This window comes from Lytechinus variegatus, chromosome 13, assembly GCF_018143015.1.
Source record: "Lytechinus variegatus isolate NC3 chromosome 13, Lvar_3.0, whole genome shotgun sequence".
Classification (NCBI taxonomy): Eukaryota; Metazoa; Echinodermata; class Echinoidea; order Temnopleuroida; family Toxopneustidae; genus Lytechinus; species Lytechinus variegatus.
In genome coordinates this window covers 31,910,799-32,054,977 of record NC_054752.1, presented here as the reverse complement: position 1 = coordinate 32,054,977, position 144,179 = coordinate 31,910,799, and the positions used below count along the sequence as shown (strand labels likewise).

Here is a 144,179-nt window from a genome sequence, read left to right as displayed (position 1 = left end):
ATCCTATGCCGCCTAATGAGAGGGATGATGTCCTTCAAAAATGCAGTATACACATAAACTATGAAAAAATATTTAAAGAATGAAGAAAAAATGAAACAAATAATTCATGATTTTAAAACATGCATCTTAAGACTCTTGGTAAAAAGATAAGTGGAAAGAAAAGAACAAAAAGACAAATATGAAGAAGGGAGTGGAATAATAATACCTTTTCTAATGGTCTCCAAATTTATTTTTCCTGATTGGTTGAAGATTCAGATGCATTTTACTTTCTTGGTTTGTTTTGTTTAGTTGCAAAGTTTTGTTCTATGTAGCCAGTTCCCTTCTTATTACCAGCTTTTTTTTTGTTGGGAAGGGGTGAGGAACAGGGAGGAAATTATGTAGAGCAAATATGATGAGCCGACTAGTAATAAATGCTAATCAAAATTGTTTAATTGAATATTGACAAGCAATGTAACATATATGGGCCTACAGCTTCAATAAGCTTTATTTCTATGAAGAGGGTTTTAAGCTTTAAACCATAGGGAATATGATGCCACTCCTCCCCTCCTTCCTTTTTCCAAGGGTACCAGTCCCAGGGGTGTTCATGTTCCTCCTAAAACCGCACTTGGGATCCGGAGCAATTCTTCATATCATGAATGGCAGTGAATGACGCATTATGGTTTATGAAATTAATTGCGTTGGACTGTGAAATCCACGCAGCATGCTGAATGCCAAATGTCTGACTCAATAAAACGTCGGTTATGATCCGGAGATATGGGGGGAGTGATTTTGACTTTACAGATGATTTCATCTCGGTTTAAACGCAGAAACCATGCTGGGGGTTATCCACATGCCACTTTCAGAATTAAATTCCCATTTTCTATCACTTATCTCGAATATTGGGATAAAGTTCACACCTTAAAGTTAACTTCCTGTTTTTTCTGCATATTTTGGGAAAGATAGAAATTGTACTTCAATGTGTATAGAGGAAAGGACTGATATCAACCAAGTCTCTAATCTGATAAAAGCCAAGGAATAGGATATTTATTGCCCTTTTTTATGCCAATTTTTCTGAATGAGAATTGCCGTAATTTTATCTAACATTTTTTCTACACCGAGCAATTGCACTATAGGGCAATTCCATAACATATCTACGTCCTACCCCTGTATGTGGGACCTTCATGAAATTTTCTGTCTCTGATTTCTGGTTCTTATGACAGCCTGTAATGCTCTCAAAGGACCATGACTTGGTCAGTTTATGAAGTGAAGTAAAACTTAAGAAAAGTGGGGTCGGACGAACAAAAAGGTTGATCATTTTATGGAATCGCCCTATAGAGGCTTACAACAGTGGCTTTTAACATGTCTAACATGCCTTTTGATTATTAGCAATTAGGGCAATAACTTTTAATGAAAGATAACATGATTTTCTACAGATCCCAACAGACAATGAAAATTCATAAAGATATAAGCAAAAGGGATAAGGACAGCTCATATAATCTTCTCAAACCAGTCACGTTATGTCACACATGGGAGATGATGGCATTTAAAACTTAATAAAGAAGCATTACACAATTAGGACAAGGGGCTGGCTTAATTAAGCCCTCCATAGCCCTTAGTATCAGGACTCGGCGTAGCCAGATCAGTTGGAAGCCGTTCTTAATATCATTCAAGCAATCAACATGATGCATATGTTACCTTATTGAAAATATCAGGAATATGTGCTTCTAAAGAATAAAGGACATATTTATCTTGAAAAATTGTGTAGAATAAGAAAACAGATCAAATCATGACAAATCTAAGTAGCCTAAAATCTCTACATGACTAGATCATTATTTGAAAGTTTGAGGGGTATCGATGATAATTCCATTCCTATTTGTCAACAATTATTCAGTCTTTCAGGATGATGACTGCCACAAGGGCATGCAACTCTCCAGTGGTGGGGGGAGGGGGTGTCCTAGAACTAATATTCAGAATCTCCTCCAGCATCCTGACTCACAGATAAACTTGGGATTATATTTGATCAAAAGCAAGGAATCCCTAGCAATACCAAAGGAGACTACAGCAAAGTAACTGAGAAAAATCGAAAACTTATTATCTATAACAAGAGCTCAACATGGTCACAAACCAGACTCTTTATTCTGATTTCAGAATGGTTGGAGGTCCCAGTAATTGAAATAGTTTATCGGTCTGGTTCATGAGTCATGATAGCTTTGGATTACAAATAATAAAGAGTTCTTTTGCTTCAAACCACTTGACTTCTGAAAGCGAAAGCACCATGTGTACCCTCAAACACAAGGATTGTTTTTGTCTTTGTCAAAATATTGAATTTTACAAATTGTATTTACTGAGAACTGAAATGAATCAGATTGGTTCAAAGCCACATATTAATGATAGTCACAATGGTGGAAGAGGGCAGCCAGGGGTTATGATGGTACAGATCAAGGGGGGCAGAAAAAGAGAGTTGCATGGGGTGGGGTTAAAGGAGATTGAGGGATTGAGGAAGGGATGGTGAGAAATATATGTATAGAAAGAAAGGAAGGAGAGAGAGAGAGGGGAGTGAAAATAACAAGAAACAGTTTGTATTTCTGAATCCAAGCAAACCTTCAAAACCCCATTCAGATTAGCAAGAACTTAAATAAAAGCAGGCTAAGACAGAAAAACTCCACGTTTATGAACTATTGTACAAATATCAAAGAGACTGTGAAACATCAAAGCACAACAGGAATTCCAAGAGAGTGTAAATGGTCCGAGTTGTTGCAGTACCACTGTCTTTATAATGAATTGATTGGAGGCATGATGTTTCACCATGGGTCGTACTTAGACCAGGAATTTGGAGTAGAATTTAAAATATGTCAAAGTATGTTTGAAAAAAGGAAAGGAATATTTACAGGTCACCTAACATTCCTAGATTCAATCATGACTAGAAAATGTGAAAAATGTGCAAATTGCGCTATGGAAAAGCTAAACATTCATAGTTGAAATAGTATAGTGCTATCATTTTTTTAACATTATATTTCTGTATGTAGTGCCTGAAATTGGTCTTTATATTATTTCACATTCACTGAAAAATGATCTGTTAACAGAGTATGTCAAATGATATCAGATATACTGTATAGGCCTAATCATAATAATGAATAAAATGAGAGAGTAGTATGTACAACCAATTATGGAATAATAGCACTGATCCTGCATGAGACAAAAGATGATATGGCCCTAAACCACTCTGCTTGAAACCTTATTGCAGTCTTGACGTTCATCTAAAAAAATCAAGTATGAACTAAATAACATTTTATGTCTGCCGAGTAAAAGAAGTAAATGTCTTTCATAAGTGGAAAAAAATAGTACAACTAAACAAAATCATCTGAAAATTTTTACATGATCTTGGTCTATACAGAGAGCTCAAAGCCTACCTTGAGGGTGAATCCTGGTCCTAGGCCAGACCACAAACCAAGACCATAGAGCTATTAACAGTCAGAGATCCAGGATCCACTTATTCCTTTCAAAGATCCAACCCTACACCAAATTCATCCTTACAGTGATTGCATTAGGAGCAATCCACGTCAATAGCTTGGAGCCTGTATTCTAGTCCCTTCTGGCTTGGTAGCCACAAGAAGACTGAAGTGAATCTAGTCGCGGTATAAGATGTAGACACCGAGGATAGGGTGGGGAAAAACAATGGAAAGAGAAGAGTGCACATGCACCCCTTCCATGGGAGATGACGAATTTGACGGTTTAAAAAAAATGACAAAATGGGGGAAAGAAGGGCAGCTGATGGAGCGATAAAAACCCTCTTTTCAATCAGAAAGTTAGTTCTATAATCAATTTAGAACACCCAACTATAACATGATATATTTACAAAAGTCAATTAAACAAACACAAATTACAAATAAAAAACAAAATAAAAAACACTTTGCAAGATTATCTCTTTCATTGAACACAATGGAGGCTTTATAATGATGGCCTGGGCATGCGTCCCCCTTGCCCATCCAATGATTATCGACCCCCCTTATTGGCTAATCCCATGCTATGCCCCTAATTCTTGTCATTAAACCTTGATGAGATCAATGACAACATTCCAACATGTACAGCTTGACATTTGTCCACCTTACCCCCTCCTTCAACAAGATTCAAGCAAGAATATTAGTTGAATAGCCTCCTTCAAGACCTAAGGTACCAGGACCATTATTATAAAGTACAAGGATTAGTTAACCCATTTCATAGAGAACATATGATCCTTTGTCACTATGTTAAGTTCCATGGAACCTTGATTTTGATTGGTGGATTATTAGCCGTTTTCACATCGCAGATGAGAAATTTTACCTATGAACTGATCTGGGCAGCTGCTCGAACTTTTCTATGCTAGAATAAAAAATCCATGCTCACATTGCTTAACGACCAAAAAAATTAACTTTTTTTTTATTTGTCATAGAAGAAAATACAGATTGCATTACTATTGTTGAATTTACAGTATGAAAATTTGAATGCCAAATCGCAACACAATCTTAAAAAGCTTGAACGATTATTAATAATTAAGTGTTGAAGAAGACTATATGTCTGACATCATTCAGTATGATCTCACTCATGGAGCTAAAATAGATTGCCTGGATGATACAAGAAAGTATATGCCTACAGATCGAGGATGGGGGCAAGGTCAGAGAAGAACTAATTATGTTATACTTATGCTACAAACCAAAAATGATCGACCATGAATTTGAAAACAGAATTGACTCTATTGTATCCACAGCATTGCAAGGACTGCACATGATTTTTTTTCAAGGACCATTTCCAAATAAACACCTTTGTATCTGAATCAGAGCTCTTTTGTTTTGTAGTAGATGTCCCTTTACATACATTTTTCCCCTTTTGGGGTAAGCAGCAAGACTAGCTATCAATGGATGACATCATCTAGTAATGTTCTCAATGATGAAACCAAAATAGATATCTCGTAGGTATGAGATTGACATTAGTTCCACAGTTGAGGAATACCTAAACCTGAGGCTATAGTAGTATAGGGAGGGACTATGAAGAAATCACATAACATAAAGTCAATCAAAAAGAACATAGGCCCTAAAGATATATTCTAATTTCATTTATAGCTTAAAGATAGACGTATCTGAGAAGATTTGATAAAATTTACCCCCCCCCCCCCGACTCTTTTGTTTCTCTATCTCGGTCTTCTCTCTTCCTGCAAATGCGCATTTCATCCCGTCGTTTCTTGACTCCACCCCTCCCGGTCTGTCCACCATCTTCTTTCTCTCTACCCCCCAACATTTATCTCCTCTTTCTATTTATATTCTAATTGAGGGACAGCTTTCTGCCACTATACTGCAATAATTTGCACTAAGTTCAATGTACAATAGCAGGTGTATTTATGAATGGTAGATAGACTCAAAACATAATTCATATAGCAAAGGGAAATTTATGTATATCTCACATACTTCTTTTTTTGATCTTAAAATATAAATTTAAATCTTGCAATCTAGGCCCTACACTCTATAATTGTCTTTATTATTTTGAGGGTGATATATCCCTTAAAAATCCCACCCACCCTCACACACAAGGTTCATTGCTGTATGATAAATGACCCTTTTCACCTGGACTGAATGTTCAGTTTTTATGAGCCTGTCATAACTGAGATTCATAAAATCTATGACTTTCTATTCCCACATTGCTAACAATGCTGCCACTGTGTTTCATGATCTCAATTCATATTCCCTGAAGAAAATCACTGAAAAGTAGATTATTGAATGGAAACTCAAGATTTAGTGATGGGAGAAGAAATTCTTATAATATAGGCCTACTATTTTGAAATTCGTTTCATTCAAAATATGGCAAATATTATCAAACAGAACATACTTTTTATTCCATTTGGGGTTCATAAAACCCACACTGGTGACTGGTCACTGTATTCATGTTTTTAATTAATATTCCTGCAAATGAACCTTTGACTATGGATTGAAATGTTCAAAATGAAATGGAATCAAATTATTTATTTTTTCCATTTAATTCAAAGTGCATGGCAATTTTCCAAACTTTTTTTTTTCAAACTGCAAACAGTAAAAAATGCCCCAACTGGCACAAATAGAGCAAAAAAATCCATGTATGAGATAAAAACAGGAAACAAACTCAACAGAATGAATTTAATGATATGAAGAAAAACAAGCAACAATATTTTTCTTCATAACAAAACCATAGAAACAAACATCTCTCAAATATATTTTTTAGTAGAAAGAGAACTCTTTTTATTGTCTTTGTTACATTACATTACTATATTTCCTCAAATTGAGGAGCTCAAAATTGCTGATTATGCAAAACATGAGAGAAGACAAAGAAGGCTTGACAGGTTACATTTCCCCTTTCCAATTTTTCATATAAAAACACCATACAAAGCTGTAAAAAAGAATTCATCAAAATATATAACACATGACTCAAACTTTATCTCCAAATGAAAAGTGTCTAATGTGCATATTTTCAATTACTTAAAGAACCAATATGAACTCATCTGTATGGAAATTAGTCAATAATATTACAATATAATACAGTAGGGATAGAAAAGGAATGAAAAATTTATGACAACATGCACTTCACAAAAATAACGAGCAAACTTACTGTTAATGTTCCTCTGCTTTATCTTCAGTCTCGTAATTCTTAAAAATGTCCTCGGACTTCTGAGGACTTCCAGCATATATTTTTGTGGTATATTTTTGGATGGTAGGGTCTGGATGTTGTCAAGTCGAAGTCACGTTTATGACATATCCTACAGACATGACCTTTGACCTCCACAATATATTTTTGGCCCCCAATATTACTCTCAGCAATCTGATCCGATCTGGTCAATATCATGAGTGAGGTTCAGCAGTTTTATTTCCTCTGACACCTAGGATAAACGGAGCACTTCGGAAAAAAGTTGAACCAAGAGATGAGCAAAAAACTCTGATTTCAGTCCAGGAATTCCTTATACAAAACTCTGTTTCCTAGTTTCCGGAAATAAATGCCAGAACCCCACCCTTAGTGCAACAAAGTGGTAAACACTAGAGGGATGTTTTCAATGATGATGATGATGGTAAGAATCGTCGCTATGGAGACTAGTCTTCTGTAGGATGATGACAGATGCAGCAATCGCCTTCCACCAATACCTGATGTCCAATATCAAATTTACTACACTGCTCTCGGCCTTCCGACCCCCTGTGCTGGCCCCTATCTCGAGCCAGCACCAATACCAAGAGATTTGTTGAGAAATAAATTCCTAGATTGAAAATGTTTACGGAAAGCGTGACAGAGCCATCAGTTGTTATAGCTGGTAGTAGAGAGAGGAGACGGAAAGAGGGGAGGGGGAGCAAGCAAGACAGGGATATGGTGCGGAAAGGGGAGGGTGGGGCATTGATAGAGGGACGAAAATGAAAGAGAGAGAGAGATGGATGGATGGATAGATGGATAGATAGATAGAAAGAAAGAAAGAAAAAAATAAAGAATTTGATAGAGGAGAGAGGGGATTGAGAATGCATTTAGGGAGGAAGTTTGAATATGTCGGTAAATGAAATTGGAGTAAATGTCAAAGTGCAAAATACCCCATAAACACTCTACAATTATTCCAAAATGTGCACTATTAAAAAAAATGTTTTGCTCTAAATATAAAATTATTACCATGATTATTGTCACAAATTACCATCATTTTCTTCACCATTCAAATAATATCTGGAAGTCTTACATAATTTATTCATCTTGTGTGAAAATATAATACAAAAAAAAAGCTCTGAATACATTTTAAATTTTGTATGTGAAGTGACCCTTATTGGTCCGTGAAAAACCCCTTGGTGGGCACTGGGCTATCCTGGTGATACCCCGCTGGCAGAGATAATTGATGTTGATGACGACTTTTATTGGTGTGGGATGTATGTACAAGCTTGCTTTGGATATGGTGCCACAGGCCAAGAAGCATGGGAAAAGAACGATAAAAGGGAAAGAAACAATTACACTGTATTATGTGTAACTATGACCATTATTTAAAAAAAAGTTTGTTTGGAGCCCTGGTATGATATAGCATAGTATGTTGTAGCCGAGATTCAAAGCTATAGCAATTGTGGTCTCCATTTTCCGATCAGATGCTTGGGATCATGCCCGTATTTCTCTTGCAAAATTGGATTTGAGATCCTCTTAGTTTGCTTATGTGTAAAGTCTATGGGAAACAGTGTAGCTCAATTGGTAAGGCATAAGACTTGCGTCCTTGGGGTCCACAGTTCGAACCCAGGGTGAACATGAGAATTTTCTTCTTTTTTTTTCAACATTTCACAAATGGTCCAATATGACCAGTACAATGTATATAAAATAAAACATTGGACAATAAAAGAGATTAAATCACTTTTAATGTACAATATGTACATGTACAATATGTAGATGACCTACACTTTTTCACACAACTTTCTCATTTCCCTCTTTTTCAAGAGATGATCAACACATTCTTTTTGTAAGAGAAGTTCAGTTTTCATCACGATGTTCATATTGATCTCAATAAACATGCTGATTGTCTTCGTGATCATGAAATCAGAGACAGATCACCTAATTCGTCCTCCTGACGAATTAAAATTCTAGTTTAGAATAATATTGTAATCAAAGGAAACTCAAATCAATACTTTTATTTTCATATGTAATAAATGATCAATTGTAAAGCACATAGAAATCATGAAATGGTATGTGCTATGTAAATATAAGTATTGTCCCATATATATTTTTTGGGGGGTTATTATTGATATTGTAAAAACATTATTTTTTTTTCTGTATAAGGGTCAGGATTCAATTTTATTCACTGAGGCCTATGATGTGTGTAACTAAGTATTAGACTTAAATTCAACCAAAGGCGAGGTGGACAAATACCTACATGGACATGTAGACCATTTTACAAAATGACTGCAACATATTCAAATCAAACTCAAAATTGTGATTGCTCTAAATCACATCTCTTAAGTACACATATTTAGACCGATCCCAGATTGAATTTGATTCTAATACATCACAAGCCTTTGTAAGACGAGATCCCGTTGTCCCACAAAAAGCAGAACTTTGCCTCTAAAACTTATGATTTTTATTTGCTTCATCAAATTTAATGACCTCGATATCTCAAAGTCAGAAGATTCAAACAAAAATTTAATATTGTAGGCAAATTACTTAATAACATCCACCATCTCATTTTCCTGACATACCAAAAATTTGGGGATTCAAAGAAATGTAAGGAACGGTGACTTTTCTTTTAAAAAACACATACTGAGAAAACAACGTAATGGATGAAACAAAACAAAAACTTATCATATCTCATTACAACTTTCTTGATTTTTATCCATCCAAGACTAATACCCTTTTCATAAACCTATCCTCCAATTAGCCGCCTAAGAGTAATGCGGATAATTTAATAAAAATTGTGTTCATAAACATCGAAAATAAGCCGCATTATTTTTACAAGCGCCCGTCCTGAAAAAGGCGGATAATCGCCATGACAACTGGACACGCCCCCTCCAATGCGGTTGTGTTGGAAAAGGGTGACCTTGTGACCGCACCATGGCAATTATCCGCATTATTTGGAAATGCGTTCATAAACTCAAAATCTTATCCCGATGCCGCTATTATGCGGATAATAGCAGCATCAGAGTAATGCGGATAACTCTTGTCCTCCTCCAATTTTACGACCAAATTATGCTGCTATTAGCCGCCTAATTCATAGTAATTGGGTTTATGAAAGGGGTATCAGCTAGCTTCTGAGCAGTAGACACATCCATCATATTTATACATCACACTAAGCAATATGCTCACCTAATTTCAATGCCTAGAACTTGAGATAACATGAGTAAGCAAATCAGGTACTTAAAGGACAAGTCCACCCCACCAAAAAGTTGATGGGAATTAAAAGAGAATAATCCAACAAGCATAACACTGAAAATTTCATCAAAATCGGATGTAAAATAAGTTATGACATTTTAAAGTTTCGCTTAATTTCACAAAACAGTTATATGCACATTGGTATGCAAACGAGGAGACTGATGACGTCATCCACTAACTATTTCTTTTGTATTTTATTATACGAAATATGGAATATTATAATTTTCTCCTCATTGTCAAGTGGAAAATGATTAATTCCTCCATGAACATGTGGAATTAGCATTGTTCAATACTATATGGTTCAGTCAAGTTGGTATTTATATTCAAATCTGTAAAATATGAAATATTGTATAATTCAAACAGTAGAAAACAAAAGAAGTAGTGAGTGAGGGACATCATCAACCATCTCATTTGCATGTCACTGAGTTGCGCATATCACAGTTTTGTGAAACATAAGCAAAACTTTAAAATGTCATAACTTTCTTATTTTACATCCAATTTTGATGAAATTTTCAGTGTTATGCTTGCTGGATTTTTCTCTTTTTATTCACATCAACTTTTTGTTGGGTGGACTTGTCCTTAAAGTGTTTTATCCAAAGTCTATTCAGGGATTTTTTTTTGAAAAACTCATTTTTAGGTGATAAGGGGCTGAAATTTTAGAGGGCAACAACCTCCCACTGCCAGCCCACCCCTTACAATGCATAGGCCTACAGCCATGAACTCAAGGAATACTTGAAACTTCATGATAAAAAGGAAGGAGAGGGAGAAAGGGGGGACCTTGTTTTCTCTCCTGGGTCAAATCAAGTCAAAACTAAAGTTGTTTCACTTCATTTCCCCTGTGTGAAACCTTGACTCATTGTCATATCAACCTTGAACCTCTTCCTTTGCAAGCCTTTTATCTTTGGCCCCCTTCCCATACTGACAGAACTTCCATTATTAGGTGGTTTCAAACCGCCTCGATCACGAGAATCCCCGTTAAATTACGAGAACTTTTTAAGGCTAAAAAATACCCGTTAATTATTCCTGCATTCACACGTAGTTTGCTTTCACATTACCAAAATACCTGGTATTTTCTGATCGGGGTAAATTTCCCGATCAGAGAATACCTGGAACTGGTGAACTTCGAGGCGGTCTGAAACCACCTATTATGATGTTTGATTGGGATTCCCTCGTTAGTCAATTCATCCAGAGGCATTATGGGACTATTTTGAAGGGGTGGGGTACATGGGGAGGGGAGGTCAAGGAACATCTACTTGGAAAGTTAGAAGAAATTCTAAACAGGTGAAATATTAAAATATATATATACAGGCCAAATTCTTTTCCATACTTTTGTTGGCCGTTGACTCCTGAAACATCCCCTTTAAAAAGGAAAAAAAAGACTCCCTGGCGCAGATAATCTACTAGATTGAAGAGTGCCAACCTAACTCCAACACCAACCACCGCCCCCCCCCCCCCAACGCATTTTGGGGACGCATGCATGCAACTTGTATAACTTGTTGATCAGAAAACTAGTACCCATTTTATATTTTGGACGCATTTGTGTACATCATCATCACCATCATTGTCATAATGATGATGATGATGGTGACTGTGGTGATGATGATCCTTCTCCTCCACGTCATCCATTTTCATCATCATCCTCATCTTCATCATCATCATCACCATCAATGGCATCATCATCATCACCACCACCATCATCCTCAATTGTAAATAGACAAAAGTTGGCTTCCTCCTAGATAAATGCATTGTTCTAAACATCACAAGAGATACATCATCACACGATTCTCTTCAGCAGTGTTTCATATACCCAGAGAAGCAAACATCATACCTTGGCCTTTACATTGCGACTGTTGCTATGATGATAGTGACATTCATAGACTTTATTATTACAGCTGTGTTATTTGAAGATACAAGTCGCCCCCTCTGACCTTCTCTTATCAAAATGGCTGCCTAACGAAGCATAGCGTATCAATTACTGGAAGGTGAGGTTTATCAAGACTTCTGAGATAAGGAAAGTACTTTATCCTGATTAGCATGTAACTGTCTTCAAAGTACACTGATAGTCTATGGATGATAAGCCAACCTAGTTTACACTTATTTCAGGCTCTCGATTCCAAATGAAATCTGAAAATCCATAAAAACATTATCCATGCCTGTCTAAAGCTTTAATGATGAGAACTTTATTACACCGTTGTTCTTGTATTCATACTTTGCAAAATTGTATTGGCATTTGCGTCATTTTTCCCCATTTGATATCTCTTATCACTGCTGCTACTACTTCTACTGCTACATGTACTACTTCTAATAGATTACTTTTCACAATTGCTACTATTAGTACTATATTGTTATCACATAGTTTGAGTTTTAAGTTCATTGATATATTCTCTTATGCCAAGATTCTATCAATGTACTCTCCTTTCTAGTGTTATGAAAAATAAATTAGGAATGGGTATATCAAATAATTCAAGATTTAAGATCATCAGTCCGTTCTTTCCTGCTATCGATCAACTGTTCACTTTGGATTAAGCAAACATCAATGATATCAGATGGCGAGGTGGCTTGATGAGTAACGCACAATACACTTGGCAATGCCACGTAAGTCAAGGAACATATTTCACAAAACTTATCAGTGTTAAATACTAAAATCCAATTTGTACTTCGACAATTAATTATACAATAAGGTATAGTTCTGTGACAAAATCTTCAATTATAGAATCTAGCAAAATATATTACACATTCAATGCCTCAGAAATCCAGGACCCTGTAAACTTCACTATAACAAAGCTTGTTCACATTGTTATCAATAGCAAATGCTGATATTCTATGACAAAATAAGCTCTTGGCCAATCAAAGTCCTCCATTTCAGTAGCTTGTAACTTACATTTGATGACAAGTTTAAATGAAACAGTGCCCGGATCAGGACAAATTTGGCAGGAGTGTACTTACATCCAGCGGCAAACACAAAAAGTACAGGCTGTCAGTTGTGATAAGGGTGTAATTTTCCTTTAAACATGAACGAATGTTGACTGAAGCCAGGGAATAGTATATCAGGATGATGTGTGTTGTGACAGACGAGAGGGTTGCCTCAGGGAAAACAGGCTTCCATGATCTCTTGCTGCGTTCAGATACATCTTTCCTAAATTTCTTCGCTTGATTAAATGTTTTCGTGTAGTACATACTGTACAACGGTAATCCATGGAGGTAATGGTTGAAGCATAAGACACTCAAGATATTGTTCTGTATTTCAATTTCAAAATTAATCTCAGCCCTGTATATCTTTATTTCATAAATTAGCATGCAAATTGTGTCGTTAAGAAAATACAAGAAATGGCAATCTCTCTCTTCCCCTTTCTCAATTTTATTTCCTTTTGTTTTACCCTTTCTTTTTTTTGGGGGGTGGGGTTGTTGGATGTTGACTTAAGTCAGCAAGAAATATAAAAGTAGAGTGTTGCCTCAGGAAGTGCAGGCTTTATGATTTCTTGTCGCATTCAGATGCATCGTTTGCGAATCACTTGATAAAATGTATTCATTATTGTTATTATTATTTATTCTGCATTTCAGAAACTAACTTATGCATTCATGTGATATGTTGGAACAAAAGATATTATTGTTCCCTATAATTAATTTCAAAATTAATCCAAGCCATTTAGACATGTATATTTTAGTTTTTAAATTGGCACACAAATTGTGTTGATGAGAAATATGAAAAATATGGTAATCTGTGAGATCTCTCTTTCTCTTCCTTTCTGATTTTACACCAATCTCTCTCTTTTTTTTGGGGGGATGGGTTGTTTGATCTTGACTAAAGGGAATAATATATCAGGATACTAGTAATGTGTGTCTGTCTTGATCAGGGAGTCAAGGCATTCAGATGTATCATTTTTATAATTGCTTGATGAGTACGCTTGTACATGCACTAATGTAAAATGCTGGAATAAGATTCTGACTACAACACTGGTATAGGCATTCAAAATATTCCTCAACAATATAGTCACACAGTGACAATAGCAAAGGAAAATTACTTGGAGCTATTTCATGTAATCTGTTATGACATGACCGCAATTTTGTCAGCATTTTGAAAGCAAAGTGCTCCCTTATTACCTCAACCCCTACAGCAGTGGTAAAAAATAACAAATGTGGGTATGTCTGAATAGTAAAGTACAAATCATGATTTTATAAGGTTTGTAACCACTTGGTCTAATGCTCACTTGGGAAATCATTTTGTTTAATGATCAATGACAAGGTCGAGTTGCCTCTTCATTTGTATAGTGGATATTTTCCCCCTCAATTTGTCTAAGTACTTGCACTAATTTTAGTTCATTAAATCAGAAGGACCCAGCAAACGGTATTGGGAAAGCGTGAACAAAAGTCAACAAAAAATCAGATAAAATTGTAAATGTAGGCCTTATACATGTGTTTAAGAGACAGTTACATGTACATCATTCATTCTTTGAATGAGTTGAAGAAAAATTACGATGAGACCATGTGGTACTAGACCAAATGGGAAATGACAAAGTGGCAATTCACAGACTCAATCTCAACTCTCAAGTCTGCCTGCAGTACAGGGCTTGGTTGAAACCAACTGTAACCTCATAAGTACATGGACAAACCCAATTGTTAAAATCAAGGTATGTGCTCTGCTGCCCTCTATGGTACAAACTAGACAATGTCACCAAGCCATAGGGCTGCAAACTTTGGACCAATGAGAGTTGAGCTTTTGATAACTGGCATTTCTATCCTGAATGCACATGAAATAAAAAGTATTTTCACACACAATATCATGGAAATGTGCTTTTGAATATTTTCAGAATACAATTCCATGAAAAACGTAATGTATTGATATGCTACTGAGGAAAAATTTAGTTATCATAAAGAAACTCCTTACTAATACCACAAGGAAGCACTATACTCTGGCAAACATCCCTTATGACCATCATAAAGCTAGTATCAGATACTATGACATTTAAAGAGAAATTCCAGTAGTTGCAGTAAACACTGATTTCATGAGAAAGTCTGTAAAACAAGGCTTAATTGTCAGTATATCATCGAGGATCTAGATCTGGTACAGTTACATTAACTGAACTTTGTGAAATCTTGAAATCTATGCTGAAAAATGTTCACACCGAAGATCCCCAACACAGATAAGCGCACGTGGGACAATGTATAATTATTGCTTAGAGCATTGGGCCCGATGCTCTACCCAAATCCTGTGCTTATTTTCTGATTTCTCAGCAATTACACAATATCTTCCAGAATCCTTTGGCACATGCGTTTTATTTATACAAACAGACACTTTGGTGGTCATTTCATTGGATTCTGTACGAACTCATTTTGATATCGTTACCAAAACTAGCATTTACCTTTAAGTCAACATAAAGGGAGTGTTACAAGAAAGCCACAATCATTACATGTCAGTTTTAGATTCCTTAATTGTACATATTACTGTGGTTGTTTTAATGGGTGTGAATAAAAGTGAATTTTAATTTGTATCAAACCAAACCTGCATAAAAAAAACCTTCATAAAACTTTTTGCATCCTGACCTATATACTTCCTACATTCTCTCTCTCTCTCAATCCCTCATTTTTAATCTCTTCTTCAATACTCACTCTCATTTGGTCAATCCCAGGAGAGATTGATTTTCACACCATGTACACTCCACACTCCAAAATACTCATTACACCCCCCCCCCACTCCAACCACATCGGGGGGGCCAGTTGCATAAAACCTTTGCCATAAAAAAACTCTGTCAATTTATGGGCCAGAGGTTTTTAATGTGTAATTTTCAATAGCATAAATTTGTTTGCCAGAGTTTTTGTTTATTTGTCAGATTTTTTTTTATGTCAAAAGTTTTATGCAAAGGGACCCTGGTGGATATCCAGAATCTGATGACATTAGGTGGTTTCAAACAGCCTCGATCACAAGAATCCCCGTTAAATTACGAGAACTTTTTAAGGCTAAAAAATACCCATTAATTATTCCTGCATTCACACCGCCCCGAAACACATCCTTCGGGATAAGTTCCCGAAGTTAAGAGCATGCGCAGTGTGGTCTGATAAGCAGGCAAGGCGCGAGATTCAAAATCACTAGCCCAGCAGCCACCCACGCCACCGCGCCCAACGACACGCTGGGCTAAAAGTTCCCGTAATTTGCTTTCACATCGCCAAAATACCTGCGACCTTGGAAAAATCCCCACGAAAGTTCTCGTAATTTCGCCAAGTACCTACTATTTAGCGGGTATTTTCTTTCGGGGATATTACGCGTAGTTTGCTTTCACATTACCAAAATACCTGGTATTTTCTGATCGGGGTAAATTTCCCGATCAGAGAATACCTGGAACTGGCGAACTTCGAGGCGGTCTGAAACCACCTAATGGGTACATATAGGATCCCCTACCCCCCTCCCTAATGTTAATTCTTAGACTACTAAAACTGAGTTTCGACCTAGCTTATAAAAGTTTGCATACTATGAAGTACAAAAACTCACAATTTACTGGTGGAGGTAACTAATCATAATTATATTGCACATCGCTATATGACAGGTCAGACTAGTCTAACGCGGAGGACATTGAAACGGGAATTAAGCAACTAACTCAGAAACAACCTGTGACCTGGCGCAGATAATCTTCTAGATTGAAGAGCGCCAATATAACTCCAACACCAACCAACTACCCCCCCGCCCAATGACACGCTGGGCTAAAAGTTCCCGTAATTTGCTTTCACATTGCCAAAATACCTGTGACCTTGGAAAAATCCCCACGAAAGTTCTCGTAATTTCGCCAAGTACCTACTATTTAGCGGGTATTTTCTTTCGGGGAAATTACGCGTAGTTTGCTTTCACATTACCAAAATACCTGGTATTTCCTGATCGGGGTAAATTTCCCGATCAGAGAATACCTGGAACTGGCGAACTTCGAGGAGGTCTGAAACCACCTAGTGGAACCTCAGGATATAAATCTAAATAGACATAGATATAAAGATGGAACAGACCCCCCCCCCTCCTCCTTGAATTCATTCTTGAAACACATCACCACCTCCTAACACACTGCCATTATTAAGTGGTCAAGACTGCTGCTAAAATGGATAAGGGGGGGGGGTAGTTGGTTGGTGTTGGAGTTATATTGGCGCTCTTCAATCTAGAAGATTATCTGCGCCAGGTCACAGGTTGTTTCTGAGTTAGTTGCTTAATTCCCGTTTCAATGTCCTCCGCGTTAGACTAGTCTGACCTGTCATATAGCGATGTGCAATATAATTATGATTAGTTACCTCCACCAGTAAATTGTGAGTTTTTGTACTTCATAGTATGCAAACTTTTATAAGCTAGGTCGAAACTCAGTTTTAGTAGTCTAAGAATTAACATTAGGGAGGGGGGTAGGGGATCCTATATGAACCCATTAGGTGGTTTCAGACCGCCTCGAAGTTCGCCAGTTCCAGGTATTCTCTGATCGGGAAATTTACCCCGATCAGAAAATACCAGGTATTTTGGTAATGTGAAAGCAAACTACGCGTAATATCCCCGAAAGAAAATACCCGCTAAATAGTAGGTACTTGGCGAAATTACGAGAACTTTCGTGGGGATTTTTCCAAGGTCGCAGGTATTTTGGCGATGTGAAAGCAAATTACGGGAACTTTTATCCCAGCGTGTCGTTGGGCGCGGTGGCGTGGGTGGCTGCTGGGCTAGTGATTTTGAATCTCCCGCCTTGCCTGCTTATCAGACCACACTGCGCATGCTCTTAACTTCGGGAACTTATCCCGAAGGATGTGTTTCGGGGCGGTGTGAATGCAGGAATAATTAACGGGTATTTTTTAGCCTTAAAAAGTTCTCGTAATTTAACGGGGATTCTTGTGATCGAGGCGGTTTGAAACCACCTATTGTGACTCCTATAAATCTGTCCATGAACTAAAACACAACCTCTGTTGCACTACAATTAAGTGGTCAAGACAAGACTATAGACTGTTAAGATGACTTAGTGGTCAGACATTTGATAATAAACAGTTCAACCACATGTGTTTGGTGTTGACTGCTGAACTTGTCAATGCAAAGCATGTGTCAGCGTTCAATTTAAATTAGGCTTAGTTTGGGTAAAAAAAAAGCAGAACAAATAAATTGTAAGACTAAATGAGGATGGAGAAAAGGAGATGACACTACTTGAAGTTTGATGATGATGATGATAGTTATGATGATAATGATTATGATGGTGATGAAGGTGAAGGTGATTATGATGATGATGATTATGTTGATGGTGATGATGATGATTATGTTGATGGTGATGATGATGGTGATGATGGTGATGATGATGGTGATGATGGTGATGATGATGATGGTGATGATGGTGATGATGATGATGGTGATGATGGTGATGATGATGATGGTGATGATGATGATGATGATGGTGATGATGATGGTGATGATGATGGTGATGATGATGATGGTGATGATGATGATGATGGTGATGATGATGGTGATGATGATGATGATGATGATGATGATGATGATGATGATGATGATGGTGATGATGATGGTGATGATGGTGATGATGATGGTGATGATGATGGTGATGATGGTGATAATGATGGTGATGATTATGATGGTGATGAATGTGATTATGATGATGGTGATGATGATGATGATAATGACAGCGATTATGATGATGATGATGATGGGGATTATTTAAATAAGGCATAGTAAAATAAATGTGACGATGATGATGATGGAGATGATGATAATGATGACGGTGATGATGCTGATAATGATGATGAAGATGATGATGTGGATGATAGTGGTGGTGATGATAGCAACAATAATGATGAAATAATGAGACAAAATTGTATGATGATGGTAATAATATGGAAATGTATCCCTTCCAAGGGTGTTAATATTGGTGGAATACTTCCAAGACACCCTTGTACACAATTACATGTATAATCCAAGGAATAATTTTCCAGGCAATATACATGTACTCAACCATACCAGGGTATTAGTATTCAACATCTATTGTTAAGAGGGTTGTGTGGTCCAGTGGTGAGAGCATTGGACTCATAATCACAAGGTTGTGAGTTCAAATCTCCACTTTGATAAAAAAAGTCCCGAGAGTAATATCTGTTGTCTATACGATCAGCAACTATGACTGATTAACCTAGAAGTAAAATGTTTCTTAGGTAATTGGTTATATACAAGCTTGGCGTTTACCAGCAAAAAGTTTTCCTGCCGAGTTCCTACAGGACTTACCATAAACAGAAACAGAAGAGTATCAGTTACTGTAGACCCCCCCCCCCTAAACCATACCAAGGTAATTGTATTCAACTCTATTGTGAAGAGTATCACTCATCGTAGATCCCCCACCCCCTTTCCCCTAAAAAAAAAACAATATTATGACAATGTTTTTTTCTTACAAAGACCTGGGAAACCACAATTATACAGCATTTTTTAAAAAGTGATTGATTGTAAACCTGTTGTCATACCAGCATGAACAGGAGTACTCTTTCCTTAACTACGTTCATTATAAGCAACACTCTCACGCAGAATAAGAAGAAATTATAACAGAGAAATGTTATTAAATATTTCACAAACCCTAAAGTCAGCATTAGGTCAGTAACAATTGGTGTTGAGTGGCAGATCAGTCAACACAAGACACATTCGTAATTCAATTGGGAGTGTCAGGTAGAATCTTATCAAAAAATCACTTATAAGACAAGAAAATTCTGTGGTGATTCAACGCAATAATTTGTTGCTCCAGGCAACACATGAGATGCATCCATAGCCCCTGTTTAGGAAAAAATACCAGTAAATTCTGAAGAAAAAAAAAATTCGGGCCCCAAAATACATAATTAATTTTGTGTGTTCACATCTGCATGAACCAGATAAAGTTCTTGTAGTTTTCGCATTCCATAAATGATGTACTTTCTTCACAAGGCAAATATCACTGCAAAATTTGAAAAAGTTCTTAAAAGAACCATTTAGATATATGCAAGCAATTTCTATTTAAAATATTACAAGTACTTTCACACTAGCAAATTAACTATTTTCTGAGCAGGGGGTACAATTCCTGGTAAGAAAATTGAATTTCTTGAGGTGTTTGTGAAAATAATACATTAATACATTCTTCCATAACTGTTAAACTCAGAGGGGAAAAACAGACACAGATACATTTTCATCATTGCATCCAGGAAGAAGAAACATGTTTATAAAACGATGCAAATGCACTAAATTAAGGGCGTTCTTCGATGAACTGCTTACATATTTCTAATGCATACTATAGAAAAAAATGTTGATACCTAAATTATTTTCTTTTTCTTTTGTTTCATAGATGGAATCTTTAACAATTAGGGCAAAGAAGGAGAAAAAATATACAAAAAGTTACTGGTTGATATTATAAGAAATTACAGATAATGCATTCAAATACAACAGAGACTTATGGAAATTTAACTAAGGGCTTTTGAGAGGGGGAAAAACAGGACTTCACAAAAATATTTCTGCCAATGTAAAAAAAAATGATGCTTGTATATTTATATTAATGATTTATTGGCAATATACATGATTGGCAGCCAGTGGCTGAAATATAAATGTTTACAAAATAGAAGAACATACAAAGATATTATACAAAGAGTAGTTATTTTTTCTTTAAATGCATTCAATACATAAATTAAACAGAAAGATTGCACAAAGATATTCATTATAAATAAATTAAACAAAGATTTTCATTATGATGGATCAAATTACATAAAAGAGTTCGGAGTGTACGTGAAATTCTAAATCATATTATTTTCACAAGGTAACATTAACTTGTAACACAAATAAAGAAATTCAATGAAACATCATTTGTCATCAAGATTTCTTCATAGTCAGGATTTATTTTTGTACAACCCAAGGTGAAGGATATCAACTTTGTCTTGGGGAAAACAAACTATTTTTGGATGGAAGTTCGTCAATTTTGACATTGCTATTTCTGAAGTGCTATCATTTCCTTTGAGATTAAAGTTTACGTGAGGTTACATGATGAGATTACAGTAAAGTCTAAAATCATTGAGTACTTTTATGTTTTAATATCTGTCATGATAGTCACTTGATGAGAGCATATGAATCTATCCCCTTCCTAAATTTCCTCCTTCTCTTTATCATTATTATCATCATTAACACAACCATAATCATCTTTGTCATCATCATCATCACCTTCATCCTCATCTTCATCATCATCATCTTCATCATCATCATCATCATCATCACCATCATCATCATTTTCATCATCTTCATCATCACCATCATCATCACCATCATCATCATCATCATCATCATCTTCATCCTCATCATCATCTTCATTTTCATCATAATCATCATCATCATCATCTTCATCTTCATCATCATCTTCATCCTCATCATCATCATCATCATCATCTTCATCCTCATCTTCATCTTCATCATCATCTTCATCATCATCATCATCATCATGTTCATCATCTTCATCCTCATCTTCATCTTCATCATCATCTTCATCCTCATCATCATCACCATCATCATCATCAACATCATCACCATCATCATCATCATCATCATCACCTTCATCTTTATCCTCATTATCATCATCACCATCATCATCAGCATCACCATCATCACCATCTTCATCATCATCATCATCATCATCATCATTACCATCATCATCATCATCATTACCATCATCATCATCATTATCACCTTCATCTTTATCCTTATCTTCATCTTCATCATCATCTTCATCCTCATCATCATCATCATCATCATTATCATCATCATTTTCATCCTCCTCCTCACCATCATCTTCATCATCATTATTGAGTGCTGTCACAAGCTTTTATCAAGGGGGTGGTTTTTTGGGGGGGAGGAGTAAGAGACAAAAATTACCAATTTTGATGTAATTCCTCGGCAACAATCCCCCAAAAAAAGTGATCTGGAAGGGGGTGCATCCGCACCCTTCATATCCCTCACCTGATGATGGCCATGCTATCATAAGTATACATCTAATTATCATAATTTTGAGCGAATTGTTTAAATGTGAAAACTTATGTAAATCTCGCATTCAGTGGTAGTTTTAAAGAAAATAATATTAATGAAAAAAAACAATTAAGAGGAAAATTTCTTTGAAACTAAAGTCATTAAAGGTATTCATTAAATTGAATTCTAAAATGAATACAGAAAGGAAAACTGATTTACTTTTTAAATAATATCAGAAACAAGCAAATACGTCTTGCCTCTGGGATTATACATTGTTACATTCTTAATAATTCATCCCAAATTAAATTATGTTGCAATTTCACTCACATACAACCAGGATGTGAGGAAGTTTGACATGTCATTACTGTAACTAAATCTCAAATCCTACTGTTAATTAAACAAGCCAGGAGCATTTCCGAGCAGGTTATCCTTCGAGCCTCCGTTCTTCGAGCCGAAGGCTTTCCCCAAGTTCTCATCTCTCATCAAGTTCTTGGGACGATTCCTTAAGCCGATTAACTACTCACTGCGCAAATTATGCAACTTAAACTTGGTCAACCAACCAACCACGTATAGTCAAACATGAACATAACATGATTGAGCAGAAAGCAAGGACGAGGATATACAGTAATTTAATATTTCCCAACTTGCTTTCTTTCCTTCTCCAATGTATTCTCCTTTACTCAATGTCTCTTCCTTTATACCTATCTCTATCTTTCATTTCTTTAAGCTCTCTCTATTTTTTTTCCTCAATATTTATATCATTCTCTTTCACTCTTTCAATTTAAAATCTGATATTCCATTCTCATTTTCTTATTTTCTCTCTCTCTCTCTCTCTATATATATATATCTTATTTTCCCTCTTTTTCTACAGCTGTCTTATTTTCTCTCCTTTCCCTCATTCTCTATCTCATTTTCTCTTTCTTTCCTTGATTCTCTATTTCTATCTCAATTATGTCAAAATCAAAATCAATGAGGGCAAAACTGTATGAAATTTTCACTATTGGGCTTTCTTACTCTGCACACTAAATCTAGACAAAAATATTACATAAATGAAATATATTACATGCCCGGGGGGGGGGGGGCACTTCCATTCATGAGTGGATATTATGCGCGACCATGGGATCTCGAAAAGCACCCTAAACACGTAATTTCCATATTCTAAAAATGCACCCCTTAACAACAATTGGCGTGTGAAACCATACCCTTAACAAGTATTGGAAACAAAACGATACTCTTGGCAAATATTCCCTGAAATGAACCCCTAAACAAGTACAGGAATGTATTATTGTTACGGGTCCTTCGGTGGTCGGCTTTACCTTATTTGGTTTAGTACGACCCCACCTTCTATACCTCGCGCAAATCGTACTCTAAACACGAACAGTTGGGGCAAAAACGACATTCTTTATACAACATTTTAATTTTGTTTTATCATTCCCGCAAATTCGACCCTAAACACGTAATTTTCCTAGCGAAATAGATACCCTTTTTTCATTATTTTTGTGTTTTTGACACCCTTATCACGTTACGTACGTTAATGTGCCCTATCGTGAAAAGGACATCCTTTTAAAGCGTTTTTTTGGTCGCGCATGGTATCCACTCGTCAATGTAAGTGGCCCCCCCGGGATTACATGGTGTATATCAATGGGATATGTTTAATGGGACCTGAAGTACAATGTATATAAATACATCCCACTCAATTCATAAAATGAAGGAAACCAGATAGAAATAGCCACAAGTTCTGGTTCCGATTATGACCACTACATAAAGTGCACATATGTTCATGTTCTTGTGTTACATTACTCATGGGGGTTATTATTTAAAACCTTCCTTTCCTATTTCCTATTTTCTGTCTAAATCTGCCATAGTCCTTACACTTTCTTCCCCTTTAAGTTCCTTCAGTATGAATTTCTGACCTTTAAGTAAACTCTTCTTTAGAGGCTGTTTAGAAAAGTATGTATTTGAAATTCTACATTTATACCTAAGAATATTTAATACGGCAGTGTAACATGATTTTATTTCATCAATGATCACCTTCTTCTTTCACTCTCTCTTTCTCTGTATGTTTTTTTTTGTTGTTGTTGCTTTATATTTCAGTCATCAGAGATATTGCTTCAAGCACCTCTGTGCTTATAATAGCTGGCCCCTGTATCTTACCAAACTCGTTATATCACATGCTTATGTATGATTTAATTAGTAGTCTTTTCTGTATTATTTACAATGTTATCTCTTCAACTGTCACATTTAAATTGTATTCATTTATATGTTTGGTATCATGTGAACCTGTTAATTTATCATTGATTTACGAATAAAATGCAGAAACTCCTGCAAAAAAATCTTGATTTTTCTCCTCTTATCTTCTCTGTTCAATTTGTCTGCATATTTTTCCCTTTTGCTCTTTTCACTTCTGGACATCTCTTTGGGGAATAGTTAATAAATTATCATTTTCAAACTCCAGAAGATCTCCAATTAGCAAGAACAACATTGTAATGATAATGCATCCTCATGGTAAAAATTGAAAGGCAAATGAACAAAGAAAATCAAACTAAAATGCCGGTAATATCGTAAAGAGAAAATGTAAAGTGTCATGATGGAACTCATTAAAGGAGAAATATATTGAATATGAATGTGGTCTTATTATATATCAATGGAAAGGTAATGATGTGGGGATCATCAGTGGGTCATTCAAAAATACCGAAAATAATACAAAAAGGTGAAAATCGCCGATTAAAAAACGCTAATATGCCCCTCCGAAATATGCCTCGCATCGGTCTCTGAATTGACTGGAATTTGATGACGTCACTGTCTGTACAAGGGGCGTGATTGGCTCTCCCACGTGAAGCTCCACTTGCATGCAAAACCTGTTGCGTGGGTACGTTTTCTCCACACTGTCACTGAATACTTCTATCACGAAATGAAAGAAAACCCAGAATTTTATCTAGATTTGGATTTTCAAATTGATGATTTTAAAGATGAAGAGAATGATGATGAAGTGAACAACACAGTGAGGTAGTTGGAGGTAAATAATGGGGGAACAATGCCGATGATTATGATGATAATTCAACTTGCCTGACGATCACAAGTAAAGTCATGTACATGCCGATTCGCTACCAACTCATGCAGCTGCTGCTACAAGTGGTAGCTATACGTACACCGCGCGGGCCCAATTTAATCCATGAAAATGAATAACCACATCCAGAGAGAGTCTATCATAAGAAGGAAAATAATGATATAACTGTACTTACAAACAAGTGAATAATCCGAATTAACCTGAAAGCAAATCAACTCAACGAATAGCAGCAGACGATATGCACCGACGATAAACTTCATGTGGCTGGGATAGATTGTCACTCGTTCTGTTAGATGTAATTTGTAACTCATTAATTTGACAAAATTACGAAACTCGGGGAATTATTTATATATAAAAAAATATAGTAACATCTCTTATTATTTTTTGTATTACGATAAAACCTCTTTTGAAGGAAAACGTTGAGATAAACTAAAATTACTTTTAACCCCCCCCCCCCAACATGCGTAGCTTGTATGTCATTGCAAAAAAAACCATCGCAAACATGCACGTATTCCTTCCTTGCTGATTGAGAGCTGTGCAACACGTGCATAGATCTATTCTCTCAGTCTCAGCAAAGGCGAGCAAACAATACGGCATGTGTTGTTGTGATGGTTTGTTTACGATGACATAATGCTACATTGTACGCATGATGGGATGATCTTTTACATCTAATTTTAATTTACCTCAACGTTTTCCTTCAAAACAGGTTTTATCGTAATTCAAAAAATGATAAGAGATGTTACTATATTTTTATATAGAATAATAATTCCCCGAGTTTCATAATTTTGTCAAATTAATGAGATAAAAGTTACATCTAACAGAACGAGTGACAATCTATCCAGCCACATGAAGTTTATCGTCAGTGCATATGCCATATCGTCTGGTACTATTCGTTGAGTTGATTTGCCTTCAGGTTCGGATTATTCACTTGTTTGTAAGTACAGTTATATCATTTTCCTTCTTATGATAGACTGTCTGGATGTGGTTATTCATGTTCAGCATGAATTCAATTTGGCCCGCGCGGTGTAGCTAGCACTTCCAGCAGCATGAATGGGTAGCGAATCGGTATGTACATGACTTTACTTGTGATTGTGTTGCAAGTTGAATTTTCATCATCATCATCATCGGCGTAATTCCCCCAATTTACCTCCAACTACGTCACTGTGTTGTTTCACTTCATCATCATTCTCTTCATCTCAAAATCATCAATTTGAAAATCCAAATCTAGATAAAATTCTGGGTTTTCTTTCGATCATTTCGGGATCGAAGTATTCAGTGACAATGTGGAGAAAATGTATCCTTGCAACAGGTTTTGCATGCAAGTGAAGCTTCACGTGGGAGAGCCAATCACGCCTCTCGTACAGACAGTGACGTCATAAAAAAATCCCCAATTTCGCGGACGTAATTCTGCGTGTTTGAAGCATTCAGAGAGAGAACTTTAAACTATCAATTAACTGAGTTTCATCCGTCTCCATGATAAATGATGTACACCATCGTGTTCTCCTTATTTTCTCCTTTATTGTGATATATGATTCTCCAGTTTTACGATTTTCAATATATTTCTACTTTAACAACTGGATCTTGAAATCCCACAGGATCTATGCAGGGATCACCTGGTTCCAGTAGGCAATGGGTTAAGATGACAAACGATAATAAAGATTTCAGACTTACCATTAAGGTTGGTGAGTATCCGAACCCTCCTACTTCCATTGCTCTCTTTCACTCCGTTAGTCATACTGCCCTCACTGATGAGTGATGACACACTCGAGGTACACTCGCTCCTCGTCGACGTCGACACCATCATCGGTTGCTCCTCCTCGTTCTCCTCATCCTCCTCCAAGATGTAGTTGTCTTCTTGGGAGAGGGCGTGGCGCCTACGGATGTACAGGGTGCCCTCTACCACTGCCATCTGGACGCGCCTTCGTTCGGCTGATGTCAGGTGAGGCGCGGACTGGGTGCGGCGGACTTGACGACTTGTCATGTTTCAGAGGTTTGTGTCTGGAGTTGGTCTCTTACTTAAGTTTCTAAAAGGGGTCGAAAGAAGGAGGAAGGAAGCAATTTTTGATGAAATCAAAGTAATGTAATTCCTTAAGTAATTCCTTTTAATTGCTTGAGTGATAACGACCATTTTCATAGCATAAATGTCTGTTGGGAAGGGAAGTAGCAGATGTGTAGACTAAATTTATAAGCTCTAAAAGGTCAAGCAACGGATGGCCAGCCAAAGCTGAATGTGTAACAGTACCTGCTTGCAGATGCATCAAAGTCCTACTGCAAAGGTTGTTGCTATGTCAGTATATGATTTCATCAGCTTACTTGACATTTGCTTAATCACCTCTAGTACCACGAGAGTGATTACGTCCACTTTTCATCCATAATTATCCACAGTGAAGGAAAAGGTCTGAGCAATGTAATTTATAAACCTGTAAAAGGTCAAGCAACGGATGGCCAGCCAAAGCTGAATGTGTAACAGTACCTGCTTGCGGATGCATCAAAGTCCTACTGCAAGGGTTGTTGCTATGTCAGTACATGATTCAGAATTCATCAGCTTACTTGACATTTGCTTAATCACCTCTAGTACTACGAGAGTGATAATGTCCACTTTTAATCCATAATTATCTGAAAGGTCTGAGCAAACTAAATTTATAAACCTGCAAAAGGTCAAGCAACGGATGGTTGGCCAAAGCTGAAGGGTAACAGTACCTCCATGCGGATGCTTGGAAAACCCACTGCAGGCTAGATGCCCGTGACTCACCTCCATGCGGCCCACCATCCCAGCGGACTGTAGTCCCATTAACTCAAATAGGTGTTAGTAAGACCACAGTCTAGCATGGATCGAGAGATCTAATAATAACACCAGTCTACTTAGGTCAGATTAAGACGTTTAGTGGTCCTTGGATAGAGCTTGGCCAGATTCTATCTGGGGAAGTCGCAGTGACAGACACTTTACTAATAAAGGCGCTATATTATGTATATGGATCAAGGAACTTATTTTCCCTAAGGTATTGTTCTCTGTTCGAAAAAGTGATATCGGATACCTTAACCACAGAGAAGGCTATCCTGTTTTTATATAGCAGAATTAGCTCCTAGCACAATTACCATGTATGCATTGTCATCATCTTAAATACTCAGCATGTTTTTTTTTACAAAAATAATATAGCTTCAGTTCTGTCTTAGATGCAAACTGATATATATACATATATTTCAAAATACAAACTTGTCATGAAATAACCCAGTAATTTAAGCAAATGTGAATATTTCAACCACAACCTCATTTTCATAAAAGTACATGTAACTATTATGCAATCTTTGCCATCCAAATGTAACTACCAAGGTAACAGTGTGCAAAAGCCAAGTGAAATGAAAGAATGTATATGAAATGGCTTGTAGAGGGTGGGGGCACCAGGTTTTTTTTACATTTCATTTTCAAAATGCACAAAAGTGCTCTTGTTTACAGATGTAAACATTGCACATACTTTTCCCAAGTCTAGAAAAAAAGTGCATACTTGTTCAGAACTTCAAGCCTTCAGCATTCAAATAATTGCATATGTGTATGCTGGGAAGAAATCAAATAAAAGTCCCAATTAATAAATCAAGAAAAATTTGCATGTTTCTGAAGGTTATCAATTTGCATTTAAGGTATCTTTATTCTAGGATCTACTTCTTATATGGTTTGCTTTTTCCTCAATGTTTCTGTATTTGCAATTCTCGTAATGTTCCATAGCATAGTTGATTTGATATGATTTATTTATTTCTGTTTCACAATTGTACATAATATGATAAACATAACAAGGTCGAAAATACTACAAGACAAAATATAATATATATATAACATAATCATAGATTTAAGGAACACATTTCAGTAAATAAAGATATCTCAAATGACATTTGTATTTAAAAGTAAAACGTAGGGACTTGCCGAAAAAAAGCAAAGCTTGTACAAGAGGCAAGCCCCTATCTTAGTTACATTACTTTTCATTTAAATAGATGAATGCCATAGAAGTGGAATGGTCTTTTTGAACATTACATATGTTCTTGACCACGTATATCATATCTATCTAGTTTCATGGGAGTTTGGCAGTGACAATGTACCTGCTGGAGGGCAGTGGTGAGGGGGGGGTGCTATTCAATACATTAAGGACACTGAAACTGTCACAGGTTAATCCTGAAAAATTAACCACATACAACTGACAGAGCAACAGAACTACTAAATGAATGAGTAACATGAAAATATCGAAACATCACTGCTCGCTTGTGGTCATTGGCAGATTAAGTGTTTAGCAGGTGTGCAAGGAATGTTGGCTGAAACTACAGTTTAACCCATTTACTGCTTGATGGTCTGGCTCAATTTCAATTCATCTCTCATGTTTAAAGATTAAGCATGGTTGTTGGTATAAATGAAGAATAGAAATTGTGAAATAATCAATAAATGTTTCAGCTACAGGTAATAGTGATATTTTACAGGCAAAATTATATAAATCATTAACTATCATTATATTTGGAATTGACTTTTAAAACTCAAAGAACAAGTGCACAAAGTTTGAATTTAAAAATGTTTTAACTTTCTTAGAGGTCAAGTCCACCTCAGAAAAATGTTGATTGGAATCAATAGAGAAAAATCAGACAAGCACAATGCTGAAGATTTCATCAAAATCAGATATAAAATAGTAAAGTTATGATATTTCAAAGTTTCACTTATTTTTAACAAAATAGTTATATGAACAAGCCAGTTACATCCAAATGAGAGAGTTGATGAGGTCACTCACTATTTCTTTTGTTTTTTATTGTTTGAATTATACAATATTTCAATTTTACGAATTTGACGATTAGGACTTCCTTGCCTGAAGCACAAAATGTTAAAATAATGGAATTCCACATGTTCAGGGAGGAATGAAACTTCATTTCACATGACAATGACGAGAAAATCAAAATATTTCATATCAACAAAAGAAATAGAGAGTGAATGACATCATTGACTCTCTCATTTGGATGTAGCTGGCTCGTTCATATAACTGTTTTTGTGAAATGAAACAAAACTTTGAAATATCATAACTTTCTTATTTTACATCCGATTTTGATGAAATTTTCAGTGTTATGCTTGTTGAATTTTTCTCTTTTTATTCGAATCAAGTTTTTGTTTGGGTGGACTTGTCCTTTAAGTATCCTAAATCATTGTAACCCTAGCTAACATGATGACCTATATACAGGAAGTATTTTACCAATCCATATCGAAAGTATCCATGCAAATGAAAAACAACTCTATAAACCTTTAATACAACTGATTCATTTTAAAACTTGTTGACTGATTGATACACATTTTTGATTAATTGTACCATTACAAAATACAATTCCAGAATGTTTATCTTAAATTATTCACCAATGAAGAGAAAAATTCAAATTTTATTAATTGATTGATCTATTTATTAATTCATTTCTAATTTATTCATTATTTATTTATAGATCCATTTATGTATCTATGATTTATCATTTTCATTACTTTATATCATTCCATTATCAATATTTTATCATCATCAATAGTACAATTATTATATAATAATTATTTTTTATAAATTAATTATTGTAGAGCTTTAGTGTGAACAGGGTTTCATAGATGTGTTCTTCATTATTCTTGATCATCCTCTCTTCTCTTGTTAGTCGTCAAAATTCCATCTTTTCTTCCATCATCTTCTTTACATTCCTTTCAACATGCCAGATTCACTCTTCAAATCCTCTCTTTCGTTCATGCCCATGTTCACTCATACTTGACTCTTGTTATTAGTTCTTATTCTCTAATTGGTTCTCACCCTTTGACTTAAGTTCATTAATATCCATTAGCAGCTATTCATTTCTATGTATATTCATGTATATTCCTTTCATATGTATAAATCATGATGTTCAATATTTTATGCCTAATAAACCCCTGAGGTTTAAATTTATTCAGCCCAGGGCAGTTCATCACAGGCAATCATTGAGTGAGGTTGTCTCATGTCTCTGTAAAATTTTAGAACCACGCCCTTTACCGCTCTGGCCACTCTACATTATCATCTTTACTTTTTTCTGTGGGGAGGTGGGGGGGGGGGGGGGTAGGGGGAAGTGTCAAAGACTATCGTGCCCACATCTCTTTTTTTTATAAAGGTAAAACAGAGTATGGGACATGAATGAGTCCAGGCCAACATCCTATCCAATTTACCCCTAATCTATGTCTAATTTCCACTAATTACTTCAGCTTACCTCAAAGATAATCCTTAATTTGCCACACAGGAATTTCATTTCCAAAATTTCTTCCCATCCTCAAATTGGCAAAAGTTATTCCAAAGCCATTTTTACCTTCTGGGTTGATGTTCTCCGCTTTTAGCCAAGGAGGGCTTCCATTGAAGTGAGGGGAAGAGGGCACTAAATTATACTGCTGTGTATACAATGATATAAAGCATTAAAAGGGCTTCTTGCGCATTGATGGTTCTGTATTCGTTAAAGAGTGCTATTTATGGTGTCAAATGCAATTTTCATAAAACGGGTTTGGCGATTTCAAATTTTGATAGCCATGAGTAAAAAAAATTCTTCCTGAGTTTATAAAACTGAATCTGCTCTACAAATATGGTCTGATTTTTTATGTTGGCCTAATCGATAATTCCTTGATTTGGAGGTTTACAACTAGAAAATAAAATTTACACGAGAAAGCAGGTTGAAATAGACAAAAAAGTGACTGATCAATTAAAACATATTTAGGGGTAGTTTATGAACGCCTAAGTCGAGATATAGTTCATGCTCCCCCTAAAAGGATTTGATTGCTATATTTCCACATTCTTATACCTCGGTCACATTTGCTTTACGGCGGCCGTACGGCGAGTACTTTTTAACAGTTATTATACCAGCTACATAAAGGTGGTTTAAATAAGAATGAATAAAATGGCTGTTTTCGACTTGCCGTAGAGCAAATATGAGCAAGGTATTAGCAAATATTTTTTTTTTCATTTCAGAATAATTATACATGTTCACATCAACTGGCTGTAAAGCAATTTCATTGATCAGGTACAATGTTTCACAAAGCTTCATGACATTGATTTTCACTGACAAATTAGCTCTTAGCCAATCAGAAGCAAGGATTTCAGGAGAAGTGAAAATCATTGGCAAAACACACTCCTCTGGTATTATTTGGGTAAGTCATCCTAAACTTTTTCATCTTTTAAACTCCAATTCTTTGACAAGCTTTAGTACTGGACAATCTGAATTTCATGATACAGGAATTCAAAGAGTTAATGACTTATCCCTCCTCAAAAAGTATCATTAGCTACTCAACCTTTTTGAACCTATACTAATTTATTAGTAGGCCCTATATTTTGTAACTGAGGTTCAAAGTGCTTTACAGCATATTACAAGAGAAAATGCTCTTGATCCAGTTTGGCAAAAGATGATCATTATCTCATCATGGACTAATTCCATTACAAGATTATTTTTTCATCCTCAAATTGGCCGCCCCATTAATTCCTGACACCTTTTTATTTATTTTTTTTCTCTTGATATTGGTAGATTTAAAGGGTTTTAGTTAGTGAGTGAAAGCCTGTCAGGAATTAATCATACCTTGATCAATTTAGTGACTTCCTGGACCTGGAAAAATTTGGAATTAAAAATTAAAATACATGATATCAAACAAAATGAGTAATTCATGTCAACGTTCAACGTTGGAAGCGAGACTGATGTCAAGGCAAGTATCAACACACAAGAGCACATTTTTTCAGGCCTTGGTGTTGTTCATGAGCTAGGTTAAAGTCAGAAGTTTTTATGTAATATAGGAAAGGAATAAGACCCTGGAATTCGGATGAACACAGAATTCACAGACTTTGATAAAAAAAGCACATTTGGGGATGGTGTAAGGGGGTGAGGCAGAGAAAAAACTATAATTCCCAAAATACAGCAAAACATTTACAGTAAAAATCAAAATCCAATCATGCAAACCTTGCATCATCATAAAAGAAAAATCAATCAACTATGTTTTATGGGAATTTATGCTGCATCTATTTAAACAACTTTGCCCATTTGAAATTTGTAATAAATTGTGTAAATGTTACCCCCAAAATGGAATGATATGTTATCTTTTTAATAGAAAACTGAGGACTATATGCTGGGTTTATTATACCTTAAGGTTACATACAAGACTGAATTAAAGTGTGATTAATAAAATACACTTTACAAATGTATATTGTAATAAAAAACAGTAAACAAGATTTCAATATTTGTTCAACAAGCTAGCTGCATGGGCTAAAGTTATGCAGAAATTGATATCACTACACTAACACACATTTCTCGAATTATTGCCAAACGAATGAAACTTTACACCCCTTCTAACCCAGATACAGTCAAAAACATGTGTTTTCGATGGGGAAAATAAGAGCATGCAGCTTGGGTCTTTGGCCAGCTTTAAAGGGGGTTGCTGGCCCGACATATCGCCGGTACACTCTAATGAGACGTGGCAGCTCGCAGGATGTTCGTTCATCCATCAGGGATTCCCCGAGAGTGACAGGGATTAAAAGGAGATCCATTCTGCATCAAACTCATGGGTGAAGCTTGACCATACATGATCCCATTTCTACCTAAATATGATTATGTATTTCTTTTTAATCCCTCCTATAACTATCATTCTCTTGCAACATCTTCCTGTTTCACTATTTCCCAACATATTCTATCCTCTTGAAATTTCATCTTCCCCTCTTTCTTTCTCTTCCTCTTCCTTCCCTCTCTCTTGGTAAAGTCAAATTCAATATTAGAATTTATTGATTTTTAATAGATAATGGTAAAACATAATCACATCGAATCTATACTCTTCCCATCCTGTTTATTTCTCGCCTTATATAGTTGGTATCTAGCATATTCTCCACCTTTCCAACTTGCTACCCTTTGCCTAACCCTTTGCTTTGAAACGTTCATATAAAGTGCTAAGAAAGAAGGAAAAAATATAAGCATCTATTTGCATCTGCCTCCATTACTTTCTCATGCAAAATCTTGTTTAACATGTTTATTTATTTTTCAAACAAATTCCTCAAACTATGTATACATCTGCTTTTAAAATATAAGATTCCAATGTGGTCTACATTTATATACATGTAAAACAAGATCATTTAGCCCTATAGCACAGGAGTTCAGAGCTTGAGCAAGTTTAAACATATTTTTTCTACAGGTAAATATAATTTTTCCTTTTTTTTAAATCTTCCTTGCACTAAAATTTGAATAACAGTACAATGCAGAAACTTCAACTTGGACATAAAGCATGATATATAACCAAAATGTAGATCTCGTGTTCATGTTTTTGACCTCAATCACTTTTTTATCTATGCAAAAGGCAAGGTTGCTTTATACTGACAGTCAAATTTTGCCTATGCAAAATCCAGAAGGCTTAAAGTGTCACACTCTAAATGCTCTAAGTTTAGCATCAGTAACCCCCGTTCTACATCCCACTGCCTTCCTGTAAAATGAAAAACCTAAAAACAGACGAGATCTTAGCTCCATTGAAAGATGATAGAGGACAATGTCACACTCTTCCTCTTAATAGAACCCGTTCTTAGAAAGCAGGATGGCGCTTTATAAATTATATACAGATAATACCTGTGTGTTGTGTTATTTGTAGTTATGAATTGTGTTAGCAAATAAACTACAAGTAAATTTCAAGGATTTAATAAAATACATCCAGATTAGCTGTGAATCTGTGAAACGTGACCAGCCGAATAATAGATTTAGGTATGAACCTTGTGGATTTGAATTTAGAGCTAAAATATTTGTTTATAATCCTTTGAGATGTAAAAATAAATCACTGGGATTTAAAATAAAAATCAAATTTTCTGCTGGTTACTATTATATTCATATCTATGTTAAAACCTCAAAATTTATATAAAAAGATAACAAACTTGTTGTTTGAAATCAAGCTATCACCCTGTACTATAATTAACAATTTAATTTGCAAATTCAAAATAGGTGATAGAAAATTTACTTGGTAAAGCTTATTGAGAGCTTGCATAAATTCCAATATTGACAAGAAATGAATAAAACTATTGTAAATCATGAAGTGAAAAAACAGCCCCTTCAGTTTGAAATCTTTCAAAACTTCACTGAATATTCTTTAATCAAAATGCATTGATGGGTGGTTTTACCAGTTGAGACCTAATGCCAAACACCAGAAAAAAAATGGGGGGGGGTAGATTTTTCTGAAAAAGAAAAAGAATGTTAATATTAGCTTTTAACTTAACAAATTATTTTTCATGGTATCTTTTCTCCAGCACTGACAATCTGGATGTTTATGTAATCTAATGCCTTTATTCAAGACATATTTAGAAGGGTCAGAGGTGTTTAGAAGCGGTAAAATTAATATAAAAAACACCCATTAAATTATAAGAATCGGGTGTAATTATCATCAAGACTAATAAATTGATTGTGTGTTATGACAAGGTCGTTGTGGAAAGCAGTTCTGAAACTAATCTATGCCATCCTGTATTAATAAAACTACAAATAAATAAAAGAAACATTTATGGGTGGATTTGGAAGAAACCTGCGGCTGCACAGTGTATACAGAAATAAAGTTGAGTTGCCCTCTACCACCCCCCCCCCCTCCTCACACCCCCGTCAACAACAAAATAACAATTTGTCACTGAAGAAAGAATTAGGATGTCTGTGAATTCAAGAATTCTAATCCAATTACCTTAAGATGACAAACTCCTAATTATCTGTAACCAATCATGACTTTAGAGGGTTATTGTCACGAGGCACCCCCCTCCCCCCATAGCCGGATCTCTTCCATTTGTCAGAGACCAACAGGACTCTAGGCGCGGCATCTGTTCTCGACCGGTAAGAGGGGTCACACTATTCTGTCAGATGGGTAGAGTCTGTTCCCACTGTAACTTGTATGTATAATTTCTTGTTATCTTGAAAAAAAAAACTTCAAGAAAAAAATGAAGCATTCATAGTAAAGATCTTAAAATCAGTCACTGACAATACATCAAGAATGTTTTATCACAAATATAATTGGTGAATGACATGTTATAGAGCTCTTTAATTTAGATTGTTCTTTGGGCCTGACGATGCCATCATAAAATGAGGAAAAGTGACCCATAACTGCCACATGATAAACCATAATTGGATTAATAGTAGGCCTACAGAGTTTTACATCAAGCTATTTAAATATGAATTAACACTATTCTTAAATCTGAAAGAATAAATGCTTTCATCTGACACAGATCATAAGATGCCTATTTATGCATGAGTGAATAAAAAAAAGATACAAAAAATCATTTTGCTGACAGTATCTAAATTTCAAAAAGGAAACCTCATGTTCCATACCTGCTCTTTAACTTTGAAGAGTAACCAAGGAATAACAACGTTCTGTTTCTTCAAATTCTTCAATCTTGTACTTCTATAATAGTAATTGCCTACCATAGCAGTGGCATGGTTAACAAAAGATTTCATGCATGATTGCTCCTCAACAAAACTAATTGGCAAGTAACAGTCAGCCTTCAAGAACATATGAATAAACTTGCAATTGCGAGAAATACAAATTATTTGGCAAAGTAAAAAGTTACTAGCAATTCATTTTTACTTTCTTGCATATATCCCTTAAAATGTACAGATTTCACCCACTGATATTGGCTTTAGAAATCTTCTGTGAAAAAAACCATAAGAATGATTACTTAAAAATTCAATTAAAATAGGGATACTCAATATCAATGATAATTGGCAATGGGAATGATCCCACAATGGCTTTAGGGAAATGGATAATGTCTGCTAGGGGAAACTGTTAATCTATATACTTTCCTCATCTTCTCACAGGTGCATATTATACTTTGAGTACTTGAGTGACTAATGATTTAAAAGAAATTAACTCTTTCTCAAATATTTTTTATAAGTATGTAGATAAAAATGTTTATAACCCTATATTCCTTGGTTACCCTTCGTAATTCCGAAGGTTCTTTATTCTGAAGGTTCATAATTCCGAAACACGTAAATTGCCTATACCTCGATGTACGTTAATCCGAACATTTGTGGCATTATTCTGAAGGTTCGATAATCCAAAAACAAAATAAGGTTCGATGTTCCGAAGGTTTGTTAATCCGAAACGAAAAAAGGTTCGATGTTCCGAAGGTTCGTTAGTCCGAAAACAAAATAAGGTTCGTTAATCATTTCGTGTTTGGATTAATGAACCTTTGGAATTACGAACCTCACTTCGTTTTCAGACTAACGAACCTTTGAAATTACGAACCTCATTTTGTTTTCGGACTCACGAAGCTTCGGAATTACGAATCTTAGGAAGTATGAAACTTCGGAATAACGAAGCTTCAGAATTACGAATGAATGCGTACTCCTTTACCCTTCTCTTTTTTTCCAAACAGTGAAAGCAAATTGTTTCTGAGAAATCTGTTGCTATTTAAATGAGAAATGTGTATCAATACAGGCAACAGATCAACCAAGGGGCAAGAAGTTGAAATCCATATGAAACTTGACAATATATATTCTAAATTCCAAAGATTTAAAATAAATCCAGTTCGGCTTTGAATAGTGACCAGGCAACTATTAGATTTAGATTTAAACCTTGATTTATACCCCTTTCATAAATCCAATTAAAATGAATTAGGCGGCTAATAGCAGCATAATTTGGTCGTAAAATTGGAGGACAAGAGTTATCCGCATTACTCTGATGCTGCTATTATCCGCATAATAGCGGCATCGGGATAAGATTTTGAGTTTATGAACGCATTTCCAAATAATGCGGATAATTGCCATGGTGCGGTCACAAGGTCACCCTTTTCCAACACAACCGCATCGGAGGGGGGGTGTCCAGTTGTCATGGCGATTATCCGCCTTTTTCAGGACGGGCGCTCGTAAAAATAATGCGGCTTATTTTCGGAGTTTATGAACGCAATTTTTATTGAATTATCCGCATTACTCTTAGGTGGCTAATTGCAGGATAGGTTTATGAAAAGGGTATAAAATATAAATCTAAAAGATTTGAATTTTAAATCTTTTGAGATTTAAAAGTTAATCCTTAGGATTTAGAATAAAATTCAAATTTGGCTGGTCACTATTCACAGCCGATCTGGATTTATTTAAATCCTTGGAATTTAGTGTGTACAACTGAGAACATCATACAGCAATGTGTGTCGAAAAAGCATAGGATATGGGACCCCCTGCAATTATTCTGCGAGAAGAAAAGTTTGCTTGGTGTTTTAATTTTAAATGCGAGATAAATGTGCAGATTGTCAGACACACAAAATGCTCTCTTCCTTACTCTCTCTCATTCTCGTACTGTTGATCAATTTCAAATGGCTTAATATCACTCCATCCCTAGTTTTACGATGAATTCATTATGACAATCCAAAAGTTCACCTACGAATGATAAAATTCTGAAGAAAATTCCAAGAAATCTCTATCACTGTTGAACAGCAAGCAAGTTTACAAGTTTAGAAATTTTATATTTAATACGTAACCAATAGAGGCATACTTTTCCCAATATAACTGCATAAATCATACTGCACTGAAAATATGCCGTGTAAAGAAGGAAGGTATAGGCCTGGATGAAAATTGAATTATTTTCTGAATGATATAGATGTGACTAAACTAGGTGTGGCGCAGTTTAGCTTGAATCCTTTCCTTTTAGGGGTAGGAGGTCGACACCCTTGAAAATATGGATACCTAATTGTTATTGCTGGCCCGAAATACATGTATATTTCATTTTGTCTATTTCCATTTTCAACAATTAGTTGTTTTGTACATTTTGACATACAAATAATAAAACATTTAAAATATACCTGTACAAATATTCCTACATGAAGAAGCTCCTGTTCAAAATATGATTTATAATAAGTCTGTTCCTGTATGCTAATATATATCTCATTAAATCTTCACTTCTTTTCATTTCTGTTGATATTACCAACTGACTTGTTTTTTCATTCAGATGTACACTCCATAATAATCTACCCAAATTTGAATATAAAACCACATAAAAAAGACAATTAATAGAATTTCTTATTCATGTTAGATCATGATTAGATTTTGGTCAAAATGACCTTTTCATCCTTTTAACATACTTATAGAAACTATCAATTTCAAAAGATTAATCATATTAATACTGATAGTGTTTTCCTGGTGATAGTAATCACTGTAAAATGAAAACAATTGACTTTAACTTTTAAGGTCAAACCATTTTTCTTAAATTCTCATTTCTCTAGAATTTTCCCTTAATGGTCCCATATAACAATTTGACATGAAAGCAGGAATATGTCGACATCAATTAACATCATTTTTCATATAAAAGACCACTGCAACTTGGGGATAGCGATATTTGCATTGTCATTAAAGAATCTGCAGGCATTATAGTACTTTTATGCCAAATCCTTTAATAATTTTTTTGTGAATCTGACCCATGGTCAGTTGGGACCTTATTTCTGGCATAGCGACAAAATTGTACATCAACTGGAATGTTGTCAATAATCCAAATGATATTCTCAAGTGCATATATACAGGGTCAGTGACCATAGGCCCAGTTTAATTTTAAAAATGAACAGTCACTACAATTTATCATAAAAATCAGCAGTGAGATCAATTATAAAGATTTGTGATACAGGCCCCCAATATAATTGAACACAATGCATTTTGCTAACCATCCAATTGGCTAAAGATTCAGTTATTAACAATAAAACAATGATAATTGTAAAGAAAGAATGGACTTGATCATCAAACTTTAAGTTTCACAAATATATTCATATGTAACCTTGGGAGCAGGTTATGAATCTTTGGACAATTGGCGATTTAAAGTAATTTTCTTATTCAATGTCAATAGAATATTCCTAGACGTCAAAGAAGGATTAGTCTCTTGGAAGAGCAAGGCTGAATTCAAGCCAAACTTAGTGATAATCTTGATCAATAATTTGGAGAATCTCTGATATCAATGGGAATTGTTAATTTGCATATTTATAAGCATTCATAATGTAATATCATGACTATGAGATGAGATGACTATCATGGTAGCATAAAGTGGGCAAGTGTAATGATTACAAAATGCCTTGCTTAATTTGCTATGATTACAGAGCATTTTTTTTTTTAATTTTCTACCAACATCGTGAAGCACATTTATATTTATTATAACTTAGTGGTCCTTCCGTTGGATCCTGTTGGAATTCATATTGTGGTTTATACCATAACTGGAATTTCTCTTTCAATTAAAGGTGGATAATATTAAAGTTTCCTCAATTCACTGGGAAATCAAACAGGGAATTCATCAAGGAGCAGGTGTCCGACAGCCTCTGTCACTCAAACGCATAACGGTGCGATAATTCGTTCAATCCACCAAAAACTGATGTCAGTACATCTTAATTACACAGCCCATGCACGGGGAAATTATCTGAATTTATAGCATGAAGAAATTAAGAGGAAATAATGGAGCCTGCAAGGGAATATTTAATCCAATCAGTCATTAACAAGATCAGGACTTGCTACAGGGGTGGCTAGGTGTCTTTAGCCAAAGTGCAATGACTCCTACCGGAGCGGCACTGGTCTCCCAGACTTATGGACTAATAAGAAATGACTCCACCCAACAACCTGACGAGTTTCATGCCTTAAAGGGCAAGAAGGTATTTAAACATGATTCAATGTCCTTTTCCTGCTAGAATGACCAATTCTTGGCACGGACGAGTGTGATGAACTTGCAAGGAGGGAGTTTGAATATTTTAACAAGCTGCTGAATTTGGGCAAAAGAATGCACCTTCATATAAACATTAGTAGAGGGGTATAGAGAAAGCCTTGCTTTCGAAAAGCAGTATAAACACTAATAACTCAAATCTTATTAGGGATCACCTCCCCTAACTGTACATTTAAAGATATTTTGGTGAAAAATAATTCATTTCATTGGTAAGTAAACACTGATATATAATAGCTGGATTTATAACTTTTTGCCAGAGGATACAAAGCGCTGCTATTATTATCCCGGCTTTAGCTCGAGCTACCATCATTGGTGCTCAGTGCATGCAAGGAATTACTCCTGCCAGGTACCCATTCACCTCACCTGGGTCGAGTGCAGCACAGTGTGGATAAATTTCTTGCTGAAGGAAAACACGCCATGGCTAGAATTCGAACCTACGACCTCTGTTTCAAATGCGAGAGTCAGAACTGCTATACCATGATGCACCCATATATCTTGCTTTGTGTGAATACCACCCTCCTCTACCCCACCCCTCAATCCCTCATAAGGTACTATTTCTTGGCAAGTGAAGGCTTCCTGCAATGAACTTCCATCTCCATAGGAGTGAGAAACAGCATATCATACAGAGTCTGAATAAATTTTGAGGAAATAGTAAGGTGTAATTAATGAATTCAATTTACATTCTTTCACAAGTGCTTACACCCTATTTGCTCTGAAGAGACAATTTCTTGGCATGAAGAACTGTTTTACTCCAAACACGTGATGTTGAAGGTGATGAGAAAGGTTGCACCAAGGAGCTTGATAACAGACTGTCTTATTCCATTTCATGTAGACTCTCCTTTACATTTTCATTTGTATATTTTTTATAACTGTAAGATGTCTATTTCAACTTGATTTAATGACCTTGGTATATTGTATATGACATCGACTTGTTGTGATTGTATTTACTTGGTTTCTATTTTGGTGAAAATTAAATAAATGAAATGAAAATGAAATGCTAGTTTAAATTCAAAAGCACCAAGAAGCTTCTTGGTGTAGTCATGGCAATATCAACATAGCTCCATGGTGTAAATTTACTAAATGGTTTATAACATAGCAACTGATCCATACATAAAATAGGAGCAAAAACAATGCTTCCTTACATGAAATCAAGAATAGAGAGTGAAAAGATTTAACAATAAAACCCAATACAAGAGAATCACATATAGAAATTAAGAGTGGAATATTTCATTCAATCTTTTTGGATTAAAGAGGGTCATATATTACGCCCTGAATCTTTTAAACTTACTCAAGATTGCCCTTATTTTTAATGTGTGCTCTGTATTTATCACTTCATGAAATCAGGGATGGTATGTACGTGTACATATATTTATTCATGCCAAACTATTGAACTAATTGTGTAGCGCCCTGTCCACATTATGGAGATTCAATCCCGTTTCCTCTATGTACATGATGTACAAGAGATGCAGAATGTAGGTAGAGAGAGAGTTAGAGGAACAGAATACAACATGTGTAGGGACAAGAAACAAAAAGAGAACTGTGGAATTAATACAAGGGAGATATATCACAGAGTTGGAGTCAAGGGCCCGTATTCCGAAGTCAGGTTTGACTTAGACCACGGTCTAACTCTGTGCTAAAATTATGGGAGCCAAAAAATCCAAATTTCAGTCTAAATTGTATACTTCTTATGTTTACTATTTTGTTTTCATAATACTTCAAAATGCTTCAATTATCATTCCCAGACGATTGTGAACGATTTGAGTGTCATAAAATGGATGTGTTCTGTTAGTGATTTGTGCCCCAATGGCTTTCCATAGTTAAACCACAACTTTAAACCAGGGTTTAATTTAAACCTGAGTTCAGAATATGGGTCTTGTTTTCAGTGCAGCTGCCCTTGCAGCGTATCATTTTATTCTGGGTTAGTATTAGGTCTTTGTGTATATTATTTAATGCCATTATTTTTGTAATTATTTATTATATGTTATATATTGTTCTTTGAATACCAACAGCCGGAATATTTTTGTGCCAATGTAATTTTTATTTTGAGCATGACAATAAATTTTGAATATCTGAATGAAATTGTTCTTTATTAAGGAGATTTAAAAGGGAGCATGAGAGAAAGATACAGAAACAGAATGCGACACATACAAGAGAAACGTCAAAAAGAGGACATTGAGATATGATGAATCGAGGGAGATAGAGACTGCTTCCTTATATCAATGTGGGCAGTTTCAGGGGATTGCCTGAGTGAACTATGAAAAGTACACACAAATCTTGAACTTTTCATTTCATCGTTAAAGCCCTCATGAAGCTTCTGAAAATCTAAAATAATTTTCACAGCTTAATTACTTTGGCAGATAATAGGACATAAACAAAAACATTCTATGTGAAAGATGCAATATAAAATCCCATTTTGGGTACTTTTTAAGATTGAAATGTCTACAATAAATCGTGTTGTTTTTTTCTTTTTTATGTACAGTATAAATCTATTCCTGAAGAAAATAATTGCCCTGCTCCTATCATATCTTATCTTTCTTCATCTATTTTCATTTTTGTTCCTCTTATCGTGTTGCCTCATATTTGTTAGTTGGTTTTGTTTTTTATTTGCTTTTCTATGTTCTGCTCTGATAATATTAATGTGCATTCCAAGTTTTTGTATAATGCACATACATACTACAATACACTAGTAGACACTTCCATTTCAAAAGATATTGATAGTGTATGATAATTTGCTCTTTAAACAATATGGGGGATTAACTGTCCCTCTTCCTTGTTATTTATATTGAATACTGACATTTTCCCCCAGTTTTTGATATTCCCTTCTCCCCCCCCCCCTAATTTATGTAGTCATTGCCCCCCCCCCCTTTTTCCTTTGTTATTTAAACCTATTTTGCCGTTCTTCATATATGGTCTAGATTGTCCTACTTTACTTTTAATTACATACAATTAAGATTACTATAAATTTATCCCAAGGAACTTACCATTACAAGCTTTGCTTTTCATTTTCACATGCTGACTGTAATCTATAATATGTCTAATTATCAAAATGTGCTTGGAACAAAAAGAATTATACATACTCCAACTATTTCCTATGAATTTTGTTAATTATTGAAGTATTCTTATGACACTTATTCTGTTATGTACATTCATATACGTGTATATATGTTTGTTACGTTTATTATCAGAAAATGGAAGTGAAATAAATTAAACTGAAACTGAAATATTTGCACACAAAAAATTTAAACAATTTATAAATTCATGCTGGACCACAACTCTCCACTATCTTTAACCCTTTGAACCCGATAGGCCGGAATACCGGCCTGCCAGAAAACACGCAAATACCCGATAGGCCGGAATACCGGCCTACAGCCATGTGACTTCAAAAGCATGGATTCTAAATGTCAGGTGATCTTCTAAAATGACGTCATCTTTCTAGTACGTGTAGGAATATTTAGTCGATAATTTCAGTCAATGTCGGCAATGATTTCGGAAGGATTTAGCTTAAAAAATGGCCAAAATATGCCACTTTTTTGTGATTGCTCGTGTCGTAGGTGCGGTAATACGCGGCGAGTCACGTGCTTACTATGGGGAAGCAATTGGTATATCTCACTTTGGTGAAAACAGTGATTTTGAGCCCAAAACAGACACTAAATATGATATTTCTGATTGTAGACTAGGTCTACGAGAAGCCAAACAACTTCAGCCGGCTCGGGCCGGGTACTAGCGGGGGGAAGGTGCCGTTGGGTCTCGAATCATGGGGGATTGTATGAATGTAGTCGAGAAGTCATATATGTGCAAATAATTCAGGGTGTATGTCACGACCGCCCCAAATAATTCAGGGTTCAAAGGGTTAACTTCTTTTAATCTACTAATAAATTCAGGGCCCAATTGTCTATATAGGTTTACTGAATAGCGTCTATTAGGCACCATAACATTAATTTAATTCAAAGTTTTCTGTTAATCATCAAATCATGTTTAAACCATACTCACCACAATGTGATCCTTGCAGAATATAAGATTATAAATATTTGATATTTGCAAATTCATCCATCCGAAAACGATTCCCTTGACACACTTGATATTTTCCTGATAATCCTCAATTAATAATCCTGATATGATAATCCTCAAAACTTGCAAAGTTGAAGAACCTGCTGAATACACTCAAAAAGAAGCACAAGAGGGCATTCACACTTCAAATCTCCACGGCAAGAATTAATGTGTTCTCGCAATCGACCTCACGTCTTTATCAATTTCCTTTATCATACATGTTCTAGGTGTTGAATTATGCACATGAATCATACATAGTCATGGCAGCAATGTCTATGATCATTAATTACATCCAAATAAATATTAGTGTTTTATATACAGATGATTGATATTACAAATGATGGAAGCCTTATTGCTGTAGAATACTGAGGTGATTCAATTTACAAGAAAATAAGTTAATACATTCAACTTTTAAAGAAGGATATAAATACTGGCTCCTGTAAGTTCGCACTGAAACACATAAACTAATTACTGCAAGGCTTGAAATTTCACTGATCCTCAAAAATATCCAATCGACAAGATGTGTCTCAGGCAGGAGAGTACATGAATCCAAATATCACACAGACCTATTCAACACACACACACACACAAGTTTTATTGATCCAGTTTCAAGTTTATAAATCACTTTTCAGAAAGTTTGTAACACTTTCAGGAATCCTCAAGCTAGAGTGCTTGAAATTTTACCGGTCATCAATATCCAAAGAAGAGTGTTTCTTTGAAGAGGGAATCCAAATGTAAGAAGCTTATCAAACATACACACAAAAGTTTTTTTTATTTATCCAGTTTTAAGTCTGTTGACCACTTTCAGAAACTGTCAGGCTTGACACGTGCCCCTTGAAACTACATGTTTGCGCAATGGATGCAGTGAATGATTTATAGACCTTCATTACCTATAATGACCGGTGTCTGAGCCTGCCTAATCCTTTGTCGACCAACAGAAGTCTCTATAAATCCGTCCACTTAGGAACTGGTTGTTGCCTTCACGGCTCAGGAAACACTCACTACTTTGAGAAAATTCCTGCTACCTGTCGTCTGCTAACACACGCCTCGTGAATACTATCCGACGTGCATGTGTCTAATTAGTCAACTGCCATACCGTCAGGCCAGGCTACCAATGGTACGTATTCAGTGCAAGCGCTTAGGCTTGAACGTGACTAGAACTCAGGCCCTCGCCTCTCGGTGGAGCACATGCTAACGACTCTTGTAATCTACATTCTTTGCTTCAAGGTCAGAGACGTCACACAAGAATTGCGAAAGGGTCGTTGGTTTGGCAAGGGATGCCTCTGGTAAAATAAGAGTCACAAGAGATACAGAGAGAGAGAGAGAAAGAAAGAGAAAGAAGTGGACTCCTCTCTGTAATGACTGTCTAGATATTAGACTGAGGTGTTTGAAATGGTTGCCAGGCGCTGTGGGATTGTTTGCAATCTCTGCTGTAAATCTCCAAGTTTGTTTTACAACCACAAGGAGAGCTGGCAAGAGCTGCATAGAGATTGAATGTGGAAAAACATCATAAAAACATTCGTACAAAACATTCTTAGATAACATAAAAAACAACTGAAGTCATATGTATTTTCTAGCATCATGAATGCCTCACATGGCGTTTGGCTGGAGTACTCCCCAGAGAGTGGAGGATGCGCAATTTGTGCATACATTATGTGTGAGAATGACTTGCTGAATCTGATGACATGAAGCACTCAGTATATTCCTAAATACCTGATTGTTTTTTCATTATGGGAACCCATTACCTTTAGACCTTAAATTAATATTCTAAAGCTCTGGTAGAGGTTCTTGAGTATCCTCTTAAGTAGTGATATTTACTTTGAAGAACGGTACTTGCGTTTTGGTTTACACAAAAAGTCAATCAACATAATTGGCAATTACAGACAGAAGTCTGAAGACTGGTCATTGATAGGATTATGATTAATTAATTTCTCAATCAGGAGGCCCCAAATTGTAATTGGATAGCTAGTTTTTTTACCCCCCCCCTCCTGGAATTTTTGGGCAGCAAAACATGAAGTATTGGAGTCACACTAATTACCATGACATTCCTTCAATGGTATCCGAAGACGTTCAAACACATTATTGCAGAGTTCCTAGATAGATTAGGAAATAATAAGTGATTCATTCTAAGTTTCTTATCTCTAAACTCATAGATCACCAAGATGACATGAAGATACAGGTGATGAAGTTGTAGCCAAGTTTCAAAAACTTGTCTGATACCATGGAGAAATATCTAGTGACTCTATCCATTTTACCTAACGCTATAGACACACCAGTTTCATATTACCCCCCCCCCTCTCTTTTAATTGATTTATTTTCCACTTTTATTAATGTTACTCTGCATATTATCTGCACTAGTAAACTTTTCAAAATAATCTTAAAAGATAATCTACATCTGGTATATCTATATGCTTTATACATCTACATTTATATGTATCCTTATCCTCCCCTATGATCAGATAAGCTTTTTTATCCAGGATTTGTTTTTAATTAAAACCTGTAAAAAGCTTTGTTCAGGGTTCAATAATGTGAATTACATTGTAGTTTTATCTTACATTCCAATTTCCAAAAGTGCAGTGACAATTATCTTTCATCTGCTTATATTCTTTGTGAAAATTCAAATTTTTCATTTGGAAACGTTAAGTACCCCCCCCCCCCCTTTCCATATTTTCATTATCATTGTTAAACAGGACCCCTCAAACACTTGTTCATTGCATAGCATTAAGGGACAAAGACTAGGCCTGCATCTTAGAAATTTTCAGCATATTTCATGCATGAAAGAATAGTTTCATACCAAAAAAAAAATGATGTTTATTTGAATGGGGCACTAAATCAAAATAAATGTTAGTGTCTAATAGTGTATCATCCCCACCTATAGACTGGAACATTGACAGAAACTTTAGACAATCTACAAAAACCTATTAAAGAGAAACTTTAAAAGCTAACTTAAAGTGATTGGTTAACAATGGTTTGACTTTTAAAAATCTTGGCTAGAAGGTCACACTTGTCACCTGTGTCTGTGATATGTTACAATAATGAAGCCCAGAAAAAATTGCATTCGAAAATAATTATTTAGTGCTTCAAAAATTGAAATATAAAGTGACCGGAAACACCTCTCAATTTTATCCTATACACTTATGTGTACTATTTAGGCGTCTATGAGACACCTATTTACAAAATCGGGGTTTGCCTTGTAGTATTAGCTTTTCATTCTCAATAATTATTACTTTCAGGGTTTATTAGTTCTATTACATGCACTTGTACACATGTTTCATCTTGGTTTGAGAATTTTTTAAATCGGCTGCTCACAAAGTTAAACAATAACTTTAAAATAAAAGAGGTGAATAACATATGTGCTCTGCAAAAACAGGTCTGATAAATTGCTTTGACCTAAATGGTTATTCAACTTTATAAAGGTTGATTTGTGTAGACTGCAAAAAAAAGAAAAAAGCTTTCATTCTTTCTCGTTATGTCTAGGGTCTCATCCTTGCTCCAGTCATTGTCCCTTTTATATTTTTCCCTTAGGTGTATAAGACAGGACAGGTAGAAAGAAAGAATGCAAGAATCAAATAAATTGAAGAAATTGAAGGTTGCTTTCTAACTCACAATAAAAGTCACATGTTTGTGATCAGTACAAAATAAATAAGATATAGTCATGGGAACAGTCATTTTACGAGGGCAATGTTCACACAGTGCGTACAGAACGTCATCTAACTGTGAACTTTGCTTAAATTTGAATAGTTACTGCTCATTTTCCAAGCAATGTTCACATGGGACAATTAAAGTTCTACCTTTCCTTGTACAAGATTATTTTCTGAGCAATGTTCTTGTGAGACAGGTCTAACTCTGTTCTACTATTTGCTTGTAACATATCATCTTCCAAGCAACGTTTTTTTGTCCAAGCAATGTTCACATGGGACAGTTTGTTAAGACTCTTTCCTTTGTACATGATCATTTTCCAGGTAATAACATGAGCAAGATGGACAAAACTTTGCTTGTACATGATCGTCACTTTTTCCAAGCGATATTCACAATTTTATGAAACTCTTAAACTCAACTTTATAGTTCAAAGATATCGCGAGCCCAAGAAATACCCAACAAGTTTACTGTCCAAGCATTCAAGCATTGTAAAATTGCATGTCTACTCAGTGTCCAAGAGATGTTTAGTAAAGCTTTAAGTTCAACTTGGCCTTAGGCCTCTAGATTACAGGTAGTCATCATACAGGCAATGTTCACATGAAACATACCTAGTGGATCATGAGATTATATAGACTAGAGAAAGCATAATATTACTCCGAGTTAAAATGTGTTTTTTTAATGTTCAGGGGGTAGGGGATACAAATTGCCCTTCTACGTCCCCCAGGAGCCACCCCTGCAAAATAAACCTGATGAATATCATAAAAGCACTAAATCTAATTTTACTGTCCACTATTCTATTAATTATGTTCAACCAGTAATGAAGTTGAATTAAAAACAATTTGATTTACATTTAAAGTTTATGGATCCATTACCCTAATAATTCTGTTCATCCAATAATTAAGAGTGAATTACCAATATGCTTTACTTTAAAAGAGTAACATTTATGGATTCATCACCTTACCAATGCCATTCAACCAGTAATTGGAGTGAATTAAACAATTTGATTTACATTTATAGTTTATCCTAATAATTCTTTTCATGCATCCCGTAATTGGAGTGAATTACCAATATGATTTACTTTAAATGAGTAACATAAATGGATTCATGACTCTATTGATTCCATTCAACCAGTAATTAAGATTGAAATAAACCAAATGATTTACCATTGTATAGTAAAGTTCATGGATCTATTTCTCTATTAATTCCAATCATTTAGAGCGAATTAAAACAACATGATTTCTCTAAAAGTAAAGTTTATGGGTTCCTGTGTAAACGTAGCTAATGTCAAACGTTTGTACCATTGCATGTCTTCCTAAATTGCCCTAGATATTTTAATTGGGGCAAGCCCTCCCTTGACTAATTCATCTGATTTGGATTGCAGTAAAACCAAAGACATTCATTCAGATGCCATTATTTGTCAAGGGTCTACAGTCATGTCTCCAAAATTGATCACTTCCTTCCAAATTTTGAGAAGTAATTTTTGTTTTCTGTCGAGTAATTCTAAACAATTTTCTCAATTTGATGGAAGGGGGTGGCAATAAAAATACACTTGTGTGAAAGTTCGTGTGCTATTTTGTGATTAACGAAAAGCTGATATTTCCCTTTAAATCTATGTAAAATAACCAACTCCTCAACTTATTTGAATTCAAATTGCTTTATTTTTTCAACTCTATATCTACATGTATATGTACTTCAAAGTTTCATGTCCAATTATTGTAAATTTCTTGTTTTCAGAGTTTCAAAGTTTCTCTTTTCTGTTTTTATCTTCAACATAAACATTTGTCTCATGCACCTTCACAAATTTGCATTCATGTATCCATCTTTAACACAGTTCCTTTAGCGCTCTCTCTCTCTCTCCCTCTCCTGCTCTTCTTCAATTCTACCTCACCCTCCCATGCTCTCCCCCTCCCACTCCCTCTCCTCTCTCTCGCTCCTCATAGGGGGGTTTATGGTATATGCCCCATGAAACTCTGAAAAGTGGGTCTAATCATAGACCCTACTACACTAATGAACTGCCTGCAAGGTGTTAAATGCAAGGTCTTTGGAACTATCATACAGTCACTACACTGAAAAAACAGGGTCTTATCATAGACTTTGTATTAGTGTCCATGGACTTATTAACTATAAACTTCTACTTTCTCTTCTCTCTCTCAATCCTCTCATCTCCTCTCCCTCTATATGGCTCTTTCTCTCTCGCCCTCCCTCCTTCCATCCCACCTTAAGGGAGTTCCCCTTCCGTTCCCCTGATTTATTGGCATATGTAGGAAGCCCCTGTCAACCTTGGACCTCAATGATGGGCATGTGGAGAAAATAATGAGAATAGAATGCTGAACCAGTAGTGGCCACGGACTTCCAACTAACCAGTACATGTGTTTCAACATGTCAATCTCATCGCTAACTTCAAGAAGCTTACAATATGATTTTGGACATGTACAGTGTATGTATGGACAGGTGATTTCATTTTGTAAATCTTGTAAGCTTTGTTTCTCAAGATGTTTCTATTCGATTGGCGAAATGCAGAAACTTCAGAAAAAAAGTTTTTATCAGGATCATCAGTTCACGAATATGAAAGGTTCAACAGCCCTCCTGAGAATGAAGATATAAGAAGTGCCACATGTCGCAAAACATCAATCGTTTATGACTCAAAATCCCACACTCCCAGCCGCCCAGTCATCGTGTAGAGTCAAACTGTTGGGGTTTTGTCGTTCGGGCCTCGTAGGAATCTCTGGTGTTTCGCAAAGGAAGGACAGGAAATCAAGGTGTTCTTGGTGCAACCAGTAACAGGGTCATACAATCAGAGAGATGGGGAAAAGCTATTTTTCAAAGTGGGTATAATCATGCACTGGGAAAAATTACACAGGGGCTCTGGGCAATAAATAAAGAGCCCTGGTAAATCCTCATTCACCGCCATGTTTAGGTGGTATATTGTAAAAAGCAGCCCCAAAAGTTAAAAAAAAAAAATTTTTTTGCCTGGACATGCAGTGGCCCAATCTGTTGCACATTGCTTGTTTGATTCGATCTTAGAATTAAAGTTCTTGACAGGCATACATGTGTAAAATCTAAAAATTTGTTGATATAATTTTTTTTTTCAATCACACAATAGATTGATGGCCTTCTTGAAAGATAGTGTTTACCTCCTATAGGCCTTATGTGCTCTTTTTCAAAATACCAATATATACACAGGGCTCGACACTAGCGGCGGTCCGACGGTCCCAGACCGGTAAAAATCGCTGTCGGGCCGGTAGATTTTCAGAAATAGAAAGATTTACTGGTCCGACATGACCAGTAAAAAATATCATTGTCGGGCCAGTAATTTTTCCGAAAATAGCACGATTTTAAGGGTCCGACATAAAAAGTAATAAAAACCATTGTTGGGCCAATAACTTTTCCAGAAATGGTCAAATTCACTGCAAACCATTCCCCCCCCCCCCCGACAAATTCTGTCATTCACACACAAAATACACACAGAATGAATCACACGCAAGTATTACTAGAGTAGATACAGTGTACATGTAGCTAGCCGGCCAGCCACACGATCCACATGGTAAATTCTCTACATGGCTGCGCGAACGAAACTTAGCTAAACTCTGGCAGAAATCTCTCACATAGCTGTCAAAATTCACGGTTCATACTCATGAAAGGCTCTTATAATGTCCATATTTCCTAAAAATTGGAGTAACTCTGTCATTTGTAAGCAGTAAAAGGAAAAATTTTCATTTCTGTTTGGTTCAAACAGATCGGGTCTCGGGTGACATCGTCTGAATACATATAAGCCCCACATATGCATTTATGTGTGTGTTGATACACTTGGTTTCTGACTTTCTTTCGTAGCTACTTTAATTGAGCCAAAAAGATCTTGATAAAATATTTATGATGATGGTTTTACATGGAGCTTTCTTCCTCTGTTTTCTTTCTATCTTTCTTTCCTTCTTTCTTTTCAATATTTCTTTGTTTCTTTCCTTCATTTTTTGTTAAAGTTTTTCTTTTTTATTTTCCCTTTTTTCTTTAATTCGTTCTTTCTATCCTTAAAGAAAATATTTTTCTCTATTTCTTTTTTATCTTTTTTTTTTCTTTCTTTCTTTCTCCCTTCCTTCCTTCCTTTCATTCTTTCTATCCTTATAGAAAATATTTTTCTGTATTTCTTTTTTATCTTCTTTCTTTCTTTCTTCCTTTCTTTTCCTCCTCCCTTCCTTTTCCTTTCCTTTCCTTCCTTTCTTTCTTCCTTTCTTTCTTTCTTTCTTTCTTTCTTTCTTTCTCTCTCTCTCTCTCTCTCTCTCTCTCTCTCTTTCTTTCTTTCTTTCTTTCTTTCTTTCTTTCTTCCTTCCTTCCTTTCTCTCATTCTTGAGTCCATCCATCCTATATTCATCCCTTCTCTTTCATTCATTCCTTCCCCTTTCTTCTGTCTTTTTCTTTCCTTTTCCCTAAAAGTTGTTAAATCTATTCTTTTACCTTTCCTTTCTTTTTTTGACTGCTTGCTTCCTTTCTCTCCTTTATTCTTTCATTCCTTCCTTTCTTTGTCTCTCAGTCTTTTTTCTTCCTTTCATCTATTCTTTTACTTTTTTCTTTTTGTATTGCTTGCTTCTTTCCTTCCCTTTCTTCATTTATTTCTTTCCTTTTATTTCTTTTCCTTCCTTCCTTCCTTTTATTCTTTCTTTTCCTTCCTTCCTTTCTTCGTTTCTGTCTTGCTTTCTTTTTGTCCTTCATTCCTTCTTTTTATTGGGGGGGTAACAAAAGGCTAGAAAAATAAACTTGCACCTTTTTTAAATGTTTTCTTTATTTTTTGGGACCAGTAGATTTTACGTTCGGACCAGTAAAAATTTGAAAAACTGGGTATCTACTGGTCCGACATGAATAGGTTGGACCAGTAGAAAAAATAGGTTAGTGTGGAGCCCTGATATACATGTATCAATGTTGTTCACTCAATGTTACTCAGCTCTGCACATTTTTATTTAATATTAATTATATTTAAAATCCTAAAACTAACTTTTCTAAGATTATTCTTCTCTGCCTATTTTTCTCTCTGATACCCCTAAGTTCTTTTATGTACCAAACTACCATTTTCCTTTTATGTCCCCTTTCCCCATATTATAACGCTGTATATTTTGCCATTATCTGCTTGTAAACATACAGTATTTGCTGCTATACATGTACAAACAAAGGCAAAGAGACCATTATACATTCTCTGATCATCAAAATACATGTAGGTCTATCACAGGTTATGTAGATTTTTACACAAGAATGACAAAAAAAATGCCACTGTCGCTAAGGGCTCAATTCATAACAGATTTCAGCTATAATCTGTAAAATTCAGTCAAGAATAATTGTCAGTTCCCCCTCCTCCAAACGACGATCACATTTCATGTTATTTAGATTGTGTCGTTTAGTCACACGAGGAAGCTGGGATCATTTTAAACCCAACTCACTTCCTAAATCCATTTTGGGTTTGAAGCTTTAATGGGAGACGATGACAGCTAGCACCCTGCAGAAAGTTTCCTACGCTTTCAAGTGATACCATGCTTTGAATAGCTCCCTCTATGGTTCATGAAGTGCCCCCCCCCCCCTTAAAAAATGATAACGGACAAATTGAGGGCAAATTTATCTCAAAGATGAATACCACTTGTGGTAGCGATCTCAAAATGAGTTTGAACAGAATCCAATAAAATGACCACCCAAGTGTATGTAAAATACATGCTGTCTCTGAAAAAATGTGTAAATGCAAATTAGCAAAATGAGCACGGAATTCCATAAAATGCTGGGTATTTTTACAAGTAATATTAAATCACTGTCCCACATATGCCTTTCTGTGTCAGTGATATTCAAAATTATCGGTTTTCAACTAAAATTTCATGATTTCACAAAGATAAGTTTATTTCAATGTACCAGATCTAGCTAGATCTATGATAATATGGTGGTAATTAACCTTAGATTTAAAGATTTTCTCATGAAATAATTGTTTGCTGCAACTACTTCCTTTTTTACCCTTAATATTGAATATTTCATTATTTTCATTCCTACAATATCATTAACATATATCGAATAGCTGAATTTAATGAAATAAAATTATTAAATTAATGGTTTTAAACGTTTAATTTTTTAATGAATAAAGCTCATGCTTGGGGCTCATACTGATACTTGAAAATAAAGGGCTCTAGTTTAATAATACTGTTATATCTATGGAAACTGTTTGCTTCAGTAGTGAAAATCTCATCTAATGGAAGCAAACAATATCCAATGAGACTTGAACAATCAAATTTATCTCTTTGTGGGGAAAAAATGTCTGAATCTGTGTTTCTAACCTATCCAACATATTTCATTTCTATTTAAGTGTAGTTTTCCACATTCCTGAACACTATACATGTTTTGTTTTCTTCTTTGACTCTTATTTGAAAATGATCATGTGCAGTAGATCCCAGGGGGGGGCGATTCATGAAAGGACTTGTCGGACGTTTTATCCGACACGTCCCATTTTATCAGACAGTTACTATAGTAACAGTGCTTCTCAACCAATCAGAATCCAGGAAAGTTGTCAGATCTAAAAACTTGTCGGACAAAAATATTGATGAAACGCTCCCCTGATGTAAAGGAGCTGATCATCAATTTTTGTAAACTGATTTCAATTATAAGTAACTGAAATTCATGGAAGTTTAATTAGATTGGAAAGATTTATAATTAGTTTTGTATGAAAATGAAATATTGACAACTCCATTTCAAGTAATAATTGTCTGTTCTGGGAAATATTTTATGAATACTGAGAAAATTTTCATCTACATTTTTGTCTGACAAGTTGTCAGATCTGATAGCTTTCCTTGATTCTGATTGGCTGAAGGGCACTCTTACCAACCATGGTAGCTGTTGGATAAAACAGGACTTGTTGTATAAAATATCCAACAAGTGTTTTTGTGAAATGCCCCAGTGTGTTTTTGCCCATAATGTCATCATTCAATAGATCAAGTAGGCCTACTCGGAACAAAGAGCTATTACTGTCTAACATTTTGTTTGTATTAGGCCTATGAGTTGTTGAATAAAAAATGAAACAATAAACAAAACAATATAAAGCATTCAGAATAATAAACAAAACAATTGAAGAAAACATTATAACAAGTTAATTCATTAAAAAAATAAACATATTACACTGTATAAAATGATAAACTTAAAGCAATGTTGATTAAAAAAATAAATAAATACAAGGCATATCTAATGAAGATGTAGAATCACTGAAGGGAGGGTGTGCACCTTGAAAATTGAATTTTATGAATATTATTTTTACCTAGACTTGCCTGAAACTTGTTGAGAGATGTCAGAGTGTTGCCTGACATAGCAACAGCTGATTTATGCCGACTTGCTTCCAAGAATCAACAGTTTTACAACTGACATCATCATCGGCAACCCAAAGCTAGTTCCTAATAAAGATTTTAAAAAATAAATAGCTTAGACTTGCTGCCTAGGCTATTGCAATTGAAATGAACTGACTTTTTAGCGTCCAAGAGGGTTGGGGACGATGGAATTCATATCGTATCACTCATGAATTCAGCATTATTCAAATTCAACTTACTTTAAAAATCAACAACAAAAAAAGGTCAGAGATGAATATTGAATGATACAAAATTCATAGTTTGTTAGACTGCTCTGCACCATAAAAGTCCTCCAGAACATTTAGAAATGCTCAAACAAAAAATAAAACATACCTCAGACCTCAGTTTTGTCTAAGCAGGGACTCCCTGTGTCTATATTAGGCTACATACATGTGCATTAGTGACACGTCTCCGACGCTCTTGAAGTCACTGAACATCGGCAAACCACAGGCGGGGTTTTGCGAGAGGATGCACCTACCAGGGATACCAGTATTGCACACGCAACTACTTTGTTTTGGTAGTGGAAACACATTGACCTTCCTGACGTTGAAACGAAAACAATCATGTCGAATTGCACATGATATGGATTTCTGATTACTGCTTTTGTTCCGAAGCCAATAGTCTAAATTTCTGGGAAAAACTTGTTGACGGAAAAGTTCAAACCATCCCAGATCATGGCCGCGCCCACATGATCCACGGTTATATGCGCATGCTAGGAAGTCCGTCGAAAGGGTATCGGTACCGTTTAGGCGCCGGCAGGCAACAGGTGCACATGGCTTAAGATACTGGTATGAGCTAAAAAAATTGAGGGGGCATCGCGCCGACCAAATACGGAGATGGAGCAATAGATGTAAAGAGATGCGAGCAAGCAAGCAAAAATGTCGACCTTTATATTTGATACAAAATTCGAATTTAAGTCGGACTTTGACATAATATTTACCCCAAAATGGAAAATTACACAATATTTCCCCCACTTATTGTCCTTTTCTTTCCTTTTCTCCTAATTGGTCGTTGAAATTTCGGGGATCATGGCATGCATCCATGCATGCCCCCTCCAGATAAAGTTAACAAGACAGCAACATTATACAAATGAGTGGGCTTTTATGAGGAATTTTAAGTGTTCCTCTAAACAAAAAAAAAGGCTCAGTTGGGACACTCCCAAAACGTAAGGTTGTTGCCAAGCAATTCCAAGAAATAAGCTACCATAGAGTAGGCCTAACCCTTCCAAAAAATCTTTTTCCACATCTCAAGTAAATTAATGACCCATTTTCATTTACAGAAAATAACACACATACCAGACCCTGGGTTATTTCTCTGTGAAATTGAACTTACAATCTATACCTAGATTTTTTTTTTGTTGATAATACATACAAGCTACACTTTTTCTCTCATTCTTTAGTTTCTCTCCTATACACCCATTTAGCATTCTGCCTCTTCTATCTATCACTTCTCTCTCGTATTTTCTTTCTATACACATTCTCTCTCTCTCTCATCTCCCTCTTTTAATTTCTACCAATTATATATCTTCCGATCTCTCCCTCTCTCATTCAATACATTTCCTTCCCTTACTTTCTCTCTTTCCCTTTCCCCCACACACACCTTTTCCTCATCACTTTTTTTCATTCTTTTTTACCACATTACTTCTCTCTCACTTTACTCCTCTCAATTGTTTTTTCCTCTCGTGCCTTCACTTTAAATTCACACTTCTTTTTCTCTTTACCCTCTCTCATCTCCTAACTCTCCCATCTTTCATTCCTTTCTGGCCTTCACTCCTCAGTTTTTCCTTTCATTCTTTCACATTAAATTCACACTTCTTTCGCCATCTCTTGATACCCTCTAATCTCCTCAAACGTCCCTATTTTTCTTTCTCTTTCTTTCAATCTTTCTGGATTTCATTCATCATTCTTTCCTTTTATTATTTCACTTTCATATCCACTCTTTCTTTTTCTTTGTACTCTTTCGCCTCCTCAGTTTTTTACAAATCTTTTTCTTTCAATCACTCTTAAGTTCATTCATCATTCATGATTCTTTCCTTTTACTTTTTCACCTTAAAGAGAAATGCCAGTAGTTGCAGTAAACGATGATTTCATGAGAAAGTCTGTAAAACCAGGCTTAATTGTCAGAATATCATCGAGGATCTAGATCTGGTACAGTTACATAAACTGAACTTTGTGAAATCTTGAAATCTACGCTGAAAAGCGTTCACACTGAAGATCACCAACACAGATAGGTACACGTGGGACAGTGTATTATTATTGCTGGAATAAAGACCCGACGGAAGTGACCGAATCCGCGCTTATTTTGCTTATTTCTCAGCAATTACACAATTTCTCCCAGAATCCTTTGGCACATATTTTTTATTCATACAAACAGACACTTGGGTGGTCATTATATTAGATTCTGTAAAAAGTCATTTTGAGATCGTTACCAAAACTAGAATTTATCTTTAAAATGGATGGTCCGGGCTGAAAATATTTTATCTAAATAGAGTAAAAGTCACTAAGCAAAATTTTGCTCTGTGAATTTTATTCTATTTATTGATACAAACATTTTTAGCCTGGACCATACTTCTATATTTTTATAACCTCTCTCATCTCTTCATTTTTCTTTCTTTCTTTCTTTCTCCCTCCCTCTTTCTTTATTTCTTCATATCATTATACCCTCCATTCATGAATCTTACCTTTCATCCATTTTTTTCTATTCCTTTACTTTTATCCTACATCATCTCCTCATTGTCCCTCTTCTCTCTCATATTTAGTTTTTTTTCTCATTTTGTCCTTTAATCATCCATGGACCTATCAGAGCATTAGGTCCATGACTGATCATTCTTTCCTTTTATTCTTTCACTTTCATATCTATTCTATCTATTGATCCAACCGCCACATAAACATCATGTTAAGCAAAACAAAATAGGGCAAGTGTTGACACAAAGTATACATGTAAATTATAATATAATGTTCAATAATCAATACATGACTGACAGGGCTAGGTGATGCCAACAATGATCATAAAATAATATGTACAAACTGAGCAATACAGGCATGATGAAATGAAAGTTAAAGATGATAAACAAAGGAGGAAGAGAAAAACTCAATATAAAAAAATGACACAGAACTGTGGCATCGGATGCCACAGTTCTGCCATCGGAATATAAATTGGGGTATAAGAAGAGATACATACAAAGTTGTTTCTACTCATGGAAACACTAAGAAAAAAAGTTATGAGCAAAGTACGGTATTGAGGAATGTACGAATAAAAAAAAAAAAACTGAAGTGATTTCGCTAGGGGTGTCTATGGAAAAATTATTAGTCTTACTTCTTTTGGTCACAAATTCACTGAAGGTACTACCCCATTCTTTATAAAAAATTAAGGATATTCTTGAAACACAATTGACAATTAAATAATTTAAAACATGGCCATAACAATATTGTTACATGAAGATAAATAATACACAACCACATGATGAATTGCTTAATATGAAATCAAATAAAATGTAATTTTTTTTTTTCCATCAATACTGTAATGCTTATTCACAGCCTGATATTAAGCATGGAACGCGTGCATTTTCAGATTGTACGATTTGGGTCAGTGGTCAAATCCTGAAACATAATGAACTAGAGAGGGCAGCAGACACTATCTGGAGACTCACAAGACATGGTGCCATGGCCGAGTGGTCTAAGGCGCCTGGCTCTACATGTAAAGTCCGAGGTTCGATCCCCGGCCGCGGCACCTATGCCCGCGAGCAAGTCATTTAATCTATATTGCTCTTTTACCCTGCCTTCAAATAAATGGAGACGCTATGTGCATTATTGGTAACTAGGTGTCCACTTGTTTTAAAAAAAAAAAAAAAAGCTCCCACCTTGAAATACTGAAGGATATACTAGTAGCAGGATTATGATCCGCATATAGCGCATCAACTAAATTACTTCTTAACTTACGAACAGCTTTATGAAACAGCCCCCAGACCTATCAACAATAAATTGATATTTTTTTTTTGTAGATCTGATTATGTACTTCATCACGAGTCTGAAAATTATAGATGACTTGAGTGAAAGTTTAGGCTGAATAAATTTGACAAATTGCTGAATCTATGTACCAAGAATATTCCATATGAATACATGTATCACACAACAATACCAGAAAATAAATAACACTAATAAATATATTTTATCAAGTGAATTTACTTAATTACTTAACTTAACTTGAAGAATAAGTAATATTATATGAATTTAAAATAGGGAAATGAAATACAAAATCAAAGAGCACCCCTCAATTTATCTATGTTGAATAAATATAACTTTGGATTTAAGCAGGTAATACAAACTGTATAAATAAAATATTCAATTAAAAAATACATAAACTTTAGGTTAAGGGACTAAGTCAAATAAAATCAGCGGCCTTTAAAAATGGTTAAGAAATATAATGAAAAAATACTGTAAACCCAGCACCTGAATATTAATTTGTCCATTTCCAAGTTTGTTACATTGCCGAAATATACATTTAACTCCTAAGAGAAGTACATTCATTATAACAATTACAAAAAAGGTAAACATACATGTATATATTTAAATGAGGATTATAAAAATTCCAAAAATAACGTAATTTGTATATCAAGAATCTTGCAAATTTCAGACAGGCATAGCACTGTCGGTCCAGTACCAGTTTTGTCACTGTGGTTTAATGGTTCTGACTCTTGTATTTCAAATAGATGGGTCGTGGGTTCAAATCCTAGCTATGGCAATGTTTCTTGATGAATTTTGAGGAATAAGGTATTATCAACCCAACGATAAGAGCCATGCTTGAAATCAAATCTTCATCCTTGAAATCAGAGAAAAAAGAATGACCCACTTGATCAAAAATGCATCAATGGATCCCGTTAATAACTTTTCAGTACATTACTGTACTGTGATTCTAATAAAATGGCAAGAAATAGAAAAAGATAAAAACCCTAATGAAATCATGAATCCTAACCTTTTTTGTGCTTAATTTTACATACATGTTGTATATTGTCCATGAAACGTAGAAAGGGGTGACAATATTTTTCTTAATTACTACTGGAAACCTATATCGACCCTTAAAAATATTGATTTTTTAGACAATTTTAAGTGTATATGCATCGTACTTGATAACTTCAACAAGAGTAGACTTTGATCTTAATAGACATGAAATAGCAATAAATATAATTTTGAAAGTCAGAGATTATACAGGAAATCTAATATATAACTGCGAACTTACAGTACATACATCTTACCTAGTAATAAATTTAAAAGTGACTTTTATGCAAACCATATTCACTTTCTAAAGCTCTGATGCATGGTACAAATTAATCCATTTCAAAATGAAATACATAAAATTTCATTAAAAACTGTTAAGATGCTTTTGAGATGGGTTTTTCACATATTTCATGATCTTTTGAATAAATCTCATTCTACAAATGACATTAAAACATTAAGATGTGCCTCATTATGTTTCTGGATAAAAAAACATACTTCATCTTCTCGAAGAGGATACTCCTATCTCCAAATTCAGTAAATATATTGAAATGCACATACATAAAAATCAAGAGTATCCCTAGAATGTTGTACATTATACCTTAAATAGCATAACTGTTGAATTACAGACACAAATGTAAACATTATCATGGGCCTAGACAGATTAAAGTTTATTTGGATTTGCAAAATTTTATGTTAGTGAACTTTACTTGAATTGAGCATGATTTCTTTCAACAAACTCTGTCACATCATGTGTACAAAACAGATCACTTGATCTTCTCATCCGTTTAAGAGTTTAAAACACTTACACCGTCTTACTTTAAAAACAAATGAGTAAGGTAGACACTTAAGTAGGAATCAATCAATGTTTTCAAATAATGAATACAGACAAAATGAGTTCAGTCGATATTAAATAGGAATCAATGTCATCAAATTATGAATACAAATAATTTCGTTCCCAATTCCATGCAAAGAAGAAGAAAAAATCTATAATTAGGATTAAATCAAGGTTTGGGGAATATTGGAATACACGTGTAATAAATATACTCTGAGGGAAAAGAGTTTAGACAGTAGAAATTCAGGCAGCTCTATACTTCCAATACTTCATAGTACTATCTGGAATACATGCAAATATATATATGTTCAGAAGGGAAATAAGGGAGTACAGATTGGAAAAACAATAAGGGCAAATATTACAAGGTTGAATAACAAAGCTTTCATTATTAATATCAAAATTCATTGTAGAAATGTACATCCCGATTTGCAAAAAATACACCATGAATGAGAAATTCCTTTCTTCTTAAATACTCTTTAGTTAAATGTCAATAGTATACACAAATGTACAAGTCTAAATAACATATACATGACATACATTACAACATAAACATTTTTCAAATCATTAGTATGTATTTGAATACATTGGAATCACAATATGCATTTATAATTAAGTATCAAATGAATGAGATAGGTAGATGAAGAAAGCATATTTCAATTTGTGGAAAAAGGCAAATTTCTTTTTCAAAGATACCATGAAAGGCAAAAATTATATTCAATTTCATATTCTATATATTCAATACATGTTTATTTATTATTAATAGCTTGTGATGACAGAGTAAGGAAATAGTATCACCAAAGATTATAGCTTTCATTTCTTAATTTCAAAGGATTTCAGAGAAACAATTCCATTTTTTCTTCAATATTTCGTAAAAAAATGACAAGCAAGTACTCTTTTTGATTTGTGTTTTTGTTTGTTTGCTTGAATACTCTGGATAGAAATTAACAAGTAAATGTATTTAACTAGATTATGAATTTGTTAATATTATGCTTGTTTCAACAAGCAATATGTTTTGAGAGGCAAGGCTTTTATAATTGTTGGTAAGAGAGTCATATCATGAATCTACTTGCACAATAATTTTCTAAGCAGAGATTAATAGAGCCCACATGAGGCTATAATCAAGCTTGTACAGATATCTAGTAAAATCGTTTGAAACATTGAACGAGGATTATAAAAAAATAACTTTGCTGAACTGGTTATATATTTTCTCTCATGTACACTTTATTTGTGACCCGATTTATTTCATTTTTTTTAATTTGAAGACACAAATGGCACACAAAATAAGGAGCATCACAGAGGGAGAGAGAGAGAAATATATCTTCTGAAAGTTTTACAGTGACTCCATAATAGTATATAACTGTGTATAAGCTTTTTAAATGTGTGTAAGTATGAAGTCTTGTCTTCGAAAAAGACATACATTTTCATGACTTGGAAATATCTATTATTACAGGTGCACACAAGTTTGGCAATCTCAATAAAGAGCTAGTAAAAATATTTCAAAATGAAAAGACAATTTTAGAAAGATAAAACTAATAATATTGAGATGTCAAAATAAGATGGTGAGTATAAAACCTTGGTTTATCTTGCAAATGTGAAAAATAACCATAGGATCTTAAAAATATCTTCATTTCCTTTAAAGTTGCAAATTGTTATCTGGTTTGATAACTGTTCTTTTACTTTCTTGGAATACATTTAATCATCAAATAATTGCCATTTATTTTTTGGAAATACAAAATTATATATTTGATGGCCTTGCCACACTGCCATGGTATTCTAGATCAGCAAGCACAGTCATTCACGTTTGAACTCCACCAAGCTAATATATTCATCAAATACAGGCAATGTAGATGTGCTCTCTCTGTAGATTGGTATATGAATAATCAACTTTATAGTTAAAGAGAGTTGTGTACATCCCTTCTACTCTCTGCAATGTTTATGCATACAGTGATGATGATTCAACCTTCATCCACAGTGACTTGAAACTTGAAAGGAGATGGCATCCTTACAGTGAGTTCTAGAGACCACACAAGCACGTTTTGGACGTAAGGGACTGACTGAAACTGCCACAGAGATGTCTCCTACTAGCACAGCGCCATCATAGTTCAGTTGTGAGCGTACACCGCTTTGTAGACGTCGTCACGGTGCCACCCGGTGAGGTGTGGCCGACACCCATTGCGTTCGTGGGGCTGTTGACAGGCTGCCACGACGATGCGCTGACGTTCATGCCGACCCCTGACCCGTTCGTAATGGGTGATGCGGCGACGGATGCGTTGTTACTGCTCATCGAAGCAGAGGAGGAGGATTTCCGGGAAAGAACGGATATCTTCCGGGCATTGGCAGATCCATTCACAGGTTTGGTTTGCGTTTCCAGTTGCTAAAAGAGATGGGATTGAAACAATAATTTACTGACTATTTAAAGGTAAATGCTAGTTTTGGTAACGATATCAAAATGAGTTCGTACAGAATCCAATGAAATGACCACCAAAGTGTCTGTTTGTATAAATAAAACGCATGTGCCAAAGAATTCTGGAAGAAATTGTGTAATTGCTGAGAAATCAGCAAATAAGCACAGGAATCGGGTAGGGCGTCGGACCCGACGCCCTAAGCAATGATTATACATTGTCCCACGTGCGCTTATCTGTGTTGGGGATCTTCGGTGTGAACATTTTTCAGCGTAGATTTCAAGATTTCACAAAGTTCAGTTAATGTAACTGTACCAGATCTAGATCCTCGATGATATACTGACAATTAAGCCTTGTTTTACAGACTTTCTCATGAAATCAGTGTTTACTGCAACTACTGGAATTTCTCTTTAATACGCAAATCTCTACTTCCTTCGGAATTATACACATCCCATATTTACGGCTTAATTCTTGAAGATACATTTAAATGACATTACAATTCATTAAGAGCTCATTTCCAACCTGCCGAGTTCTGAAACATACAGGCCAGAACTTCACAGGGGAGGTTCTGAAGCCCCTTTTGCAATTGGTGGTGCGACTGGTTACAACCGATGCAATTGTGTGCAATATATGTGACCAAATGATCGCAAATAATCTCACAAGCAATTGTGAAACCATGGACTATTCTTATTTTTGTACAATTGCGTTTGATGCAGTGCATGCACTGACAAAGATCAAATAATAATTGCAAGTTTTTTGCAAATGGTATACAAGCTCAACTATGTGAAACTACACATGATATCTGCATATTCCATAACTTTGTTCCCTCTCCTGGTTCAAACCTCTTTTGTTAATTCAGACCAGACAATTGTACATTATTTATACCCTTTTTGAAATAAAGGCCATGATTTTCAGGTGCAATTTTATCAAGGTTTCATTGTACAACATATCACAGGCACAGCAATTAGGACCTTACCACTCAAATCAATGTTAACCAATATCTTTGTTTTATAAGACTATATTTTTCGTGCAACATTTGTGGCATGCCACAAGATGCAAAAAAATCAAAAGATAATTTTTCAAAATGAAATAAATAAAAGTTGCAATAAGACTGCTTGTATATTTCAAAATGTATCTAAAAAATAAAGCAATAGATGCACTTAACAAGTTAAAGGATAGAAAGATTTAGAACACTAGGGAAGAGAGATAAACTAGAAACTGGAATATTTCTAAATAACCAGGGATCATACAAAAAAGAAAAAGAGGGAAAACAAAACGAGAGAAAATTAAATATTATCTAGATGAAGAGAATAAAATCTTAAAGACCTACAATATCATATTTTTTTATTCTATTTTTGCAAAACAGGGAAACAATTGTTAACTATTGTTAACTTTGTTAATTGTTATCTACAATTTCCCAATTTCAATATTCTTAATTTAAAAGTTAGTAATGTTAATAAACCAATAAACTGAAGTTGTTATCATGCACATGATTTAGTTCTAAAATAATCTATATCATCTTGTGAATAATTGATTAGTTCAGAACACAAGAATACCATAGAGTCTGCATATGTTGACATTCCATTAAGTCAAATATCCTTTATTAAAATCAAAGACCTTTTTTTCCGTCAGATCTGAATTTACAAAGAAATGTTCTTTAAATCTTGTTAGTAAAATTTTGTCAAAGTCACACAGATTTTGATGGTTCCAAGACATTTGACTTATGCAGATTCTATATTATATTAGAACAGTATAAAACAAATGATGCATACATACATACAATGCAAAGCATTCAATAGAACCATGAGGAATAGTGTAACTGACCAGTATCATAGAAAGGATCGTGAAGAATTTGAATAAAGGAAATAATGATGGGGAGAGAAGGGGAAACTATTGGTCAAAGTGGGGTGGTTGTGATGGGGGAGGGGGGGGGGGTAAATCTGAAAAATATTCTGGTGAAGAAAAGCAAGGATTTGTGTCATAAAGAAAGAGGTCCAAACTCCAAACCCTGTGACAATCAATCAGTATCGCTAATGTGACCGTTCTCATATGAAGAGCAATAAGGAGAAATCATAGAAACCACATTTTGAGAAATTTAGGAAGGGTATATATTTTTAACACTGCAGCGGGTTTGGGAAGGGTCAAGTCCCCAGTTACTGCAACATACTACTTCTTACCACAAGACAGTGGTGAGGAGTAAAATCTTTGCACAATTAGAAACAATGATAGGCTTCAGGTAAAAACTGTACAGGGCAGTATAAAGATTGTATCTTTTCTTTGGCAACCGTAAAGGACTGCAGATAGGGGGGGAGGTTGTAAGTATTTTTTTCCACTGCCTCGTGTTCTTCCCAATTTCAAAAAACTGTACAGGGCAGTATAAAGATTGTATCTTTTCTTTGGCAACCGTAAGGACTGCAGATAGGGGGGGGGGAGGTTGTAAGTATTTTTTTCCACTGCCTCGTGTTCTTCCCGATTTCATTACCGTAATTTTATTTTACGTTTCCACATCACAGAAAACTGGAGACCCAGGGATGACACTTGTCTATAACACTATTCCTCTGGTTCTATTTATACTACAGGCACACCGGTGAAATGGACTCCAGGCAGACCAAAGCTTTAATGTTATTCCCAATGGCAACTTGCCAATCCATCCACTGCCAACTCGTCCACTCACCACATGGTCTACCTTCATTTAGTCCAATGCCATTCAAACCACCACCATTTTGTCTAACAACCATTTGGTCCGATGGATATTTGATGGATATTTCTTGTCTTACTGCTCTTAGACTAGTCTTATAGAGATCTTTCAAAGGTCTTTCAGAGATCTTCTATGCAACAAGTGATCTTCCAGAATTCTTTCCATGGACTTTGCCTGGTTTTTCAATGCTCTTTCAATGATCTCTCATGAGTCTTACAGTGATCTCCACAAAATCTGGAGAGACTGCCGAAAGATCATTGAAAGACCGCTGAAAGATTGCTGAAAGACCACTGAAAGTCAATTTTCTTGTAAGACCGTTGTAAGGCTGTTTTGAACCATTTCAAAAAGTTTTGAAGCCCATGAAGACCACGAAGACCACTGAAATATTGGTCAGGACTTGTGTAAGACCTCAAAGACCATTGTAGGTTCATTGAGAGACCTCTGTAAGATCGACCAAAATTCATGGTCTTTCAAAGGCCTTTCAGCGGTTTTGTTCTCTGTGGAATGGGGGTTAGGAATTGGCAATCAGACCATGTGGATAGTGGACAAACTGATGGTAAACCAAATGAGGGTAGATGGGTTGGTAATTGGACAAATCGGCATCAGACCAATTGCAAATAAACCTTCCCAATGACAGACATTCGCTCAGTTTGGAGTCAATTTCATCGGTGTGACCTGTAGCACTAGGATTAGTTAGTCAATGAACCTACTTCCAGTTTACTTGCTGGACTACTAGCACAAGCCGATATTACTGATGGCGTAGACTGCGTGATGGGGGAAAAACGTTGAGAAAACGGTGGTGAAATGGAATAAATATGGGTTAAAATGATACGGTTTCAATAATAATAGTATTACAGAACATAAGAATTTGTCAAATTCTTTTTATCAAGGGAATAATTTTACTTCTCAAATTTGATTAGCATTTCTGGTTTCAACTGTGTCCTTCACGCACAGCGCACACTATGCAATCCAATACGACACAATTTGTTAATAAATGGCACTTTGTAAAAATTATTTTATTTGAAGTTCAGCATAATGTTTATAGGGAATAATAAAATCATAATTTTGGTGTGGTCAGAGTTAAGTCAAAATTGGCTTTATTTAAGTCACAGCTGATGAAGACATCATTACGATCTGGGATTGAATTTGCTAAAATTCCTAAAGTGAAGCTCGAACTAGACTGAATTTCAATTTCAGTAGTCCTACAACTATTCTGAAATGTGATGACTAAGATTTTATTGGTTGGAATATTCATATGAAATGTTAATACAATTTCTTTGAAATCTGATGAGCAATGAATTGTATAGTGTGTGCTGAGCTTTTCAATCCTATTTTTTAAAATGCTACACAAACAAAATTTGTGTAGCATTTATAAAATAAATGCAGAACAAACTGTGATGATATACCAGCAAAATTATTCCCTGTTTCCATATAATGTTCAGTTATATGGGTTAAGATAATTCAGTTTCATTAAAAATGGTGATTAGAGAAAATTCAGAATTTTATAATTCTTCCTATCACCAATGGAGTGTTCAATTAAATGGGTAAAATGATTTATAATCATTATTAGTAATATTAGGGAACAACATAAATTGTATTTTTTCCCTTATTGGAAACAGCATAAAACAATCAAATTAGTCAAATGAATCTTTGTAGTCCTAACTGATATCAAGATACTTATTTTCAATATTGTGTTTAAACTAATATGAATACTAGCTGTCTAGTAGGAAACAGATTTGAAAATTAAGATTACTTGCAGAAAGTTGTAAATTGATATTATTGTGTTATTTGCATGATTCCCTCCATGGTCTACATTAAACATGGAAAGAAAAATAGTGTAATTTGTTCTAAGCCCCATAACCCAAAGCTAGCTGACTAGTACGATTGATTGCTATAAGTATAATCATTTGTACAAATCAATTGTATGTTCAATCACTAAACTTTGTGATACACAATAAAGTAACACAAACTTTGGAAAGAATCTAAAGATAGAAATGGAATAAGTAGAACTTGAAATATAAAGTAAAGAATTCTAATGAAATAGAGTTTGCAACTTAAAAGGGAAGAAATAGGCAAATGGTATTAAACCTGATATGAAAATTCAAGAATGAAGTATAATTTTCAAAATTAATGGAGATAAACAGAGAATTATTGATTTTAATATGTGTAGTAACATCAGAAAAGACAAAATTGGGAGAGAAATAGTGTTAATTAGACATCATACATGTAAAAAGAGAAGACATATTCACAACATGTGCATTACAAAGATACATGTACAACAAATAAACATAAAAAAGACTACATGTATCTGAACAATAACAATTCCTATATATCCATGAAAGCTATACAAGTTTATTATGAAGAATGCACATGAAACTAAACAGCATATTTTTTTTACATTAAAAAGTCTCATTCAGACCTGGGGGCCATTTCATAAAGCTGTTCGTAAGTTAAGAGCAACTTTAAGAACGACTGGTGAACCTCTCTTACGCGCTAAATAATAATCACCAATGTACATCTACATTAATGGTCAATATCATATACCATAAAAAGGTCACCAGTCGTTCTTAAAGTAGCTCTTAACTTATCAACAGCTTCACGAAACACCTGCCAGATATCACAAAGCTAAGCAACACTTCTTGCGACATTTGGACAAGATTGAAAAAAAATCATTTGTCTTACACTAATTCATGTTACTTAGCCTTTTTTTTATGTCTGAAGCTTTACATATATCAGACAGAAAATCAAAAACATTACATTTACTGAAGTGAGTAACATAAAGATTGAGATGAATATGATACAGTGAGGTATAGGATAACACAAATGTCTATGAACTGAAATAGATGAACTAAATTGAAGGAAAACATATCAAAACAGGAGAAGCATGCATTCATCACTTCACTAGAAGGATCTTTAGAGCCATTTTTCTTGCACCATTCTTTGAATTCCATTTTATATTATCAAGATATTGTCATTTATCTCATCCAAATCAGAAAGGATAATTTTTCATACCTATCAAGTAGGAAAGTCAGTATACTAATTTTTTGAAGGGGCCAAATTCATGATTTGATGTGTTTTTCCAAGTCTCCAAACCTGCATGTACAGTGCACATATTTTCTATTCATTTTCCATAGATTTTGTTTTAAATCATGTATATTGAACCAAAACTAGTTTTGTCTTGATAAAAAAAGAAACTACTTAAAACAAGAATCAAATGACAGGCCTATCTGGACTAGATCCGTTATGAGGCCAGAAAGATATAAACTCATATCATAACACAAATGAAACGGGCTAAAAAATTATTGGCTGCTAAAGACCTTCTAGCATTGCAAGTGAAACGTTATAACAGAAATGAAAGGGAATAATACCCCGGTTGCACATACCACTAAGGAGGCACCACCAATCCCAACGAACCCATCACCATACACTCCAGAAACATTCAATTCCGAAGGTTCATCAACACTGCCCTCTATCGGCAGGCCACATGCAGACAGCACGACGGGAGAAGCTCCGTCTCCTACGCCGGCGCCCATCTTGGATTTCCCACTTTGCATCATCAGGGCGGCGTCATGGTTACTGACCTTGGGCGAGGTCGGAGAAGCGAGGTCGCTCGTGGGTGGAGGAGGGGTGAGGCCAGACTAAATGAGTATATATACATACGGACATGGCACAAATGCATGATGGGAAGGCAAATACATAGACATGTATGTGTTGTGATGTCATGTGGTACAAAATCTATGCAGGCTCTTCAATTCAAATCATAAAGCCACTTTGAGCAGACAGAATGTGACATGAAATTCATGAAGTGTCTTATCATATTCTTTCTTCAGTATCTGAAATGAAAATAACTTCATAATTTTTTATGCCATAAGGTCTTTCTGAAGCTCAAAATAATTGAGCAAAAGAGAATCTAATTCCAACAGTATTTACTACTAGTTAGATAAAACAATAAATTCTTTGAATCTTTTTATTTTCATTCAATAATAATTTTATGAATCATCAAACAAGAAATATATAAAGGAATCTATTCTGGCAGAAATCTAATGAAATCAAATGAGACCCGACAAAGCCTTTTATTTTCCCTGTTGATGATTAATTTTTTAAATCGTTTGTTGTTAGCAATTGACAATGAAATTGAAGAGTCTACATTGATACTGTACAATCAAATGAACAGAATATGAAACACAAATACTTCTAAAGACATATGGGTCACACTAAGGCACTCGCTACGCAAAATATAAAAATCTCACTACTTCAATGGGGGTGGGGTTGGTGTTTTTAATGAAAAATGAAATTCTACAATGGTAAAGATAACGTTTTCTACCATTTTTTATTAGTTATTTTTAAGAATCTTTTGTCTGATTGTTAATTAGAAGGGATACTTGCAAATTGTTTTATTCATAAATATATATATCACATTTTGACCAAAATATATTTCAAAATTGTTATTTTAAAAGAAATTTATTTAAACAAAGGGCATTTTCATCTTTTTTTTTTCAAAACAGTAACAAAATATTTTAAAAGACAGTATTATAAAAAAAGATGATACAAATATCAGACAAGATAATGTTTTCTACCGTTTTTTATTAGTTATTTCTAAGACTCTTTTCTGTCTGATTGTTATTTAGAAGGGATACTTGCAAAGTTTTTATTCATAAAAATATATATATATTTCACATTTGGACCAAAACATATTTCAAAAATTGTTATTTTAAAAGAAAATTTATTATACAAAGGGCATTTCCATCCTCTATTTTTTTTCCAAACAGTAACAAAATATTAAAACAGACAGTATTGTAAAAAAATACAAATATCAAACAATATATAACTAATCACTCTTTTCAGACCACATAGGTGCATAGTGCATAATAATAAATTATTATTCATTTTTTTATAAAAGTCTTGACAAAAGAAATGCATATTGCTTTACATGCATTTGAAATATTTTCATTTATTTTGCCTTATTCATTCTTTTCACAATAAAACCTCAAAATAAACATTTATTTTACATTCAATACAATACAATGTGAATGAAAGATGAACTGACGTATACTTACATAAATGTAATAATTTCGACATGTAAACTATATATGATGAAAATGATTGTTTGCAAATCAGATTAGAACTAAATATCAATCTATCTTAATATTTTCAAATAAATATCTGATATATGCATGCTATTTGCAGAAGAAGTTATGTAGCCAAATTCTACTTGAAAAAGATATACCGGTATATGTTGTTTTCTTACTATTTTCATTATTATTAATAATATTTTTTTTTTAATGGAATTTGTTTGGTAATCCTATCTTCCATGATAATCACATAATTGAGATTAGAAAGCTAATTATTACGCCCTTTTGAACTCGATGCCTTAAAACATAGAAGCAACATTGGCAAAATATAAAAATCGCTCAATAAGCACAATTCTGATTTAAATAGCTTTCTAATATTAAACTGAATTAATTAATATTTACTGAGTTAATGGGATAATGAAGTTGGCTACTGGAAATAAACAGCTTTAATATATGCATCAGGTTTTATCTGTAATTCATGAAAAATTATTCATAAATAAAAGAATAAAATAATTCCATGTGAGAGATAATGGATTGTCTGGGTGAATAAAAAACCTTAAAGATAAAAATTTATGGAGGGATTTCATATTGCATGAAAATATGACAAAATTATAATCTAAATTCTACATTTTAATGAAATAAATAAGTGATATATACCAGTTAATATATAATATAGTATGATTATTGTTATGGAATACAGTTTTTCTTCATGAATGATGAAGTGTGTTAAGTTCCCCTCACACTATATACCATATATATGACACAATAAATGAAAATAAAAGATTTTCTTTTTCTTTTCTTATCTTACCCTCAAAGGCACCTTAGGATCTGATCCCTCCAGGTCAACATTGCTGTTGCCATTGACAACCATGGCGCCGTTGAGTGAGTACTGGGTATTGACGACAGGTCCGTTGGTGGCGCCCTTCAAAGGTTCATTTCCTTTCTCATCAGCTCCCCTGAAATTAAAATAAAAATTGAAGTAGAAATGAAACATTAAATCGGCATTGTAAACAACTTGAAGACAGCATTTAACTTTTCTCAAAATTGAAAATGAAACAGAATGATGAATCATCAAAGGTATCATATTGGTGTGTAGGGTTAAAATAGTATACATGTTCAGTGTATATAAATCAGAAACTCAAGAGCGGGATGAAAAAATTCTATTAAGAAATATTTATTTTGGGGTACCAGAAAGATATGCTTAATAGTTATTTTAATTTAAGAACAAATAACAAAATAGGAAAAAATGGGTTTACAAAAAAAAGTTTTTTTACCACACAAACCCACAGGATTTATTTACATAACACCAGAAAGCAACAAAAAGAAAACAATATACAAGGACAATATAGTACACAATCCTCTATTTGAAGGCTAAACACTGACCACTTCAACATTACACTTCCACACCTAGTTCTGCTTTTGTTGTGGTTCAATCATTTTAAGACAGTAGTTACATGTATACTTTTAGCAGCCCCTAGAAATCTCAAAGAAAACTGTAAAAACATGCATAATGGCACGAATCTATTTTTGTGCAACTTTAAAGGATAAAAAGACAATGCCTACATTTGTATCTACATATATTACAAAAGAAAAAAAATTGCCAGCAAAGTAAACTGAATATCTACATGTATATTGAAATAGGCGTGAGAGAAAATGCACAGAATGCGTACTAATAGAATCTGACGTACACATGGAACAAGAGATATGAAATAGAGTTACTTCGAAATAAAAGAATCTTTATATAATATTATAATATTTATTAGTAATGGTTTCATTCTCTTGAATTCTGAATCCAGCATTGAGCTGGGAATAAAATAAATCTCGGGCCAGAGTTGATTTAACGGCTGGTGCCACATTCATGGAGAGAATATATACTGCCCTCTAATGACAAAGTTTATGCATAATTATGGTATATAGAAACAGTGGTGATAACAAGAATTGATCCAGTTATGCCTAAATACCCCCAAATATCAAGCAGTTTGACTTGAAAATAGTTGGTAGCTATAAAATGAATCTTATCAGGTCCTAAATAATTTACAATTACAAGGTGTTTGTATGTAAAAATACACTTCTGTTGGAAAATTTTTCAAGTAATGAGCAAAATAAGTGACATGTTCTATCACAAAATTGGTATTTTTCCAGCTCATAATAATGAGCTTAAATGTGTTTGCAATTTTTGGATAGTTTTCATTAATCAACTATGTTTGGCTTACTTAAATCATGTCAAAACTAACTACCATTACAAGAATTCACCCGATATCTAAGACTTTCACTTTAACTTATTTTCCTCAAGATATCTTCTATCCATTGAAAATACAGAAATTATCAAATCACTTCAACATTTTATTTTTCAGTCTTAATAATTAGTCTGAATTAAAAAGCATTAATCTTGCAATAGCGTTGCCTTGTTATTCCACCCCAAAACCCAAAGCTGTTTATTTTTCATCTCATATTAGCTCATTCGTATTTTTAATATTAGTTGGTTAAAAAAGCTTGGCAGGGAGATCCCTTTTATTAAGAAAGTCTAAAGCAAGATGGAAAGGCTTGTTATAAAGAGATAAGTTAATTTTCAGATTATTTAGATTATTGTTGAGTTATCCTTCAATCATTAGTTTTTGATAGTATGTAGTGGGTCCTATGGTTTACTTTCACAACTTTTTAAAACCATTTTTTAAACATTTCTGCCAAACTGAAGTACTCTGTTTTTACATTTAGGTACCTTTCCCTTCCCTTTCCCCTTCTTTCTATACTACTATCTCACTGCTTCCAATATCCCTCAATAAATGGTTCTAATAATATGCACTGTATGTTTCCAAAAATGAACACACAAATTGAAACAACTTTCTTTATAATGGGTTTTCTGACATTTTGCTGATTTATCACTTTTTAAAGGTTAGGAAAGTGCTAAAACAGATTTTTCTTGGGTATTATTTTCAAAGATTGTTCACCGATAAAAGGACTAAGATTATTTATTCATTGCAGTTGGGTGTTATGCTAGTTTGCTTGCTTGCTTGATATCAGTTGTGGCCATACTGTACCACTCGAACCAGCCCCTTTCAAAACTTTGTCAATAGAGGGCAGCAGAGGAAAGAAGACTTACACATTCCGCATGCTAGAGAACTGTTTGCTGACTCTGTGCTCAACGCGGAGGGGAGCGTCGCTGGAGGGAGGGGGCAGAGAGTTGTGGCGTCTGGGGGGGGTGAGTTGTTCCATCAAAGTTTGTAAGGGGTGAGGTCACCATCAAGGATGAGGGACGGGGAGAGGATGGGGGTGATCATCGGGGGGGGGGGTAGGGGTGAGATGAGAGGAAACAAGATGGGTGAGGTGAAGGATGAAAGTGTAGAAAGATTAAAGACATAATAATACAGATCTAAAGCTGGACTATTAACATCATTATCACCTTAAAATTTTTCTCAACAGTGTCTTAGTAATGGAAAATAGATTTTTAAATGACTGTGAAGTTAGGCCACTTGCCCAGTATAGACTTTTAAATGCATTTAGTAAATTCGTGGAAACTTGCATCATTTAAAGATCTGCATTTCAATGAAACATGTGTTTTCAAACAAAATATCACAAGACGAATGTGTGGCATTTATCTTAACTTTACATTTACTCATTGAAATAAACTTATCATGGTTGTTTTTAATGCGAGAATATTATCAAGATGCAAATTTCAACAAGTAATCACAAATTCAAGTTGCAATGATGTTAAATGTTGTTAATAATAAATGTGTTTTTTGTTTCATCAACCAAGAAATTCTGTTAACACCAATGTGAAACTGGGGAATGTTAGTAATTCATTTTCAAGTTAGGAAGATAAAAATTAAAGCTGAGCAGGCATGGGGGGGGGGAGGAATGTGAAAATATTGAAAAAATATAAGAATGAGGTGAACTTGATTGCAAGAGTTAAAAAACTAAATAAATGATTGCTATGTTCGAAGAATAATGCAAGAAGGATAACAGAGACGGTGTTGAATGAATTTTGGAGTGTCTTCTTTTCTTTAAAAAATCAAAACGTATGAAAATGGAGTCGGTCTTGAAGGTTAACAAATAGATAAAAGTTGTGTTTTTTTAGTAGTAACAGCATAGAAGTTAATGGTGAAGTGATGATGGTAGGGGGTGAATTAGAGAGAAATAGAATCATATGGTGAGGTAGAGCCTTAGTACAACCTGGTTTATCTGGCCCTCTAGGGCGTGGTCCTTAGCCATATAAAGTTAACTTAGCAGATATCAGAGCAATGTAAATGGATATCAATTTTTAATGGATTGGTAGAAGGGTGTATTGTAGAATACATGTATATATATATCCTTTTGGGTTGTAGATAATTCTAGATTATTCATTATGTCATTTTGTTTGTACAAAATGCAGGTAGTTCAGTTTAACCTTCCATTCCAGTGATTATTTGTGTAATATGTTATTTTTTCTATCTTGTTTTTCATATTGTTTTGGTTTGGTGTTGCTTTTTTAATTTTTAAAAACAAACAAATACTGTATAGAAATAAAACAGAAAATCATTACTGTTACTGGCTCTTTTCTGTTATATAGCTTTATAGAGGAAAGATGGCTTGAAGATAGAGTATTCTGGATTACTGGAATCATCTGAGACAGATATTGTATTGTTGGATATGTCAGTGGGAAAAGGGGGGGGGGGTGGCAGGGGTCATGGTGAGTCGCAGCCAGAATGAAACAAATTCATGCCATGGGAGCTGTATACAAGCCATGCACATATTCAAACTTTCTTAGATCAAGAGTTCATTGTTTCCCTTCACACAAAATGAAGAACATTATGCTATATCTCTTGCCATTTAGAGCTGGTGGGTGTTTCATAAAGCCATTCGTAAGTTAAGAGCAACTTTAAGCAAGACTGGTGATCCTTTCTTGTGGTAAATGGTATATACACCAAAACATTCATTGGCGATGGTTTAGCGCGTAAGAAAGGATCACCCGTCGTTCTCAAAGTCGCTCTTAAAGGTAAATGCTAGTTTTGGTAACCATATCAAAATGAGTTCGTACAGAATCCAATGAAATGACCACCAAAGTGTCTGTTTGTATAAATAAAACGCATGTGCCAAAGGATTCCGGAAGAAATTGTGTAATTGCTGAGAAATCAGCAAATAAGCACAGGATTCGGGTAGGGCGTCGGGCCCGACGCTCTAAGCAATAATTATACATTGTCCCACGTGCGCTTATCTGTGTTGGGGATCTTCGGTGTGAACATTTTTCAGCGTAGATTTCAAGATATCACAAAGTTCAGTTAATGTAACTGTACCAGACCTAGATCCTCGATGATATACTGACAATTATGCCTTGTTTTACAGACTTTTTCATGAAATCAGTGTTTACTGCAACTACTGGAATTTCTCTTTAACTTCGAACAGCTTTATGAAACGGCCTCCAGTTATACAAACCCAAATGATCCCCAAATGCATAAATGAGGTTTCTTTAATGCTGAATATTCAAGTGGTTTATTGAATTTCAAAGGAAAATATAACAAGTGAAATAGAGCTATAGAGCTAGAACATAGCTATGTCTGTTTTTTTTCCGAGTTCCCTACTTTTTTCAAAAGAAAGTTTAAAATATCTGATTCAATACCTCGACACTGATTACAAAGGCTTATAATATGATTGATAAGCTTTTGTAAATTATGCTTTACAAACACAAAAACCCTTTTAACACCCTATTCTACTTGTGATATGGCCGCCGTCCAAAACTTTGTGCCAACTGCCAAGCATAGAAATTCAAAAAGTTTTTGCCTTGCTAACGTTGAAAATTCATATACATGTCAGTGTCACAACACAACTAATATCAGGAATTAAGAAAAATTATTTTTTTATTGTCTTACTCTACATAACTTTGTATAAAAACAAAGAAAATGCAACTTTGTAACATGCTTGGTTATGGAAATGAACATCAAGAACAAAACTATGATACCAGCATGCAACATAAATAAAAACACAAACCATAAAAATAGCTGAAAGCCAGCGGCAATAAAATTCAAAATAAAGTTTAAAAGGAAATGCAGAGTTAGCATGCAAACAACAAAGATTTGGTATAAAATATCCATGATGAAACAATTCCAAATTTTTTGAATGCATGCAATACTGACAACAGAGCATTGACATTCAGATCATTAAAACATATACCAAACAACACATGCAACTGATCTCAGACACAAAATGCAAAAACAAAATCACAAATATATATTTTTTTCATTATCTATTCTTTTGAATAGAAATTGGTTAAACTGGCACCAAAAAAAAGAAAATTATAGTACCAATCACTGATCCAAAATTTGAAACTGAAGTCCAATAACATAAAACAATCATATTAATTTAAAATTCTAAGTATTAAAACTATCATAAGAAATATATGTTACTGTTAAAAGTTAATAACTAATTAGGAGGAAAAAATGAATAAATAAATAAGCCTTGCTTGGATACCTTTCTAATCTGCCACTCAATCTAAATGATGAAAATATGCAATATACATATGCAACTGATTACATGAAGCAAACCAACTGTCATAAGATAATATACCAAGTTTAAAAGCAACAGCAACCCCTATTGTAGCATGTATTCAAAGGAAAAACATAATGGCCTAGCAGACTCTGATATATTCAGTCACAAGAACCTATACCACGCGAGTCAAAAATAAAAAAACAATGGACACCTCCAAACTCCATCTTTAGGGGAAAATATGTCATGAACGCATAATCATTTTATAAGACTGGGAAGAGTATCTTCTCCCAACTAATTTGATATGATATTAATGTTGTATGTGTTAACGCTTGGATGATCAGGAGGTATTCTTTGCAGCGATGTAAATCTTGACTTGCACCGAAAGCACGGCTGCAATGAATGAATCCAGATGCCAATGATGTCATAATCCTACATGAGTTGGTAAACATCTTAGCAAATCCCTTTTCAATGAAGTTAACTTGGGAAGTGATGCTAAAAAAGTGTTTATTAAAGACAATTATAATTTGAATTATTGAAAAGTTGTTTTGAAATGGAAGATAATGCAACCGATGTAGGATTATGACATCCCGGATATCTGGATTCATTCATTGCCGTCATGCCTTACTTTGGTGCAAATCAAAATTTACATCACTGCAAAGAATACCTCCTGATCATCTAAGCGATACCATATAAGTATGGTATCAAATTATTTGGAAGAGGTCATAGATAATAAGTATGTGTTCATGACATAATTTTTCTTTAAATTGGGGATTCGTTTGGTGTCAAGTTTCTTTTGACTCACACGGTAGAATGAATTTATGCTTGCTTCAAAGCATTTGATATCTTGTCCTTCAGGCAATGTATCACATATTAATCAGGAATTCTAATCGTGGCCCCATCTTACAAAGAGTTGCAATTAATCAGATCAATCAGAAGTATGACAGCCAGGGATACTGATATCTTGGCCCCGTCTTACAAAGAGTTATAATTGATCCAAGCAATCTTAACTCTATGGAAATCCATCAGTGTTATAATTTTTTTCTACATGAAATTTACGAAATGTCCTTTGTAAACAAAGGAAAACACACTTAATTGTCAAAAAATGAATGACTTTATGGATATACATTCATATCTAGAAGAATTTTTTAACCAGCATGCCTTTCATATGTTGACTTTGCTGGCTTTCCATAGTAAGACGGCCCCTGGAATTTGTTTATCTGTTCAAGATGTTTTCTACTTAGGATCTATACTCATGCATGCATCATTGTTTTAATCAAGCTGTATGCTCCTCTGTTTCGAAGGGATGTCATGAACATTTCCTCTTTGAAGAATTATGACATTGACGGATTTCCATACATGCGTTTGATTGTATCAATCATAACTCTTTGTAAGACGATATGGACACTTATGATTAACCTATCAACCATCACCTTCTACGCAGCTTTGAACTTCACGAGGCAGCTCCCAAGACAGCTGTAAACAGTACTTAATAACTATACCATGATCGAACCATACCTCTCAGATTGTTCCAATAAACTAACATTATTCAGTACGGTAGCTAATAAACCAATGTAAAATAATTTTGCCATTCTATCCTCGGTATATGGGCAATTCTAAATAGTATGTATGTCTGACCCCCTAAAAACTTTCTGAAATAATTTCGCCTCTGTGTACTAGTTCATTTGACAGGTTATAAAGCTCTCAAATTATCACGGCCCCAGTAGTTCTTGAACTAATATCAGAATGGAGAAAAATTCTGGTTGGACATACAACAAGATTTATTACTTTACAGAAGTGCCCTATTAAATAAATCGTCCATCCTATTCTCTTCAGCTGGGTTGTGGTATTACTCTAACATTTCTCTAAACAGATATATACATACCTGAAGTTGCCTTCTTCATCCAAGTCCATATCCAAATTCTGAGGGGCTTGAAGAAGCTTGTATTTATTATCTGCAACCTTCTCTGTTTGTGTGCTAGGCATCTTATTCTTCTCGTCCATCATGGCCTATTGAGAAAAAAAAGGAAACAAAGAAGACAATAGTTACGTTCACACAGTGCTTCTAAACTTTAAGACTAGTCAAAAGTTTTAAACTTTGATCAGCTTGTAGTTTAGCCCCATGGAGATGTACTTGAAAGTAAGCATCCATGAGCCTCTAGGAGGGTGGGGGGAGATTTGGCTTGTAAAAACTTGTATTTATTATACGTTAACTTTTCTGTTTGTGTGCAAGGCATCTTATACCTTGGTCACATTTGCTCTACGGCGGCCGTACGGCGAGTCGAAAACAGCCGTTTTATTAATTTTGATTCAAACCACCTCTATGTAGTTGGACAAAAATGTTAAAACGGCTGTTTTCGACTCGCCGTACGGCCGCCGTAGAACAAATGTGACCATGGTATTATTCTTCACATCCATCATGGCCTGTAGATATGACAAGGGGACATATAGTTACGTTCACATGGTTTTCCTAAGCTTATAGGCAAACTTTGATGATTAGCCCGTAGTTTTGCCATGTGTAGATGCACTCGAAAGTTGACAATCTTGTAGATAGAGTTAAGTTGAAGATTAAAACTACAAGATTTCTTATGGTTTATGCTCTATTCATGAGCCATGGTCTTGAAAAAGCTGGCACTTATTATCTCTAACTCGTTCTGTTTGTGAGCTTGGCATCTTATTCTTCTCATCAACTGAGGCCTGTTGAATATAATATCAAATTTATTCTCTTTCAGTGCTGATTCCAAACTTTTAAACTCAAAATAATTTATAGAGGAGGTTTAAAACCCCTCCCGGTTTTCATGAATTTCATTTGTAAGTGACTGTTGTTATTTAGCTTCTGAAATTCTTGCATCTGATTTGTCAGTCAAAATCACTTAAAAAGACTAAGAGGGAATTCATACAGAAACTTCTTGGACCCCCATGAAGTGATTTCCAACATATTTGGGCTATGGACAATTTCTCATCATGCTCCATCCATATATAATATCCACAATGCAGATATTAAAATATATAGTGTATGCGATCTTTTCATTGCTCTATATATTCATCATCCTTGGTGACCCTCCACACTCATCTGAACAGATACTCAAAAAGTCATATACCTTGATGGGATTAAGTTTCATATGTTCAGCCGGTAGCTGAGCCCTCACAACTGGTTTCTGTTGCTGGTTGTTCTGCTGTTGCTGTTGCATTGAGTTTGACATCATGGCCCTTGCGGCCGAGTTTGACTGAATATGACAGACGTCGGTCTCTAATCCTTTCAACTTAGCCTGTGCACGGTCTGCTTCATCTACAAATGTGAGAATAATTTCATTGGAAAGTGTTTTTAAACTTTTCATACATTATTTCATTTATCTTCAATATTCATAAGAACATATTCACAAAGCAGCATGAGTATGAATAAAGAATTGAATCCATTAACAATTGAGACTTGTCCGTGGGAATGGGGGTGGCTGGCTCTGCCTCACAGGAAATGGACAAGAATATTGAAGAAAAGCAATGTTATTTGAACAATCCTGAATTACTTTTCATCTCCTCTTTTCTTTTTTTACGCAAAGATTAAGAAGACACAGTTATCTAGGGTGGAATTGCCCAGTTTCATGCATCCAATCTAAACTCTTGGAAAACAAGAGTGTTGGTAAGCCTGCAGAGGCAAGTTTGTTAGTACAAGCACCATTACAGAATGGAGTAAGAGATTTGATTTCATCTAAACTTTTGGTGGCTGAAGTTTGGCAGTCTGTCAGATTAACTCTTTCAAATGCTTGCAAGTTCTTATCAAAATCTTGGTTTTGTGTTCATTTTCGACTCAATATCTATCCCATATTTTTGTTTCTTCTTCAAAATTATGAATGTGGTGACAAACTAACAATAATTGCCAATTTGAAGAGAAAAATACAGAATAATCTAGACATTATGGAAGCTGGATATCCACAAAACTTCTACTTTATACTTAAACTACTTAAAGGTCAAGTCCACCTCAAAAATTATGTTGATTTGAATCAATAGAGAAAAATCAGACAAGCACAATGCTGAAATTTCATCAAAATCGGATGTAAAATAAAAAAGTTATGACATTTCAAAGTTCCGCTTTTTTTAACAAAATAGTTAAATGAACGAGCCAGTTACATCCAAATAAGATGAAATTTTCAGTATTATGCTTGTTGAATTTTTTTTCTTTTTATTCAAATCAAGTTTTTGTTGGGGTGAAATTGTCCTTTGATTATTTGTTGGTCACTACAACTCACTCAGACTTCCACCTGCGTGGTTATAATCCCTTTCATCAACCGGTTTCGACAGCGAAATCGTAAGTCCCGTCCCGCCGATAACCGCCGGCTTTTCCGTCCTTCCCACGATGACCTCTGCCGTGGCTCCTGTGTCTATGTTGGTTTCTGTGAGGGTTCCGGGGATGGAGGGAGGCAAGGGGGGTTTCTTCTCTATGGGTGGTGTGACCGGTGAGTGGACAGTGGCGTTGGCTGCTAGCCTTGCTGGTGGGTGGGGCGGGACCCGGGGAGACGTCTTAATAGCCGTCCGCTGGGTAGGAGAGGTGGCTGTAGCACTGTAAATACAATAGAACATTATGATGCAGTGATTCAAAATAAACTCTGGTACTGGTTAACAGGATTAAAAAAGTTCACAGAAATAAAAACTTAAACAGAATTATAAAAACTTCAAATAAATTATATCTGCCAAACGATTTTTCACGAAAATGTACAATAACGGAGTAATGAGCGAATGAAGATCTGAAAAATTACTTTAAAAATGCCCAAACTTTTATAGTGTGTTAGCTACACTAGGAAAAGCATGTGGTATTAAAATGAATTCAAGCAAGCCTGAATTATTATAATTTAACTTTGTCATTCTAAACAAGCATTCTGGCATATGATAAACACTTTAGGTTTGCTTTAAACATTTCCTATCAAAATTAGATTTCTACACCAGTACTCTAACTTAGCTTTAAAAGCAAGAAGCTGTGATTTATACCTGATCCATAATGCCCATAGGGGAAATTGAAACTGGATAATAATAGTTAAGAGCATGTCATAAATATCAATTGTCCTTTTGGAAGATATTACGTATGACGATCTTGGATCTAAAAGGTAAAACATCAATCTTCATTTTTTGAAGAAAAATGCAATTACTTACCATATCTTCTACAGGCATCTATGGGGAAGTGAAATTCACAGGTGCACTTTGTAAATTCATACAATTCTGTTGTGCAGGGACTACCAAAGAAAAAATCCTTTAAAAATTCATATATAACATGCATGAAAGATTTTTCATGAGATTTTTTTTTTAGTTTAAAAATAAAATGAGAATGGCAACCTACCCTCCACCTAACGTTGATGTCTGTCCAGCACGAAGTCTGTTGGCCATTTCAGCAGCTAAAGCAAGAAACAAAAAAATATGCAATATCATGTATTCTGAAATTACATATGTATTAAATAGATGGGGTGACTCTATACCACAGAGCAAGTAGAATATCATTGTAAAACAGGATATTTTTTTACAGAAAATGGTAAAAATGAAGGCAATTTAGCAAAAAAAATCCAAACAAACTTATTATGTTGCTATCTTGGAATTACCACATTACAATCTACATGCATAAACATAAAAACAAAGATGTCTATTTACCTTTTTTCTTTGCATACGAGGGTCTTCTTGAAAACCTCTGGCTTGGCCTCCTCTCAAATTGCATGGAGCGTCGTGACCGATTTGTTTTGGCTGTCTGGAACTCTGTCCTTCCACTTTATAAAGGAAAAGAAAAAACAAAAACAAAATCAACATCTCACAACATTAAATTGTTTTTTGTTCAAAGCTTGCAACAAATTACTTTATTTTGACTACACAATTAACCACACAATGTGGGACATGAACATGAACATTGCTTCTGAGAAATTATTTTTTTAACAATATAAGAAATACAATCCCGCCACTTTAAGAACAAACTTGTAATCAATTTAGCCTTCTTTTATGACAATGATATAAAGTAACTGTAACTATCTCTTATCCTTCTTCTTTTAACCCAATAAAAATATTTTTCTTGTTTGTTTCTGAGTTATTCAATAAAATAATTACTGTCTGACCCCAATATTTCTCCATTTTCATTTCATTTCATGATATATTAACAAGCCACAATTACTTGAGAGGAGTACATCTTTCATACAAAGCACAAAGCGGAGAATGATTATTTTTTGTAATACATGTTCATTGTCACCCATCTGGCTTATTCAGTACCTTTCCAAGAGATGTGCAGTTGAAACGTCTTTCCGTGTGGTCGCTGCAAAACTACAGAATCACCTACCGGCTGCAGTGAAGACAGCCTTCGCAGTAGACCAGCTCAATAAAGTATTAAATCCCTTTAATATTGTTATGAGTACAATTAATTGCAAGGACTAAGCTGATCAATCTGAGTTGAATTTTTTTTTAGTGGCCCAAACATGGATCAGTGTTTGAATACCGCTTTTAGTAGACCGGCCAAACCTCAAAAAGTGCTCTAGATAAGGATTCGACGGCAAAATTTGTTAATGCTTGGCATCCCAGCTAATAGTCTTGCGGAAATACCCAGGAATAGCGTACGGGCGGATGCCAAGCGCAATTTTGCGTGAAAGTGTAATTTTTAGCGTAAAATCTGAAAGACTGTCGAAAATCACGCATTTTGATATTTTGACGGAATACCATCATATTTTTTATTATCTTTGATATGAAATTATTTTTATTCAGAATTTCAAATTATAAGTCTACTAAATATGCATTTCAAATTTGAATATTACACACACACATATGGCACAGGGAAACATAAAACCGCGATTTCCTCGAAATAAAAGTTTGTGAAAACTATCAATAGTTTGAAGTTTTTTTACGCAACATAAATTCTTCGATTTAAATGCCTTTATCCATCGAATGTATAGTAAATGTCCTAGTGCCACAAATATTAAAAGAATTTTCAAGTAAGATGGTAGATATCTCATTTTATGTTATCCGAAAGGAGACAATGTGCATTTTACCAGGTGCGCATTTTGAAAGAAAAATTGAAAATACCGTACATTATGTACATAATTACATGTATAAGTACATACTAAAGCGAGTTTTTATTTACATGTATAAGTCCATAATAAAGCGAGTTTTAAATGGATAGCACAATTTGTCAATTCCTTGCATCCCAGCTAAAAGTCTTGCGGAAATACCGAGGAATAGCGTACGGGCGGATGCCAAGTGCACTTTTGCGTGAAAGTATAATTTTTAGCGTAAAATCTGAAAGACTGTCGAAAATCACGCATTTTGATATTTTGACGGATTATCATATTTTTGATTATCTTTGATATGGAATTGTTTTTATTCAGAGTTTCAAATTATAAGTCTACTAAATATGCATTTCAAATTTGAATATTACACACGCATATATGGCAATATGAAATATAAAATCGTGATTTACTCAAAATAAAGGTTTGTATAAATTATTAATGGTATAATGTTTGTGTTCCGCATCTCAATTTCGTTAAGATTTAGTGCTAACCGAATAAATACTTAATAATTGTTGTCATGTCACATATAGTAAAAACAAATACTGAAATAAGATGCAAGATATATATCATTTTATGTTATGTATGCGAAATATAACAATGCACATTTATTTATCAGATGCGCATTTCTGATAAAAAAATAAACAGCGCACAATATTACATCAATATTGCACATTTATCTTATATCAGTGCGATACTCGTCATGATATTATATAGGATTATGTTTGCTTTTGTAGAGTTCGATCTTCTTGCTATTTCCACGAATGAATTGGTGCTGAACTTAAATCTACCTGTGGCGATATTCAGAAATAGGTCTGATATTTAATTTGCCGTTACCATGGTAGCATTAACTTTACAGGAATATCTATATCCAAAATCATAGAAAACATACATGTATGAATAAAGCGATTGAATTAGCATTTTTAAACCACTCTGTCAATTTTCAGTGTAATGCTTATTGGATTTTTTTTCTCTTTTCAATCAAATCAATTTTATGTTGGGGTGGACTTGTCCTTTACATTTAAAGTTCACATTTAAAGTTCACATTTCATATCTTACAGCTCATTTCATCACAGTGTATTGCCATTTTGGGAAATGCATGCCGTCGCACGACCATTATGACAAACAAATCTAAAGGCTAATGACCAGCGTCCAGCGCATATATTGTAATATATAGATGGTCGTACAACTGCATTTCCAAAAAGGGCATTAGTAAGTCCAGGGCTGCCCAGGGTCGGACTGTCCGGCCCCCGTCTTAGACCAGGATATATAACAACATGGACCTGTGATAATAGCAAATGCAAAAACTTTGATGAAGTCAAATGAATTGAATGAAAATTATAATTTGCAATGCAAAAGACCAAATAACATTTATTATTCATACTTTAACATAATAATTATAGCAGCAGGACATTGGAAACAACTGAAATTAATAATTAAAAAAAAAACGCCATCCATAGCTCATCGAACCAAAATAACGTATGACCTTGATCATGAGAACTGAAATATGTGCAAAATGTTCGATGATACTTTAATACCCTTATGTTCAAGTGTAATCTTTAACTGGATCAATAGAAATAAAAAGTTATGATGACATTTAAAAAAATACCCCCATATGGCCAAAGTTCAGTGACTCTAAATGACTTTTGAACTTAATCATGTGATCTAAAACTTGTGCAAGACGATCAGTAATACATGAATATTAAAGTGTCATTAAAATTAAAGTGTCATTAATTTTTTTTCAATACGTTCAAAGTTATAATGAAATTTTGAAAAATGTAACTTTGGTTAAGATTTCAAGGTTGATATGACGCTGTTATATCAAAACTACCGTCACCTCCACCGGAGAAGTGGCTCCTTTAGTCCTGCTCTGCTATGCCGGCGAGGCAAAAAATAGGTACTGCCGTGCAACGGCCATTATTTTTAATATACTTTGATAATCAAATAACTGAAGTAAAATGTAGATTGACAGAGTGGTTTAAAAATGCTAATTCAATCGCTTTATCCATACATGTATGTTTTCTATGATTTTGGATATAGATATTCCTGTAAAATTAATGCTACCATGGTAACGGCAAATTAAATATCAGACCTATTTCTGAATATCGCCACAGGTAGATTTAAGTTCAGCACCAATTCATTCGTGGAAATAGCAAGAAGATCGAACTCTACAAAAGCAAACATAATCCTATATAATATCATGACGAGTATCGCACTGATATAAGATAAATGTGCAATATTGATGTAATATTGTGCGCTGTTTATTTTTTTATCAGAAATGCGCATCTGATAAAATAATGTGCTTTGTTATATTTCGCATATATAACATAAAATGATATATATCTTGCATCTTATTTCAGTATTTGTTTTCACTATATGTGACTTGACAACAATTATTAAGTATTTATTCGGTTAGCACTAAATCTTAACGAAATTGAGATGCGGAACACAAACATTATACCATTAATAATTTTTACAAACCTTTATTTTGAGTAAATCACGATTTTATATTTCATATTGCCATATATGCGTGTGTAATATTCAAATTTGAAATGCATATTTAGTAGACTTATAATTTGAAACTCTGAATAAAAACAATTTCATATCAAAGATAATCAAAAATATGATGATAATCCGTCAAAATATCAAAATGCGTGATTTTCGACAGTCTTTCAGATTTTACGCTAAAAATTATACTTTCACGCAAAAGTGCACTTGGCATCCGCCCGTACGCTATTCCTCGGTATTTCCGCAAGACTTTTAGCTGGGATGCAAGGAATTGACAAATTGTGCTATCCATTTAAAAACTCGCTTTATTATGGACTTAAACATGTAAATAAAAACTCGCTTTAGTATGTACTTATACATGTAATTATGTACATAATGTACGGTATTTTCAATTTTTCTTTCAAAATGCGCACCTAGTAAAATGCACATTGTCTCCTTTCGGATAACATAAAATGAGATATCTACCATCTTACTTGAAAATTCTTTTAATATTTGTGGCACTAGGACATTTACTATACATTCGATGGATAAAGGCATTTAAATCGAAGAATTTATGTTGCGTAAAAAAACTTCAAACTATTGATAGTTTTCACAAACTTTTATTTCGAGGAAATCGCGGTTTTATGTTTCCCTGTGCCATGTGTGTGTGTAATATTCAAATTTGAAATGCATATTTAGTAGACTTATAATTTGAAATTCTGAATAAAAATAATTTCATATCAAAGATAATCAAAGATATGATGAAAATCCGTCAAAATATCAAAATGCGTGATTTTCGACAGTCTTTCAGATTTTACGCTAAAAATTACACTTTCACGCAAAATTGCGCTTGGCATCCGCCCGTACGCTATTCCTGGGTATTTTTGCAAAACTTTTAGCTGGAATGCCAAGCATTAGCAAGCATTAACAAATTTTGCCGTTCAAAGTATAAAAAATCGTTTTGGCCGGTCTACTATTTGTAACTGAAAGGAAAAGATGCTTTATAATGACTGTTGGATTTGGATTGGATTGCTTTCACATAAAGGTAGTCGGATGTATATAAGAAAATTTCACTTCTATTTTTCTATATCATGCAGCAGGGGGTGCTTAAAAGCTGTAAAAGCAATCACTGACCTGTATCTGAACCTTGACCCCATACGGATGAACCCTTGCCTTCCTTGTTGCGGTTTGACCGGCCCTCGTAATCTGAAGAAAGCGTGATGCTCCACGGCGCACTTCCACAGGTGCTTGCATGCCTGCGAGGATTCTAACCGGAATACAAATGTGTGCTGCTGCTCGTTGCCCTGGTAACAGATAAGAAAATAAAGAAGTATGATCAAAATGGAAACTAGACTACCAATGTTTAACGCTAAAGGAATGTAGTTGTAGTAAACAATAATTCAATGAGAAAGCCTTCAAAATCTAGCTTAATTTTCACATCAATGTACAATTAGATATGGCACTGAATGTACCTTTGTGTAATTATAAAATCTAAGCAGAAAACTATCACACTGATAATCGCCAACACAGGTAAGAACATGTAGGACAGTGTACTTTTATTGTCTGGGAAGAGAAGCTACATCTTGGGCCTGTTCCCTGTTGCATAAAACTTTTTACCTGAGAAAACTCTGGTAAAAACTGAAAACTAGTCTGATTTCTGCCATTGACTTTGACACAGGGCAACTCGGGTAAAAACCTGAGTTTTCTCAGGTAAAAAGTTTCATGCAACAGGCATGCAACAGGCCCCTGGTTGGAATATCATACTTACTTTGATAATTTCTCAGCAATTACACATTTTCTACTAGATTTGGCACATATCTTTTTTTCCATTCATTCATATATTTGGATGGTCAATTTATTGGATTTTGTTGAAACTCATTTTGAGATTGCCACCTCAACTGGAATTCATCTTCATCTTTTTTTTTCATGATTAAGGAGAAATAATCTCCAATATCAATTCAGTCAAGTTATTATAGATCTACATGTAATAGGTGTGTGCATTATGAATAACATCTCCCATTATTTTGAGAGGATATCAATGCCAATCCACACTATCAACCAAAACTTAACTTTAACTTCAATAATCTTAATCATAATTTTTTTTATTTTATCAATAAAAAAAATTTCAATTAAATAATCCATTTGATTTTAGATTTTACTAACCTGTTCGTCATCTTCAACTACAACAAGATGAAGTTTCTTGGATTTGAAGTCTAAACGGGTCACTTTGGGCCAGAAGAACAGGCCTATCTTATTGTCCCCTTCGTAGACCAGGATCCCAGTAGGAGTTAGACCAAGTTGATAGTCGTGTGAATCTCGGCCCTGAAGGAATGGTGAGATAGTCAGACATGATCAGATCTAAATAATGTAGATCATGATTTTGGACCAGTAGATCAGGCCTAACTTGTAGTCTCCTTCATACACTAGGATCATAGTGGGATGAAGAAGATGGTCGTAGAACCTCAGCCCAAGAGGAATAACAAGATAACGGACATGATTAAAGACTAAATGGGTCACTTTTGACAAACAGAATATGCTATGTCGGTGTATAAAGATAGACCAGGATCTCATGCAGGGATAGACCAAGAACATAGTCATGTGTCTTTCATCTCAAGGGCCCGTATTCTGAAGTCGGGTTTATCTTAGACCATGGTTAACTCTGTGCTAAAATTATGGGAAGCATAATGGTTCAAAATTTTGATTACAGTGAATGCTTCTCATGTTCAATGTGCTCTTAAAAATTATTTAATTTGTCATATTATCCTTCCCAGGCAGTTAATGTTTTGGGAGTCAAATAAGCTGATACATTGAACCTCTACTGTTATAGATTTATGTAACAACTGACTTTCCATAGTTAAACCACAACTTAAAACCAGAGTTTAAATTAAACCCGACTTCAGAATACGGATGGGCCAAGGGGGTTGATTATGGAAGGAGGTAAAAAAAAATGTTCAAATATCAGAGTTTGATCCTCATCATACAACCCCAAGTCATCAACATAAAAAATATGTGTATAACTTGTGAATACTACCGTTTTAAAATCGTAAAAATATTTCTACCCTAAAATATTGGTAACCAATACTAGTTACTGAAAAATACCTGTACGACATGTAGATCTACACCATACATCTCTAGCCACTTGGCTTTGTTTAAATAGTTCAGCTCTGCCTGGGCCGGGTTTAACCCTCTGAAAGACAAAACGAAACAAGAGAGAAAAGGACGGTTTATTATCAGTGCATTCAATACAGAGCTACCAACCTGAACAAGAACATTTCAGTATTTTTAAAGCTGAAAATCAGTACTTTGGTGAGGAAATCAGTATTTTAAAAAGAAATACCATAGGACAACACATAAAACTGAAACATTAGAAATCAGTATTTTGCATGGAACCATCAGTATTTTTCTAATTTTTCAGTACTAAATACAGAAAATCTGTACTACTTGACAGCTCTGTCAATAGCAATAAATAGAAAATGGTTGAAATGAAAAAATATAAATTTAAGTCAAGAAAGCATGATCTAAAACGAAAGTGTACATGAAGGCAAGTGTAAGTAAGAACAGGTCTTCACAAAAAATTAAATGTGACTAAGATATATGAAGTATCACTAAAATTGAGGTAGTGTATAAAGCATATTAAAAGCATAAGTCTTGAGATATACATGTAAATCAATCTTAAATTTGTGACTGAAATGGATTTCCGTCACCCACTGTATCAAATGAATATTGTAACATTTGTCCTTAGTTTGCCAGAGACATAATGTACCAGTTGGTCTCTGACATACATGTAGCCTAAAGTCTGTAGTAATCTTAAATTAGTTTAATGGTGATCTTCCTCATTGCTAACACTACTGTTCATGCCTTTAAAAAAGGTGAAATAGGGCCTTGAACTTCCAAAATTTCAGGTGCAATCTTTAAATAAAATACATACATAGCCCTGCATGTCCATGACAGCGTTGTGACAGATAAAATTTTCTTTTTACAATAAAAATCCCAAGAAACATTTAACGGAGCCATTAGTATTGAAGATCAAACAATAACATCCGCTGATTGTATTGACTTAACCGACATTACGATCAACCGAAGAAAATCAACTTAACTGCGTCCTCAACCTACTGTAAATACTCAGGACCACAGTGCAAACAGCACAAGGTTTCTAAGATTTGAAAAATCACATTCTGTGTGCACACTTCTTCTCTTTAATAATACAAAGCATGGGAAAGAAGAACATGAAAACAAGGACTTTGTGCAGGTCTGTCAACAAGCTGTGAAAATCATAAACTGTTAACAAATTAATACAAATCTACAAATGTCTGCAGTACTAAAAATTATTGGTGGAACACTTCCTCCTCTTTCTACTGGAAGTGTCGTGGTGTAGCGGTTCTGACTCTCGCCTTGTAATCAGAGGGTCGTGTGTTCGAATCCCATCATGACCGGGGTAATAATATGTCTGTAAAGCGCTTAGAGACGTCGTTCCGATGTATCAAGCGCTATATAAATGCGGAATATTATTATCATTACTGACATTGGGTGATTTCAAGTCCGGTGTTGGCCTTGGTGTTTGTGTTAGTGTTGAAATTTTGATTGCTTCCCCCAGCTCCAAAACTTATTGAGAGTAGGCCTGGGACTTTCGGGTATTTTTCTTTTCGGGTACCCGTGGTAATTTTCGGGCGGGTACCCGAAAATCATGTCGCTCGAAATATGACTGGTGGAAAAACCCCATAGGTGACGTCATCAAGCCAATGCGATGCAAGCCAATTTATGAATGAAAATATAGTAAGCATGCGCATTGCAAGCCTCCCGTGTGCCACGCAGTATTCTATCGAAACAAGTCTGCAATACTCTGTCACCTCGTACCAAAATCGACCTAGAATTCCACTTTTCTATATTTTATATGAATTATAAAAGGTATTCTCAGAGGATCTGTTTTCTCACCGATACCGCACAGGTGAGCAAATTTTTATTACTTCTTGCTTTTCCGTCAAAATCTTACGAAGTATAGCGTCGATATTAGTCGTGTTCGTGAGTTTGTAGAATCTATCACTACATGAACAAAGCCAATTGATTTCCGGGTTTCGGAGCGTCAAATGCGCCAGCCAATCACGATCGTGTTGCCATTTTCGGTTTATGATGAACTGAAAATGGTATCAAGAACGTGATTGGCTGGCGCCTCGTATGCTCCGAAACCCGGAAATCAATTGACTTTGTTCACGTAGCGATAGATTTTACAAACTCACAAACACGATGCAACATCGACGCTACTTCGTAAGATTTTGACGGAAAAGCAAGAAGTAATAAAATTTGCTTACTTGCATGGTATCGGTGAGAAAACAGATCCTCTGAGAATACCTTTCATAATTCATATGAAATAAAGGAAAGTGGAATTCTAGGTCGATTTTGGTATGAGGTGACAGAGTATTGCAGACTTGTTTTGACAGAATACTGCGTGGGGCTAAGGCTTGCAATGCGCATGCTTACTATATTTTCATTCATAATTGGCTTGCGTCGCAGTGGCTGGATGACGTCACTGCGCTGCAAAATAAACATGGCGACGATTGAACGATCTTAGTCACATCATCATCACTTGAGAAACTAGTATATTTATGGATATTTCGAGGGTAATTGGTGAGATTCAAAATGAGACTTGTGTACTTTTGTGATGAGTTTACAATAATGTCTTACACTACGCAATACAAATCAAATGTACGTTATACTGGTGAGCAATTTTCGGGTATCGGGTATTGATTTTTCTACCCGGGTACCCGACGCTTACGGGCGGGACCCGGGTACCCGGGTTTTAGTCCCAGCCCTAATTGAGAGTTTGTAAAACTGATCCACATCACGTTATTTGACATCTCAACAACTAGTGAGTGACTTTTCGGGACCATCTTCTTTTTATGTTTGGTGTTATAATCATGTAAATATTGACCTAACACCAACACCAAAAGGTCAACACTGAACTTGACATCACCCATTGTGAATAATCTTAGCTTTTAGTTTTCAATTGACTACCCCCAACTACCTATCGTAAATACAACGCACAGCATTCCTTCTCTAGTTGTGATATAAACAAATCTGAAGAATATAGGCAAGCTTTATTCATGAGAAAACAATTTAAATATCAGCATTTCCCTTTAAGACGACGCATCAAATCAAGCATGAACCCTTCCGCCATTGGAACCTATATCTAGCATAATTGTTATTATCATATGGCTTATATTTATTTGACCTACAGTCCCCGTAGCCATACCATGCTGAGACTGGTCGGCCCCCAACAATCTCTTTTTCAAAAGGTTGTTTCCATACTGACCACATCCTTCAGCGGCCTCTGGTTTTCTTTCCTTAGTCCCAATATAGGTCATTCTGTGTCAATATCTGTTTCTACATACATGTACATGCTATCTTCAGTAGGCATTGAACTACACTAGCAAGTTAGCATTGTTTACTAGGCCTGAATCACATTTTTTTTTTAATTGACCAGTGCCTGCCAGTTTGAGCAGAGAAGGGTGTCCAAAGCAATGAAATGCACAGGTGCCATGGAGGCCGTTCTCATTACGCTTTCTAAAACTAGTTTACTGGAAGCCGATTCAGGAAACCAGTTTGGAAGATCGCTTTGCTAGAGTTCCCACCTGAGCACACAACAGTGGTTTTCAAAATCACTTCACGTAAAGCGCTCTTGTTGCTATGGAAACGCTCTCAGTGGGGTGACAAGTTTCGCGCGAAATTCGAAACCGCAGCATGGTCATTCTACACCTGACATGTGGAGTAGCGCGCTCAAAATGTGCGAAGATCGCTTCCAGAAGAACGGTTGTGTCCTCACGCTAAAACCAGTTTAACGAGGCAAAGCGATCTTGAAAACTACATCGCGAGGTGGTTTTCCAAACTGGTTTAGAAGATCGCTTCCAAGACCGCTTCGACAGTTCTCACTACGCGTTAAACTAGTTTCCAGTAAACTAGTTTTAGGAACGTAGTGAGAACAGCCTCATACACATTTCTTTCCATACAAAATGACAAATGAATCATACATATTTCAATTTCACAGTTTGTGTACCAAAGGTAGAAATTAAATGTTTCATTACAGATCGAGCATGCGATCTTAAACACATAGGAGTAATGCCGAAAATTTGTTTACAAATTAAACATTTCATATTCAATAAATGATAATAATAATAAAATGCAATCATTTATTCAGCACTTAATACAAATGTTTCTAAGCACTGCATACTATTACCCCGGCCAGGCCTGTGAGTGGGGTTTAAAAAAAATAGCTGAAGAAAGCTGAAAATTTACCTTACTATTTACTTCTCATCCTTTGCTTTTTAGAGGTATCTTGCTTATCAATTTATCATGGTGCTCTTGAATGTCTGTATGCACTCTTTTGAAAGTCGCCAGCTTCAGTTTGGTTTTGGAAGAAACAGAGGACTTTTGCTTCAACCCTATGCATTCTTTATGTTCTTCGTATTTCCAATGATTCAAGAATATAAACAACAAAGTCCAAACTCCAAAGTCAGAAAGTTCAAAACACTAACTTTGTAAACATCCCGAACACGTGAACTTGTTCATTCACTCCCGAGTCTCGATCGTATGTACATGTACGTAACCAACAACGTGCACACGCAATGATTTCCCTGTGTTGTATGCGGTTCCGTCCGCTGACAATGCATACAGATTGACGGGCCCATACGCCAACAACGGTAACGGTGCACGGTGTGATCTGCAGCAGTTTCATAGAGTTACATATACTAAAAATTCGAAACTTCGCAAAAGCAAAATACAAGGCCCCTTAACGTGTATATTCACAACACACACATTCTGCTCGAACCCATTTACCTAGACTTGTTTTCCAGCCATTTGGGATAAAATAGCGGAATTTTGACTTAGAAAAAATGGAAATGAAACACAGGAAAAAAGCGGAAATTGAAATCGGTCTTAAAAATGAAATTAGCGGATTTCCGCTAAATAGCGGAGATTTCACAGGCCTGCCCGGCTTTAGCACAGCTACCCTGATCAGGTGCATCGAGCATTCAACTAGGTACCCACTCACTACACCTGGGTCAAGAGTGGCATATGTACATAAACGCCTTGCCAAAGGACGCAAATGCTGAGGTGGGATTTGAACCCCGGACCTTGTGGTTCAAAGTCTGAAGACTTATCCACTGAGCCACAACACCGCTACGTTCAATTTTTATAACCAATAAGGCAGTTCTTTTTTAAACAGAATAATCCTAAAGCAATACCCTTAACATATATTTCTGCCATGTTTTCCCTACTGTAAATAACTTAATTTTTCATGAAGTTATGAAATATTGGCCTGTTGAAGAGTACACCATTCTTATTTCAGTATTAAACTTTAATACCTTTTTAACTCTTCATATAAGCCTACATCACCTCACCATGAAAAACAACACTTTAGTTTATACATGCTGTATGATGTACACACCTTGTACTAACAATGCTGACCCCTCCCCCACCAACCAAGCAATGTCTAGAACCTTGAAACGTGATGTGAAACATACTATTCACACAACATACACAAGCACACAACAAAATTGTGTGAACACCACACAAGGCACTGAATGCACTTTAGTATTGATCTGAACATCTGTCAGTAATCTGCAACATTCCTGACTGAGGTGCAATGTCTCATACAAATATGAACCATGTCGTTCCAGGGGGAAAAAATTATTGCAAATCAAATGAACAAACAATAATGAACGATGATGGTATTGTTGATTGATATTGTCGAATGTTGCACGATGACAACAATAATGGTCAAGTTGACAATGGTGATTGTAATCAGTGGTGGATCCAGGATTTCGAAATAGGGGAGGGGGGGTGGCAGCAAAGAGAAAATTTTAATACAGAATTGGTGATGACGACAATTTTCTTAAATTTTATATTGATACAAATGTTCAATGGATCATTCTCAAAATATAGCGGGGGGCATGCATCCTGTTGCGCATCCGCCAACTGGTGATAATTTCTAGTACTGTAATAATAGTGACAACAATGATATAAATAATAAACATTTTTAAAATGGTTTTACAAATAACACATCAAATGTGAACAAGTTGTTTCACAAGAAAGAAATCAAATCAATTAATTTTGATAGGTGAGAAGAGAGAATTAAAAAACAGGATAAATAGATGATGTAAATATTCTTTGAAAATCTCATTAATCAGGTAGCTACCAGACTAACGCACGTTGCTCTGACATCAAGTAGTCAAACTTTTTAACTCTCGCAAAAAGAGACTTTGGAACTCCATGTACTACCAGGTCACTGAACCTTTTCAGGTGATTTGATACCTGTATTTCACAGTAATCTAGCATATCACATCAATTTTAAACAGAAGAGATTAATATGTACTATTATGAACAACACTAAGGCCTTTTCTTATGTTTTTGGAAGCCAAGGACATAGAACATGTATCCTTTACAAAAAGGAAAAAATTGTTTGACAACAAGAAAATGTGATATGATTCATGCACTTCAGAGTAATCTGTGCACATCATAACATATCATAACATATAGAACAACAAATACAATGAAATGATACATGAAATTGAGAGGCTGTTTCGTAAACAACCTGTCATAAAACATGCACCTGTCTATCTAGGTTCATAAAACAACTATTTGGAGGTCCTCTTTCTCTCTGTCTCTCTCCTTTCCCTTCTGTCTGTCTGTCTCTCTATCTCTCTCTCTATCTATCAATCCATCCTCTAGTTCTATATTACTATAGGTGGTTTCAAACCACCTCGATCACAAGAATCCCTATTAAATTACGAGAACTTTTTAGGCTGAAAAATACCCATTAATTATTCCTGCATTCACACCGCCCTGAAACATACCCTTCGGGATAAGTTCCTGAAGTTACGAGCATGCGCAGTATGGTCTGATAAGCAGGCAAGGCGCGAGATTCAAAATCACTAGCCCAGCAGCCACCCACAGCTCCCGCGCCCAACGACACGCTGGGATAAAAAGTTCCAGTAATTTGCTTTCACATTGCCAAAATACCTGCGACCTTGGAAAAATCCCCGCGAAAGTTCTCGTGATTTCGTCCAAGTACCTACTATTTAGCGGGTATTTCCTTTCGGGGAAATTACGCGTAGTTTGCTTTCACATTACCAAAATACCTGGTATTTTCTGATCGGGGTAAATTTCCCGATCAGAGAATACCTGGAACTGACGAACTTCGAGGTGGTCTGAAACCACCTTATGAGAGGCATTTGCATAGCTACCCCTCCAAATTTTGTAAGTTCTCAATTCTGGGTGACTGAGTAGATTTTTGTCCAACATTTAAAAATACCTTTGACCGTGGAGGTGTATATAGGCCTATAGAAAGATGCTTTAACTTTTAATAATTGAATATTAATCATATATCAGACCTTGAAGGTACCTTCGAAGAAAAAAATTGGACATGTATAATGTACAAACCATGTACAAATCAAACATTATACTGAATCTCTCTTTTTTATATTGAAAAGTGTCCAATAGCAATTTTGGGACTTCTTAAATATATCAGACAGGGTACTACATACGCACTTGCCCGATTGCCCAGGGCAAGTAAAAGTTTTTGAAGTAAAGACAAAAACTTCTTGCCCGAATTGGACAAGCGAAATTAGCACAGTAGAAAGGAAAATTCTCACAGTAGAATGAACAAAATTCAGGTCAATATAATATGATATTGACCCTAATTTTGGTCATGGCAGGCAAGATAAAATCACTTTGGAAAAAGAAATGCAATAACAAGGTAGATCAATTCATGTCAAAAGAGAGAAAAGGGTCAGTGGTTTATAAAACCGCAAAACTTTTTTTTCAAGGATTTTTTCGGGCAAGTGAAATTGATTTCTGGGCAAGTATATTCCAACTATTTGAAAATTTACTTGCCTAACCGGGCAAGCACTTCTAAAAAGTTATGTAGCACCCTGTCAGATTTCACCCTAACATCCATTTATTATGATAAATGATATGTAAATCAATAATTATAACAAGGAATTTTTACTGCATTCAACTTCTAGTATTCAAAATAGGCCAATGCCACAAAATTATTCTTGATATATTTATAAATCATCCATAAGCTTGGAAGTAAGGCTAGAACTCAAAACAGACTGGAGGCTAGGTCATAAAAGCCATTGTCTGCGGCTTTTCATCCTGGATTGAAAAGCTCTAAATGAGTTCAATCGTACAGGAAAACATTATCCCCCAAAAAAACCTGTGTTGGATGCAATGCTGGTAAAAGTACATAACGACAACTTCTCATGCCTTCCAAATATACCCTCGCTACTCTGCCAAAGAAGACAATTTGGGCCAATTTCTGATTTCTTCTAGAGTTTATCAAACAGTTTTGTCCAGTCTATTCTAACACAAGTTTTTTGTTATAACCTGGGGCATATACTTTATATTTACAACTAATTGTAGTGTTTTACTGCATGGTTTCCTATAGACTTTAATACAGTAATGCTTAATTGTACTACTGATTTTAGCTTTAATACTTTTATATGGGACATCGGCGTAAAAGGGGTTGGTTATCTGCAAATCTGCTAAATTAAAAGACATTTTCAATATCAACCTGATCTCAGAAATACATAAGATGGCCAATACAAAACTTAAAATACAATATAAATTTCACCAATTAAAAAAATGCCAAGGGCGGTTTTAAAGACAAACTGTATGACCCCAAGTGCACAGGCCTACCCTAATATAGTCTGAGCCCCTGCCCCCCCCCTGCCTTCCATATGTACATGTACATGTAGGCCTACATGTACATTTTTCATTGTGATTATGCATGGATAACTTTCATACCAAGATAAATTGTCAGTGCTTTTGGCATGTGTCTGCCAAGGCTATCCCACTGGCATATCCCGCTGAGAGTCATACAACAAGCAGCCACAAGAATGTAATAGAATCTATGGTATGTTATCTTCTTCTTTTTCTTTTCTCTGATACATCCCTTTTGTCTTATAAATTTAGGATCTATTCATTCTTGACTTCTGTTTGCACTCATAACATAAAGATGGTACCGGGTACTGAAGATTTTTATTTGTTGTTAGGTTTTATTCATAATAAAATCACAATAGAATAAACTAAGATTTACTTCATTTTTGAAGAACATATATTTATATATATAAATTTGAGGGGGTCCGTTTTTCTCTTATTTGTTTTTCCTTGATGGAATCATATATTGGTGCAATCAATGCAAATATATACATGTAGTCCTAGTTATTATTGCTAGATGTACATGTATGTAAGTGATTTTTTTTTAATTAGCAGTACTCACATATGACAAAGGTAACAGTGGCAAGTATAAAGCCTCGACTTGCAATGCCCAAATATGAGCAAAAAATAATAGCTTCTTATAAAGTTTCCATGTCAATGAAGCAAATTAAATTCCCATTGTATTGGCGCACATTGGCGCACATGTTATAAAATACAAAGGTTTTGCTCTTGAATAATGCCATTAAACACCATCATAATATCATACAAGTCAGAGGAATACTAATGGTATTTCAAGAATTATAAGTTCATGTGTAAGAAGATGCAGACACAAGTGAAGTAAGAAAGAGAAAGGACGTTAAGAGCAAGTGAACAGGGTCTCACGAGACAAGGGAGGCATCAATCACAATTCGGTGGATTCACAATACGGTGCATCATACGTCGGTTGCAGCGGACAGGATGAATTTCGCAATGCCTTACGGGGAAAAGTTGACATCTGTAGTGCGAGCTAGTACTAAAGTGCATGCATGCAAGCGATTATTCAGCGATGGCCGACACAGCTCAACGGGATATACTGTATACTAGTGTCCAGGAGGTGGGAGGGAAATGTACATGCATATTTCTTTGCGAAATTTAGACTGTTTTTAGTGAATTCTTGCCATATTCATTAGCATCACAGTCACATTACAGTACACTAGCACTGCACTGTGCACCACTTGTGCGCGATGTCATCCCTAAAGTTAGAAATTTTGCCTGTTCGCTGCGACCGTTGCAGAAAGAGTTGCGTTTAAACGCAAGTCAAAAAATCAATCGCAAGTCCCAAATGCGCGCTGTTGATTGGTTGAAAATCAAGTTGCGCATGATTTTTAGAGTTGCGATTGATTGCAACTCTCTCTGCAACGGGCCCCAGAAGATGGCTCACCATATCGTGAATCCACCGAATTGGAAAACGAATGCTCATTGGTAACTGGTCAGTCATTTGCACATCCTGACTTTTCACTGCCAATCTACAATTGATTGCAAAGTTTTGTGTAACCAGGGCCTAGATCAGACAAAAAGCGGCTATACTAAATATCCATATAGGCTACCAAGAGGTGCCCAAGTCCATCCCTTCTAATGTCAAGGACAAATGGATACCCTAGAGACTTCATACAAGTGACTTAGGCTAAGGTCAAGGTCCAAGATGTACAGCCTCTTTCAGAGGCCAGCCTCAAATCCACATCAAAGCCGATTTCAATCCAGCAAATAGCCTATTTAAACCAGAAAAAAATATAGCTTTTGCAAAGAGAGTCCAAGAAAGTGAGCTAAAATAAATTAATTAGAGGAACAGATGGGAGATTGGATGATTTATGCAGCAGGTATAATTAGCTGGCACAAATTACCAAGAAAATTAATTGAAGTGGTGAAAACTGGAGACAATAAAATATAAAATTTTGAAGCCTGGCATTGAGTCTAATCTGCTAAAAAAATCACTTCACACAAGCTCATTGGGATTAATTTTCATGCACAGCCTCCCTTAGTCACACATCAATATTTCATAGAGAGAGACAAATAATCGTTAATAACTTATTTTTAGCGTGCAGTGATAGACGAGACAATTATGTCTCTGTTTGATATCTGAGCGGGAATTAAACAGATTTAGGATACCAAATATTTATTTCTGGTAACAAACCCTGTGAGTTTCCTAATGCTTTAGGAAGTGTGTGTCATTTGATAAAATGACTTTTTATTGTATTTGTTTTATGTTTTAAGAAAGGGATTAAAACTTTGAACCAGCCCTTATGCATTATCATTGCATCACACAAATGCAATCAGTGTATTTTTAAACAAGTCTTGTGAACCCCCTTTTTTTTCTTTTTTGTCCAACCAGTTATATTTCAAGGACACCATCCATTGTCAGGATCATATTTCTTGTCCTGTGGCAAACTTCTTTCAATCTACCCAATTTGCTTCTAATAAACTTAACCTACTCTATTCAATGCCAATTCCTTAATATGTTCCAATTTCCTATAAAAGATATTATTAGATGTTCACATTAAATTTGTTATAGCTCTCACTGGTCTGTTGCGCTACTTGACCCAGTTATGTCATATGATGCTACAGTTTATTTCATTTTTTTTCCTTACAAAACACCATCACGGCTAAACCCATTTGGTCTACTAGCAAATGGTCTAATTCTCAGATTGTCAAACATGATCACGGCTAGCTAAACCCACTTGGTTTTAATATCAATGTGGTCTAATAAATATTTGGTCAAAACATCACTTTATAGCCTAATACTCACTTGGTATATTTGTCATTTAGATGGTCAAATTTCCACTTCCTCTACTTATTATCATGATATGAAACTGTTGTTCATATACAGTTAATCTAATTACATAGATGTGGACTAAGTGATATTAGACCAAGTGGATATGAGACTAAATGGGTATACCCTAACTGAAAATCAGACATAATGGTAAATGGGCTAAATGATAAATAGACCATGTTTCATAGGATTAGTCCATGTGGGATGAAACCAAATACAAAGAAGCCAAAATTGGTGCAGACCAAATGGTAGATAAATGAAAGTAGTTGCAGTAAACACTGATTTCACGAGAAAGTCAGTAAAACCAGGCTTAATTGTTACTATATATCATCGAGGATCTAGATCTGGTACAGTAATACATAAACTGAACTATGTGAAATCTTGAAATCTACGCTGAAAAATGTTCACACTGAAGATCACCAACGCAGATAAGCACACATGGGACAGTGTATTATTATTGCTTTGAACGCAGGCCCGACGCTAGACCCGAATCTTGTGCTTTTTGCTACTTTCTCAGCAATTACACAATTTCTTCCAGAATCCTTTGACACATATTGTTTATTTATACAAACAGACACTTTGGTGGTCATTTCATTGGATTCTGTACGAACTCATTTTGAAATCATCACCACAACTGGCATTTATCTTTAACCTCTGTAACAAACATAAAGGCCTTAGGAGAAGATAGAATAGAACTTACTTCAATTGTTTGAAATGTTCTGCGATGTCCAGTTCCATCTCTTCTGTCTGATTGGGTACAAAATGGAATTCTGAGACCAGCTCTGGACCATGCTCCTCCTCCTCGTAATCTCCTAATTCGGCTGATAGGATGATAAAATTATTATGATGATCATCATAATGGGAATTCTAATTGTAAATAAGCATTATACATACAAGAATAAATGAATAAAAATCACAACTCGTACGATCTTTATAATCATCACCATTATAATCATTATAAATCGCCATCATCATGATCATGATCATCTTCATCATCATCATCATTATCATCACCAACACCATCACCATCATCATCATCATCATCATCACCACCATCATCATTATTATCATCATCATACCATCATCACCATCACCATAATCATCTTCATCATCATCATCTTCACCACCATCATTCCCATGATCAATATACAATTTATATTACCACATCCTTCTAGTATGAGCCTTGCAATTATAATACAATTCCAGGATCCCAAGCAAATGTCAGCTTCTCTACACCTTGGTAGAGATCGTCAAATGCAAAATAAGGCCTTGCCCAAAGACACTGGCTCGCCATCTCTCTATCCAAAATTAAGAACCATATTACATTTTGTGTACGTATACATACACACAAAAATATTAAAATGTAGAAAGGAATAGAAATATAAGAATCATATCCATATCAATACAAGCAGTTTGAGTGCTATATTAAGAGATCATTCCTAAATCAGGAATAATTGGTGGATATTTGCTACTGTTCTAGAGATGTTTTAAATGATTCATCATGACAAGGCTCATACATTGATCCTATATTAGACCATGCATGGGACTGTAGACTCCTACCAATCCCTCACAAGGAAACCAATCAATACTTCAAAGAGAATAATACCATGTAGCTACTTCAATTGGGACAAGGTCATACGGGTACATATGACAGTGACTATGATGTCATTCAGTCCGTCTATTTTGAGCGGAACCTGGATAAACATGAGACATTCTCATTTCAAATTTCTCTGAAAATGTAAAGTTATCAATAGCATACATGTTCATTAAATTCAGATAAAGATATTGTGAATCAACAGCTAATACATCATGTTTAAAGGACAAGTCCACCCCAACAAAAACTTGATTTTAATAAAAAGAGAAAATTTCAACAAGCACAACACTGAAAATTTCATCAAAATCGGATGTAAAATAAGAAAGTTATGGCATTTTAAAGTTTCGCTTATTTTCAACAAAATAGTTATATGAACGAGCCAGTTACATCCAAATGAGAGAGTCGATGATGTCACTCACTCACTATTTCTTTTGTTTTTTATTGTTTGAATTATACAATATTTCAATTTTTACGAATTTGACGATTAGGACCTCCTTGCCTGAAGTACAAAATGCTAAACTAATGGAACTCCACATGTTCAGGGCAAAATAAAACTTTGTTTCACAGGACAATGATGAGAAAATTAGAATATTTCATATTCTATATAATAAAATACAAAAGAAATAGTGAGTGAGTGATGTCATCAACTCTCTCATTTGGATGTAACTGGCTCGTTCATATAACTATTTTGTTGAAAATAAGCGAAACTTTGAAATTTCATAACTTTCTTATTTTACATCTTATTTTGATGAAATTTTCAGCATTGTACTTGTCTGATTTTTCTCTATTGATTCAAATCAACATGTTTCTGAGGTGGACTTGACCTTTTAAGTACGTCTATGTAAAAAAATATGAAAACATATGTGTGTGCAACACCTCTTTCTTATCCAAATAAATGAAATCTTTGCCTAAATAGTAATATTGATATATTTTCCGTTTTGATTCATGCTCTGCTGGGTGCAATACTGATTCATGTATAATCTGGGCCCCGTCTTACAAAGAGTTGCGATGATCCGATCAATCGCAACTATGGACAGCCAGTAACGTCAACATATAAAATGCATGTCTGCTAAAAAAATGTCTATACATATAAATATATATCCATAAATTCATTGATTTCTTGATAATTTGGTGTGTTCTCCTTTGTTTACAAAGGACATTTTGCAAATTTCCTGTATAAAAAATTATGACACTGATGGATTTCCATAGTTACGGTTGATTCAATCAATCATAGCTCTTTGTAAGACGGGCCCACTTCTTTTATATAACTTGAGCAAAATAGCAATAAACTTTGTTTTCTGGTTTGTGGGGAGGGAGGAAATTAGTTTCAATCACTTTCCAATAATAATAATAATAAAGAGTATTTCTAAAGCGCCAAATCCACATTGATTATGTGCTCAAGGCGCTGAAATATCTTTAGTATATTACTATTACTCCGGCTGTAGCTGAGCGGCCATAATTATAGGCGCTAAAGCATTCAAGGAATAAATCCTACCGGGTACCCATTCACATCACCTGGGTCGAGTGCAGCACAATGTGGATAAATTTCTTGCTGAAGGAAATTAGGCCATGGCTGGGATTTGAACCCACGACCCTCTGTTTCAAAGTCCGAAGACTAATCCACTGGGCCACAACGCTCCACATAATAATATAACGCCATGAAGGTGACCTGATATAATAGGTAAAGTTTATTTAATACAGAATCAAATTGAAGATTTAAGACATTGCAAACAGAACATTAAAGACGGCACTTACATTGCAAAGCAAGAGCGCATAGCTCTACAGCAGTCTCATATGGAACTTCAAGCCTCCCTGTTCTAATGTCCTCTTTCAATTGTAAGAAGAATAAGTACCTAGAATGAAAAAAAAAATAAAAACAGGCATGTACGAAGGAAAAATTATATCTTGAATTCCATGAATTTTTACATGAAAAGTGCAAGAACCAAACAGAATTTCCGTTTTATTTACAAGTAAAACGGAAAATCACTGTCCCTAGATTTGTTTTGGGGATTTCTATGTGAAACCAGAGGGATTTTCTTTTAAATGTGACAAAATATTTGTTATCATAACTATTGAGAGAGGTGCTTGAATGATTTCTACAAACATTTACACCTTCGTAATGTGCTCCAGTTAATTTTGAGAATACTTTTTTTGTTGAAAACAAAATGCAATGAAACATATGTTATGTTTCTGTGTCTGGCAATGTGTGGGTTGGATAAAAAAAAAGTTCTGAGACACTGATCATAAATAATGTTCTGTTAAAAACAACCTGCCTTTGTAGCTAATGACCTTTGACCCATGTGATATAGGCCACAGTAGAACCAATATATTTCAGATGGAAATACAAGAGCAGTGACATTCGGTTTCGATTCATGTGTTTTTTTCCCCCAATATTTTTCCATATATGCTCCTGATTGTAGCACAGGAGTGCGTCATAAAGTCTGTTCAAAGTCTGCTCAAAGAATCATAAATTAATTGAACATTATACCATAGGCACATATTCTGTTGCACATTCTTGAAGCAGTATATTTCTCCTGATATTCATGATGCAGTGTGGGAAATCAAAAATAAAAGCTGGTATTTGCGATGCATTGAGGGGAGACAAAAAATACAAACTGACATTTGTGATTAGCTGCAGACAAAACTATGCTAGAATGTTTTAAAAATACAATTTGTAAGTTATATGACGAGATGAATAGATACATAAGTATTAATAAATTAGGGCGCAGCAAGGTTTGAAAACAATATCTAGGACAAAATTGTTCATTTTGTATGTAATAAAGTAAATTCTTGATTAATTTCTTTGGAGCGAGATGAGAATAATAAACTTACCTTGTGAATTCCTCGCGGAGGTTGTTTGGTTCCGAAGAGTAAAATTTAACTTGGAATCTGATTGTGTAGGGTGGCCCAACTGCACAAAGCACAAAGAAAACCAAAAATATTGTAGTTTTGTCATTTTGACATGGTAAAAAAAAAAGAAACAAGAAAACAAAGTTTGCAGTCAACCAACTTATAAAGAAAACATCAAACATATTCATTTTCAAACACAATTTAGCTGCTATTTAGTAATCTATATAAAATCAGCAAACCAACAAATTAATTTCAAATCACAATTCATATCTAAAAGGACATAAACAATGATTGATGATAGAATATGATAAAATGAAAGTTAAACATATGAAACAGAGGTTTTAACATTTAAATTCAATTTTGATTGCTATCAAATTATTGCTTCTTGGGTATTAATTGTCTCATCTTATTTTACATCTACCCTTGCTCATCCAGCTCAGTTCTTATTAAAATTGTGAAGTTAAAAACAAATGGACATTAATAACTTGTAAATTACACGTAACACTCACTTTTGACTTGTTTCTTTATTGTCTTAGTTGGGTCCAACCAGTGCTATAAAACAATGCAAAAAAAAGAAGAAAGAATTATCAAATGACAGGCCGACCAGAAGAACATATCCCATGATGCATGCCGACCACAGTTCTCTACAACTGAACTTGACAGCTTCCTGTTACCCTCTGAGACTTGACCTTGACTTGACCTTCGACCTTGAAAGGTGAGAATAATGTCAGCTGATCTACCTATTAGGTTACAGGCAAGGGCATTGCAAATGAGATCATGTTCATTTTTTAACAGGTCTTGACAACTGCATCTAAACCTTGACTTGACAGTTCTAAAGTATATCACAAAGTCTCAATCCATTTTTTGCCATATCTTCATTTTATTCTTACCATTATTTATTCAGCTCAGCACAATGTAGAAAGTTTACAAGAGAATTTCGATGAAAATATATCATAATTCTTTAACAAATTTCTTGTTACAATAACACAATATTAAAGAAAGAAAAAATATCCCAACCAACCACTATACTGGTAATGACAAGAACTGAACTTCATCTTTGACTAAAAAAATTTTATACAACATACCTGAACTTGTTGTGTGTCCATGTACCTTAGGCCAAAGTAATCCTTTTCGATGACGTCTAATGAGTAGAAGACTTGCTCGTATAGTTCTTTAGCTTTGGCATGTTTCTGAAAAATATGAATAAAGAAGAAAATATGGTAATATATTGAAAAATTGCAAAAATCAAAGCCCATAAAAGTTAGCCTCTATCCAATTGTTAAAAATAATCCTATTCATTTTAAATGTTATTATATCCAATATTGATTATCAAAGTACAAGAAAAATAGCAAAGAATAATAATGGGAATCTATCTGACGATTTTACAAGGATAATTCTTAAAGTTAACTTTATAAAATCAATCTTGAAATCCAATGAATACGTGTCTGGTAATGGTATGAGGGGAATTGAAAAGGAATAGATCCCATAAAGATTTTGTATAACTTACACACAAAAATAGTGTAGAATGTGTTTTGCTATCAAACAAAATGAACAAAATACAAATATTTTCTTTTCTCCCTTTCTGAGAATCATTTGACATGCACACTACACAAAGTCAATTCAAATTACTCTAGGCAAGTTGTGTGGGGTTTTATTTTCAAGCATGACATATCCCTCTTAGGGTGTGTTTATGCTTCCATTGCGAGGACAGAATCAGCGATTTCAAACGTTGATTCAAAACGCCGATCGTAAACGTGGTTCTGGGATTGCTCTTTATGCTTAACTTTTCAGAGCAAATCATGATCTCCAGCTGGCTTCGCATCGTAAAGCGAGGTCAAATTGGGCGCGCCTTTTTTCGAAAGTTTTTTTTTCCGATTGTTGTTATTACGTGGAGATAATATGGAGCAATGCGACTATTTGCCCGCGGATTTTCATCTCACCGGAAGCATGTACCAAATGACGTCATTTAAACACGTTTACGATCGTGGTTCTGTTTATACATGTACTTCCCCAGAAAGCCTGATTCTGGTCAAACGACGTTTACAAATGCACCTTTTTGTGAGTTTACGATCGGCGTTTTGAAACAGCGTTTAAATGAAAGTAAGCATGGACGCAACCGTGTTTTGGACTAATCACGTTTGGAAACGCTGATTCTGGCCTGAAAAGTGGAAGCATAAACACGGCCATATTCCCACAGTGCTTGATTTCAAGCATGTATCAAAACATTTCCAAATCAATGCTCTTACAAACACTCTGTTTTGATGCTTTCACACTAGCCAAATCAGGGAAATATGGGGTATTTTCTGATTGAAATTTAACTAGATCAGACAAAAAAAACAGGCAGTTTTGTCTGTGTCAAAGCACATTACTTGTAATATCCCCCCCCCCAAAAAAAAGGAGAGAAGTTTGTTGATACAATGTAGTTTCAAAACTGATTCAAAATTTTGCAAGAAGTCACCCAGGTAATGGTAATATTTACAATGTTTAAGCAAATTGCGAGAATTTCACACAAAACAATTGGTGTGAGGTAAACAGAAAAATATAAATGTTTCTTGTACTAGCAGGATGGGACATTCTTGCTGCACAATGAATACAATATGCAAACTACAAGAACTTTTTCTGAATTGGATGGTGTAAATGCACTAAAAAATTTTGAGGCCTAAACAAGTTTTAATAACCAATGGGAATTTTCCTTTTCAGATAGGTGCGAATCTACCTTACATATCATATTTGATTGTACAAAGGGATATGTTTACAAATGTATGTGAGACACACATTGCATAGCAAATATCATAGGGACCAAGTCTTCAGGTGCCAGTACATGGATCAGGGGAGGGGCACATTCTGCTAATGTCAACCCCCTTCAAAAATAAAAAAAAAAGGGATAGAAAGTTACTATCAAAGTATAATAAATTTGCCTGTTTACTATTATCACTGTGTTTCAGGATTTTTTTTTTTTCAGGGGCTACTTCTCACAACTTACATGTACTGCCTAGATCTGCAATATTGGCTTTAAAATAAACACTGCAATAAATAGAGATTTCCAGGGCAGTTTCGAACAGTTCAGAGGCAAATCACCCTAGCCCCCTTTATTTTTTTCACTGGTTGGGTTTTGGTTGGTGATGAATAGAGCAATTATGTGACAAGGTATTGTATTATGGGGATCTGCATGTAGATATATATGTAGCTCTCTGCCATTCAAACAACTCTCACTACAGTTTATTTTTTCAATCTCTACATGTTTTATTTTACAAGAGGTAATTGCTGTTACTTCCATAATGAAATATACTTGTATGGACTGCTTTTCAAAACAAATGGACATTCAAAGGTTTATAAACACATCATTATTATTAAATATTAAATGTTATCAAGATAAGATTGCTGGATTCATTTACATGTGAAACCACAACAATCATGAAAATAGTCTGAAAGGTTGATGAATAGCACATGACAGTAAATGATGAATGTTATGAAGGACAGAATTCTATATTTTCTCTCAGCCTTTATCTTAAATCAATGTACCAGATACACTTCCAACTATTTATTTACTCTTATTCATTACTACCTGTTACAGTATCAAAGAAGTTTCAACAAATTTGCTGAACTCATTTACATGTGAAACCACAACGAAAGCATTTGCAACACTGAAGTCTTTCAAATTCATACAATGTATGAGTGCAAACTGAAGAATGTTATTTGCTCATTTCATGGTCGACAGACTTCTGAATGTTCTCTCATTATATATCTGTAATACATGTAGATGTACCAGGGGAGTATTTCATGAAACAAAGTTTCACTAACAACTATTATAAGCTATTGAAATCCTTGCAACTGATTGGTTAAGAGCAAACTCGTAAGTGAATATCACTGACAAGATGCTTGATGAAAAACTCCCTAGAAGCACTATCAACAATTGACATTGCACCATGGCTCAATGAGTGCTAATGTTTATCATTTCAAGGTTCAATAAAATAAGGTTTCAACAAGAAAAAAGATTGGCTTCATAAAAGAAATGTGACTGATCTGGCAAGAGATTTTTCATTGTACATAACACATTAATTCTGAATCAAGAGAACTAACATTTCATTGGCACATTACAGTGTATGATAATCCATACAGAAATATCCTTTAAGATCCATTGCACAGACATGCCATCATCATAATAACACGGAGCATTTGCCAATGTGATGATTTGATACTGCACCCCCCCCCCCAAAAAAGGGCATGTTTGAAAAACTTGGCTCCTATCTAAAAAGTACATGCATGTGACAAGTAAAGAAGCAGAGGGATCGGTAGAGGTAAAGAGAGAAAGAGAGGGGAGTGGGAAAATAGGCTGCATTTTGAAAACAGTCTTTCACAAAAAGAATGTCTTTTCACACAAAACTGTGTTCTACACAAAACGAGGGAAGGGGGATCGTCAAATTTGGCATCAGATACAAATAATTGTGAAATGAATTACATTACTTTCACACAATAGAGTCCAATAGGGCATCATGCTATCCATAAAATCCTGTAATACAGACTTCCTGATTCAAATCTGATTATTCTCCCCCATTCAGACAATAAAAATAGTTCCCCACTGTCTAACACATTTGTTCTATGAGTTGTGTATCAAAGTTTAAACTTGAAACATTGTAAACTTTAACTGTCTGAAAATCCAATTGACATACGTGTACATGTACATGTACATGTACAAAGACTGAAACAAAAGTTTTGTTTCATAAGATTTTAGCAAAGAAATGGGACATGAATGTACATCCATCCCTGCCCCCCCCCCCTTCCATACTAAAATCAGAACTACCTGGTAGGTAGTTTTAAAAATGGGTTACAATTTGGTGGGAAAACATATTTGTTATGCACATTTTTCAGTAAAATGAACAAAACATATTTACATGAGAATTGAAATTGAAATTTCATTGAACATCATTTTTTCTAGGTGAGAATGGGTCACTACCCAGACAGATGATATGAGAACATATGGTCACAGTATATCTCTATCACTGATTGCTTTATCTGGCCTATTAATTAAATGTGCTAATCCTCTTTCCCTGACCACATTTTGAGAGGAGGCACTAGGCGGTTTCAAACCGCCTCGATCACAAGAATCCCCGTTAAATTACGAGAACTTTTTAAGGCTAAAAAATACCCGTTAATTATTCCTGCATTCACACCGCCCCGAAACACATCCTTCGGGATAAGTTCCCGAAGTTATGAGCATGCGCAGTGTGGTCTGATAAGCAGGCAAGGCGGGAGATTCAAAATCACTTGCCCAGCAGCCACCCACGCCGCCGCGCCCAACAACACGCTGGGATAAAAGTTCCCGTAATTTGCTTTCACATCGCCTAAATACCTGCGACCTTGGAAAAATCCCCACGAAAGTTCTCGTAATTTCGCCAAGTACCTACTATTTAGCGGGTATTTTCTTTCGGGGAGACTACGCGTAGTTTGCTTTCACATTACCAAAATACCTGGTATTTTCTGATCGGGGTAAATTTCCCGATCAGAGAATACCTGGAACTGGCGAACTTCGAGGCGGTCTGAAACCACCTACTGGTTGCAGTTAACCGTTAGGGCAGGATTTTTCATTCAATTACATCCCTAGGAGAGTCATTTTATATTGGATATCAGTTGTAACAATCATTGAAGTTTTGAGAATGTTTGCTGAAAACTTAAATTAACTAAATTGTAATAAACCTTTTGAGAGAATGAAAAAATATGCACTTAAGAATTGCTATTAAGACAATATTTTATGAATGTATAATTTACAAACACACCTTAAATAGGTCTTATGCGTGATAATGATAAATTCTAATATCAAAACCATAATAAACTGCAGGTCTATATTATGCACTGTCAGTTCTTAGAATTCTAATAAATTGCCCATTCAAAGAATTCTAAAATAAGATCAAAGATCCTTCAATAATATCTACAAATTACACAAAAGCATATTACAAGAATATGTAATGACGTCAATGGGTTGACACTATTAAAGCGATATCGTCACAACCGTGATAAAAAGTGAATAATTTCATATTATCAAATTTTGGACTTTTGAGTGTAAACAAGCAGCCACGGTTCCATCTCCAAAGTCCATTTATAAAGTGTGAATTGATATGATTTCCTGGAATTTTTCACTGTCTGATTAGACCAAGGCCCGAGTGGCTGATTTGAAGAGTTACCACAGTAATGGTGGCTTAACCTTTTCAGGCAAAAATAAAAAGATGAAATTTTCAAAAAAATGATTATGCTGTATCATTCTTACTTGAATTTAAAAAAATCTTTAAAAATGAAATAAAGATGAGAAATTTATAACCCAGTGTCAATATATTCTCTAATGTCTTCGAGAAATCTGAATTACTTTTGCATGCAGATTGCAAATCAGGGAGGACAGATGTCACATTAATAATTATGATAATAACATGTGTACATTTTACGTAAAACACTTTATACTTTTGTTTCTGCTTTTCAATTTTAGAATAAGTCATAATATCTATCAACAAAAGTAATAACTAAAAATCGACATGAAAAAGGAAAAGATCATATCTGCCATTTCATTAAAAAAAATAACATTAAAGTTTTATCTACCATTTCTATGAATCCAAGCAGAAAGCATATCATCAAATGCAAAGAACCATATCTTCATTTTTATAGACTGAAAATAAAGCTGGGTTTGAGTTGTGGTCAACTGCATTCTTTCTGCAACGTTCCCTGGTTCTTTATGTCCATGAAATACACACACATTGATGGGCTTCTGTGAAGCTTGCAAGCCGACATCAATGTGTCATTTCAGATCAAGTAAATAGGTCAATCATTTTCCCTGCAGCATTTCAAAATAGGCAGTGACTGGTACATGTACTTTGTAAACAACTGTATATTCACGTAAACAACTATTGTCCATATCTATGTTACATTGCTATATGTACATGTAGGCCTACAGGTAGGATACATGCATTAGGTATAGCTTTTATACTCATTACCAGCAACCCCATGGGAGAAACAGGGTACAAGCACCCCCCCTCCCCCCTATCTCCTGCTTACACAATAAATCTCTGCACACAGCAAATGTATTGTACACTAAATGAAAAACAATGAAATAAATAATTTATTTCAACTGCCAAGTAATTGCATACATGTCATACCAGTTATTCACCACATTTACATGTACATATTATAGGTGACTAAAGTGGCCAAACTGCCAGCAACTGGAAAATTTTACAATATCACGCTGTGTTTACCCTATGAACAAATAGGCCTACATGTATATATTTTGGGGTCCCTAAAATGTTTACCAACTGAATCATATTGAAGAAAAGTCTGCCTTTAATCCCTTCGCTTTCATCTCATATTTCCATTGCACTCTGTCCACCTCATAACAATGTTCTCTCAACTATCTAGAGGATATCCGAAGGGCACAAATTAATACCCTTCTAAAAATAGAATCCCCAAGTGCGCATTCCTAAACATTCTTGTTGTGTACATACAGAGAACAATTCTTCTAATTTTGAACATGAAGGAATTATGGGAAGTTGGCCCAATGGCAACATCTTGAAGTGGTACTTTTTTAGATTCATGAAGATTTGGGATAAAAATAAAATCACTAAATTCTTTATAAAACTTGCACATGGCATACAGTGTACTGTATTGTGTGATAAACATGAACACTAACAGTGTACAAATGTTATAGGCTTGATATCTTTATCCTCCTAGGCCTACATGTACATGCATTTGGTATGTGACAGAAAAGGACGATATATCTTTATTTTGAAGATATACATGTACATGGGCAATTTGGGCTAAAATATGGGTGAAATTGCCCATCGCTCTGGATCATTTCTGCGCTGCAATCCAATGTCGGGCCAACAGGTAAAATGAGTGTATTGAAATAGACATGTCTGTTGATTGATACAGGGGGTTTTGGTTTTTCCACAGGTCATTGCATTAGTCAGATTAAAATACCACTGAAATTATTTCCTTCTGACTGATTATTATCAAAGTACAGGATCAAAACAAGCAACACCTGTATGAATATAATAATCACAACTACATGTTGATCTACAAATATGCAGAACTATTTCCTGCTCAATAATGGAGGTGTTGTGTAAATATTCATTATCAAAGACAAATGCAAATATCCACGTTTATGAAGATTTCTTGAACTAAAAAAGGCATTTATTCTGTAAAGTATGTCTTGCCCCTTTTTGTACAATCTTGATGAAATCATTGTCTGTTTTCTACATGTACTTCAAACAAAAATTTGTAATGCTCTCAAACTACATGTACCATGGCTTGAGCAGTTCATAAAGTGAAGCAAGAATGGAGGGGGGGGGGCGCACACGTATACAAGAGGTTGATTACAATGACATGAGTAGAATTACCAGAAAAAGTAAAAAGTAGCAGGAACAACTTTTTTTAAGAAGTATATGTGATACAGAATGGAGATATCCATACAAAATTATTTAAGATATTCAATTAAAAAATTCAATTCAATTCAATTCAAAATTTATTTCAATCAATCAATCATAAAAATACAGGTACAAATTAGGTAAAAACATGGGATTGGGAGCCCCTAGAAGTTTTCATTAAGAAAAAACTTGTGGGTCGGGCACCACCATGGTGCCCCACCATATTCATCTAGTCCTACAGGTTTAGAATATACATATACCATGTTCTACATAAGCACCAAACCAAGCCAAAACAAATATTTAAACAACCCATATCCAACCAATGACTCATATTCCATACAACAATGTGAATCCTATCTCACTCAAATAGACCAAAATTGAAGTGCCTGTCTGGCCTTGCAGACTGTCTGTGAGACCCATAAGGACTTAACAATAGAGGTAGCGTCCTTATTGTCCTCAGCAGATGGAAGCATAGTGTGAGCTGGTTTGGAAAGGACTCAAAATAATAAAGTTCAATAAAAATTATGTTTCCTTGAAATGTTGAGATGATCTGCTTTTACAATTTCAATTTAATTGGTAAATAGGATTATTCCTATAATTGTCAATAGTGAACTTACCTGCAATTTAGGCCCTACAGTACAAGGTCCTTCTTACAGTTATTGGCCAATCTTAACCCGACAATCAACTTTTAAATTCATATTGGGTTACATAAATCGAGGAACATGTGCAGACATCTATTAGGCAAGAGAAAAAATGTTTACCGTAATAGAAAAAGAGATATGGTCAGTCGGTCAGTTATTTATCGTTTTTGTTTTCTAGTGAAAGCCCCCACATAATTTTTTTTCTTATGCATTGAATCCTTCCATATTATCATACCGGTATAAAGCAGATAAGCACCATGTGCACACATATCTAGAATGGGGATTGAGCATTGGTCAAGAGTGTCCTCAGGTCATCACTCATATGGACAATGTTCCACGACATGTAGGCCATTTGCCAGTTTGTACAAGGCCTAGGCCTATTTACCTATTTTGTAAAAATAAATGATAGGTATGACAGGTCACTATTATTAAAGCAGATTTTACTAGGGTCAGCCAGACTACATATTTTTTTTTTGGGGGGGGTCCTTCATCCGTGGCACATCTTGGGGGTTCACCCCTCCCCCCCTCTTTCTGCCAAGCCTTGCCTAGCCTGTGTACTCTTTAATATTTTACGAAGGTCCAAAATACTTTGTCTGGTTCAGCCATGAGTGAATCCAAGCAACATCTGAGAGCCTATAGAGTATTAATTTTTAGGCCCGAGCAAATTCTCACAATTGTTTTATCGCACAGGTGTGAAAGCATCTATTGTAAATCTTGAAAGATCATGATCCTCGGTAACCGCCTAAATTTTGACAGGTCAATCTTAAAACAACAATGTGTTTTGATTAAACTATTCTTGAAACTTTCACAAGAGTCCATCCCTCTCTTTAAAAGAATTCTAAAGATAATGTTGACTTTGAGAACAGAAGCTTTGGGTGACACAGTGACCTATGACGCTTCAAGATCCGCAGGAGAACAACTAAATATAGCAGGAGGTCAGATTCACATTTGCAATGTGTTTTGGATGATGGTTTCCTCAAGTGTCTACTAAAAATACACTCCTAAGGTTTAGAGAATTTGAAGGTTTCGGAAAGGTTACAAGAGATGTGCCTTGTAGTTCCTTTGGTTGTATGCATCAGTAATGTAGGTCTCCTTGTAATGGAGGTTATCTGGAGGAAGAAATATGGCATCTTGTTTGGCATCTAGTCAAGTCTCATCTAAGCTTTGTTATGTTGTCTAAATGAAAATTAACGTGTCTTTTTGCAAGTAACATTGATATTTTTTTTGTATAAGAATAAATTTAATGAACATGTAAGTGACTGGACTTAATATAAATGAAGGTTAATGTCACATCTAATCTTGGACAATTCCTTATAAACTGTTCTCTGTTTCTTGTAAAGTAGTTGACTAGTTTTCAGGATAAATAGAGACATACTGTATAACCAATCTCCTGTTTAAATGTGTAGCTTTGATGATTGCAATTGATTATTTGGTCATTTACGTAGCATTGCCCCAGACAAAGTGGGTATCAAACTAGATGAAAGTAACCTTCAGGTTTCAATATCTATCTCCTCCTAGTATAAATGATCAGATGGAGCAGATGGTTAACAGTAAAATGGGGTTTCCCCTACCAAAGTGGCCCTGATCCACTTTCACCAGGGTCATTTATTTAACCCATTAAAGGCTGATACCACGTCTAAACAGACACTTTTCAGACTGCCTTACCCCGATAAAAGCTGGGCAAGAAAACGCTCCCACTGGGAGAAAAGCGGGACTGTGTCAGGAAGGATTATTTTTCCCAATTTTGGCCTGCTCCGAGGGTGGAAGCGGGATAGAAAAACGACTCCACCCCACTAATACCCGGGTGCACGTTCTGTTAAGACATGATCGGGGTGCAGTCCGTCCGAAAAGCTTGATATTGTGCAAGGACTTGTACAAAGCGCGCGCCTATAAGTGCATGGTCAAAAAGAGATATCGGGTTGTTTACAAATATGTTGTCGTCTTATCAGTATAACCATTTTTATTTACATCGTTGTTTGTTTTTCATTTTCAAATCAATGTCGTCTGTTAAGACGGCGCACGGAGGATACCATAAGTGCCTCGTTGAGGAATTCTACCCCGCTTTTTCTACCCCCCCCTCTGCCAGGGCACTGTCTATTAAAATGGGACTTTTGACAGTATATGTGGGCTGGAATCAATAGAAAATGCATGTTATACATGTAACAAAATCATTCGGTCTCCAATAGATTAACCGATGAAGATGGAAAGTTCCACACAAAGACATTATCTACAATATAAAACAAGAAAGTGACCTACAGGCACATAAGAGACTGTTTCAAGTTTCAACCATCTACAGTTGGGTTTGAAGTTGAACCCTAAGTCTTTGCCCAACTACAAATGTAGTATAGACCTAAATACATTTGTATATTTGAAAATACGTCACACATTGCTGTACCCATGTTACTGTCAGAACAGATAGTTTGCGGACCTAACACATCAAGAGTGGCTAGAACCCATGAGCCTTTGGCCAAGGGTCAAGAGACTTTAGACCAATGTGCCCCTTGACAAGCCACTTCTCTTATAGTTTATTACCTTCATTTCATGTAATCACCTTTACACATAATTTGATTTAATATGAACTGGTTGCAAGTGAGACCAACCTCAACGACTTCCTTTCACACTTCCCTATGAAATTCAACAACTTCCTTCAAAACATTAGAGAGTAAGATGTCACAAACTCTATCATCTCCAGGATTTCTGAAATGTAATGGGCAACTTACAGTTTGAACAAGATTTTTGTTTGTGTGTGTTTTGTTTTTTGTTTTTGTTTTTTACAGCATTTGACTCAATTGAATCAAAGTAATTAAGAAACAATCTGTGGTTTAACAACATAAAGTCTATACATATACATATAGGCCTACAGCATGATTGTGATCAAATGACCAAAATGAAGTTTTATGGGTAAATATTTACATTGGTTAATGAATCACCACTATTGAGAGGCACAAAGGCATATCACTTTATCAAATCTTTTCATCTTTTGTTTCCCTTCTTTCTTTTTTGATATCTTTCATAATTCTAGGACTTAAAAAAATAATAATCCAACAGTGGATAAGGGATCCGGGGGTTCTTCTAATGGAGAAAAGGTCATAAATTACTAATTTCTACCAACTTTCAAACGGCAAGCATTACAACCATTTTCTTTAATGATTAGACTACAACAGTATACACATGTCTGCTTTTTCTTGGGAACCAGATGCAAGGCATAGTACACTAATGTTTCCATTCTTCCAAATCTACTTTTAGCACCTGGGTGTAGAGTGGCAAATTGTATTTATCATCTTGTCAAAAGATATGATGTCTCAGAGGGATGAATTCTCTTTGATTGTATTATACAATGAAAGTAAGCAATTGTTGCAATGTCGTACCACCCCTATACCATAATGCATACCCTGGAAAAAAATTGAGCTCTTATCAGTAGGCCTATACTTATTTAGATCTATTCAGCTGGCCCAGGTGCGTGTAAATACAAGAAATGAGTAATTCCTCAGGAATTCCAACGAAGAATGGACACCATTTTTTTTCTGGCTTCTTGGCTACAAGATTTGTTTGCCTTGATTGATTACAATATAGCAAGTCTGCTTTACTTTGCATTGACCCAATGAATTACCAAAAATACCTGTAATCCTTATTAAATACAAGAACACTTGTACATGTACATGTAGCTTTAATACAACTTTGTAATACAAGTGCATACATGTACATGTATACTTTCAAAAGATAATGGTTATGTCTTTTCTTCAGCTACATGTACAAAAATCAAAAGATTAATTAAGTAAAGTACTCTATAATATCTAGATTCAAATACTCTGGTTGACTTGTAATGGAATGATGGAAAATTTTCAACAGCTACCATTGATCAACGAATATCAAGATGTTACCGGTGTGTTGGCTCAGTTGGTAGAGCGTCCGTCTCACAACCGGGAGGTCTGAGGTTGAAACCCCGGTCGTGTCACAGTCAGACCAAAAGACGTTAAAAGATGGGAGTTGCTGCTACCCTGTTTGGCGTTCAACGATTAAAGGGATAGAACCTCGTCGATCTGGCACAGCACAGTGGCTGCCGGGCCCACGATCAATTGGGCAAAGCAAATTTTCGGAGTATTTCATGTCTATTTCGAACAATAAATTATGGATTTTCATTTCTAATTTTTTTTTTAATTCTAATGATTGTTTACATAGAAAATCTATATGAAAGGTCAGAAATAAAACTAGACGAACTAATTTTAGTGTAGACCAAATATAAGCGGTGTTCAAAAGAACTTTAGAGAGGGGTATCTAGACTGGTGGCTGGAAAAAACAACAATGGCCAAGCTAGGAATATCAAGGGTAAAAATAACTTCCTTTGCTGCCACAATCTCACCCTCGTTGTGTGAATTCGGGGTCCAAGGTCTATATGGGTCTGTCCTTGTAAAGTACATCAGATGACAATACAAACACCTTGGGACCCCCTTAGGAGGCTTCCATGATGAATATGATCATGGCTCTTTATAGTATCAAACTATCAATCAATTTGGGAAAAGGTTTCTAAAGGGGAGAAAATGAGAATTATTAAATGCACATCATGATTTACAGTTGATGCAGTACATGTCCATGATGTACATGTAGGTCCCGAGAATCACAATACATGTAGTTTCTGTATATAATTAATCCCCTACTAAACTGTATAATCTACAACACAACTGTACATGTATCCCATATAATTTTCTTTGCTTGTGCCTATTTTCTGGAAAACTCTTCTTTTTTCGAGGCTGTAATGTGTCAGGCAAGTTTTATCTTGTTTTAACCAGAAAAATATTATTCATTGATTTTTCACATTTTCTGGTCAAACTTCTACAGTTGGGTGGAGGCAGTAGCATGTACATCATCTGTCCACCTTTACATTTTCATGTACATGTGCATTATTTCTTTTATAAAGACACAGAGATGTTCAGTATACTTATTTTCAAATAGCTTTGTAATTTCAAGAGGCACTGAGATCCCTACTCCAATGTACTATACAAATACAGAAATACCCATCTATTCTCTACAGCAAGATTGTTGAGGGACACTAAACTGACACCAGAGAACTGTTGGTAAATATTTGTGATGCAATCTCATCCTAATGAAGGGCTCGGGATAATGAGGAGATGGACACCAGATAAGAATTTGTTGACTGAAATTTATTCAAAGGATAGACACCTCCTACAAAGTACAATAAAGGCCTGTATGTGTACATGTACACGTATGGGGTACAGTCGTCAAGGTACATGTACATACATGTACATGTAGGCAAGCCTAAATTTTACTTTTATAAATGAGATACATGTATACACTGTAATGTAGCCTGTAGACATAATTGTAAGCTGCAATCTTTCAATACTTTGCTTCTTAATACGCCTACATGTACATGTAACTTTCATTACCCCTAAAAATAGATGTCTATACTGTATGCAATGACAAATACTGAAAAAATGTTATTTGAAAGTTGATTTTGCATTGACTGGAGGCAATTACAACACAAAAGAGATTCTAAAACAGGCCGTCATCCATTTCGGCAAAGTATTTCTTACACACCCCATTCCTTCCTACAAAGAATGTACAAAAGAAAACTCAGTTGCGATATGCTGTGGGTGGGCTTTGAGGGAAAAACGTAACACTATAAAGTTGAACACTCTACCAAAATTAACAAACTTTGCATTTTCATTTAAAAATGCACCATCATATATTGGAACAGACAAAAAAAATAGATACAATGTAAATTTATGTAATGTACATGTAGACAAACCCTCCATTTACATTGTGAAAAATCCTTGATACTCATGTCAATATTATTCTTGATGATGACATTACAATTTCTGTACATGTATGAATATGAAATTTGGGCTGGCTTGCAATGTAAAATTTTGAATAGCTGAAGCTTGGAACCTGTGAATAAAAATGTTTTAATTCAAGGATTAAATTCCAAATCAGAAATTATATTGTGCAATATGCAATGAGCTAACAACAAATTTGTATGAGTGACTAATAAAGAAATTAATGTTCATAACAATTCATATAAAGCAAGTGAATGTTGGCCCACATCACAAAAAATGTACAATGTATGGCATGAATGTTTTCATTGTACAAAAATGTATAATATCAGTCAATTTTTCACTTCCCATCCTCAATCTATTTACATTGTCTAAAATAAATGTGCGTCCCCATAACGAACACATTCATGTTCACACGCATGTACCCTGTAATATACTTGATACATATACAATATTCAATACCTGCCAAATGAATGCATGTTTGTAACATAATTGACAATGGATAAAAATTAGTATTTCCCGGCCTCACTGAAAAGTAAAACACCGCATTGCAGACGCTTTAAATCAATATTATAGCCAAACAAATGTCAAGTGTATTACCACTGTTATCATTGAGTGGAATGTCTGGAATTTTTCATGGCCCAAAACTCCATTGATTTTTTTTTATTCGCAATATCCACATATGGATATATCTCGAGCATTTATGATTGATTGTTATTTTGTACATGTATACTGTACTGCACAATGTACAATCAATACAGGGGCCGCGGAAGGGGGGGGCTTCAGCCCCCCACTTTTTTTCCCAAACCGTGTACAAAAACACAAAAATGAACATATGATTGTGATTTTTAGCATGGTCAGCCCCCCCCCCCCCATTTGAAATCCGTTCTGCGGCCCCTGCAATAAACTGGGTTGGTTTTTTTTGCTGTTTTGGGGGTTTTGTCTTTGGTTCCCCCAGTCCCAGGTCAGTATCAAACCAATCATGACTTGAATAGTGATACTCCGTAGTCTAAATGTTTGGCCCTGTTTGATTTATCTCTACATCGCATTGTTTTATTCACCTACATACATGTATTGTATGTGTAGGCCTACATGAATGGGTATTGAACAGATTTCAATTTTGTACATGTATGAAAAAGTTTCCATTCAAACTAAAATGAATATTGGACTTTCTGGCCCCATCTTACAAAGAGATGCGATTGATCCGATCGATCACCGCTATGGACGGCCAGCAACGTCAACATCTATTACATGTATGCATGTTTGTTCAATATATTTTTTAACTATGATGTATATTTATGCATTCAATGTTTTCTTGAAAATTCGCTATGCTTCTCTTTGTTTACAAAAGACATTGTGCAAAATTTCCTGTAGAAAAAAATTCTGACACTGATGGATTTCCATAGTTACATTTGATGGGATTGATCGTAACTCATTGTGAGGCGGGGCCCAGGTATATGAATATAATTATTACAAATTATGTGGAGGGAGGAGGGTCACAAAGTGTGCCACACACCTTATTTTAATCTCGACTCCCACCCCCCAAAAAAAAAAAATTAATACCCAAAGTTTATGGGTACATAAATACCCTTTTTAGACAGGCTAAAATTTCCTTAACCCCGTACTATTGGTGGGGCTAAATGGCAATTTAGCCCCACCTATAGTACGGGGTTAAGCTTAGCCCACTTTCGTTTTACACAGCGTTTTTGCAAAGTGGGCTAACCCCACCTATAGTACAGGATTATTTGGCCCTGCAAAAAAGCAGGGTTATCCCACCAATTGCGGTGCTAAGAGCAATAGTACGGGGTTAAGATCGCATGTGTAAAACGAAAGTGGGCTAAGCTTAACCCCGTACTATAGGTGGGGCTAAATGGCAATTTGGCCCCACCTATAGTACGGGGTTAAGGAAATTGTAGCGTGTGTAAAAAGTGTACGAGTGAAGCACTTGTACTACGAATGATCGACAAAAACCACTAGTCCGGGGTTAGCGAGTTTCGTGTGTAAAAAGCAAGCATTCCTTATCCGGGGTTAGCAATAACAATTTGGCATGTGTGAAAAGGAAAAAAAATAGTACGGGGTTAAGGATAGTACGGGGTAAGCGATAGTCCGGGGTTAAGAAAATCCTGTGTAAAAAGGGTAAAAGATTTGTATACGTGTACACATGCAGAACAAGGAGAATGGTTCCCCTACCAATCTATTCACATGTTCATGTACACATGTATGCTGTACAATATGTATAATGGGTGATATCAATTTGCCACTTCATTTCTCACATCACAATAAACTTGAGAAGCATTGAAAAGTGAAGGATTTTCAGGTCCAGTTGCTTCTTTGAACGCTTTTTTTTTCTATTCTTGAAAACAGATTTATAAAGAGGTAACCCCTTACTTGTACTCCTGTTTGTGTGCAGATCTGTACACAAACCACATGATACCAACTGTATTACACTGTGTATTAGCTTCCTAAAGAATGTTGTAGACTCTATCATAGAGTTTGAGTTTGGTAAGTTCTTGCCTCAATTTTACGATATGGTTTAATAAATAATGAAAATTAGAATTCATTCATCTCTTTTGATTCCAGAAATATCGGGAAAATACAATCCAAAGTAAGGATGAGATTTATTTCCCACTTACATGCAAGCTTTCAGAAATAATTTTAAAAAGTATACTTCATTTCTAATCTGGCAATGTCAGGAAAATTATTTCAAAGTTACATTCATTTTTGCTTTAGGCCTATATACAGTATGTAGTAGGCTTCTGGTACGTCCGGGGGAAAACTTGTTTCAACTACATACAAACAAGTACAGGTATGCAAATCTCTATCGAGTCAATGAAATGTCTTTATGATGTCCTTGCATTATATTTTCCATCATAACTTTGACTCCGTAATCATTTCAGAACTGACAAATCTCAAACATAATTCTTGGATTAACCTTAGGGCAATAATGGTAGGGTTGGATGAGCCAAACCAGAGACCCAAAGTCTACACCGGGTCTAAATCTAATCCCTTCATGTAAACCAACTAGATTTTGATTGATGGCCGGTTATGGTTTAACGACACACTCTTTAAAGGTAAAATGTAAAATATGTACCCTACGCAAATATATTTTTTTTCATTTTCGGGGGCTACATGTAGGCCCTACTTTTCACAACCTAATGCTAAACTCTGCAACATTGGAAAAATTAAACATTACAGTGGATGTGGATTTTCTGGGGCTTTTCTTATTTTTCCAGTGCTCTTTTGAGCATTTTAGGGGCAAAATCACCTTGAACACCTGTAATTTTTTTTCACTTATTTACCCATTTAAAATGTATCTGATTTCTATGTTGACTCACTCCAGGCCGACATCACTTTTCCATTTTCCCTGTTTAAAGTTCTATTTAGGGCCTACATGTAGATATTTTAAATGTATTCAAATTTACTATTCACATGAATAACATGACAAAAAATCTTAAGAAATAATCAACATTTAGGTCCACATGTTAATGTACAAGCAGGACTAGCCTAAATGTATGCAATGTGCAGGCCTACACATTGCACCCAAATTTCTGAATCCCTCCCCTCAAAAAAATAATAATGATGATAATAATAAAAAGAAAATAAAACTTCCAAAACTTGTTTTATTTACAGGTATTTCTGATTTCTTTTTTATGTATGCTTATGCCAGCAGAAAGAAAAACACTATTGAGCATTGACATCATTTTCCACTGGGTAAATTCTATTGAAGAGTGCCTATAAAGTTGTTTTGCACACGAGGATAATATCATTCCATGTTGGAGTGTACAGTTTACAGGGTTTTCTTTGACATAAAAAAAGCCTTGGTGCATTGTACTATTGTAGGGTATACTGGATGGGGGTAGTCGGAACAATAATAACCTCGGCTCCTATACAAAACTTAACTGGCAACCAGACCTACATGTATACATGCATGAATAGGGAAATGACAGTACCGCATTATCCCATCAGTAAATCTCGGTGGTATAAAATTGAGCAACATTGTGTATCACGCAAAGCAGTTGTGCAAATGACATCTTTTGGCACCACCCTCATACATTATCATCCTACTCCTCTGCTACTCTCGGTCCTTTCCTAAACTATATACAGTACAAGAGAGGCCTCAATAGGCTGTATGGGAAACTGATGACCCACTAAGGTCAAGGTTCAAATGGGGTCATCCCTGGCAGCCCCTGAGGGTGTTTCCTTACACAGCTGATGTTTCAGATGATCAGTGCTCGGTACATAGGCAGCATGCTGAGTGCGACGACAATGTAGGCCTACTGTGATATGTACAAGCCTACCAGTATATACATGTAGGCTTCACAATATGTTCAGCATTAATTCTGTAATCCACTTAAACATGACATAATTCAAAACTTGATTGAAACCTACATGTGCTGTGCATATTCATGTGCAACCAAATAAATAGTGAAGAAAAGTCAGCAGAGTTGTCACACTAAAATAATAAAACATCAAATAAATTATATAGGCCTATTACTGTATCAAAACTGAATAGATAAAAAGAAATAGAGAAATAGGATTATTGTCTCTTTCCCATGTAATTTGGGTATACTGTAGGCCTGCAGTGTATATTTTATGTCTGTTTTGTAATATAAGCTTTATAATACATACATGTTGATGTAGGAATCATTTATCCAAATTATGCAATATCACATTGAATGTACATGTAGGCCGCAGTCAAACAATGATGAAGTATTTACATGTATTCATTGTAGAATGACAATATGAGTGCACATCATGCATGTTCATGGATTTTTGAAGTGCTGCCGATCTGTATACTTGACGTACTGTAACTCACTATACTTGAGTGTGCATTCCATCTGCACTGTGTCATACACCTTCAGACTTCAAAACAATTACCTTGATATGATTTGAAGGAAAGCAATAATATCAGATCAAGGCAATAGGAAGGAGCACATTCATAGCTTAATAATAATTGCATTTTTATTAACATAAGTGAATTTGCGTTCAATGCTAGTCCAATGTCAAAAGAGCTGGGAAGGACTGGCCAATGTTAAGTTGACAACTTTTCTTCATTGATGAAAAATATGTATACAAAGCTACATGTACATGTATATGCACTGTGTATACAACTTTGCTGTAAATTGACATACCATGTATGTACCATGTTGTAGGCCCTACAGTGTACATATGAGTGCACTTGTACAATTGTGATTTGATGCTTACTGGGTAATTCAAACAATGAAATTTCACCCTTTCATATCCCTGAACTGTTGGAAAGTAACCACAACTTCAAATTTTCAAAACAGGAAGTGGGGCATAATCACAATCATCATAATCAAATACTGCACAGCGCACACCTTGACCAACAATAAAAGGCAACCTGTAATGTATTATATTGACAAATATATAATGACAACTAAAGCAGGTAGAGTGTACATGTATGTACAGTAGGCCTACAATATGTTGAAAATAAATAGCTGATCATCAAATAAGTAAAATGTAGAAGTTTTGAGGCCAAGTGAATAATTCTCCTGACTTTAAACCATAAGGTCTGGTGTTTTAATCCCACCGCAGCACTTAAATGTACATTCGTACATGGCGTTTATTTACATTTGCCACTCTCTGTCCAGGTGTAGTACATGGGTACCCGGTAGGAAGAATTCTTTGAATAAGCATCTGGGCATTAGGGTAGCCATGCTAAAGCCGGGGTAATAATATGCAGCACTCCTAGATGTTTTACTATTATTATTACTATTATCATTGTTGTTGTTATCATTATTACTTTTATTATTATTATTATAAACAACTGCTTAAGGGCAGAAAGTTTATTAAACAGAATGTCATGTTTCTTCCAAATAATTCAAATTCATTGCAGTGACTTTGCAGCCATATTGTAGGCCTAAATATACAAGACATATTTTCATCATCTAACACTTGGATAATTTGTGGTCCATTGACTCCATTCCAAAACTATGTAAATTTTCAGTAGTCTCAGCTTGAAATCAAATAAGGTACATCATGTATGTATACCTAGATTCAGAACTTGAAATCGACCAACCTTGCACAATTAACCTCACTTCAGTCACTCCAGTGGAAAATTTAAATGAATACGAAGGGAATAAAGCCCCCCCCCCAAAAAAAAAAAATAAACAATTTTTTTTTAATCTGGTAAATTACCACTGGGCTCAATAAAAAAAATGACAGTAGTCCCTACAAAATAAAGATTTTAGAAATAAAATGAATCATTTTGTCAACACGATAATGCTTCAAGAATTATAAGACAACTCAAGGGGAACCCCTATATGAAACTATTGTTAAATTATCAGTTCAAATTATCAAGAGAATACAGTACCATACACACAACATTTAAAGCTTTACACTATACACAGTCAGATTACACAAAAAAGTGAGTACATGTATACACGCAATAACACTTTATCAAAAAACCAAAGAACCTTTGATCATCAAGGTTGATTGTTCATGGATCCATAAAGAACTACTTTAAACTATTAACGAAGTCACCTTGTTAAACTATTGACTTCTGAAACAGGGTCCCTATACAAAGAAGAACAGGACTTATAAAGTAGGTTGTAGTCAATGGATCATTTTACAAGACAATGGTTGAGTGGGTGAGCTAATAATGTTAGTCTCAATCTCATCACTACAAACAGGTTATCATCACTCTACACTACATGTACATGTACACTACCAATCACAAATCGTTAAACACAAGAGAAACTTTTTTGTATGGTTAAACTGAACCTATTTTATTTTGATGATCAATCAGGGTAGTGTATTGAAGGGGCTTTTAGCCCCCCCCCCCAACTTCTCTCTCTCTCTCTATTCATTGGTTTATCCTTCCACTTCAACTTTGGAGATTCTAGGACACAGATCTTAGGAATTTTGAACAGACATACTGTAGAATGGCAGATATAGGCTACAATATACATATTTATGAAGAAAGAAGAAAACTGTTCCGTGACCGTGACTATTGCACCATAACTACAACCATCATTTCAGAAAACAGGGTCGATATCGCAATATTCTAATTTCTACAAAATAGATCAAATTAATGTCCATAGATTTTAATTTAGGTGGAAATCATTAGATTTTAAAAAGTAGCCATTAATTCCAGGATCAAGACTGACATGACAGTAAATGATAAATTGAAATATTTTCTCTTGAATATAATCTAGCATAAGTTCTATCTTAAGTAAGATCTACTTTCATCTTTAACTTAATATGTATAACATTACATCGTTAGCAATAGCATTTAGACCCGAACTTAGTTTCAGCAGATTACGGTACGTCTTTAGTTTAAATTCTTAAGTTTAAGACTTCACATATTCTTTTCCGGTGACCAGCAAATCCTTACCTTACTGTTACGTTAAATTAAATTCAATCGAATTAAAAAATTATAAATATAAATTCCAGAGTCAAAAGGGGCCTAAGCTTTCGATCCTAGCAGAATCTTCGTCGGAGGCAAAATGACAAAAAAAAAGGAAATATAAATTCCATTAGGCAACATTTTACAGTTTAAATGAAAATAAGCAAAAATAATTACCTTGACTTCGAATGTCTTGTCTGTGCCATCTAAAAAGATAACTCGACAGACGAGGACATTCTTGTTGCGAGAGGGCACATGAACCTCCGTTCCTCGCCCGGACCTTCCCGGTGTGTCGTGTTTGCGATAGCGTCGCGAGAAGCGTTTGGACAGAAATCGCATCATTTTGACACCGAATTCTAATCAGAACACTGCGTATTCGTAAAACATAGAATTTAAGAAGTTTCAGAAATCTTCTGGTCGGTGTAATCACTCACGATAATCCAGGGAAAAGGTGTATTTGTGCTTTTTAGGTCAATCCCTTACGCCCCTCTCTCTTGATTGTATGAAGTTGACATTCCTATTGAATTTGTGTGACTGCGCATGCGCAAAGCTATCAGTGAGCTTGCGATCGCGCTATCGAGCTTGTGCCCATAGAGTTATATATTACGTCTCTATGCTTGCGCCTCGCCTCACTGTTTTTTTCCCCATTTTCTTTCTTTATTTTTTGGGGACATAATTATTAACAAATACTTAGTCTCAGATCTAACTTTCTGTTTCCATAAATAGCCTGGGGGACTCCCTATTGCATCTTCATGTCCCCCATTACGAGATAACACCATTTTGCCCCCGAAATTTTTTATAGTAATTTTCAACAAAAAAAAATAAATAAATTTAGGGCCAAAAATAAGCATGCCACAAACTAAGTGGGTTCCTTGTTAATGGAAATACCCAATGACTGTGTGAGGGAACTGGGGGAACTGATGACATCACTCACTCACCATTTCCTTTGTATTTGATTATGAAATATGAAATTTTCCCGGAAATTTTCTAATTTTTTCCCCATTGTCCTGTGAAACAAAGTTGAGTTCTCCGTCATGGAATTACCATTGTTTAATATTTTATGGATCAGTTAAGTTGGTCCTTATTGTCATATCTGTAAAAAAATGAAACATTGTATAATTCAAACAACAAAAAACAAAAGAAATAGTGAGGCTACCGATTCTCTCATTTGCATACTAAATTGTGCACATAATTATTTTGTGAAAATGAGCGAAACTTTAGAATGTCATAACTTTATCATTTTACATCCGATTTTGATGAAATTTTCGGCATTAGGCTTGCCTGATTTTTCTCTATTGATTCAAACCAACATTTTTCGGAGGTGGACTTGACTTTTTATATTGTGGATATTATCAAATGAAAATTTGTCAGCAATTTCAATTGTCTTGACATCATTTTGTCAATAGATGGCAGCAATGCACTATGATTTCGTATGATTGCCTATGTACAGTGTGGATTGTGCCTTGGCAGAGTGGTCTGGGGCGATCGGCCTGACACATCAAGACTGAGGTTCGATCACCGGGACCCTGAGCAAGTCATTTCATCAACAATACTACTACATCCAATTCAAATAATGTTAATGCTATTTGGTGACTAAATAATTGTGAGCACTTCTTACAACAACAACAACAACAACAAAACACAAGACTAGCACTATTTTTATTTGGGTATGTTTATTTGCAATTTATTTTCCAAACATAAATGTACTTTGTGTTTTTTTGCACTATTCTGTACAATTTTTTAACGAACGCATGACAAATAAACTGAATCAAAATTAATTTAATTCAATCATTCTGTATTATTATCTGTAAGAAAATAATGTTCAGCAGTATACAAACATTAAAATTTGATCGAACATGAGAACTTTAAATTAATATAAACAGTATAGTAAATAATAAAAAGTAATATAGGCCTATTTATTAAGACAATCAACGAATTTGACAGGATTGTTTGCCAATATCGGGCCTACATAATTTACAATGTATGCGTCACTAGAAGAAAAATGTAACATGAGAAAGAGCATGTTTTTAAAAACAATTTGAAAAAAGGGAGTTTCCACAGGCTTAATAAACCAACGACTCGAACATTGATGCTAAACCTTAATTCTTGATGAATGTTATTCTCATCATTGTAATGCAATTATTAAAATGAAAATATGTTTTAAGGGAAATGTGCTATTATGTCAAAATTAATTAAAAAGAGCAAATGACTATGAAGGGGCAGGCGCAGGCCGAATGGAACAATCATTGACCAGATGCCACTAGGGGTCCACTCTTTCTTCTACTAGGGCTGTGGAAAGAGTCAAGTAATCACCTTCCCCACTACCCCCCCCCCCCCTCCCTCCTCATTCTGACAACAGGGAGGAGGTACACTGTAAAAAGTGCGGTGTTAAAACTGACACCAATTGGTGTTAATAGAGGACCACACCCTGAAGTGTTAAGATTACATCCTAGAGATTAAACATAACACCAAAGAGTGTAAATGTAACCATAAAAGGTGTTGTAAGAACACCTATGTAGGTGTAAATCTAACACCACCAATTTAACACCGAACACGTGTGGTCCTCTAGGTACACCGGTTAACACCGCAGTTTTGCTGTGTACATAACACTGAAGAAATGTCGCCATTCCCCCTAAAAAAAATCATATCTAGGAGGGGGTATAGAGAATGACATCACTCCACACGAAGAGAGAACAAGTCGATGGGGCGACAGTGCGACATTTAGATATGGAGGGGGGGGGGGGCAAGTCCACCTAAATAGTAAAGATGACAATTTTTCTTCGATAAAATAATGGTATAAAGTTAACCGACTGCAAGCTCTCTTTCTTGAAGTCCTTCGTCTTTCTCTTCCCCTTTCTTCTTATTTGAAAAAAAATCCCTTGTTTTTCACAACCTGGAAAAAAATCACAAAGGGGCTGTTCCACCATGTCTCTCATCCCTCGTGGCATCGTGGCAGTGCAGAGGACACGTTTAAGCTTCCTTTAGGTATCTTAACGAGCGATGGGGTGCATATTTAGCTCTACCACTGGGGCCTGTTGCATGAAATGGTCTTTCGTAGAACCATTCTACGTAAGAACGAGGTATCGCTCAACAGCTGTTTCACAAAGCCGATTTGGGCGATACGAAGAATGGTCCTTGGAAAGACACCTCCAGACATGTCCTACGTAGGCATGATCTTCTTTGCACACCGCCCGCCACCGTCGGCATTGAGAGAAAATGCGTTTACGGCAGGCCACACTGACATATCACCTTTAAACATTTTTTAGGGGGTTGATGATGCATTTTATCTGGAATGGCCGGCGCCAAGTTATTCTTTGTGTGGGGGCTAATTGTCATCAATTTCAGGTCGACAAGACGACCAAAAACGGATGTAATTTTAATTTCTCCGGGGGTAATGTAGGCCCAAATATATTTTTAAATATATTTTCTTTTATTCTCCCTCCGTCCTATCTCCACCCCTTTTCCATTAAAAAAAAGAAAATAAACTTGAACTATCGAAATGGGCGGCACTGCACTATCTCTCTGACCACTCATGCTTTCTCATACATTGTAGACAATTAAACAACGTGAAAACAAACTAGTTTATTTAAAAGAAATTATGTAAGGAAAAAACGTATTTAAAAACGTTCAGCAATAAAAAGAACAATACAGAACTAAGATGTTAAATATGCTCATTTATTCATTTTTATTTCATTTTCATTATGATTATTATTTTTTGATGAGATTAATTTTAATCAATGAAAATTAATTCTTGGATTTGGGATACAGTGAAACAAAAAAAAATCGGCAATAACAAAAAAATTGAATTTAAGATAGACCTTAGACCTATAGCTTACGAATCCATAACAATAATTACAAATGAAGATAACTTCATCAAAGAAAAGATTATGGAAAGTCCATGCGAATAGGCGCATTTCAAATCATAGGGTAAGCCCCTTTCGGCTCTTATGTCATGTTAAAAGAATTGAACATATATATTTTGTATATTCTTAAATCTTATACTAGTAAACTTCCATAAATTAAGTGATCAACTTAAAAATGACCAACGCAACGCTTATGATCGTTGTAATTTTTAGCATAGTATTTTTTCCATTGCGGATTGCACAACTTTTTCTATGTTTTAATTATTATTGCAAAGCACGACTTTATTCACTTGGACATGTTTGCAGCAAAGTTCATGTTCCTTGTCTTCGATTACTTATCATGCAACTGAGGTACCGTACGCTGCCCAATCGTCGCTCAGTTTACGTATTTTCCTTTTCGTTTCATTCAATTAGCTACGATACCCTTACTTATATATGTCATCTGAAAGAAAAAATACTGGAAAATCGTTTGATATGATAATAATTATATGTCTTCCAAGTACCGCTGTGTAATTCGCCGTTCTTGTCACCCCTTGCGCCTGCCCCATTGCCGCTCATCACTGCCCTAACCCCGCTCACTTAGCGCGCGCATTCATACATGTATATAAGGCCTGACTTATTCTTTTTTCTACCTTTTTTTACTTGCACTTCTGAGTGAAAAAGTGTGTAAATTTGTTGTGATTGAATATATTGTTGACAAGTTTAATAGTACAATACACTATATAAAATGTTCCTTTCACCAAGTGCAATTTTTTTAGGGTTTTTGTTGCTTTTGTTACTGATCTACGCCTATATCATTTTTTTATCCTTCAAACTATATTCCGTATTTTTTTATAAAATATATTAAAAAAAAACCTTTCCCGACAATTTTTTCACCGATTAAAAATTGTCTAATTATATGAATATGATTCTAACCGTCATGAATTTTATGAGTGTATAATTATTATCTATCTATTTATTTCGGAAATGAAAAGTATATGAAATTCAGTGGAACATAATTGTAGGCTATCAGAGTATAGATTGAGCACCCACTGGACTGACAGGATCAAATAAATTATTGTAGTCAATAAAGACCATTTGACCCTGTCCAGTTCTTACATGAAATCGGAAGCGGATAAAAAGAGTCAGCATAAACAAAAAGTTTTAAAGAACAATATAGTCAAGTTAACTTAAAATATCATTATTGATAATTTACATCTTATAAATAAAACGCTATAAAGCTCTTTTAGCACATTCACCATTCAAAGAAATCAACTTGAGTCCCCCTCCCCATTTCGTCCCTTCCGTTCATTGCCCCCTGATGCTATTTACCATTGATTTCCATTATTATATTTTACTATTAGAAATAATTATTATTTGCATTCTCCTTCAGGTTCTAATTCCACTTTATTGCTTTTACACTGTCTATTGACTCATTATTTACAAGTATGTATTCGTGTATCCCCCTTTTTTGTTTACTTTTCGTTTACTCTTTTTTTTATAATTATTTCCCTACTTTTTCTTGTGGTATTGATATTTTATGGGACTCTCACTGCATATTCTCAATTTGGAGCCTTCAACCAACAAGCTTTGCTTTTACGTTTATCTCCCTCATATCCACAACTCTCATTTTCTTTCTTTGTCATTATGATTTTAGAACCAATTACAAGAATACATTTAGTACTTTTTTATATTGTTGTATTATATATTTTTACGATATTTTGCTCATCTGAAAACTTTTATTGTATAGTATTATTGTCTGTATTGAATTGTTGATTTTTTTTGAAAATGTGAAATGTTTATGTGTTTATAATAAATATATATATATATATATATATATATATATATATATTATATATATATATATATATATATATATATATATATATATATATATATATTGGGGGGGATTTTCCTAATACTGACTTTCATTTAAAAAAGCTCATCTGGAAAAACAACAATAGATATTTAATCAACTCGCTGGTTTAAGTTCACATTCGAACTCCCGTCAATGTAGATAATCGGAGAGAGAAAAAGACACTCTCGAAAATTCGATTTGTTCAAAATATATTGGTCAATTTAAAAAAAAAGGAAATCTCCAGAAATATGACAAAGTTTCATCTATTCAAATCAATCAGGAAACTACTGACCGAGTTGGCTTCTATATAGGCCTATTAGCGGGAAACTTTTTCTTACATTCATTTAAATTCTTTATTTTATTCATATGAATCAAATAGGCCTACAGATAATGGGCATATAACATGAAATATACGTATCATTAGGCTCATAAGCTATCACAAAGGCCTAATTTCACATCTATTTGATGTCACCTGTATCAAATCCTTGTTTAATTCCAATTAAATTATCCCTAAATTTCATACTCAGAGTAAGTAATCATAATCATCAAAATATGAATAGGCCACATAAAAACAGCATAACGATCGATAATATAGCCTTTTAGACTTGCAGGGGCCGCGGAACCAGGGAGGGGCTTCAGCCCGAACAAAACAAAACTCCCTATCAATGTCTCTAAGTTGTTTGTACGTCGGTATGCAGTCTTTAATTGATATACATCGAAGTCTCATTTTTTAGCATTGATGACCCTACGATTCGTTATAGAGCAAGATAATTTTTGTAAAACCTTTTCCAAAACACTTTGGGCCCGGGCAATGATTACAATTAATATACCTCTGGTGAACAGTTGAAATAATTGACAAATTCTTTTGATTATCATTCAACATTTCTGTAAACGTCAGCTTATCTGCCTGCTCCATGATAAATCGTTGACGACCGAGGGGCTTTTATTTGCCGTCACCCTCAGCTAAAGGAAAAGCGGAAGAGAGAGGGGGAGAAAAAAATTGAAGGAGAAGTGAGAGAGGAAAATGTAAGAGTATAAAGAAGACAAAATGGCCGCGTGGCAAAAAGACAACAACGGAAGGGATATCAATCGAGGCCGGAATAGGAAAATAATAAAATGAAAAAAAAAATAATAGGAAGGAAAATAAAAGGAAGAAGACAAGACGAAAATGAAAGTTGGGGGACCGACAAATACATTTCATTTAGAACAAAATAACTATTCAGCTCGCGCTTCGCGCCCGCATTGCCCGTTTGTTTCATTATTCATGTCTTGTTTTCAAGTCATTCTCGGTTTGGAAGTTAAAACATCATTACAAAAGTGCTTAAAATGTCTCGTTTTTTCTCTGAATATAATACTCTCGTTGTGAATTTTGTTCATGACTTAATTTATATGAAACTGAATTTACATGACTGAATTTATATGAATTGGGCAGCGTACGGTATGTTTATACTCTAAACACTCACATTTTTATTTTCTTGCCTTATATCTGACATCTAAAATAAATAAATTTGATTTTTCACACGCAGCCTCTCATATTTTCCTTTTTAGTCTCATACAATCAGACACTGTTGATTTTGTTTACTCCATTCAAACCCTATTTCTACCTCAACAAATAACATATTAACGCATAATTTGAAAAATTATCACTGTATATAAGTATTCTATAAAAATACAGAATATTGAACAATAAAATGTCGAAATTACTTAGTTAAATCAATTTTTATATCCGACAAGGGTCTCTTTCGTTGAAATATCAATGAAAGGTGTCTCTAAAAGGACACCGTGTTAAAAAGAAGGGAAATAATGAAAATTTCGATTTTATTCAGTTATTTTTGTGAATCTTCAAAGTTTTTTCTCTTTTTACCTCATAAAGTAAGCTCCATACATCAATTCTACAATCAGTAATAAATAAAACATCATTTGATCTCCTTTTATTGAAATAAATGATTTTATGAAAAGTCGTAATTCCGAAATAAAAGGTTCAGGTGACGATGAAGACTAAATATTTTTTCGATACTATCGATATCAAACGATGTCGCGGACTTGGAAGAAGAATTTGCCTTTGTGAAACGGAAAGCGCTGATTTGTCGCCAATCTTCCTATCTCGGAAGAATGGTCCTAGGACGTTCCTACGTATCGCTCATCTCGTCATGCAACAGGCCCCTGGTATACTGATGTGGAGGGTGCCGGGGAGGGGGCTTAGAGGGCGGTTTAAACCAGCACGATCACCACCGAAAAAATGTTTGACTGAAAAAAAGGAAATGAAAAGGAGAAACATATATTACATATTATAACCGGGCATGGTGGCTCAGTGGTCGAGCGTCCTCATGAACAGAAGGTCGTGGGTTCGATCCCCGGTCGAGTCATACCAAAGACTTATAAAAATGGGACCTTCTGCCTTCTTGCTTGGCGCTCAGCATTTCTGTTTGCTTGTCTTTGATTGTCCAAATTGTAAAAAAAGTGAAAGAAAATATGTTCAGAAGAAAGAAAGGAAACAGAGCGAAAGAATGGCAGAATAATAGGCCTATTAAAATGGAAGAAAAAAAATTGGCTGTAAGTTCAACTTGTAACCATTTCTTATAGTGATCCAATTTTTATGCTCATCTGATCAGGAATATCTTGGAAAGTATTTTATATTCCCTGTTGTAGTTTTTGTTTGTAGTAGGGCCTATATAGGCCTACATTTATGTTACTGATAATAATATAAATAAATATTATCCTAACTTTGGGACTGTGAATTGGAAAGAGTTTATTACAGACATATTGAGAGCAGTAGGTATATACACTGGTGTAGATCCGTGACGTCATACTAATTAAAGGGGCGGGGATACAATAGATCATCCCCCTTGAAAAATAGATTAACAACACAAATCGACACCCATGTATAGTTGAATGATTGTCTACAGTGAAAATTTGCAAAGATCAATAGCAAAAAACAAACAAATAACAAAACAAACAACACTTTGCCAAAACCTTCCCCAACACTTCCGCCTACCTTTTTTTTACGTGGCATGACCCAAAGTTGAGTAAAAAGTTATGAGCCTGCATGAAAGGACTCGTTTATCCAATAAGTACACTTTTTATCTGACAAATACCATTGCAACAGTATATTTCAGCCAATGAAAATCAAAGAAAATTGTCAAATTCGACAAAGACTTGACAGAGCGCCCCTGGACAGCATCGTGACTGCGGGCGTTTAATAATGCCTCCTCGACATGTAGCTAAATAAATTGAAATAATATAGAAAAATGATAGAGACAAAAAAACTACCAGTTAAACTCTACTCCGAAAAATTATAGGGGAGAGCACAGCTAGTATATTATTTTTTTATCACCATCGCAATAAGTGTGAACGTGAGGGGGGGCGGAGCACGGATTTCCGTGGGTCGGATAGTGTGTAAAACTTTTCTATTTTCATTTTATTCGCAATTTGTGTGAATACCGATACCATAGTAAAAAATTGCGCAACATCTGTGACTGTATACGAAAATCCGCTGAATGAACCAACTCCCATGAACTGAAGATTATTTCGACATTTTGACCTATTTTAAATCCAGAACAGGTAAGTAATGCACGAATTATTCCAATGCTTAAATATTTACCATGTGAAAGAAATATATATTCTGAAATAATCGAGATATAGACGTATTAAACGTATAAATAAAATTGGTTTGTGAACTGTAGTCAGCCACTTCTGGCCTCACACGGACCGGGATGCCGCCCGCCGGGGCGGCGCGGTAGAGCCCCTTCCACTCATTCAATGAACAAGGTTATAAACCTTGTTCTCAGTTATATCTCCATGTGTGGCAAAATAAGGGTGGCAATGTTTGGCTTATTTTCTCTTTTTCTTTGGGGCAAATGCTTGATTTTTTACACTGACAGTTTCCATTACACTAGACAGGAATAACTGTCGTTTCTGGGGATTTATTCAACAATTTCTGACATTTTAGTTACTGTAATCCCCATTCACCGAGGGTAAAGTGTCCGTGTGGGCTCCCATTTGTTATAACACCAGCACTTTTGTCTGACCAGAGTCCAAAGTTTGGGGTTATATAACACATCGAGGTTACAATCTAAGGATATGTAAACTACAAATTAAAAATATTTAATTATTCAATTTTAAAATACTTTAAACGATATAGATGAAAATGCATGAAAATTATACTTTACCGATGTTTAGTTGGGAAAAGCACAGCTAATCGATCCAAATTAAGGCAGCCAAACTATGAAATATTTACAAACGAACAGAGAGGGCGTCAACAATATACGAATATGATATCGATATTGCATTCCACCAGCACACACCTAGTACAAGGCAATAATACGATACGATACACTCACGAAGACAAACGATAATAGTCATAATCGCGATATATCGAGACATTAACGATAATGACGTCATTCAAGATGGCAACTTGCAAGAAAAACCGTCAGGTCAGGAGAAAATGTCTTAGATGACAGATTTCTCAATCATCCAGTGGATTTTTTTTCAATAACTCCGGTCCAAGGTATGCAATTACTTAAGTTATTTATATTTCCCTGATAATAAAACTGTAAATATCGCTCAAAAAACAGTTATAAATCGCGATCTATAAAACGCTAGTTCACTATACGTTGTCTGTAGCCACGGACCCCTAACCTCTTCAGTCTATGTATGGTGAGTGGAGCCAACGTAGTTCAGCGGAACAACCAATATACAGAGACTGAAGCTTTTGGTCTACCATTACACCCATTATTCATACAACTTGGCTCTTATTTAAATTTGATTCTTTAAATCATTTTTTTCTTAATTAAAAATAGAGTTCAAAAAATGAAAATTTTTTTGCCATATTACTTTCCACCAATACTAGAGAGCGTACAAAAATATATGCCCCAAATTCAAGTTTTTGAGTGCTCTGGTGAATGAAAAATCATTCCCAAGTTACTAATGAAAAATAAATTGCAACTGTATGGAATTTAATGATTTTGGTCACAAAAGTGATATTTTAATGATTTTTTAAAGTGTGTGCTCTGTACAAAATTGGCATACCATAGTCCTACCTCTAGATTCCCCACAGGCAGGGTGGTAGCAGTGAACAAGTGCTTCTTTCCAATGATCTGCTCAAGCCGTTTATTTTGATGTTCGTCTCTAGTCTTTTCTCTCCCATGGAATTGATTTGTATAAAACAAGTGCACACACACACACGAACACACATAAGAAGAGAGGGGACTTAATTTCATGATGATAAGGCCCTGTAAATTTTACCCCAAACACTGTAAATTGATCCACATCCTAGCCTTGAGGACTCCATGATGATGTCTTAAAAAAAAATTGACATATACTTCTTCATCATGGAGTCTTGAATCCCTGCCCATATACCCTTAAGAGAACCAAATAAATAGAGATGGATTCCCCTTGGAAATCCATCTTTTTTTATTAAAAATCATGTAATTGGTCATGATTTTATTTAACTCTGCACCTAATGCATAGGAAGGTTTTAAAACAGGGAAAAAAAGGTGAAATATAAAGGATTCTTACCAGACTGATGTCGCGTAGACCCCTCGATCCACATGTAATACCGATGTAAACAAACGCAAATACAATGGCGTCGACCCTTGAACCGCTGATGTATTACGTACTTCCGATTAGCGATGCCATTCTGAAGATTAATTTATAGATAAAAATTATTTTACAAATGATAAAATATATTATGTGATTATAAATAATTAATAGTATTATATTAATTATTTATAATAAAATTATTAAAAAAATTAAGAATGTTTGTAGGGTAAATTACTAGATCTATGTATTTGTAGACTCTATTTAAATGTTTTCTTTCATTTTTTCACAGTGAAATCTCCTGACCTCCACACACAGGATAAAACATGTCAAAATTTGCAAACTTTCTACGCAAGCCTCGTAACTTTGCTGCTGTTGCGGTGGCCAGTGCAGGAGTTGCCTTCACCTTTAAAGCAGCTCCACACCTCTTCCCAAACCACATCTACAGACCGCTCTTTGAGGCATACAAAACAGGAAAGCCTTATAAAGTGACACCCGAGCAACAGCAAGAGTTTCAGCAAGCATGCGATGACCTTAATGTTGATTCTTCTAAGTTCAGCACTTTTGTAACAAGCCGATGGGAGGTGAAGTCGGTTGGACTACCATGGTTTCCAGCTGGGTGCCAAACAGGAATCCCAGCCTCGATGGTTGCTGAGCCTGAACTGAACAACCTGAGATTCTCTGGACCACTCAAAGCTAACCTTGATTCCAGAGAGGGAATGTGGCTGAAGGATTCTCTGAAGCTGAGCCCTGCCGCTCGTAGGTTTGCGATGGCTCGACAGATAGCTCTAAATGACAGCAACCTCGCCTTTTACCCCATCGTCTTAGCACCTATCACAACACTGACTGGTTTCGCTACAACCTTTGTGGTGCATGCCGTTGCTCCCGTTGCGCCGATTTTCGTTACTGGTCTGGGCATAGGAACCTGTTTCTACTTTGCCTACAGTTTTGTTATGGGGTCAGTCAACGAGAGGATCGACCTAAAGGTCAACCAAAGACTAGCTGCCATCAGTGATGAGTACAAAATGGGTGGACTGGAATTTTATGAAAAGCTCTTGCAGAAGAACAGGGCGCTGCGTTCACTACTTGGGAAAAGAGGGGAGCAGCTTTACACCTATTATGGCAACGAGACGCCGGGATTGGTCTACTCAACGGGAGCAACAAACATTCAGAAGAGGGATGTATTAAAGGAGATGGTGGAAGCTGCAGAAAAGGAAAGAAGAGCGAAGGAAATGGTTGAAAGTGCTTCGTGATAGTCATTTTATGAATAAAAGACGATACTTTAGTTATCAACATGGCATGGCAATTATTTTTTTTTTTATCCCATGGTTGACAAATATAACACAATTCCAAGATGTGAACATTACAAGTATCTATTCTCATGATACTTTGTTATCAGATATGACAAAAAATGTTACTTAAGCTCCGGGTTGAAGCTATCAAGGAAGTGTATACTTCAGTCAGTGAATCTGTAGCATTTGATGTATAAGACACAAGCTTGTCAAAAACACACCCATAAAAAACAGCAATAGCGGACCTGAGCCCCATCTTACAAAGAGTTATGATTGGTCTAATCAACGGCAACTATGGACAGCCAGCAATGTCAATATCTAAAATGCAAATTTGTTCAAAATATTTTTTAGATATCATGTATATTCATACTTTCATCATTCTCATGGAGATTTAGTGTGATTCTCTTTGTTCACGAAGGAGATTATGCAAATTTCATGTAGAAAAAAATATAGTATGAATGGATTTTCATACAGTTGAGATTGTTTGATCAATTGTAAGTCTTTGTAAGACAGGGCCCTGATATATTTGATAACCAGTTGATTGCTTGTGATCTATCTCAACAATTTGATTGGAAAAAGACAAAAAAGGGCATTTCATTGAAAATGTCATCAAATTAGGTTGTTAATGAGATTATACCAGTTTGGTTGTGCTTATTTACACCAAAAACAATTATTTGCACATCCAATTCAGTATGAGTGGATGATAAATATTTCATTTGTATTTATTATAGGGAATATTAACAATTTAAATTGTTATGAATTCGATGACCGAAAGGATCTCCATTTATTGTAATATTAAGGAATCAAACAGTGTTCTACATTATTTGATGAAAAATTTGAATATTTGATATTTCATGATATACTGAGATAAAAAGACCAAAGAAATCATGAAAGTGTGACAACAGCAGTATTCTCATTTTAAATTACTTGTGGTGTACCGTGCACATTTATGCAAATGAGTGAAACTTTGAGGCCTTTTTTTCAAATGGGTTTCAATTATAACATGGCTTTATGGTACAAAACCATTCTTTAAACAGATTTGTGTACATAGTTCAGCTTATTTCATCGCATACACTAAGAAAAGTCCAATTATAAATGCACGCTTTCAGAAAAGGGTGCCTAAATGAAATATACAGAAACTCTGGTTTTGTATCATGGTACAATTGAAACCTCTTTTGAGAATACAGGCCCAGATATCATTGACTTATTACCTGATATAAAATTTTGATTTTCTATCCTTTTTTTCTAAATGTAACTTTTATTTGGGCAAACTTGACCTTTAGTATAGTGGTTTGTATTGTTCAGGGGCTGCGGAACATTTTTCAAAGTGGGGGGGGGCTGACCATGCTAAAAATTACAATCATATGGTCATTTTAAAGTTTTTGTACACGGATTTGGAAAAAAGGGGGGGGGGGAGGAGCTGAAGCCCCCAGCCCCCAGTTCGGTGGCCCGTTAAATGACGGGCTTATACATCTGTATTCAAGTTTGTCTCCCATACTTACCGGGTAATACAAATTTCCAACTCAGGCTTTCATGGACAAAATTAAATTGCCTGTAGGTGTATGGCGAAACTTTGTTCTGTGAAAGCCATCATTTACAGGTGGTTAATTTTTCAATGGCACAGAAGTATTAAAAAGTACCATGTTTGTACACACAATTAGGAAAACTGTATTAATGTGCAAACTAAACAGAGCATTTCATATGCCTTTTGTTCCATTTAAGCGATGCATTTATGCAAAATGTCCCAAATTTTCCACTTGAACAGTAGTATCAGAGTCACAGTAAATGTGGGCCCATTATACTTGATTATAAGCGTATGAAATTAAATTTGAATATTTTGAATTCAAATTTGGATTTGGTCAGTTGACATGGGAAATATTGATATTTCTATTTTGTTCAAAGATTGATGTAAATTACGTCTCCGAAAGTAATGTCATTTTTCTTGCAATATCAAGTGATTGTGTTTTGTATTGTCGAGCAAGTTTTGCATAGTTTTATAGATGGAACAAATCCCACAACTGAAGGATTCCCACCTTGAATCAGAAACTTGTTTTTATTCTCATGTCTGTTCACTGATTTGAGCAGTAGGGAATGTTTGTGTTTGTGTGTGAAAGAAAGAAAGAGGGGGGGGATGAGAAAGGAACATTTAAATGACAAATCTGTAGATGCTAATCATGGACAGTTGAAAAGAGGAAATAGAGAGATTGTATTAGTGAGGTCATAGCTATGTTAAGTAACTACGAACTGGGGGGTGTTTCACAAAGATTTAAGTATGACTTAGGTCGCACTTAAATGTCAACGCGTACATGATATGCAACGCGCAATCTTATTGATCAATACGCACTAGTGCACGTCCTCTTGGCATGATCTGACCGATGCGGTCATGCCTTTTATACTATGCGCAATTAGGCATTTAAGTGCGACTCTAAGTCATACTTAAATCTTTGTGAAACACCCCCCAGGTCTATTCACTGAATTCAAACTTCTCCAGTAAATCTTTGACAGGGAAGGTACAAAAGAAAGTATCCATAGACGCTAAAAAGTTTCTTAGAAAGCAATTTGTTTTGCATTTATTACATCCATTGAGATAACAGCATGTAAATCCACAGAAATTTGGATGGACAATCCAGTAATCACATCTTCATGATAACAACATGTCGTGATATCTGTTTCACTTGATAAACACAACCATAGAAAAAAATATGAAAAATACAGGTAAACAAAAGCTCTCTACACGGCTGGCATACATGTATGTAAGTTAATAAGATTGATAAATAATTTTCTAAATTTACAAATAATGATCTATGATATAATCATACACATTTACAACATGCTATCAGAATTTATGCAGATTCCTATATGGTACATAAGTGTAGGATAAAAGGTAAATGTATTTTGCATTGTTTGTTCAGATTAAGCTAGTGGTTCATAGTCAATATGTGA

General features: G+C 35.1%; 3 protein-coding genes across 10 annotated transcripts; 1 reads left to right on the top strand and 2 right to left on the bottom strand.

Moving 5' to 3' along the window:
• Positions 1 to 26,476: 26,476 nt before the first annotated feature.
• LOC121426919 lies at positions 26,477 to 45,841 on the bottom strand. Its single transcript, XM_041623330.1, has 2 exons — positions 44,536 to 45,841; positions 26,477 to 26,899 (listed from the first exon to the last, which is right to left on the bottom strand). Exon 2 carries the CDS (start codon positions 26,854 to 26,856, stop codon positions 26,485 to 26,487), a length of 372 nt encoding a protein of 123 aa, XP_041479264.1. The 5' UTR covers positions 26,857 to 26,899; positions 44,536 to 45,841; the 3' UTR covers positions 26,477 to 26,484.
• A 14,433-nt stretch (positions 45,842 to 60,274) lies between these two features.
• On the bottom strand, positions 60,275 to 129,244 carry LOC121426310 (band 4.1-like protein 5). Of its 8 annotated transcripts, none has more exons than XM_041622559.1 (20): positions 128,884 to 129,244; positions 107,591 to 107,695; positions 107,015 to 107,057; positions 106,488 to 106,566; positions 105,411 to 105,508; positions 102,762 to 102,882; positions 90,643 to 90,730; positions 89,707 to 89,865; positions 88,678 to 88,847; positions 83,669 to 83,781; positions 83,364 to 83,418; positions 82,282 to 82,592; positions 81,139 to 81,326; positions 79,923 to 80,047; positions 78,023 to 78,043; positions 74,682 to 74,771; positions 72,390 to 72,537; positions 71,567 to 71,593; positions 67,220 to 67,273; positions 60,275 to 63,783 (listed from the first exon to the last, which is right to left on the bottom strand). In XM_041622559.1, the coding sequence occupies exons 1-20, from the start codon at positions 129,046 to 129,048 to the stop codon at positions 63,505 to 63,507; spliced, it is 2,439 nt and encodes an 812-aa protein (XP_041478493.1). In that variant the 5' UTR covers positions 129,049 to 129,244; the 3' UTR covers positions 60,275 to 63,504. The 8 variants fall into 8 exon arrangements, with proteins under 8 accessions (XP_041478493.1, XP_041478487.1, XP_041478489.1 ...); XM_041622553.1 differs by lacking the exon at positions 71,567 to 71,593 and adding an exon at positions 69,893 to 70,147; XM_041622555.1 differs by lacking the exons at positions 67,220 to 67,273; positions 71,567 to 71,593 and adding an exon at positions 69,893 to 70,147.
• Positions 129,245 to 137,875: 8,631 nt separating this feature from the next.
• LOC121426600 (transmembrane protein 177-like) lies at positions 137,876 to 143,253 on the top strand. The gene is made up of 2 exons (XM_041622955.1): positions 137,876 to 137,967; positions 140,237 to 143,253. Exon 2 carries the CDS (start codon positions 140,271 to 140,273, stop codon positions 141,195 to 141,197), a length of 927 nt encoding a protein of 308 aa, XP_041478889.1. The 5' UTR covers positions 137,876 to 137,967; positions 140,237 to 140,270; the 3' UTR covers positions 141,198 to 143,253.
• The last annotated feature ends 926 nt before the right edge of the window (positions 143,254 to 144,179 follow it).

Coding starts and splice junctions, on each gene's coding strand:
- LOC121426310 (XM_041622553.1), bottom strand. CDS start 129,048: ATGATGCGATTTCTGTCCAAACGCTTCTCGCGACGCTATCGCAAACAC. Junction 83,782..88,677: donor GGGTCAAGGTTCAGATACAG/GTCAGTGATTGC, acceptor TCCTTTATAAAG/TGGAAGGACAGAGTTCCAGA. Junction 83,419..83,668: donor CTCGTATGCAAAGAAAAAAG/GTAAATAGACAT, acceptor TTCTTGCTTTAG/CTGCTGAAATGGCCAACAGA.
- LOC121426600 (XM_041622955.1), top strand. CDS start 140,271: ATGTCAAAATTTGCAAACTTTCTACGCAAGCCTCGTAACTTTGCTGCT.
- LOC121426919 (XM_041623330.1), bottom strand. CDS start 26,856: ATGACAAGTCGTCAAGTCCGCCGCACCCAGTCCGCGCCTCACCTGACA.